Genomic DNA, 130,253 nt, shown 5'->3' with positions numbered 1-130,253 from the left:
TGTTTTCAATGAGGGGAACTACCTGAAAAGTTGTGCAGACACATAAATTATCAGTTTGTGGATGATCACCAAGCTATGCACATCTTTTTTTTTATTTTTTTATTTTTGAGATCCAAATTTGCAAAAAAGAGAAACATTGCAACTTAACATTCATACACCTGCATATTGTATGGATACATTAATAGATCATATTTCATCACAGAAAACATCCCCAAAGCAGCGATAAGGCATCAGACTTCATAATATCAACAATAAACTTAAATAGAGCAATTACCCAGCAACACAACCAACCTCTTTAATCACCTGAGGCTTCTTCCATAAACTTCCCCCAGATTTTATCGAATCGCTTCATTCCTCCCCCCCCTCCCCCCCCCCCCATTGCAGCGCACAAAGCTGCTCCTTGGTTTCTACTTACTTCAATTTTATCACCCATTCCCCTTTGGTGGAGGTTAATTGTGTTTGCCACATTTGAAGTAATAAAGACCGAGCCACTGCCATTGCAACATATGATAATTTTATGAATCTGGGAGCTAATCAAATAGCAGGATCGTATCCCAACACTAGGAGCTACTTGTATCTGCCGGGCCCTCTCAAAGTACTTGAATATTTATTTCCAAAATGTTTGAATAGGGGGACACCAACCTATAACATGTGTCCAGTTTGCGACAACCACTGCATTGCATCAAAAACAGTGCCCAGACATGTTGGGCTAAGAATTGCAGAGTTCTATGAAAAAGCCATTTACTGAAAAATAACATTCTGCACCAATTGGCTCCTTTCAAACATTAAAATTCATCATATTAGTTCTCCCGCTCTCTTATAGTTGGGGGCTTCCACCAGTTCTACTACGACTTTTTGACTATCCCAAACTGGCCACAATCTAGGTTGCTCAATATGTTGACCATTGCTCTAAAGGAGCCAAAGGGCAGAAAATCGCTGTGCACTACTTCACCAATTTCAGACAAATTCTTCCACCTTTTGCTGCACAATTAGTCTGCTACATTCTCACATATTTTCTCACTACAACAGGATCCAGCCTAGTGCCAGAATCCCCAACCAATTCAGACAAAGTAGTAGCAGCATTGATATAAGTAATCGCGTATCTCCTATAGAGATCAGTCCACTTCCCGAAAAAACACCGTAGGCTCTTACAGCAAACTTTGGTGATTTTGTTAATTTTAGCACATCACATATTCCGTACTCCTTAAGAGTCAACTCCATGGAATCATTCTGAAAAGTAATACCAAATCTCAGCTTTGCATTAAATCTTGGCAGTAATAATCTTTGATGTTAGGAAGTGCCAAACCACCCTTTTCTAATTCCTCATATAAAGTGCTTAGTGCTAATCTGTCAGTGTTATTTTGCCAGGTAAATGATATGAACATAGATTCCACTTTAAAAAAAAGGGTGTGTTTAAAACACATGGGATGGCTGAGAACAAAAAAATTATATAATGGCAGAATCAACATTTTGATCATAGCGACCCTCCCTAAAATAGTTAAAGGAAGCGAATTTCTCAGTGCAAACATAGCCTGTACTTTAAAAAGCAAAGGGGCAAAATTAAGATCATATAAATATTCAGGCCCGTATTTATACTTTTTTTGCGCTGAGTTTGCGTCATTTTTTGACGCAAAAGCAGCGCAAACTTGCAAAATTCAATTGTATTTTGTAAGTTTACGCCACTTTTGCGTCAAAAAGCGGCGCAGATTCGGCGCTAAAAAAGTATAAAACAGGCCTCAATCTTTTGGAGAATATCTAATCCCCAGATAACTTTTTGTTTGAGTGTTTACACAAGACAATAATTCAGGGATTAATCTATCCGAGCTACACCTGCACAAAATAATTATTGTTTTTATAGCCCCCACCTGCTCAAATTGCGAGAAAGTCTCAAAAGCTTTTTCCTGTGAGTTTTTGTTGCTGTCAAAAATCAACAGGATATCATCATTGTATAATTTAATCTTCCCCATCTGCGCAATGGGAGGTCGAATATCAGTATTTTGCCCAATTGCCATCGGCAATGGCTCAATAAAGAAAGCAAACAAAATCGGCGACAGAGGGCAACCTGCTAACCATTTAATAAAGTGCTGCCTAAGTTGTCCATTACCCTAGACCAGGGTTCTGCAAAGTTGGTCCTGGTCCATGCCAGGTTTTTAGCATATCCACATTTAGAAAAATTTACATTTCTGAAACATCTTGTTTCTAAATGTGGATATGCTAAAAATCTTACATGTACCCGGCTCTCCAGGATTGACTTTGCAGAACGCTACTCTAGACCTCCATCTTCCCATACTGCATAAAGTGCATATGTGCTGAATCTGACCCATAGCTAACCAGATGTTAAAGTGCATATAGTTCCTAAAACGAAAACCCATCTTGTAGCCTGTGCCTTCCCTGCCAACTGCTCACCCCACACAAAGTCAACTTGGTATCACACAGCATTGGAGTCTAACCAACATAAATATTCCCCCTTCCCAACCTTCCATACAGGTGTGTGCTACTGCAATCCGTCTTTTTAGATTTAATTTTTTAAAGCATTTCCCCCCCCGACCCCCCCATAACCACCCCTCTCTGTGAACCACCACCCTCCTTACCCCCTTGAGTGTCCTGTAATCAAGCACCCCCCCACTGCTTGGGGAAGCACTCCCCACTCTCAACCCCACCCAAGTGACCCCTCCACCTCCTATTCCCCCCCACTAACCCTACCCCCAAAATCCTTAAAATGGTGCCTTGACATGGCACCATTTGTCACCTACAGCATCCAAAGGAACCTTGTAATCATGTAAACATAAAGCTGTGTATTAAATCGTATATACCTGCAGCTCCCCCCATTCAACCCCAAAACACCCATTCTGTTGACCTCTCCTGCCCCCACTCAAGTGCAGGATTGAATGTAAAAAAAGTTTTGGCTGCTTCAACTGTATGAACAATATTTGACTGCCTCTTAAAAATAACTTTCAGTTTTGATTTCTGCACAAGGCCCGCAGGAGCACCGGCCTTTTGAAAATCAGATAACAGTTCTTTAAATTTGCATCTGCGCCGAGCTGCAAAGGCAGACATGTCCACAACAAATTTGAAAGTGAAATTAAATGACCGGGGACCTGATACAACTTTGATTTAATCGGCAGTGCAAAAATACGTTCCTTAATATGAGAGTCCCAAAAATTCACCATTATCGTCCAGGGGTATTTAACATTGGGGGACTGAAATGACCCGATGGGCCTGCATGATGGTGAGGTCTAGTTTCTGATTTGCCGCTTCCGGGTAGACATGCTGAATTATAAGATCCGTAATGTATTTACTAACAGCTTGCCCATTCTTGCGATCTTCTGGCAGTCCTGTAAACCTTACATTGGAGCAACATGATCAATTTTCAGCATCATTGAAGCTACTGAAGTTTCCAGTTGGGTCCCCCCATCTTCTAGATCCGAAACCTGTTGCTCCACCACAGTGATATGGGTGTTCAGTTGTTGAATATTGGTGCTTCAGTCCTCTGATTTGCCTTCTCTTGGGATATTTCCATTGTTTTGATGACCAATAGTTGATGAAGTAAAGCCTCCGTTGGAGAAGCACACCTTTCATCCCTTTCACTGCCTTCGCTGGTTTGAGTACAAGACTGAAGATGTCCTAATTCCAGGGATGGGGATGCAGCCGCATTGAAAGATTTCTGTTGATCTGCCCCTACCCCAGATGAACCAGAGGGGAGTGCTGTTGGTACGGTGCTGGCCATAGAGTTTGTATAATAGGCACTGAATTACACCTGACCTGCCTGCTCCCTAATGTATTTTCAGCCCTCCCCCTCCCCCCCCAATCTAAAAAGCATATATTTTTTTTTTTTTGTTTCGCCGTACATTGTGGCTGATCAGGGGCTTTTATCAAATGAAACACTGGGGGGCTGCCACTGAAAAAAAACAAAGGTTACAGAGACATTAAAGTTAGGAAATGGAATTTAAAAAACATAGAAATTCAGTTAAATAAACAAAGGTTACAGGGACGTTATAGTTAGGTTCTGAATTTACTCGTATAAAAACACAGAAATTCACCAGTTAGAGTTATTTCAAGTAACTATAACTTGTGCCCTCTCCATGCCCTGCTAATTACCCAACAAACTATGGCACTCCTGACATCTTTGATAACATCATTGATAATATCAATGTAATATTTGCAGTAAAATTTTTGACAAGAAAACTATGCATGGCTGGGGTGCAAGTTATAGTTACCTTAAGACAAGAATTATAGTTACTTGAGATAACTATAACTGGTGAATTTCTATGTTTTTGTGTGTGTATATATATATATATATGTATACATATATTTGTACAACTCATGCTAAATCCAGCCTCCTCCACCTGATGGGCTCGGTGCTGAGTAACGGGTGCAGGATCCTAATTATTACAAAATTTAGCAGGGACGCAAGTTATTGTTAGCTTAACTAACTATATCTGTTGAATTTCTATGGTTTTGTGCGTGTAAAATCTGAATCTAACTAGAACATCCCTGTAACCTTTGCTTTTTCAGTGACTTTCTAAGGTTTTTAAAAAAATTCTATTTATGAACTATAACATCCCTGTAGCCTTGAGAGAGAGAGAGAGAGAGAGAGAGAGAGAGAGAGAGAGAGAGAGAGAGAGAGTGTGTGTGTGTGTGTGTGTGTGTGTGTGTGTGTGTGTGTGTGTGTGTGTGTGTGTGTGTGTGTGTGTGTGTGTGTGTGTGTGTGTGTGTGTGTGTGTGTGTGTGTGTGTGTGTGTGTGTGTGTGTGTGTGTTTTTTTTTTTTTCAGCCATAGCCTTGTTCACGGATGGGGGAGTATTGCATACAACAAAAATAAATACCTAAACATAGAAAAGGGACTCAGTCACATTCAGTACATATATCAGTTTGGAAACGGTGGGCGCCATCGTGTAATGGTTTGTAGAACAATTTGCACTGAAACATCATATTTAACAAACGCATAGTCTTTTTTAGAATATAATCCATTCCAAGTATCCTATATCATACAGGTTTCATATTTAAGGACCCAATTATAATCAAATACTTCCAAATACAATATTTTGTCTTACTGGTAATAATCGAATCCAATTAACTACAAAATCAGTATATCCAACAATCACTGTTATTTTAGTACCCCACCGAATGTATACTTAGAGTCCAACAAACCCCCGACACAAACAATATAAAATCTCTTATATACAACAACATCCCACAGCTCAATTATAATGTCCACTCATGTGATAGGGAGAACTACAAGACTAACTGATTATCTCCCAAGGTGTGTATTCATCTCTTCACTCAAGTTCAAACCATTAGGAGAAAGAGTCATAAAGTTGATTATATATTTGGATTCCAGGATACTTAACATTTTTTGTCTGTCGAGAGTTTAGTTTGATTTGATCACATACCAAATAACTCAATTGTCTTTCATCACCTTCGTGCATCTCATGGAAATGTCGTGCCACAGGGTAACTACGATAAAAATTGCGAATAGCTCTTACATGTTCTAACATTCTCTTTTTCGCCTTATGTATCGTACTACCCACGTAGATTTTATTACATGGGCATCTCAAACAATATACACAAAACTCTGTTTTGCATGTTAAAAATCCCTTGATCTCATAATCTCTTTGTCCATTACCCACTTTTACATTTTTACAATCATTGCTGTATCTGCATGCTTTGCATTGGTGACAACAGTAAAAACCGAAACTATAGATCTTCCACTGTCAGATTTATTACTACTCACCACCATATTCTGGCTTAGATTATCACGTAATGATCTACCCCAGCAGTAAGTTAACGCAGGACTATTGCACACAAATTCCTGTAGATCTGGATCTGTCTGGAGAATATGCCAACTTTTGGTGAGTGCCTTCCTCAAATTATATGTCTGATTAGAGTAGGTCGTAATAAACCTAATCTTCTCATCAGTGGTAGTATGATGTTGTGTTCGATATAATATTTCAGATCTCGAACATCCCTCCACCTTCTTTACAGCCTGCTTGATAATATTGTTGCTGTAACCTCTCTCTTCAAATCTTGAGCACATGACAATACATTCCTGCTGGTATTTCTCATCGGTACTACAGATTCGTCTCGCTCTTAGTCGCTCACCATATGGGATACTTTTAATCAGATTAGTTGGGTGGGCACTCCTGGCATTCAACAAGCTATTACCTGCTGTTACCTTCCTATATAGCCTAGTGTGCACCAAGCCGTTCTCTACATTAACTTCAACGTCTAAAAACTGGATAGACGTTTTGCTATGCTGCTCACTTAGCTTCAGATTGTATTCATTATCATTCAAGGCTGCCACGAAATTCAATGCCGATTCTACATCACCTTTCCAGAGGATGAAAATATCATCTATATACCGGCACCACAGCATAACTTTGTCCTCCTAATCTGCTATATTGGATGACACTTGTTCCTCCCACCAACCCATAAAAAGGTTCGCATAACTAGGAGCAAAACATGTACCAATAGCAGTCCCTTGAACTTGCTTGTATATTTGGTCATCAAACAGAAAGAAGTTATTTGTAAGGCAATACCAAATCATGTCACAGATCATTTCAGTGTGCATTAGATGTGATATAGATCATACTCTTAGGTAATGTCTGACTGCTGTAAGGCCTAATTCATGTTGGAGGCATGTGTACAAACTAGTGACATCCAGTGTCAAAAGAAAAAAATCCTCCTCCCATCCCAGGCCATCCATCATCCTCAAAAATTGTGTAGTATCCTTCACATAGGAAGGTAAACTTTCCACAAAAGGCCTGAGGAACAAATCTGTGTATCTTGAGGTATTCTCAAGTAATGATCCCATTGCTGACACAATCGGTCTGCCAGGAGGATTTTGTTTGTTTTTATGCAGCTTTGGCAAAAGGTATAACACCGGGATTATAGGATGGTCACATTTGAGAAACTGGTATTCCTTCCATTTCAATAAACCTCTATCTCTCCAATCAGCCAGTAGCCCATAATACTGTATATTAGACATTTTCAATTCCAAATGATTGGCATGAGTATAACAATTAGAATCACTTAACTGTCGTTCTCCTTTACATAGATAATGACTCTTGTTCAGGACAACTACATTGTCCCCTTGTCAGATTCACGAATAACAATACTAGAGTCATTTTTTAAGCTATCCAGAGCCAATTTCTGTTTTGTGGTGCGATTATCATACTTCACACTTTTAGAGCCATATCTCATTTTCTTAAGTTGGTTGATCATATTGTTTTCAAATACTTGAATAGCCTCACCCTGAACAGCTGGCAAAAAGATAGATTTAGGCTTAAATGGACTGGGACATGATATATCTGTCTCAATATCCAGATTTTCTAAATTCACAAATGGATCATCATGCGCATTGGTGTCAGAATCCAACACTGATAGTGTATGTAATAGGTCTATATCTGAAATACATAATTTACTGATATTGTTTGTTTTTTCCAAAGCAGTTTCTCGCGCCACTCTATTTTTATACCATTTTTTCATTTTTAGTTTTCTTACAAAGTAAAAGAGATCTATACGAGTCTGAACATACTCAAAATTGTTGGAAGGGCAGAAAGATAATCCTAGGGCTAGGAGACTTTCCTCCTCCTGAGTCAAAACTCTATTTGACAAATTCACCACTGTCATTACGGAGCTTTGCGTGCTCTTGTGGTCATCCTTGTTGTTGGAGGTCGTTTTCTTTCTTCGTACCTTCGCTGCACGATTCCTCTTCCTCTGCATCTCTGTCCTCTGCCCCTGGGTTGAAAATCTTTCCTTTGTTCTGTCCTTCCTTGATTTAAGAGGCAGAATTGTTTCAAAAAATTAGATCTACTAACACTTGTATCCACATCCATATTCTTGCCTAAAGGGTTATCCAATGTATTTCAGATATAGACCTATTACATACACTATCAGTGTTGGATTCTGACACCAATGCGCATGATGATCCATTTGTGAATTTAGAAAATCTGGATATTGAGACAGATATATCATGTCCCAGTCCATATAAGCCTAAATCTATCTTTTTGCCAGCTGCTCAGGGTGAGGCTATTCAAGTATTTGAAAAAGATATGATCAACCAACTTAAGAAAATTAGATATGGCTCTAAAAATGTGAAGTATGATAATCTCACCACAAAACAGAAATTGGCTCTGGATAGCTTAAAAAATGACTCTAGTATAGTTACTCGTGAATCTGACAAGGGGGGCAATGTAGTTGTCCTGAACAAGAGTCATTATCTATGTGAAGGAGACCGACAGTTAAGTGATTCTAATTGTTATACTCATGCCAATCATTTGGAATTGAAAATGTTTAATATCCAGTATTATGGGCTACTGGCTGATTGGAGAGATAGAGGTTTATTGCAATGGTAGGAATACCAGTTTCTCAAATGTGACCATCCTATAATCCCGGTGTTGTACCTTTTGCCAAAGCTGCATAAAGACAAACAAAATCCCCCTGGCAGACCGATTGTGTCAGCAATGGGATCATTACTTGAGAATACCTCAAGATATATAGATTTTTTTTCTCAGGCCTTTTGTGGAATGTTTACCTTCCTATGTGAAGGATACTACACAATTTTTGAGGATGATGGATGGCCTGGGATGGGAGGAGGATTTTTTGCTTTTGACACTGGATGTCACTAGTTTGTACACATGCATCCAACATGAATTAGGCCTTACAGCAGTCAGACATTACCTAAGATCTATATTACATCTAATGCACACTGAAATGATCTGTGCCATGATTTGGTATTGCCTTACAAATAACTTCTTTCTGTTTGATGACCAAATATACAAGCAAGTTCAAGGGACTGCCATGGGTACATGTTTTGCTCCTAGATATGCAAACCTTTTTATGGGTTGGTGGGAGGAACAAGTGTCATCCAATATAGCAGATTATGAGGACAAAGTTATGCTGTGGTGCTGGTATATAGATTATACTTTAATCATCTGGAAAGGTGATGTAGAATAGGCATTGAATTTCGTGGCAGCCTTGAATGACAATGAATACAATCTGAAGCTAAGTGAGCAGCATAGCAATACGTCTATCCAGTTTTTAGACGTTGAAGTTAATGTAGAGAACAGCTTGGTGCACACTAGGCTATATAGGAAGGTAACAGCAGGTAATAGCTTGTTGAATGCCAGGAGTGCCCACCCACCTAATCTGATTAAAAGTATCCCATATGGTGAGCTACTAAGAGCGAGACGAATCTGTAGTACCAATGAGAAATACCAGCAGGAATGTATGGTCATGTGCTCAGGATTTGAAGAGAGAGTTTACAGCAACAATATTATGAAGCAGGCTGTAAAGAAGGTGGAGGGATGTTCGAGATCTGAAATATTATATTGAACACAACATCATACTACCACTGATGAGAAGATTAGGTTTATTATGACCTACTCTAATCAGAAATATAATTTGAGGAAGGCACTCACCAAAAGTTGGCATATTCTTTAGACAGATCCAGATCTACAGGCATTTGTGTGCAATAGTCCTGCGTTACCTTACTGCAGGGGTAGATCAATACGTGATAATCTAAGCCAGAATATGGTGGTGAGTAGTAATAAATCTGACAGTGGAAGATCTATAGTTTCGGGTTTTTACTGTTGTCACCAATGCAAAGCATGCAGATACAGCAATGCTTGTAAAAATGTAAAAGTGGGTAATGGACAAAGAGATTATGAGATCAAGAGATTTTTTTACATGCAATACAGAGTTTTGTGTATATTGTTTGAGATGCCCATGTAATAAAATCTACGTGGGTAGTACGATACATAAGGCGAAAAAGAGAATGTTTGAACATGTAAGATCTATTCGCAATTTTGATCGTAGTTACCCTGTGGCACGACATTTCCATGAGATGCACCAAGGTGATGAAAGACAATTGAGTTATTTCGTACGTGATGAAATCAAACCAAATTCTCGAGGTGGTGACAGACAAAAAATGTTACGCACCCTGGAATCCAAATATACTATCAACTTTATGACTCTTTCTCCTAATGGTTTGAACTTGAGTGAAGAGATGAATACACACCTTGGGAGATAATCAGTTAGTCTTGTAGTTCTCCCTATCACATGAGTGGACATTATAATTGAGGTGTGGGATGTTGTTGTATATAAGAGATTTTATATTGTTTGTGTCGGGGTTTGTTGGACTCTAAGTATACATTCGGGTGGGGTACTAAAATAACAGTGATTGTTGGATATACTGATTTTGTAGTTATTTGGATTCAATTATTACCATTAAGACAAAATATTGTATTTGGAAGTATTTGATTATAATTGGGTCCTTAAATATGAAACCTATATGATATAGGATACTTGGAATGGATTATATTCTAAAAAAGACTATGCGTTTGTTAAATATGATGTTTCAGTGCAAATTGTTCTACAAACCATTACAAGATGGCACCCACCGTTTCCAAACTGATATATGTACTGAATGTGACTGAGTCCTTTTTCTATGTTTAGGTTTGGGTATTTATTTTTGTTGTATGCAATACTCCTCCATCCGTGAACAAGGCTATGGCTGAAACGCGTTGGGAGGAAGACCGTTTCTGGTTTTGTTAATATATTTTGCAACTGCCCGTTTGTGTCTTGACCTTTTCTTTATATTGGACTAAGAAATATGTGTTGCATGTTAATGGGATTCCCGTTCCTATGTCAAGACCGCCACGTTTGAGCCTTGATATTTCGGGTATTTTTGGTGTGTATATATATATATATATATATATATATATATATATATATATTGCCAAGTACATCTTCATCTCCAGTGGCTGGTGCTCAGAAATATTGCATAAAGGCTTCTCTGCCTCTTTCAACGAGCCAGTCTGTATAATGTTCAGGCTCTCTCATATGCAATGAGCCACATTCACTAACAGTAATATATGTAAAGGGAACAGGCAAGAAATTTTCCTACTGCCCTGTTCTAAAAACTCCTCCTCCTGAGGGGACGGGCAGAGTTAAGGCCAAGATGGGCGCACACGTGAAAGGCTCCTAGTAGCAGTATCATTCTTCTTCTGCCACCGCCGAGAGCTGTTGACACAAGTGGATGATTGCTTTTGAGTGCTGATGAGCACTGTGCCCAGATTCAGACTCAATTACAAGAGAAGTGAACCCCTAGAGGCCACTATCGGAATGGTCTCATCCTCCCCACCTAGCCTATAAGTGAGTCCAGAGCAGAAAGCTGATGACATTCTCCCCCCATGAGTGTGCAGGGTGTCATAACCGGGTGACCCAGCGGCGAGACAGTACAGATAGGATAGACATGAGGGTGAATTTAGGTCTGCAGCACACATTTAGTACCCGGTGGCATAGTGGTAGAGAAATATGCTGTGGCAGAGCACAGAAAGCCATATTGTATTCAGCAACTCTAAACCCAGCTCCCCAAAGGAGCCTTACCCACCGTCATTCCGGTAGCAGCCCATCTTTCAAACTGCCTTGGCATCCTCAGGGTAGAGAAAGCCTGTGAGATTTTCTCCAAACCACTACTGAAGGGCACCTGTTACCCATTATTATTCAGAGGCAGACGACTTGGAGGACCTGATCAGTAGGACTAGTTTGCTTACTAACAAATGTATTATTTTCAATAAAAATAATTGAGCCATAAATTCTCATCCTGTCATTCACAGATGATCCTCAGGACCTTGGTAGATCAGTAGCTGGAGTACCTTGAACTGTCTTTTAATACACAGAGATATTTAATAAGGATAACTAAATAAAGCTGAACATTCTAAGTTGTCTCTGTAGAAAATGTAACTAGGTAGTTCAGTTGGTTAAATGCATAATTTGCTGAGAACTAGGAGCTACTGGCTTGTTCCATTTAGCCTTATATCAGCCCAGGGAGACTGGAGATACACTTTGTAGTGAATAATAATTATCATTTTTGTGGTTTCTGCTCCTACTTAGCCTGGTTGATAAAAAAAAGTGTAATGATACACCCAGTATCCCTGCTTAGACCCCAATTCTGGATCAGGCAGAGCAAATAACAGCATAGAATTTCACTCTACCTGATTTCACACACTCACTTTTAAGGGTGCAGTAGAACAATACCTATTTTTTCCAACCGGTAATTCCATCCTGAAAAAATCACGAGGCTGTTGATGCAGCAGCAGCAGCCAAGCCATACTTTTTTAACAGGGGAAACCTACAATGCTTCTCCTACCAGAAAAAAGCATCTTCCTCTTCCCTCCCCTAATTCCTCTTCTGCCCTCTCCCACACCACGCCCAGCCCACAGGTACCTGCATACATTTACCACATGCTCAGCACTGGTGATAAATATATGGGTTTATAAACACATTGAATTGGGAATTTTGTATGTCTTTATGACCAGTCCCACATGGCAATTCCCCCTTCTATGAAGTATTGCTTGTAATTGCACTGTACTGGTGCGGATTTACTGCAGGGTAATTGTAGAATTGTATGACATTTTACCATTACTCTAGTACCATGCAATTTGTGATCAGGCCCAAGGTGGAATGATGAAACAAAAATTGGATTTACATTTGTTTCAAGAACAATTTGCATGAAAGAACACTGGTCCCATATTGGATAAATTAAATGAACTCACCTCTTTTATCATATATACAGTGGTGTATCCAGTGTGTCGTGGGCCCTAGTGGAAGGAATGAAATGGATCTTGTGGCCACAGTTTGAATTGTGAAATACAGCAATAATCAGGGTTCTGAAGGCCCCTCAGGCTGGTGGGTCCTGGTGTCACTGTACCTGCTGCACCAATATCTACGCCCCTAAATACACAGCATCCTTATTATTGCTCTAACCCATTCCCTATTGTATGTGTGTGTTATATGCACACCGTGTCCATTTAAAGGTGTTCACGTTAAATAACGCTGATGTGACAAACTCTGCTCCTTATGTTTCATTAACATAAATGAAAATCCATCGTTGCATCCACAAAATTACATTTACGCACTAAGATACTCAGTCCATGCTGCATGTACATGCCGGCATGTGTACTCCATTTGAGAATGCTTTCAAGAACATGTATTTGCAGTAGGGGTACAGTATTTCAAAAGTACGTGCACAAAATACATTTAAAGGGGAGGTATTGAAAAACATGATTAAAAAGTATATTTGCAAAGGAATTACACAATCCCATTCTACATGTATGAAAGCCATTTTAGACATTATGCATGAAAATCTCTACTTTACACAAGCTGAAGTAATTAATTTCAGCATGCATGAGTATAGATGGGCCACAAATCTCGATCTCTGAACAGGCTGTCTCCAGACAACACCGCCAGTCATTTTCCCCTGGCCCACATGCCAATGAGATCCCTCGGGTCTGTGAATATTTTTTAAACTCAGAACGACAGCAAGATGTTCTAAACCACAAAGGTTCTCTTTCTCCAGACCTGGGCCTAGTTTTACATGAAATGTGTCATAGAAGGTTACACATTGCTGAAACCATGGTTCTTTCAGTTTCACTTTTTAAGCACTGTAGTTTGAAGAAGACCTGCTGCCTTTACAACTCTACAGCTATTCTCTGATGTCCATCATTTTTATAATTCCTTATGTTTGCCTGGTGTTTATTTGACATTTAGTGAATGTTTTGCAAAGCTTGGAAAAACAAATAGGCAATTATTGACTTGTGTTTCAGAGTTCTGCAAAACATGCACTAACTCAGATATCTCGGCCCAGATTTACGAAGCTTTCATGCAACACAACGCAGCAAGGCAACTTACTGAGTTGACTTAAATGGAGAGTGCAGAAATGTGCCATATATACAAAGATATTGCACACTTCTGCTCTCGCTTGTGGAAGCCTAGCGCCACTATGCAAGAGTGCCTGTGGGCAGAATAGTTGGGTTTTTTCGCTTGCAGGAACGGATACCTTGGTGCACTAAAACTACTGTCAAAGGCGTATTCCTCTTTGTCTCCTGCAGAATGCAACACACAGGCAAATAGGAAGTAACAAACGAAATAAAGATATTTCTTCTTGTTACACCAGCCTTGGGTAAGTGCACCATTTTGGCGCAAACCCTGGTTACAGATGTTAGTAAATCTGAGTTTTTGGCACAGTCCACTGATTGATGCATGGGTCCGCCCATGCTTCACATGTGGAACGCCTCACTGATGCAAGGTTATGCAAAGCAGTGCTGTATTGTTTTATAAGGGGTCAACTGGAAGGGTTGGGCCTCTTTTTTTGTCTGCATTTACTATCCATGCTTTCTGTTGGGACACAGCAGGGAGCAAAGGTAAAAACTGCTCTACCTTATTCTCCACATCTGCACATGGTGGCACTCCCAGGCCCGTTGTGGAGAGCCAGTCAGGGAAATCACACTAGAAGGAGCAGCCAAATGGTACCCTCCTGAACTTCAATATCAACTGTACCCTTGTGAACTATGATACCATCTCTGCCTCCTCAGAAGTGGAGAAAGCCATGCACTGAATAAGACTGGACTCCTGCGATGACCCCTGCCCCCACATCATCTCCTCCAACACTAACCTCTTCAGTGTTTATCTGAACAACCTCTTCAACTTCTCTCTTCACATAAGCGACTGCCAGGAAACATGCCAATGCTCTCATCCTACCTAAAAACCTTCTGACTACTAATTACAATCCCACCTCCCTACTCTCTTTCCCCATCAAAATCCTTGAAAAGCTTATAAATGCTTAGTAACATTTTATTTAGAGCACATCATTCTGGAACCTTCACAGTCAGGTTTTAGGGTCGCTCACAGTACTGATACTGACCTATTGGCAGTCACCAACTATATCAGGCTAAGTTTGTATGAGGACAGACTCTCAGTCCTCAGCCTGCATGACTTCTCTATCGTATATGATATGGTGTCATATGCCATATTAATCAAAAAGATGCACAAGATTGTCATAAATTCTAAAGTCGTTCATTGGTATCAGGCCTTCCCTTCGGGCAGACCCCAACTCATCCAACAAATTGGGGCCTCCTCTTATAATTTGTGCAGTTCCGCAAGGCTCCTCCCTCAGTCTGACATTTTTTAACATTTATATTGCACCCACGCACCAGCAGCCACTGCCAGAGCCTGTGGCTTTGACATTGTATCATGTGCTGATGAGACGCAACTAATTATCTTTATCGCTGACAATGTCAACGCGACCAGAAATAGGTTTTTGGGCTGTGAACAATCAATGCCCAGTTGAATGATGAACCATTTCCTAAGTTAAATGGCGATAGTACGTGGGTCTGTCTAATAAGCAAAACCAGCATCATAAGGTCCATCGACTGGTGGCCTAGTGCAATTGACTGTATTCCCATCCCCTCTAAAGCCGCAAGAGATCTTGACATTATTGTGGACAACACTATCTATAAAGGAGCAGATAACTGCAGGTTTTGGAGCCAAACAAGGGCAAAATCTTCAAATGGCTTCGCAACGTTTCAAAACAGTCACTTAAGCCCTCATAACAAGATACCTGGATTACGGTAATGCTCATTATGTGGGCATGCTGAGTATTCTCTCACACAACTCCAAACCACCCAAAACAGTGCAGCAATTTTCTTCCTGATCCCTGTCTACTCCTATGCAGAGAGCATGTCACTGTCTTCCAATATGCAAATGTGCTATCTTCAAACATCTCTGCCACTCCCACAAAGGTCTTCACTCCACGCTACCTTTGCAGTAGAGTATCCTTTTACAGACCTACTAGAGCTCTCAGATCCTCAACCCTAACCTTGGTAGAGCCCCCTGGAACTCATCTCACTAGAACGGGGGGCCTCTTCCTCTTACTTGGTGGCCCACCACGAGAACACTCTCCCCTTGGTTCTTTGTACGATTGTCCACTTTCACACGTTTCAGAAAATACTCAAATATGACTTTTCTAATCTCCATGCTTTCATATTATGTTAGTAACACAGTCAGATTTGCAATTGCACTGCCATTGCTCCTCCTATGCCAGTATACTCACTTGGGGTGAGTTTGGCATACACTAAATCCCAGTTACATAACACAATACTTAGAAAGGCAAGGTTATGCTAAACAGTAGAGAGACGGGAAGTGTCACTGACAGCTGTAGCAGCATTTCAGTTTCATATGCTTAAAATTTGACTGATACTACCACAAAGGCCCACAAAAATAAAGGGCAAGAATGATCAAGGTGTTGCATCGCCCTTGCAGCACGCAATGCAACACAACTAGAATGAAATTTACGATGCCACGAGAGACACCCTGCGTGGCTTGGTAAATATGGTGTAACACAAGGTAGCACAAATTGGTGGCTTACATTACGCTGAGCAGTGAAGGCATTACATGAGTGGAGTGTCGGTGTACCCACGTGTCCACCAATGCATTATGACGCATCCCCAGATTTACCAGCACTGGTAGACCTGGGATTGTGCCAGAATTCTACGTCTTCCTGATACAGGCGCTACAAAAAGAAATACCTTCATTTCACCTTATTGTTTCCTCTTTCTAAGTGTGCTGCATTCTGCAGCATATTTAGAAAAGGAAATTTCCTCTAAGGTGCTCCTTTCTGCACAAAAACAATCCTGCCTGTATCACAGGCACCCTTGTACCGCAGTGCAAGGGTGCCTGCATTGGGGTCAGGCTGCACTTTGTGCCAGCGCAAGGAGAGGACAGGAATTTGTCATATCTTGGTAAATATCATTCCAGCCTGCTCCCGGTCACGTAATGCAGCACAGTAAGTTACCTTGCTGCGTTGCGTTACATAATGATAAACCTGGGCCAAAGTGCTTTGTATACAAAACTCCAATGCAACAAAAACAATATTATTTATTAGGAAAAAAAGTCCTAAGTATTCTGTAATTCTTTATTTTCGGCTTCAACTAACTAGTGGACACTAGAATGTCCACTATTGAGGTCATACAGCCACTCTTGTTTATAAGTAGATGACGTTTTGCTTTTTATTTCCAGGCCAGAGACTACAATTCCTTAATTATGCAAATAAATTCATAACTAGGCGAACGTTGCTGGATATAGGGCTCTGGAACAGAAATCCAATTTATGTCTGTGGTGATGGTGCACCAGCAGGCACCATTTCTGGACATGCTTGTTGCATTTCACGAACGTTGCATAAAATACTTGCATGCATCAAATTCCAGAAAATAATGCCCAAACTAAGGTTAACGATATACTGGGTTAATAAACCCAAGTTGTTTCCCACATCCAAACTGATCTCACGAGGTGATTCTATCACAGTCATTGCAACAATACTGGCTGTTCACTCTCCGAGACGTGAGGGCATTTAATTCTCACACCTGGTGATGGACCTTAACCCGTTTTATAGAAGTGACTCATGTTCAACTGTCTACTGAGCGAGTTATTTGTGTTGCCCTTCTAGACCCAATGAGTCATCCCTAGAGTTTATTAGTTTCTGTGACTGACAGCAACTTTGATGTACCCAATCTGTGTTGTGCCACTGATGGATCTTGGTATTGTCATTAGGAAAGTTGGATTTGCTGCTGTTCAGAATTCTGCCCCAATGAAGTCCGTTGTCTAGGATGGCACCTGACACAATTACTGCCGATTGATGAGAAGCCTATGTTATTGAAGTCGGCTTACATAACCTCTTAGTATTGTTGGATTACTGATGGATGGGAGCATGGACCAATTGCCAAAGTAGCTTACATCAGGATCCATTTCAATGTAGAAAGCCACTTCCTGGTCCATTGCTGCTAGAAGTTCAGAACAGACTGCTCCTACAAGGTTGGATGAGGTACTCTGGATCACTCCATTCCCTCCTGGTGCTTTCCTGCAGCAACCTATGAAAGAGCAGTGGAGAGGGTGAGGAACAGCTTATGAAACTGTCGGTTTTGAGCTATTTTTCTTTTGTTCAAAGTTCTGACTGTCTCTGACATGTCTTGCATTCTCTCTGAGACACAGCAATCATTGTACACCTTTCCTTGCCTCTTACCACTACTCAGCCAGACACAAATTGAGGGCATGAAGAGCGGCGACTCCTCTGCTATGGTGGCGGAGCGTCACATTCGCTGCAAAACTTTAACATTGTTAAAGGGGCGGGGCCATGGGGGATGATGAGGATGAGGGGGAGTGCACTGTGCACTCCAGTAGGTGCACATGTGTGTTTAGCCAGTCGTCTCGGGCCAGCCAAACACACATGCGCACTCTGCTCTCTCCAGCCCGGCACTGTGTTGCCGGGTTGGAGAGAAAAAGGCACAGGCACCAGTCTACCTGGGAGCGCCCTGGAAGGGCGTTCCAGCCAATCCCAATCCTGCTCTGAGCAGCATCTGGATTGGCCGCAGGGCAGGCTGGGAGCCTGTGCCTGCTGAGGGGACGAGGAGCAACCCAGCAGGTAAGTTTTTAAAACTATTGTTATATTATTAATATTTCTCCCCCCCTGATGTGTGCTTCCCCGCGCCTTTAAACCCCTGTGAGCCATGACAGGGGATGAAACACATTGCCTGCAACACACATTCTTTGTCCCATTTCGCGTGTACCTGTAAATAGACCACACAATCCTGATGTCTGCGCTCTGCACGTTGAAGAACCCAGCATCTAGAATCGCTGTAGAGGAGGTCTTCTCTACTTATAAGACTGCCATTCAGTCAGGGGCATATTGAAGGGGGAAAAATACTATATAGACAATGTATATATATTTTCACTTTGTGGCAAGAATGTGACTGTCTGGTTACCTACTGGTAATGTTTTTGATACGACGAGACAGGAGAATTTCTTATCTTCCAGATGAATTGATGATCTATGGAAATAGGACAGTCACACGGATTAAAAGGAAATACTAGTGGCTGGTCAAATGGATCCCATTTGTCATCAGACAAGACAGAAGTGCTCAATCACTATACACCGCAAAGCATACATTTCTTTGAGGTGACTGCATCCTTCACTCTAGTGAGAGACAGGTAGGTGAGCATGTATATACACACACACAAAAATGCATGTGTGTATTATGACATTCAACAGTGCACAAATTTATGTTGATGATGCATCACGCCTTATACGCTTGCTCCAGCTTGACCAATGTCACCAACATTTCTGAAACATAGTCTGCTTGCTTTGAGTTTTGTTGGCAAGTTTGAAGAACATTGGCTAAAGGATGCCAATAAATATTGGCTAGGAGAGGAGTAGTAGTAGAAATCTGTTTCCCATTCAAACGACCATAAACCCCAAATTTTGCAGAGTAATTTTTCAGATATTCAACACATCACTATTTTATTTTACACATCTTAATCAGCAATAATGTTCTTGGCCTATACTTACCAGTGCTTAATTTGGAAAAAAAGTAGGTACCAGGGCCCCAGGAGGTTACTGCAGCATGCACCACCCATTGCCAGTGCCAAGGACAGTAGCTATGCAACTACTAACCTTCACACTGCTGGAAGCATGACAAGTCACATCATTCCAGGCCCCCAAAGCTATAAGAATGGCTTCGCAACAGATTGTTTTTAATGCATATTGAATGAATAAACAACTGTTGTTCTGTTCATCTCTAAATTACACCACCATCTCTAATAGCACCACCATGTGGCAGCTGACAAATAAGTGCCGGTGCTAGGCACCGAAAACCACCGGCTCAAATTAAGCACTGCTTGTTACCAAGATTGCAGCAGGTGTCTATTTAACACCTTAAATTAATTTATTAACCAACTGAAGCAATGCAACTTACCTGTTGGTTACACCACACCTATCACAGCTCCACAGTTGTGGAGAGGGATTTGGCATTGGTGTGGAGGTATCTCTACAGGTGTACTCCAGGTCTTTTGAGGTTTTGCAATATCATATTTAAAGGTAATGGTAAAGGTTTCTTTAAATCATTGAACTGTACTGATATTTAATTCTAGTAAATATTCCTCTAATTGCACATTGTGGGATTGTCTTTCAGAGTCTCAACATGACCTTGGAAATGACACTCCATATATCTTTCAATTTTAACACAGATTTAAGTAAAAATGTTCAGTATTTTTATTATCAACTATTCTCTTTCTGTTATTTTTTGGCTACAAAATGCGACAGCAAAAATGTCTTGCAAAGACTGTGAGAGATGAGACATCCCAGACTATTGTATAAAATCATCCCACTCCCCATAAAAACTTCCTAGTCCAGAAAATGGAGAAAATGAGCAGAAGAGTCACACTGAGGATCGTTGCCATTACGTATGCAAAAAGGCGAAACTCAGGGTTACGAAAGCAGTTGTGGTCTGAAGACTCGCTGGGGATGCTGGGGATCTGTGACTGCTCCGGGTTGTTAGGTGTCTCTTCCCTGCTTTCTGGTTCCATCCCTAGCGTGAGTGTGTACACTGTGGGTGGGCGTGAATGGAACCGGGATTTGCGCTCATCCTTGAAGCAGAGCTGCCGGCCTTCCAGGATTATCTGGTTTGGCTCGAGTCTTAGAAGGCTGAGGACGGCCTCGTTGTGGGGCAGATCGGTGATGAGCTGGTCCGGCTGGAGCACTGTCTGGTGTCGGCATAGAGGGCACTGCAATCGGTTCCTGAATTGTGATAAAAGGCTTAACCGGGCCAGGCATTCCAAGCAGAAGGAGTGTTGGCAGTCAAGTAGTTTTGGGATTCGAAAAGTGCTGTTGTAAGGGTTCCAGCACACGGGGCAATCTGCTTCCGGCTCCCTCATTGTCACTTCTTCTTCCATTGTGCAAGGATGAGTGTTTACCAGTCCTCAAGTCTGAGAGTCAGGGACTCCGAGGAATAACAGCAACATATTCCAGTGGGTCAATAAACAAATCAGCTCTTGCCATGACGGCCCACATCATTTCCCTGAAAGAACAAAATACAGGAGTTGTTAGGAGATCTTTAAATGTATTTCTGACTGTAACATGTTCTGTATCACTAGTAAATTCTTGACCTTGAAGAATTTTAAGTGTGTAAATCGAACAACTGGCCACATGGTAATCATGTACTATCCAAGTAGTTAGGTTATGAGGACCCTATGGTTAGCTGCAGTTCCCACATTGCACCACTGGAGCATACTTGCTAACACTGGCATAATCACTGGAAATACACCATCACTCCCATCACTTTTGCACCCTCATGGCTATGCTACAGATCGAACCCTCTACGAGTGTGGGACTCACAGCCATTCTAGGCGCGGACAGCCTAGCTGAGGGTCCTGGAACACCAGTGAACAGTAGTCTGGAAGATCTATGGCATGCAAAGGCTTTTTCAGTAAGACAGCTATATTCCATAAATGGACAAGGTCTTAATTTCCTTGTGATCATCAGAGACCACCTCACCTGATGATGCTGCACCTTCAGGCACCCCTTCTTCGGTTGTACTGAGGTAATGGTTTGAGAATGACAGGGGACAAATCTAGGTTCTAAGCTGTACAGATAGATTGTTTTCTTTCCCCAGCCTGCCTGAGACATTTGAGTGACTGGGAGTGGCAACAAATGGATTTGTAGTTCATGATCTGAGCTTTACAAATTTATGGATGTGCTGCTGTTTTGGCCAGTGGAATAATCGAAAATGCACTTTTCTTTGAAAGTTTTCATTGTACAGTGACCATGTGGACTAAAGTAGTATTGGTGCAGTGAAAGTTTGTACTTTAAAGACATTGTTAAAATCAACAGTACACCATCCCTCAAATAGGCTTTCATCTGACATCAGATTTACAGTGTCATAGTGATTTAGAAGTTAATCTGTTAGTGACTGACCATTCTTCCCATTCAAAGCCAACCAGCTTAGCTCTTCTGCAATTATTTGTTGACCTGCCTGGTTAATGATCCAAAAGTAAATATCACTCAACAAGCTCACATTGTTTCGAGTGGACACTGGTTATTTGGGAGCAACTTCACCACCGAGTGGTGTGCTCCAGCTCAGTTATTCCTCAGTTACTTGAATTAAGAAACTATTGTGCCGGGGAATATTAACATGACCGTAGACCTTCTGAGGCAAGACACCTCCTATCACTCATTGCATCAATAGTTCACCTCTTTGTACTCGCACTTCATTCAACAGCACAGGTTCACACGCACATCATATCCACACAGCGCCAACATTTTACCATACAACTGTCATGGTTTACCCCCACAGCTATGTGTTGTGCGCCATACTGAAGTATGGAAAGTATATTTAACCACTTTAGCTGAAAAATGTTTGTCACCTAGAGTCTACCCCTGGATCTATTGATGTGCCTCTTCATTACCTTTAAATGGTGGAGACCTCCTATGTTTTTTCTCATATGCAGCAATGATTCCACAGTATTCTTAAACACGAATACATTTCTTCCATATGTTCGCAGAAAATTTCCTTCGGTATCTAGTCTGACTGGCACCTAACATGCCTTTTAAAGTGGTAACCTATTTTTATTCAACAAGAGTAATTATAAATAGAACACTTCAAAATGTGTTAATTATGTTAATACATAAACAGAAATTATCTTAAACAAATGAATACTTTGGATTGCTATAGATAATTTGGAGAACTAACACTCTGTAGCGAAATTGGACAAATTAGGGCCGTTGATCATCATAACATTACCCTTTGTCATATAGATGATTCCAGCTTTTCCAAGACATTTAACAGCCTCTCAGTTCTACAGGTTTAACAATCAGCCAAAAAAAAGAGCTTTCCAAAGTGACTTCTTGACCCTGGGTCTTGAGGTAACTCAGTCTGCAGTACTTAGTCTAGACATTTTTATAACCAATAATCTTTATTAAATTTAAATATAGAATTCCATTCACAAATAATTTGTTGAGCTTTATTAGCTTAATTGCATTATAGCTTCATATTTTACCATAGCTTGACAGATCACTGAACAAGCAGGAAGCAGGGTATTTACTAATCTCATAACCTGAGGATAAGTGGAATGCTTCAAAACACATTTGCATTTAAACATCGTATTCATGTGGACCCTTTTGGATTTTTACACTTTCAGCATAGTTTAGCTAAAAATATTTTTAAGTGATTTATTTTAACATTTGTTCAGTGTGATACAATATATAGCTATTGTTCTAAAAATACAGAATTTTGCATTTGTGGTGCCAGCCAGAATGTTCTACCAATGGTCCTGCCAATCAGTCAGACATTTCTGGAAAGGAATAATTGACTTTGTACTTTTAAAATTCATATAATTTCCTCTCAGGGTCATATCATTCACATGCAGAATAGATTTGCTGTCTTACTTAAATGATGATGAAATATTGTCCATTGATGACCTAAGCTTTACACGATGAGAGTTGTCAGAGTCCTCAAAGCCATGCTTTTTTTTTTTAGAAACTGAAGAGGTAACTGAAGAGATATTAAGCCTTTGCATCCTACCACCTGACACATATCTAGCCCAACATTTAGATGCACATCTGTCATCTTGTGTAAGCAAAGGATCAGATTGTTAATTTTTCTAGTCAGGATATATTTCCAGAGAAAAGAGACGTCCTGCTGCTGTGCTGCAAAAAAACCCCAAAAAATCTATTGAGTCCCCGTAAAAAGAATAGCACTCAATTTCCATAAAACTAGGAGAGGGGGGCTTCATGATCAGCCTTAAATATAGGTTGACCAAACCCACCTGTTGAGTTTTCAAACTATTAAACCATTATATAGTTTTATTGTCTTCCCACAGAAACACTTTAGATAACATTTCCACACTGCATACATTTAACTTCACCCACAAATCCAATATTGACCTGTTTTATCTGTCAATACCTAAATTACTTATGATCATAGTCTCCTCTTTTGTAAAATAGATCACTATGTAGGTAATGTGTATTTTGTCCCACTCTGGAAGACCACAGATCCTTTTCCGCTTGAAGCGACCATCAAGCTAGTTTGTACCAATTAACTTTATATCCTGACACATATCCTGTTTTCAATAACACAGGTTATCCTGTTTTCAATAACCCACATATTAGGAATCATTTTGCAGGATCTGTAAGAATCATCAGCACATCATTAGCATAAGACTGTATTTTATGGAATGTTATTAATACAGTATACATTACGTTTCTTAAACTCTCTCAGAATTATTGGTTGCAGCTCAATAGATATATAGAAAATTATTGGTGGGTAAGGGCATCCTTGTTTTCCAACTCTCTGGATTTTAACCACATTAACATTGAGCAATTTACCTGAATTTGAGTCTTGCCACCATCAGAGGATCAGCAGCCCAATTATGGCGTTAGACTGAAACCCTATTTTTTTAAATATATTTCCTAAAATGTTGTAATTAACATTAACGCTCACCATCAACGTTAAAAAATATTGCAATTTATTTCTTCCTACCAGCATGTGTGAAAATATTAGCTCTAGTTTTATCATAGTCTAGTCAACCTTTAATAACAAAGACATTTGCTCTCTACCAACAACTGTAGTGTAATGTATTAACCAGATATTTGCAATGTTTTCTTATAAACATTAATGAATTATATAGGCCTATAACTTCCCCATTATAGTGGTCTCAATGTTATGGTTACACAAACGATTCAGAGGTCTTACCGTAATTTTTAGTTGAGGAAAAACAATAAAAGTGCTCAACATGTTCTCTCTCTTTAGTAGAAAATGTCTTCATTTGCAAGACGGCCTTTTTACCCACCTCAAGTATCAGAACTGATGCAGAACAAAGGTCAAGTAGGACAAACAGCTGAGAAAAAATCAAATTTTATAATTTACAGGTGAAGACCCTAAAACATTTTTGTTTAAACCAACATAAGATTTTTTTTAATTTGCGGTGCTGCATTCCAAATGGTTAAAACGTATTCTAGCTGTCCAGTCAATCAGCACGCAGAGGGTCACTGCTCTTACTGCGAGAAGTAAACCTCACTCACCATTGGCAATGAGCAGTATATTACCCCCCCCATGTATAGTATATAACCCGCAGTCATTACCCCCCCACACTCCATGATGCACTGTCACACTGGTCACAGGGCGAGTGAAAGGTAGATCCAGGAAGGATGAGTACTTTACTCACTAGTCCAACATGGTTGTTTGCATCTTTGCTGCCCTGTGGGGATCAACTGAAGGAAAACACCCTTTAAAGCAACGAGCAATCTGCTCGAAGTCAATGATTCTGCTATCCTACCCTTCAAAACAGAGACTGAGAGACCACCCTGACTCCTGTATAGAACACAAAGGAATTGAGGCCTAACTCCTTGTTTAAAACAGAATAAGGTGACTGAATTGCATTCAAAGTATTGACATGGTAATGGGCTTGGAAACTCTGCCACACATACCACATAGGCAGAGATGGTCTTTTCTTGGAATAATTAATAAACACTACACGTTCCAGCCAGTGTTTTCACTCAATTAAATTCCACTATTGCAAGGGTCCTGCTCTGATTGCCAGATTTCACTCGAAATTCAGTGGGTCTCAGCGGTGACTCCATTTCTTTCTCTGGCTGGGTAGAGGGTTTCCGGCACAAGGTTTAAAAGGGAAAAGGAAACTCCACCTAATGGCCCATCTTTCAGTATTTATATAATATAATAGCAAATGACTACTTTACATCCTGTCTCACCCACACATTATTTCCATCAACGCATTCCAGTCCACTATGCTTAAGAATACACATTGGAACTGCAAAGACTTTCTATGATTAGGCGACCTGGAAGTGACCAAGGGAGAACTGAACAAGGTAAGGAAAAATTGAACACTACCAAGGGAGAAAGAAGACAACTACACTGGGGCAGGTAATATACCAACAATAGAAAAGGGAACTCTATAGCAGTGGTTTTCAACCACTGTTCCGCGGCACACTAGTGTGCCGCGAGATGTTGCCTGGTGTGCAGTGTCAAATTTCCGCCCACTAGGGCGGCGGGCGCCGGACTGTAGGGCATTGTGAACGGGGGACCACGTCCATGCCAGCGCCAACCAGCTTCTCGCAGAGAAAGCCCGTTGCGCGTTCCCATGTCTCCATGGGAACGCTCCGGGCGTCGATGACGCGTTTCCCTGTTTCCAGGGAAACGCTTCAGGACTTCCGGGGGAGTGGTGAAAAGGGGCCGGAGCCGAAAGAGAGGGAGAGCGCGACGAGGGCAGGACGAGACGAAGGAGTCTCGTCGAGGAGCGGGACGAGGAGGACGAGAGAGCGGCGGTAACGAGAGACAAGGAGAAGGAGGTCTACCACGGAGAAGGTAAGGTTACTGTGGTCTAGTTCTAAAACATGTGGTCTGAATGCAAAAAGTTAGAGAAAACCATAGCAAGGCTGCCAGGTCTAACAGTATTATTGTTGTAGTTACAGCTAATTTTAGTAAAATTGAGTGCTCAAAGTTGAGGTGAGCTACAGCGAGTTAATAAGAATTAAAGATGTATCATACACCTCTTCCTCTCATACACACCAAAACACAAGTTGTTTCTCAAGCAGAGTACCTAGGATTCAAAACTAGAATGGCACTTACCTCACAGAAGGAGTCAGAGTCACAATTCATTGCGTTTTTCATCTGAGGCATCATGGATTCGTTCACCGGGGGCATCATGGAAGTGTTCATCGGGGGCATCATTGAAGATTTCATTGGGGGCATCGTGGTGGAATTCATGGAGGAATTCATCATGGAGTTATGCATATATGTACTTTTATTCTGGTAACATTGAGCCCCATAGCAATGAAAGTTCCAGCACTTTAACTGTAGAAAGATGACACAAACCACAGGTGTTTCAGGTGATTAGAAAGATAAGTGGTTCAGTGCCCTAGATTAGTCACAGTGTGTTGCTTCCAGGGACCTCGATGCTGCATAAACTTGCTGCAGAGGTGCTGAACCAATTTGATGTCTACGTAACCAGATGCTTCTAAACCAGCGTCTCCGAGGTTTCAGATTGAACTCAGTCTCCAAAACCTGATACTTGACCCTTGAAACTGCGCCGTTAGTGTTAACCTGTGCAAAAAATACACCTGTGCCATGCCTGTACCATCACCTGTGCAATGCCTATTACTATAAAGGGGCTTCCACTCTAATAGGCCCCCGGCACATGCCCGTGAGTCACATGATCCGTTCTGGGAGCAAGATGTAGAAACCACGCATTCATTCATATAATATTGTGAGACAAATTAAGATGAAAAAAAAAAAATCAAAATAGCAATAACCATTGTGATTTTTTCTGACTATTACTATGATTTTTATTATGCAGTAGTTTGGAAAGTTTATTATTCAGTACTTATTATTCATCGAATAAAAGTAAGGGCTCGCCTCTTGCACACGGGCGTTCCGATCAGATCCGCCTGTCAGATCTGATTGGATGCCCTATTCAGCGCTATGGAGCAGCGGATGTCAGCTGCGGAGACGGAGCTGTCATCCGCCGGCTCAGCGGGGATCAGTGGATCGATCCCCGCTGAGCAGAGAACGGTCCGCAACGTTTTTGTTTGCCATTAAAGAAACAAATATTAAACCATGCTTGAATGTCGGAACTGGTTACTAAAATGTTTGAATCCCACCACTGATGTTAAGGACTATAAATAGCTCCGGTGTCACTGTTACACTAACAGGAGGAGGACAGGAGGAGACATCGCAGTAGATCGCCGATGAGCAGAAGAGCGCCAATGGATCTGGATTTGGAGGAAACATGAGCAGAAGAGCAGAAGAGCACTGACTGATGGATCTGGACAGCGGCTATCTGGAGGAGACAAGCGCAGTAAGTACTGAGTGACAGTGAGATACTGCAGTGATGGACATGTTTTTGAAAAGGAAAGAACTGGACTCTAAACAAAGTTTGGAGCCAGATGAGAGCCCAAGTATGAGTGGGGATCAAAAGAAAGCAAAGATGGTTAGCTCAAGCAAATTCTCTGGCACAAGGCAATATAGCGAAAGCTATATTTCATTTGGATTTACTTTCACCGGAGATGCAAACAAACCAACTCCACTGTGCGTGGTGTGTGGTGAAAAGCTAGCTAACAGTGCTATGGTCCCAAGCAAACTTAAACGCCATCTCCAAACGAAACACCCTTCGCTTCAAAACAAGAATGCAGACTATTTTGTTCGCCTGCGTGAAAACACGGAGAAAGAGGCAACTTTCATGAGAAAAACCACAAAGGTAAATGAAAGAGCTCTTAAAGCTAGCTATCAAGTTGCTGAACTTATAGCCAAGTCAAAAAAGTCGCACACTGTGGCAGAGACATTAATACTTCCCGCCTGCAAAGCTATTGTACAGGAGATGCTCGGACCTGAAGCAGCTAAGGAAATAGCCAAAGTCCCTCTCTCAGACAACACAATTTCCAGACGTATTAATGACATGTCTGCAGACATCGAAAGTGTGGTTTTGGAAAAGATCCATATCAGTGAGAAATTTGCATTGCAACTTGACGAGTCTACTGATATCAGTGGACATGCTCAACTCTTGGCCAATGTGCGTTTTGTTGATGGTGATGCAATTAGAGAAAACTTCTTTTTTTGCAAGGCATTGCCAGAAAAAACAACAGGAGAAGAAATTTTTCGGGTCACATCAGAATACCTTGAACAAGGAGGACTTAAGTGGGAAAACTGCACAAGTGTCTGCACCGATGGAGCTGCAGCCATGGTCGGGCGCACCAAAGGCTTTGTAAGCAGAGTGAAGGAAAGAAATCCAGATGTTATTGTTACGCATTGTTTTTTACACCGTGAGGCCCTCGTAGCCAAGACTTTACCAGCAGACCTAGTTCATGTGTTGGATGATGTTGTGCGCATGGTAAACTTTGTAAAGTCACGACCCGTGAAAACTCGCATATTTGCAGCTTTGTGTGAGGAGATGGAAGCGAAGCATAAAACCTTGCTGTTTCATACGGAGGTCCGGTGGTTGTCGCGTGGCAAGGTCTTGGTTCGTGTGTATGAGCTGCGGGAGGAACTTAAAGTGTTTCTGACAAATGAGAGGTCAGATTACGCAAAGCTGCTTGCAAGTGATGAGTGGTGTGCAAGGCTGGCATACCTGGCAGATATATTTCATCATCTGAATGAACTGAACACACGAATGCAAGGCCGAAATGAAAACCTGCTTACAAGTACAGATAAAATAAATGGATTCCGTTCAAAGGTGCAACTCTGGCATCAACACGTGGAAAGTGGCAATCTTGAAATGTTCACACTCACCAAGCAATGGCAAGGTGTTCACACTGCTGCACTGTGTGAGATAATAGTTAAACATTTAAAAACTCTCGAGGAGAAGTTGTCATTTTATTTCTCTTCAGTCTCCACTGAATGCCTTGACTGGGTTAGGGACCCTTATAGCTCAGCATCAGTTGGTGGAAAGGACATGACTTTACAGGAGCAGGAGGAACTAACTGAACTGAGACAAAATCGTGGTTTCAAGCTAAGATTTGCTGATCTACCTTTGGACAGTTTTTGGTTGGATACTGCCAAGGAGTTCCCCCTTCTGGCAAACAAAGCTATTTTGACATTGCTCCCATTTTCCACTACATATCTGTGTGAGATGAGCTTTTCAAGCATGATTGCTATAAAAACTAAATACAGAGAGAGACTGAGAGCTGTTGACGAAGAGCTACGTGTGTGTCTTTCTTCGATTCCAGCCAGAATATCAGCTTTGTGTTCAGCTAAACAGGCCCAGGTTGCGCACTGAATAAAGTATTTTATAATTTTTCATATTTCTGTTTACTTACTATTTCATAATAAAGTAATTATAAAATACTTTCTTTGTGTTTATTTGATTCCTATTCAAGAGAATTACTTTATGTATAGTCAATATAGGCACAGAGTTACATTTTTTAACATTTTCTAATGGTGGTGTGGCTCGTGATTTTTTTCATGAAACAAGTGTGCCTTTGCATAAAAAAGGTTGAAAAACACTGCTCTATAGAACTGGGATAAGAAGACAGTTATGTGGTGATAGCTGAAGCATTAACTAACCGTGAGCAGGAACTCAATGTCAGTGAGGTGTGGACAACATATACACTGGAACAATACTTGCACATCCAATGTGTCAGGGACTCAACTCTCTGGCCTAGATTTAGGATGGCCTTGAGTTGCCACTGTGTCAAGCAAGGCAACGTAAGGGCTTCAGTGAGTGCATGGCATAGTAAATCTAGAGTAACTCAAGGCAGGGGAAGTCATTGCCTTCCATTACTCTGCACTGGGGAGGCATCCCATGGGTGGAGTGTGGGTGTTCCCACGTATCCACCTAAGAATAGCAAATTTGGGATTGTGTCAAAATGGTACCCCATTCCAATAGAGGTGTAACAAGGAGAAATATGTTTAATTCTCCTCCTTTTTTCCTATTTCTACATCTTCTGCATTCTGCAGTACATAGAAAGAGGGTAATGTCTCCCAGGATTGTTTTTGTGCAGGAATGTGGCCCTTCAGGCACAAAAACAATCCTTCCTTTAATGCACATTCCCTTGCACCACTGCGCACTGTGTGTGTCAGCGCATAGAGAGAGCGGACATTCGCCATCTTTGGAGTTATGGTGCCTTCGTGCTCTCTCCCCTTGATGCAGCGCAGTAAGCTGTCATATTGTGTTGCGCTACATCAAATGCTAGTATATTTGGCTCTCTGAGTTAGGTGAAGTGTTGTCTAAATGCACTTATTCTTTTGGAATAGGAGTATTTTAGGGTAATCAGTTCAAAACTGAACATTAGCTTTCTCTCAGCCTTCCCATGTTTACTTCATCTAGGGCCAGATGTAGGTAGCCTTTTGCGCCTCGCAAACGGCGAAAAACGCAGTTTGCGAGGCGCAAAAGGCCTCACGCGATGCAGAAACACATTTTGCGAGTCGGTACCGACTTGCAAAATGTGTTTCCGACTCGCAAATAGGAAGGGGTGTTCCCTTCCTATTTGCGATTCGCACCGCGATATAGAGTTGATTTGTGACCGCGAAAGCGGTCGCAAATCAACTCGCAGTTACCATCCACTTTTTTTTTTTCAAATATATTTTTATTGAACTGTTTGCTGTTTTACATATGTAGGTCATTTTACAGTAACATTTTGTCATTATTATACACTTCAACTTAGTTGTCCTTTGCTTTGTTTGTATTGTGTTCCACAATTACTTGCTCATTTCGGTATTTTTATAATACTTGTATAACATTGCCCACTACGCATAATCAATCCGATTTTATGGAGACAGTATTTTCAGTGCCCCTTGTTACTTTTTATATTGGTGACCTAATAACAGACTTAACTCCGCTACAAACTATATATAAACTTAATGGCTTATGTGGGTGTGCCTGCTGAACTTCAAGGAGTGGGGGGGTCGTCATGGAGTTTCATTCTATGTAGGAGTGGTCTATCTACTGTTCCCCTCCCTCCTCCGTTCTTTTAGTCATTGCGTCCTATCCCCTGTACTCTCTCCCTTTGCGCCCGGGCTGGCGGGGCACCCGACGTTCCTCCCCTCCTGTTTTCTGGAACCTTCCCTTACAAGCGCATCAGGTGACCCTCTCAACTAATTCAGCCCATCCCCTCAGGTGCCATTGGTCCCTTCGTTAGGCCGTCCCAGCTTGTCACTAGGTTTTCCCACTCTGAGGCGATGGGGGTCTGGCGAACCCCCCTGGCCTCCTCGGCCTTAAGGACCCGCAGTTCTGCTCTGGACCATCTTGTGACATTGCTTCTCCATTCTGTCAGTGAGGGGGGTGCGATCGACTTCCAGCCCTTCGTAATCAGCCTTTTGTAGAGGGCTAGGGACAGGTCAAGGAAACGACTCTCTACCCTTCTCCATTTGGCATTAGCTCTGAGGCCCAATAGACATATGTCGGGGGTTGGCCGGATCTCCGTCCCGAACAGCTCTGTGAGATTCGCCATCATCGCCTCCCATCCCCTCTGGAGTATTGTGCATCCCCACATCATATGATCAAAGTCGGGATCACCGTCTCCGCATCTGGGGCAAGTCTTGGGCTCCCCCGTATATGCGGTACAGCCGTTGGGGAGTAAGGTATGTTCTGTGTAGGTAATTGTACTGGATGTATCTCAGTCTAGTGTTGCGTGAGATCACCCTAGGATAAGCAAGTGCTCTGGTCCACTCTGACTCGGTCAGATCCCGCCCAATTGTCTTCACCCATTTTTCTCTTAGGGATCGCAGGGGGTCCACAGCTACCTCTATTTGGGCCCTGTATATTTTGGCTATTAGGTGGGTTTCCTCTCCCTCTGTCAGCAGGAGGTGCAACACCCCGTGGGGAGCGGGTTCTGCGTTGACCGTGGTCCAATACTCCTTCAGGGTGTGCACCAGCCTTCCAAAGAGTAAAAATTGTCCTATTGGGACTCCCCCCCCCTACTACATCAGCAAAGCTCCTCAGCACCCCCTCCCTGAATAGCTCCCCCACTGTCTCTATCCCTGCTCTCGTCCAAGGTCCCAGTCCCAGTCCCCCTGGCCCCTCCGCTCTCGTATCCAGAGCGACGGTCGCCAGCGGCAGAGCGGGAGAATACGGTGGCCCCACTCCGGTCCTCCTCTCACACTGTTTCCAGCATCTCATCGCCACATTGTACATTATGTTGCCTCTAATGGGGGCCATCTTCCTGCCTACCATATTTGCTGTAATCTGAGCTACGTCAATTTCACCATGTGGGGTAGCCAGGTCCAGCCGCCCCCTACCCGCTAGCCAGCCGGCCACCCATTGTAACTGGGACGCCAGGTAATAACCTACGAAATCTGGGGCGCCCAGGCCTCCCAATCGCGTCGGTCTACAGATGGTCGAGAGCGCGGTTCTTCTGCGGCCCTCATCCCATATCAGTTCTCTGAGCAAGGCGTTCAACTCTCGGAACCATGCCGCGGGGATCTGTAGTGGTAAGTTAGCAAAATAGTAGAGGAGGCGTGGAAGCATGACCATTTATGAGAGCGCCACTCTGGCCATGATTGTTAGTTTTAATGATCTCCAGAACCCCACCGAGGAGCGCAATGATCTAAGTGTCCTACCGAGGTTGCCGTCCCTAAGATCATTTATTTCGTGAAATATTTGTATGCCTAGGTATTTAAATGTCCGCGGAGCCCAATTTACATCAGCTGGGCACGCATCCGGGCGTGCACTATCTGACATCACAGGGAATACATATGTTTTCCTCCGGTTAAGTCGGAGTCCCGATATGCCCCCGAAGTCTTCTAATATCCCCAATGCCCACGTGAGTCCTCTTGTCACGTCCCTCATGTAAATAAGTATATCATCTGCATACAGAGAAACTATAAGTTCAGACGGACCCCAAATAATTCCCCTGCCCACGCCTTCACTCCGCAGTTGCGATGCCAGGGGCTCGATTGCCAGGGCAAACAGTAGTGGGGACAAAGGACAGCCCTGCCTAGTTCCCCTGTATACTGGGTATGCACTGGAGATCATCCTTCCGGTTTTAACTCTCGCTAACGGGGATGAGTACAGCAAGTCCACCCATTTCACCCACTTCTCCCCCAGCCCCATTTTAAGCATCACAGTCCTTAAATAGTCCCACCTGATGGAGTCGAAGGCCTTCTCGAAATCCACCGCGAGTAAGGCCCCCTCTAGCGGCCTCCGGTCCCTGGGCATGTGCAAGATCGTAAACACCCGTCTCAGGTTCAGGGAGGTACTACGGCCGGGGACAAAACTGTTCTGGTCAGCGTGCACTAACTTGGTCATAAGAGGGAGCAACCGAGCAGCCATTATCTTACTTAGTATTTTGAAGTCGCTGTTTAACATTGATAAGGGCCTGAAGTCCGTCACCGGAGCTTCCCTGTCTTTTGTCTTGGGGAGCGGTACCACTAAAGCCTCCCGCATTGTGTGCGGTAGTTCTCCATATTGCAGCGCCTCCGCGTACATCCCTGTCAATTGGGGGGCCAGCAGCGATTTGTACTTTTTATAAAAATCCATGGGGAGACCGTCTGTCCCTGGGGTCTTTCCGGGTGCTAACTGTTCTATCGCTACATTTACTTCCTCCATCGTTACTGGTCCCCCCAGGCTGTCTCTCTCCTCTGCACTCAGTGTTGGTAGTGGAGTTTGCTGTAAGTATCTATCGAGAGATTCCATCTGCAGTTCGTCGGGTTTCCCGTACAACTGCGAGTAATACTCCCTGAATGCGTCGTTTATGTGGCCCGGCCTGAGTCTGCGAGACCCCTCCCCGTCTATTACACATGTGATGGGCTCACCCTGCCCTCCCGGGCGGACCAGCCACGCCAACAGTCTCCCCGATCTACCCTCTTCCGCATGTAGGGATGCTAAATATTTTTGCCTATCGTGGCACCGGAGTTGCTCTTCAATGCGGGAGTGTTCCCTACAAGCTCGGTTATATTCTTCATTCTCCTGCGCTGTCTTCCCTTGTCCCAGCTCCCTCTCGTGCATATCCTTCTCCAGGGCATTCAGTTCTTTTTCAAGTGTGCGCCTCACCCCTACCGACTGCCCCAGGCAGAAGCCCCTTGTCACCACCTTGAGCGCCTCCCATTCCAAGGCCCTAGAGGGAGTAGACCCCTTATTTGTCTCAATATATTCTGCCAAGTGACCGCGTAGGGCCTCTCTGTACGCCTGGTCCTCCAGAGCCGAAGGAGACAGCCTCCATGATGGTATGGGGGGTCTATCCTCTGACACCCTCATCGTTATTAACAAGGGATTATGGTCAGACAAAGTGCGGGCTAAGTATTCCGAGCGTGTCATATTACTTATCAGGCCTGCTGTGAAGACTACTCTATCAATTCTTGTGTGCACTCGGTGGAGACCCGAGTAATATGAGTATTCTCTAGCCGTTGGGTGATGCATTTGCCAGACATCTGACAACCCCCACGTGTCCAGCCACTCACTCAGCCTTTTGGCTGTTTTGATTGTCGCTGCCCCTTGTAGAGGCGGGGTGGACCTGTCCATGTTTGTGTCTAGCACTGCGTTAAAGTCCCCCCCTACTAGTAGCTCTCCAGCGCTTTGGCGTGTGAGGTGTCTCGATAGGCTCGTCATAAAGGGGACCTGGTCTTGATTGGGGGCATATATGCAGCTCAAGACTATCGGGATACCTTGTAGCCTCCCTTCTAATATCACAAATCTTCCCTCCCGGTCTATATTGGAAGAGGTCATTGTGAAGGGGACCCCCGCTCTGATCCATACTAACGCGCCTCTTGCATAGGCTGAGTATTCCGATGCAAACACCTGCCCCCTCCACCTGCGCCTTAGCTTCTCTCCCTCTCCAGACGCCAAGTGTGTTTCCTGTAGTAATGCCACCTGTACCCCCCTTCTCTTTAAATAAGAGAGTATTTTGTGCCTTTTAGCTGGTGTGCCCATCCCCCTAACGTTCCAGGTCAATAAATTATAGTCCGCCATTTCATGATTTCAATCTGGTGACAATGCCCCCGCTTCTCTCCGGTCGCGAAGTTATTTTCCCGCATCATCATGACTTTGCCGCAATCAAATTCTGCCACCCACATTGCCATATTAACTTGTAACTGTGTATCCCAACTCCCAATCCCCAGGGCACCTCCTAACCTGTAGGATGCCCAGTAAACTATGCAACCGTGCAACTTGTTCAATCTTTGATCAGCTGTACTCGCCATTCTGAATAGGCGAGGTTCTGTTCCGGGGGGTGGCCAAGTCCGGAGGGGCCGCTATTTCACTTGACATGCCCAGTCCCCGGCACCTTCCGCAGGCTCAGGCTAGCCAAGTTCGTCAGCCGTTTGTGGGGTCACCTTCGGGGCTTGGGTCGAATGCTCCAGGTCTCCCGCAGAGGACACCAGCGTGTCGTCCGTTTCATTCCCAGAGCCCTCCTGGGGGGATGCCTCACCACCCATGCGTGCCGCCGCTTCCAGTGCTTCCTTCCTGCCTTTCTCTTTCTGTGTTTGTGTAGGCGCCAGTCGTCTGCGGTCTTTGGCCTTCCTTCCCTTCAGGGCCCGGCGAGCACTGCCCCCGGTCGGGCCCTCTCCTGTGGAACCTCCCGCCCGGGGGCCATGTGACTCAAGCCATTCCCATGCCTCCTCAGGGGATTGGAGGAACGTTGTCTTCCCTTCCAGTATCACTCTTAGTCTGGCTGGGTAGAGTAGCGAGTACTGAATTCCCTCCTCCCTTAGGGCTCTCTTAACTGCCAGAAACGAAGATCGCTTGTTTTGCACCTCCAGGGTAAAGTCCCTGAACAGTGTCACCTCCCCATTTGCGACTTTAAATGGGCCCGACTCCCTGGCCCTCTGCAGGAGGGAGTCCCTGTCTCTATAGTGTAAGAGTTTAGCTATCACGGCCCGGGGGGGTCTCCCCGGAGCAAGGGGTCTCGCCGGCACCCGATGTGCCCGCTCCAGTTACCATCCACTTGAAGTGGATGGTAACTCATTCGCAAACGGGAAGGGGTCCCCATGGGACCCCTTCCCCTTTGTGAATGCTCACAAAATTATTTTTTCAGAGCAGGCAGTGGTGCTACTCTGAAAAAAACCGAAACAAAAAGGTTTCGGTATTTTTTCTATTTGCAGCTCGTTTTCCTTTAAGGAAAACGGGCTGCAAAGAGAAAAAAAAAACTGCTTTATTTAACAGCAGTCACGGACATGGTGGTCTGCTGTCTCCAGCAGGCCACCATCCCCGTGAGTGCTTAGACTCGCTATGGGGTCGCAAACTGCAACCCATCTCATAAATATTTATGAGGTGGGTCTTTGCGACCCCATAGCGAGTCGCAGAAGGTGTCTGAGACACCTTTCTGCATCGTGAATTGAGAGTTGCAATTTGCGAGTCGCTATGACTCGCAAATTGCAAGTCGCAATTTGTGACTTACCTACATCTGGCCCCTAAATCCCAATTCTGAGCGCTGTCATCACCTGGGCTAAGACTTTCTCTCATTTAATGTATGTGTTCTACAGCAGCGGTTCCTAATAGTTTGACTTCTACGCACTGCCCTAAATCTTTACTGGAAGCGGGGGGACCGCATCATGAGCTTCTTACACAATCTGAATCTCAAAACTACACAGAAAAATACAGAAACCAAGAAATATACAAAAATCGTAATGTACATTTTAACAGGAAAATTCAAGCCATTTAAAATATGTTTTTATTTCTAAAAGAAGCAATGTTCTAGACTCTAGCATATCACTTTGTTTTTTTAGTTTTTTTAGTTTTTTTGTTCCTAATGCATGCCCTTTTTGTCAGCATATACAGTGCTTCAGTGAGTCTCCTACACGTACATACTATATTATATTTGCTGTACCTACACCGCTCCCAAGAACCAAGAGGATACCAACTTACGGGGACATATTTACTAAAAGTTCAGGCAACGCAGGCCGGCAAACACAGTTGCTAAGCTGTGTTGCATGAGTAGGAGAGAGCAAAGATACGGCGCTCTTAAGCACTTTACTTACACTTTTGAGGCTGTCTAGCACCAACGCATGCTGCACAGGTGTAACAAAGGTCCCCGTAGGCCCCCACGATATGGACCCCCCCCCCCTACCAAGCTCCAGGAGACCTCCTGGGCACCAGGACTTAGTGCGTCCGGATGGGGCCCCTCTCAATGTTCTTTGCAGTAGAACCCCCTCCGGTTTTTTTACGCCACTGGCAAGCCCCCTTGCCATGCTGTATGGGTGCCAGCGCGAGCCTCTGTGTTGCATTTCTTTACAAGATCACGCAAGGCAGTACAAACAGCCTCTCGAGTGGCTCTGTACATCCCATTGAAGGACTTGAGTTGTACCACGCAAATCGTCAATCAATCTGGGCCTTAATTTTAGCCACCCACTTCAGATTTTCACATTTACAAAGCAGTTTAACATTTTAATTTTTTTATGTATATATACTTTGTTGAGTTCTTTATTTTTCTTCTATCTTTTTCATTTTCTAAACAGGCATGTTATGACCACTTACCGTGACTTTAAACCTCCTGCAAGAGAGATGATGTAGTCCACTGACACAGTGTTAGCTCCCAAGAATAGAGACTTTCCTTGTGGAGGCATAGCTTAAAAGATCAAGCTTCGAGGCAAGCACATTTGACTTCTGTTTTTCTGTTATTTGCATTTATATTTAGAAAAAACATCTGGAACATGGTAGCCATTAAAAAAATAAAATAATATGCTACTTTATTTTGACAATTAGAAAAGTTAAGCAGAATGCATAGGTCAACCTCTAAGTTATATATGTACATTCCCTTTCAATAGCAGATTAGTCACTGTGCCTGTTATGGTGTTAATAAATCCATGTTAATAACTACCACATCAATCTATAGGCATAAAGTTATTATGGTCACTGTTTTTATAAATTCAGATTATCCTGTGTGGGACACGTTTATATTACAAAAACATTTTAGGAATAGGAATCCCTCTAGGACATAGTTGTATTTGTTCAATTAACTCAAAATAGGTTTGAGGTTTCTTGTTGCCAAGTGTTTACTTTGCAGCTGCCAAGACTGTTAAAGAGAAGGTAAATGAGGGTGTGGCCACGAAGCACAGGGGAGACTACATGCTCTCCCAGGACCTCCAAGTGCAAGCAATGTTAGGAAGGCGAACGGCGTGTAGCCTGTGCAGAGCGTTTGCACGGGCAAAATGGGGTTTATAACAGCCTTAGCTGTCATTAAAGTGCCAAACAGTATAGGATTTAGGATTGGTTGTGTGGCAGGTCCGCTACCGGTACATACTTGCCAACTTTTTGTAACGAAAAAGTGGTAGTTATTTTAGGTTTCAAAATGACTAATTACATCATCAGAAATGATATCATATTACATAACCTCTCCCTCGTGCTGACATCACACGAAATTACATCACGTACCTGGAGGGGAGGGGTGGGGAGACAGAGCCTTTTTCTGCACCGTCTCCCCACCCTCCCCCCCTGCCAGGCTGCGACAGGGTGTTCAGTGTCTACTGCGACCACGATCTTGTGCATTGCTGGGGCTTGAATCCATACTGAATTTAGCCTCTGACGTAAGAGCACTCTATGTATAATTAAGAGAAAATAACTTCCCAGTCATGGCAGCAGATCTGTAGCTTGGACATCCAAAGAATATGTCTGCCATATGTAGACTCCAGAAACCACTGAACATTATCCACGCTCCAGACGAGTTTGCATCTCTACCTTCTATATATCCGATAAGTGTGGAGGCCCCCCAGTATTATTATCTGTTAGACTTTTCAACCTTGGCGTGATCTCCCTTAACTTTTTGCCTCTGTTCCCCAGGTTGTTGATGTGTGCTGGACTCTGATTTTACTGTTTTTGTTACTCTGGGCACTTTACCACTGCTAACCAGTGCTAAAGTGCAAGTGCTCCTTCACAAAATGTGTATGTGATTGGTTTATCCATGATTGGCATATTTGATTTATTAGTAAATTCCTAGTACAGTGCACTAGTGGTGCCCAGGGCCTGTAAATCAAATGCTACTAGTGGGCCTGCAGCACTAGTTGTGCCACCCACATAAGTAGCTCTGTAATCATGTTTCAGACCTGACACTGCAGTGTCTGTGTGTGCAGTTTTAACTGTAAGTTCGACTTGGCAAGTGTACCCACTTGCCAGGCGTAAACCTTCCCTTTTCTTACATGTAAGACACCCCTAAGGTAGGTCCTAGGTAGCCCCAAGGGCAGGGTGCAGTGTATGGTTAAGGTAGGACATATAGGGGGTCATTACAACCTCGGCGGTCTTTTTTGAAGACCGCTGAGGGACCGCCGTGCGGAAGACCGCCAGTGGTGGTGGTTTTCCGCTCGGCCTATTATGACCTTTGGCAGCACTCCGTCCTTTTACCGACGGAGAGCCGCCAACAGCCATACTGGCGGGAGGCGGGGAAGTGGAGGTTGCTCCACCTCCACCGCCACGCCAACAGAACACCGCCCAGCGAATCACGTCCTGTGATTCGCCGTGGCGGTGTTCTGTTGGCGGTGTGGTGTCGGCGGAGCTGCCCCCATGGCTCCCGTCCCCTCCCGGAGGATCGTCGGACCAGGTAAGTCGATCGTCCGTGAGGGGAGGGGGGTGGGGGGATGTTGTGTGTTGTGTGGGTGCATGGGGGTGTGCGTGTGTGTATGTAGAGGGGGTGTGTGAGTGCGTGTATGCTTGCGGGGACGTTGTGTGTATGGGAATGAGTGCGTGTATGTCTGTGGGTATGTCTGTATGGATGTGTGCGTGTATGTTTGAATGTGGGTGTGCGTGTCTGACTGTGTGTGTGGATGTAGGCATGTATGTCGGCGTGTGTGCGTGTAAGTGTGTAGGTGGTGCCTGCGTGCGTGTCGTGTGGCTATGGGTGATGTGATGTTGGGGGTCGGGGTGGGGAGGGGGGCCCTGCCACCTTTGGGGGGTGGCAGGGGTGGTGGGGGGTGTATGGGAGGGAGTCGGGGTGGGGGAGACCTCCTATCAGTGCCAGGGAAGGAATTCCCTGGCACTGATAGTGCTTACCGCCATGGATGTCATGGCGGTTCAAACCGCTGGAAATCCACGGCGGTAAGCCGGGTCCAAATACCGCCGGCGGTCTAGTGACGGCCACCAGGCTGGAGACCCAGGTCTCCAGGCCAGCGGTCGTCTCCGCCCTGGCGGGCGGAACGGAGAACCGGCGGATGACTATGGCGGTAACCGCCATGGTCATAATTCCCCACAGTGAGACCGCCAGCCTGTTGGCGGTCTTACCGCTGGTTTAACAACGACCGCCAGGGTTGTAATGACCCCCATAGTAATGTGTTTTATATGTCCTGACAGTGAAATATTGCTAAATTCGTTTTTCACTGTTGCAAGGCCTGTCCCTCTCATAGGTTAACATGGGGGATAATTTTAAATCTGATTCAAGTGTAGATTCCCTTTGGGAGCGGATGGACATGAGGATTTTGGGGTCTCTGAGCTCACAATTTAAAAATACATATTTTAGTAAAGTTGATTTTAAGATTCTGTGTTTGAAAATGCCACTTTTAGAAAGTGAGCATTTTCTTGCTTATACCATTTCTGTGACTCTGCCTGTTTGTGGATTCCCTGTCTGGGTCAGTTTGAAAGTTGGGCTGGTTGCACCTCACACTAGACCGTGACACAAAGGGAGCTGGGGTGTAGCCTGCATATCCTGATGAGCCATCTGTGCTAGGAGGGAGGGAAGGAGTGGTCATTCACACCTGAAAGGGCTGTGCCTGCCCTCACACAATGCAGTCTCCAACCCCCTGGTGAGTGTCTGGGGCCTGGCCTGGGCAAGGCAGGATTTCACATTCCAAAGAGACTTTACTTTGAAGCAGGGCTACTTCAAAGGAGAAATTGGGTATAAGAAGGGCACCCAAAACACTTCTGGAACCAAGAGGAACCTCTTCCTAGAGAAGAGCTGAATAGCTGAGGAAGAAGAGCTGCCCTGCCTGTGACTGTGCTTTGTGGAGCTATCCTGCAATTGCTGCTTCTGTCAGAGTAAGAGGGCAAAGACTGGACTTTGTGTGCCTTCCATCTGGAGAAGAAATCTCCAAGGGCTTGATCTAGAGCTTGCCTCCTGTTGTTTGAAGTCTCAGGGACAGCAAAGACTTGTCTCTGCCAGCCCCTGGAGTCTCTGGAGAGAATCCTACTCTGCCCTGTGGTGCCCATCCAGTTCCTGGGACCCTGAAAGGAGAAGCTGGCAGCCTAAAGGCAAGAAAATCCACGCACAGAGCGCCGTGCGGGGAAAAGATTGACGCGAATCCGATCTGCGGCTGAAAAAACAACACGCACGGAGCAGGAGAAACGACGGGCAGCATCGCTGACGGAGGCTGGGAGATCACAACCTGCGCTGCGGGATTTTCGGATCATTGTGCGGCTGGATTTTTGACTCAAGTACCGCCGTGCGGAGTTATTTGTGACGCACACCAGGTACATTTTCACTCTAGCAGTGCTAGTGTGTGTTTAAAACTACTTAAAGACTCTTTTTGCATTTTTATTGATAACTTGACTTGTGTATGGTGGATTTTTGTCGTTTTGGTCTTGTTTTGTTTAGATAAATATTTCCTATTTTTCCAAACCTGTGTTGTGTCATTTTGTAGTGTTTTCATTAAGTTACTGTGTGTGTTGGTACAAATACTTTACACCTAGCACTCTGAAGTTAAGCCTACTGCTCTGCCAAGCTACCAAGGGGGTAAGCAGGGGTTAGCTGAGGGTGATTCTCTTTTACCCTGACTAGAGTGAGGGTCCTTGCTTGATCAGGGGGTAACCTGACTGTCAACCAAAGACCCCATTTCTAACATTATCTATTATTAATATGTATAGTTATGCTAGTTACATAGCTTAATGCGCATTCCTAATGTGGATACATTACTGCATACGTTCACCTCCTAGACAGCTTCTTTCCTGCTTTATGTGTGGCCCAAAGGTGTCTGTGGCATATGAAGCCATCACACGAAGGACCAACCGATTCTTTAGCTGATTTTTACATAATTATAGTCTAGGAGTTCAGAAAAACAATCAATTGCAGAGCAGTGTTCAGCGTCCGGGTACCCAAGTTTGAATGGGCAGTGACTGCAGGGTACAACAGGCTGCAGTTTACATACGCGATCGGAGGCTTCTATCGCTTGTGTTTACATGGCTGAAAAGAACAAGTCACAGGGCGCATATTCGCTGGCTCTCTGCAGAAAATGATCAGTCACTAGGCACATATTCACTGTCTCTGCAGAAAATGATCAGAGTCACAGGGTGCATATTCACTGTCTCTCTGCAGAAAAGAATCAGTCAAATGGCGCATATTCATTGGCTCTGTGCAGAAAATGACCAGAGTCACTGGGCGCATATTCACTGGCTCTCGGCAGAAAATGATCAGTCACAGGGTGCATATTCACTGTCTCTCTGCAGAAAATGATCAGAGTCACTGGGCACATATTCACTGGCTCTCTGAAGAAAATGATCAGAGTCACTGGGCGCATATTCACTGGATCTCTGCAGAAAATGACCAGAGTCACTGGGCGCATATTCACTGTCTCTCTGCAGGAAATGAGAGTCACAGGGCGCATATTCACTGGCTCTCTGCAGAAAATGATCAGTCACAGGGCTCATATTCACTGTCTCTCTGCAGAAAATGATCAGAGTCACTGGATGCATATTCACTGTCGCTCTGCAGAAAATGACCAGAGTCACTGGGCGCATATTCACTAGCTCTCTGCAGAAATGACCAGAGTCACTGGACGCATATTCACTGGCTCTCTGAAGAAAATGATCAGTCACAGGGTCCATATTCACTGGCTCTCTGCACAAAATGATCGGTCACAGGGCGCATATTCACTGTCTCTCTGCAGAAAATGATCAGTCACAGGGCGCATATTCACCGGCTCTCTACAGAAAATGATCAGAGTCACAGGGAGCATATTCACTCGCTCTCTACAGAAAATGGTCAGATTCACAGGGCGCATATTCACTCGCTCTCTGCAGAAAATTATCAATCACAGGGCGCATACTCACTGGCTCTCTGCAGAAAATGACCAGAGTCACTGGATGTATATTCACTGGCTCTCTGCAGAAAATGATCAGTCACAGGGCGCATATTCACTACTCTCTGCACAAAAGGGCACATATTCACTGTCTTTCTGCAGAAAATGAGAGTCACAGGGCGCATATTCACTGGCTCTCTGCAAAAAATTAGAGTCACAGGGCACATCATATTCACTGTCTCTCTGCAGAAAATGATCAGTCACAGGGCGCATATTCACTAGCTCTCTGCAGAAAATGAGAGTCACAGGGCGCATATTCACTAGCTCTCTGCAGAAAATGAGAGTCATAGGGCGCATATTCACTGGCTCTCTGCAGAAAATGATCAGAGTCACAGGGCGCATATTCACTGGCTCTCTGCAGAAAATGATCAGTCACAGGGCACATATTCACTAGCTCTCTGCAGAAAATGATCAGGTACAGGGCACATATTCACTGTTTCTCTGCAGAAAATGATCGGTCACGGGGCGTATATTCACTGTCTCTCTTCAGAAAATGATCAGAGTCACAAGGCGCATATTCACTGGCTCTCTGCAGAAAATGAGAGTCACAGGGCGCATATTCACTGTCTCTCTGCAGAAAATGATCAGTCACAGGGCGCATATTCACTGTCTCTGTGCACAAAATGATCAGAGTCACAGGGCGCATATTCACTGTCTCTCTGCACAAAATGATCAGAGTCACTGGGCACATATTCAATGTCTCTCTGCAGAAAATGATCAGAGTCACAGGGCGCATAGTCACTGGCTCTCTGCAGAAAATGATCAGAGTCACAGGGCGCATAGTCACTGGCTCTCTGCAGAAAATGATCAGAGTCACAGGGTGCATATTCACTGTCTCTCTGCAGAAAATGATCGGTCACGGGGCGTATATTCACTGTCTCTCTTCAGAAAATGATCAGAGTCACAGGGCGCATATTCACTAGCTCTCTGCAGAAAATGAGTCATAGGGCGCATATTCACTGGCTCTCTGCAGAAAATGATCAGAGTCACAGGCCGCATATTCACTGGCTCTCTGCAGAAAATGATCAGTCACAGGGCACATATTCACTAGCTCTCTGCAGAAAATGATCAGGTACAGGGCACATATTCACTGTTTCTCTGCAGAAAATGATCTGTCACGGGCGTATATTCACTGTCTCTCTTCAGAAAATGATCAGAGTCACAAGGCGCATATTCACTGGCTCTCTGCAGAAAATGAGAGTCACAGGGCGCATATTCACTGGCTCTCTGCAGAAAATGATCAGTCACAGGGCGCATATTCACTGTCTCTGTGCAAAAAATGATCAGAGTCACTGGGCGCATATTCAATGTCTCTCTGCAGAAAATGATCAGAGTCACAGGGCGCATAGTCACTGGCTCTCTGCAGAAAATGATCAGAGTCACAGGGCGCATAGTCACTGGCTCTCTGCAGAAAATGATCAGAGTCACAGGGCGCATATTCACTGACTCTCTACAGAAAATGAGAGTGACAGGGCGCATATTCACTGTCTCTCTGCAGAAAATGATCGGTCACGGGGCGTATATTCACTGTCTCTCTTCAGAAAATGATCAGAGTCACAAGGCGCATATTCACTGGCTCTCTGCAGAAAATTAGAGTCACAGGGCGCATATTTACTGTCTCTCTGCAGAAAATGATCAATCACAGGGTGCATATTCACTGGCTCTCTGCAGAAAATGAGAGTCACAGGGTGCATATTTACTGTCTCTCTGCAGAAAATGATCAGTCACAGGGCGCATATTCACTGGCTCTCTGCAGAAAATGAGAGTCACAGGGCGCATATTCACTGTCTCTCTGCAGAAAATGATCAGTCACAGGGCGCATATTCACTGTCTCTGTGCACAAAATGATCAGAGTCACAGGGCGCATATTCACTGTCTCTCTGCACAAAATGATCAGAGTCACTGGGCACATATTCAATGTCTCTCTGCAGAAAATGATCAGAGTCACAGGGCGCATAGTCACTGGCTCTCAGCAGAAAATGATCAGAGTCACAGGGCGCATAGTCACTGGCTCTCTGCAGAAAATGATCAGAGTCACAGGGCGCATATTCACTGACTCTCTGCAGAAAATGAGAGTGACAGGGCACATATTCACTGTGTCTCTGCAGAAATTGAGAGTCACAGGGCGCAAATTCACTAGCTCTCTGCAGAAAATGATCGGTCACAGGGCGCATATTCACTAGCTCTCTGCAGAAAATGATCAGAGTCACAGGGCGCATATTCACTGGCTCTCTGCAGAAAATGATCAGTCACAGGGCACATATTCACTAGCTCTCTGCAGAAAATGATCAGTCACAGGGCACAAATTCACTAGCTCTCTGCAGAAAATGATCAGTCACAGGGCACATATTCACTGGCTCTCTGCAGAAAATGATCAGTCACAGGGCGCATATTCACTGGCTCTCTGCAGAAAATGAGAGTCAGGGCGCATATTCACTGGCTCTCTGCAGAAAATGATCAGGCACATATTCACAGGCTCTCTGCAGAAAATGAGAGTCGCAGGATGCATATTCACTGTCTCTCTGCAGAAAATGATCAGTCACAGGGCGCATATTCACTGTCTCTCTGCAGAAAATGATCAGAGTCACAGGGTGCATATTCACTGGCACTCTGCAGAAAATGAGAGTCACAGGGCGAATATTCACTGTCTCTCTGCAGAAAATGATCAGTCACAGGGTGCATATTCACTGACTCTCTGCAGAAAATGAGTCTCACAGGGCGCATATTCACTGTCTCTGCAGAAAATGATCAGTCACAGGATGCATATTCACTGGCTTTCTGCAGAAAATGATCAATCACAGGGCGCATATCCACTGGCTCTCTGAAGAAAATGATCAGTCATAGGGCACATATTCACTGGCTCTGTGCAGAAAATGATCAGAGTCACAGGGCGCATATTCACCGGCTCTCTGCAGAAAATGATCAGTCACAGGGCGGATATTCACTGTCTCTCTGCAGAAATTGATCAGAGTCACAGGGTGCCTATTCACTGTGTCTCTGCAGAAATTGAGAGTCACAGGGCGCAAATTCACTAGCTCCCTGCAGAAAATAACCAGTCGCTGGGCGCATATTCACTGTCTCTGAAGAAAATGATCAGAGTTACTCGGCACATATTCAGTGGATCTCTGCAGAAAATGATCAGAGTCACAGGGCGCATATTAACTGTCTCTCTGCAGAAAATGATCAGTCACAGGGCACATATTCACCGGCTCTCTGCGGAGAATGATCAGAGTCACAGGGTGCATATTCACTGGCTCTCTGCAGAAAATGATCAATCATAGGGCGCATATTCACTGGCTCTCTGCAGAAAATGAGACTCACAGGGCGAATATTCACTGTCTCTCTGCAGAAAATGATCAATCATAGGGCGCATATTCACTGGCTCTCTGCAGAAACTGAGCAGTCACAGTGCGAATATTCACTGGCTCTCTGCACAAAAGGGCACATATTCACTGTCTCTCTGCAGAAAATGAGAGTCACAGGGCGCATATTCACTGGCTCTCTGCAGAAAATGAGAGTCACAGGGCGAATCATATTCACTGTCTTTGCAGAAAGTGATCAGTCACAGGGCGCATATTCACTAGCTCTCTGCAGAAAATGAGTCTCAAAGGGCGCATATTCACTGGCTCTCTGCAGAAAATGATCAGAGTCACAGGGCGCATATTCACTGGCTCTCTGCAGAAAATGAGAGTCACAGGGCGCATATTCACTGGCTCTCTGCAGAAAATGAGAGTCACAGGGCGAATCATATTCACTGTCTTTGCAGAAAGTGATCAGTCACAGGGCGCATATTCACTAGCTCTCTGCAGAAAATGAGTCTCAAAGGGCGCATATTCACTGGCTCTCTGCAGAAAATGATCAGAGTCACAGGGCGCATATTCACTGGCTCTCTGCAGAAAATGAGAGTCACAGGGGGCGCATATTCACTGGCTCTCTGCAGAAAATGATCAGTCACAGGGCACATATTCACCGTCTCTGCAGAAAATGATCAGAGTCACTGGGCGCATATTCACTGGTTCTCTGCAGAAAATGAGTCACAGGGCACATATTCACAGTCTCTCTGCAGAAAATTATCAGAGTCACAGGGCGAATATTCACTGTCTCTCTGCAGAAAATGACCAGAGTCACTGGACGCATATTCACTGGCTCTCTGCAGAACATGAGAGTCACAGGGCGAATATTCACTGGCTCTCTGCACAAAATGATCAGTCACAGGGTGCATATTCACTAGCTCTCTGCAGAAAATGAGAGTCACAGTGCGCATATTCACTGGCTCTCTGTAGAAAATGATTAGAGTCACAGGGCGCATATTCAGTTGCTCTCTGCAGAAAATGAGAGTCACAGGGCACATAGTCACTGGCTCTCTGCAGAAAACGACGAGAGTCACTGGACGCATATTCACTGGCTCTCTGCAGAAAATGATCAATCATAGGGCGCATATTCACTGGCTCTCTGCAGAAACTGAGCAGTCACAGTGCGCATATTCACTGGCTCTCTGCACAAAAGGGCACATATTCACTGTCTCTCTGCAGAAAATTAGAGTCACAGGGCGCATATTCACTGGCTCTCTGCAGAAAATGAGAGTCACAGGGCGAATCATATTCACTGTCTTTGCAGAAAGTGATCAGTCACAGGGCGCATATTCACTAGCTCTCTGCAGAAAATGAGTCTCAAAGGGCGCATATTCACTGGCTCTCTGCAGAAAATGATCAGAGTCACAGGGCGCATATTCACTGGCTCTCTGCAGAAAATGAGAGTCACAGGGCGCATATTCACTGGCTCTCTGCAGAAAATGAGAGTCACAGGGCGAATCATATTCACTGTCTTTGCAGAAAGTGATCAGTCACAGGGCGCATATTCACTAGCTCTCTGCAGAAAATGAGTCTCAAAGGGCGCATATTCACTGGCTCTCTGCAGAAAATGATCAGAGTCACAGGGCGCATATTCACTGGCTCTCTGCAGAAAATGAGAGTCACAGGGCGCATATTCACTGGCTCTCTGCAGAAAATGATCAGTCACAGGGCACATATTCACCGTCTCTGCAGAAAATGATCAGAGTCACTGGGCGCATATTCACTGGTTCTCTGCAGAAAATGAGTCACAGGGCACATATTCACAGTCTCTCTGCAGAAAATTATCAGAGTCACAGGGCGAATATTCACTGTCTCTCTGCAGAAAATGACCAGAGTCACTGGACGCATATTCACTGGCTCTCTGCAGAACATGAGAGTCACAGGGCGAATATTCACTGGCTCTCTGCACAAAATGATCAGTCACAGGGTGCATATTCACTAGCTCTCTGCAGAAAATGAGAGTCACAGTGCGCATATTCACTGGCTCTCTGTAGAAAATGATTAGAGTCACAGGGCGCATATTCAGTTGCTCTCTGCATAAAATGAGAGTCACAGGGCACATAGTCACTGGCTCTCTGCAGAAAATGACGAGAGTCACTGGACGCATATTCACTGGCTCTCTGCAGAAAATGAGAGTCACAGGGCGCATATTCACTGGCTCTCTGCACAAAATGATCAGTCACAGGGTGCATATTCACCGGCTCTCTGCAGAAAATGATCAGTCACAGGGCGCATATTCACCGGCTCTCTGCAGAAAATGATCAGTCACCGGGCGCCTATTCACTGTCTCTGCACAAAATGATCAGAGTCACAGGGCGCATATTCACTGTGTCTCTGTAGAAAATGATCAGAGTCACAGGGCGCATATTCACTGTCTCTCTGCAGAAAATGATCAGTCTCAGGGCGCATATTCACTGTCTCTGCACAAAATGATCAGTCACAGGGCGCATATTCACTGTCTCTGCACAAAATGATCAGAGTCACTGGGCGCATAGTCACTGTCTCTGCACAAAATGATCAGAGTCACTGGGAGCAAATTCACTGTCTCTGCACAAAATGATCTGTCACAGGGCGCATATTCACTGTCTCTGCACAAAATGATCAGAGTCACTGGGCGCATATTCACTGTCTCTCTGTAGAAAATGATCTGAGTCACACGGGCGCGTATTCACTGGCTCTCTGCAGAAAATGAGAGTGACAGGGCGCATATTCACTGTCTCTCTGCAGAAAATGATCAGTCTCAGGGCGCATATTCACTGTCTCTCTGCAGAAATTGAGAGTCACAGGGCGCATATTCACTGTGTCTCTGCAGAAAATGAGAGTGACAGGGCGCATATTCACTGTCTCTCTGCAGAAAATGATCAGTCACAGGGCGCATATTCACTGTGTCTCTGCAGAAATTGAGAGTCACAGGGCGCATATTCACTGTGTCTCTGCAGAAAATGATCAGTCACAGGGCACATATTCACTGGCTCTCTGCAGAAAATGATCAGTCTCAGGGTGCATATTCACTGTCTCTCTGCAGAAATTGATCAGTCACAGGGCACATATTCACTGGCTCTCTGCAGTAAATGATCAGTCACAGGGCACATATTCACTGGCTCTCTGCAGAAAATGATCAGCGTCACAGGGCGCATATTCACAGGCTCTCTGCAGAAAATGAGAGTCGCGGGATGCATATTCACTGTCTCTCTGCAGAAAATGATCAGTCACAGGGCGCATATTCACTGTCTCTCTGCAGAAAATGATCAGAGTCACAGGGTGCATATTCACTGGCACTCTGCAGAAAATGAGAGTCACAGGGCGAATATTCACTGTCTCTCTGCAGAAAATGATCAGTCACAGGGTGCATATTCACTGACTCTCTGCAGAAAATGAGAGTCACAGGGCGCATATTCACTGTCTCTGGAGAAAATGATCAGTCACAGGTTGCATATTCACTGGCTTTCTGCAGAAAATGATCAGTCACAGGGCGAATATCCACTGGCTCTCTGAAGAAAATGGTCAGTCATAGGGCACATATTCACTGGCTTTGTGCAGAAAATGATCAGAGTCACAGGGCGCATATTCACCGGCTCTCTGGATAAAACGATCAGTCACAGGGCGGATATTCACTGTCTCTCTGCAGAAAATGATCAGAGTCACAGGGTGCCTATTCACTGTGTCTCTGCAGAAATTGAGAGTCACAGGGCGCAAATTCACTAGCTCTCTGCAGAAAATAACCAGTCGCTGGGCGCATATTCACTGTCTCTGCAGAAAATGATCAGAGTTACTGGGCACATATTCAGTGGATCTCTGCAGAAAATGATCAGAGTCACAGGGCGTATATTAACTGTCTTTCTGCAGAAAATGATCAGTCACAGGGCACATATTCACCGGCTCTCTGCGGAAAATGATCAGAGTCACAGGGTGCTTATTCACTGGCTCTCTGCAGAAAATGATCAATCATAGGGCGCATATTCACTGGCTCTCTGCAGAAAATGAGAGTCACAGGGCGAATATTCAGTGTCTCTCTGCAGAAAATGATCAGTCACAGGGTGCATATTCACTGGCACTCTGCAGAAAATGAGAGTCACAGGGCGAATATTCACTGTCTCTCTGCAGAAAATGATCAGTCACAGGGTGCATATTCACTGACTCTCTGCAGAAAATGAGTCTCACAGGGCGCATATTCACTGTCTCTGCAGAAAATGATCAGTCACAGGATGCATATTCACTGGCTTTCTGCAGAAAATGATCAGTCACAGGGCGCATATCCACTGGCTCTCTGAAGAAAATGATCAGTCATAGGGCACATATTCACTGGCTCTGTGCAGAAAATGATCAGAGTCACAGGGTGCCTATTCACTGTGTCTCTACAGAAATTGAGAGTCACAGGGCGCAAATTCACTAGCTCCCTGCAGAAAATAACCAGTCGCTGGGCGCATATTCACTGCCTCTGAAGAAAATGAGAGTCACAGGGCGCATATTCACTGGCTCTCTGCAGAAAATGAGAGTCACAGGGCGAATCATATTCACTGTCTTTGCAGAAAGTGATCAGTCACAGGGCGCATATTCACTAGCTCTCTGCAGAAAATGAGTCTCAAAGGGCGCATATTCACTGGCTCTCTGCAGAAAATGATCAGAGTCACAGGGCGCATATTCACTGGCTCTCTGCAGAAAATGAGAGTCACAGGGCGCATATTCACTGGCTCTCTGCAGAAAATGATCAGTCACAGGGCACATATTCATCGTCTCTGCAGAAAATGATCAGAGTCACTGGGCGCATATTCACTGGTTCTCTGCAGAAAATGAGAGTCACAGGGCACATATTCACAGTCTCTCTGCAGAAAATTATCAGAGTCACAGGGCGAATATTCACTGTCTCTCTGCAGAAAATGACCAGAGTCACTGGACGCATATTCACTGGCTCTCTGCAGAACATGAGAGTCACAGGGCGAATATTCACTGGCTCTCTGCACAAAATGATCAGTCACAGGGCGCATATTCACTAGCTCTCTGCAGAAAATGAGAGTCACAGTGCGCATATTCACTGGCTCTCTGTAGAAAATGATTAGAGTCACAGGGCGCATATTCAGTTGCTCTCTGCAGAAAATGAGAGTCACAGGGCACATAGTCACTGGCTCTCTGCAGAAAATGACGAGAGTCACTGGACGCATATTCACTGGCTCTCTGCAGAAAATGAGAGTCACAGGGCACATATTCACTGGCTCTCTGCACAAAATGATCAGTCACAGGGTGCATATTCACCGGCTCTCTGCAGAAAATGATCAGTCACAGGGTGCATATTCACCGGCTCTCTGCAGAAAATGATCAGTCACCGGGCGCCTATTCACTGTCTCTGCACAAAATGATCAGTCACAGGGCGCATATTCACTGTGTCTCTGTAGAAAATGATCAGAGTCACAGGGCGCATATTCACTGTCTCTCTGCAGAAAATGATCAGTCTCAGGGCGCATATTCACTGTCTCTGCACAAAATGATCAGTCACAGGGCGCATATTCACTGTCTCTGCACAAAATGATCAGAGTCACTGGGCGCATAGTCACTGTCTCTGCACAAAATGATCAGAGTCACTGGGAGCAAATTCACTGTCTCTGCACAAAATGATCAGTCACAGGGCGCATATTCACTGTCTCTGCACAAAATGATCAGAGTCACTGGGCGCATATTCACTGTCTCTCTGTAGAAAATGATCTGAGTCACACGGGCGCGTATTCACTGGCTCTCTGCAGAAAATGAGAGTGACAGGGCGCATATTCACTGTCTCTCTGCAGAAAATGATCAGTCTCAGGGCGCATATTCACTGTCTCTCTGCAGAAATTGAGAGTCACAGGGCGCATATTCACTGTGTCTCTGCAGAAAATGAGAGTGACAGGGCGCATATTCACTGTCTCTCTGCAGAAAATGATCAGTCACAGGGCGCATATTCACTGTGTCTCTGCAGAAATTGAGAGTCACAGGGCGCATATTCACTGTGTCTCTGCAGAAAATGATCAGTCACAGGGCACATATTCATTGGCTCTCTGCAGAAAATGATCAGTCTCAGGGTGCATATTCACTGTCTCTCTGCAGAAATTGATCAGTCACAGGGCACATATTCACTGGCTCTCTGCAGAAAATGATCAGTCACAGGGCACATATTCACTGGCTCTCTGCAGAAAATGATCAGTCACAGGGCGCATATTCACAGGCTCTCTGCAGAAAATGAGAGTCGCGGGATGCATATTCACTGTCTCTCTGCAGAAAATGATCAGTCACAGGGCGCATATTCACTGTCTCTCTGCAGAAAATGATCAGAGTCACAGGGTGCATATTCACTGGCAATCTGCAGAAAATGAGAGTCACAGGGCGAATATTCACTGTCTCTCTGCAGAAAATGATCAGTCACAGGGTGCATATTCACTGACTCTCTGCAGAAAATGAGTCTCACAGGGCGCATATTCACTGTCTCTGCAGAAAATGATCAGTCACAGGATGCATATTCACTGGCTTTCTGCAGAAAATGATCAGTCACAGGGCGCATATCCACTGGCTCTCTGAAGAAAATGATCAGTCATAGGGCACATATTCACTGGCTCTGTGCAGAAAATGATCAGAGTCACAGGGTGCCTATTCACTGTGTCTCTACAGAAATTGAGAGTCACAGGGCGCAAATTCACTAGCTCCCTGCAGAAAATAACCAGTCGCTGGGCGCATATTCACTGCCTCTGAAGAAAATGAGAGTCACAGGGCGCATATTCACTGGCTCTCTGCAGAAAATGAGAGTCACAGGGCGAATCATATTCACTGTCTTTGCAGAAAGTGATCAGTCACAGGGCGCATATTCACTAGCTCTCTGCAGAAAATGAGTCTCAAAGGGCGCATATTCACTGGCTCTCTGCAGAAAATGAGAGTCACAGGGCGCATATTCACTGGCTCTCTGCAGAAAATGATCAGTCACAGGGCACATATTCATCGTCTCTGCAGAAAGTGATCAGAGTCACTGGGCGCATATTCACTGGTTCTCTGCAGAAAATGAGAGTCACAGGGCACATATTCACAGTCTCTCTGCAGAAAATTATCAGAGTCACAGGGCGAATATTCACTGTCTCTCTGCAGAAAATGACCAGAGTCACTGGACGCATATTCACTGGCTCTCTGCAGAACATGAGAGTCACAGGGCGAATATTCACTGGCTCTCTGCACAAAATGATCAGTCACAGGGCGCATATTCACTAGCTCTCTGCAGAAAATGAGAGTCACAGTGCGCATATTCACTGGCTCTCTGTAGAAAATGATTAGAGTCACAGGGCGCATATTCAGTTGCTCTCTGCAGAAAATGAGAGTCACAGGGCACATAGTCACTGGCTCTCTGCAGAAAATGACGAGAGTCACTGGACGCATATTCACTGGCTCTCTGCAGAAAATGAGAGTCACAGGGCACATATTCACTGGCTCTCTGCACAAAATGATCAGTCACAGGGTGCATATTCACCGGCTCTCTGCAGAAAATGATCAGTCACAGGGCGCATATTCACCGGCTCTCTGCAGAAAATGATCAGTCACCGGGCGCCTATTCACTGTCTCTGCACAAAATTATCAGTCACAGGGCGCATATTCACTGTGTCTCTGTAGAAAATGATCAGAGTCACAGGGCGCATATTCACTGTCTCTCTGCAGAAAATGATCAGTCTCAGGGCGCATATTCACTGTCTCTGCACAAAATGATCAGTCACAGGGCGCATATTCACTGTCTCTGCACAAAATGATCAGAGTCACTGGGCGCATAGTCACTGTCTCTGCACAAAATGATCAGAGTCACTGGGAGCAAATTCACTGTCTCTGCACAAAATGATCAGTCACAGGGCGCATATTCACTGTCTCTGCACAAAATGATCAGAGTCACTGGGCGCATATTCACTGTCTCTCTGTAGAAAATGATCTGAGTCACACGGGCGCGTATTCACTGGCTCTCTGCAGAAAATGAGAGTGACAGGGCGCATATTCACTGTCTCTCTGCAGAAAATGATCAGTCTCAGGGCGCATATTCACTGTCTCTCTGCAGAAATTGAGAGTCACAGGGCGCATATTCACTGTGTCTCTGCAGAAAATGAGAGTGACAGGGCGCATATTCACTGTCTCTCTGCAGAAAATGATCAGTCACAGGGCGCATATTCACTGTGTCTCTGCAGAAATTGAGAGTCACAGGGCGCATATTCACTGTGTCTCTGCAGAAAATGATCAGTCACAGGGCACATATTCATTGGCTCTCTGCAGAAAATGATCAGTCTCAGGGTGCATATTCACTGTCTCTCTGCAGAAATTGATCAGTCACAGGGCACATATTCACTGGCTCTCTGCAGAAAATGATCAGTCACAGGGCACATATTCACTGGCTCTCTGCAGAAAATGATCAGTCACAGGGCGCATATTCACAGGCTCTCTGCAGAAAATGAGAGTCGCGGGATGCATATTCACTGTCTCTCTGCAGAAAATGATCAGTCACAGGGCGCATATTCACTGTCTCTCTGCAGAAAATGATCAGAGTCACAGGGTGCATATTCACTGGCAATCTGCAGAAAATGAGAGTCACAGGGCGAATATTCACTGTCTCTCTGCAGAAAATGATCAGTCACAGGGTGCATATTCACTGACTCTCTGCAGAAAATGAGTCTCACAGGGCGCATATTCACTGTCTCTGCAGAAAATGATCAGTCACAGGATGCATATTCACTGGCTTTCTGCAGAAAATGATCAGTCACAGGGCGCATATCCACTGGCTCTCTGAAGAAAATGATCAGTCATAGGGCACATATTCACTGGCTCTGTGCAGAAAATGATCAGAGTCACAGGGTGCCTATTCACTGTGTCTCTACAGAAATTGAGAGTCACAGGGCGCAAATTCACTAGCTCCCTGCAGAAAATAACCAGTCGCTGGGCGCATATTCACTGCCTCTGAAGAAAATGAGAGTCACAGGGCGCATATTCACTGGCTCTCTGCAGAAAATGAGAGTCACAGGGCGAATCATATTCACTGTCTTTGCAGAAAGTGATCAGTCACAGGGCGCATATTCACTAGCTCTCTGCAGAAAATGAGTCTCAAAGGGCGCATATTCACTGGCTCTCTGCAGAAAATGATCAGAGTCACAGGGCGCATATTCACTGGCTCTCTGCAGAAAATGAGAGTCACAGGGCGCATATTCACTGGCTCTCTGCAGAAAATGATCAGTCACAGGGCACATATTCATCGTCTCTGCAGAAAATGATCAGAGTCACTGGGTGCATATTCACTGGTTCTCTGCAGAAAATGAGAGTCACAGGGCACATATTCACAGTCTCTCTGCAGAAAATTATCAGAGTCACAGGGCGAATATTCACTGTCTCTCTGCAGAAAATGACCAGAGTCACTGGACGCATATTCACTGGCTCTCTGCAGAACATGAGAGTCACAGGGCGAATATTCACTGGCTCTCTGCACAAAATGATCAGTCACAGGGCGCATATTCACTAGCTCTCTGCAGAAAATGAGAGTCACAGTGCGCATATTCACTGGCTCTCTGTAGAAAATGATTAGAGTCACAGGGCGCATATTCAGTTGCTCTCTGCAGAAAATGAGAGTCACAGGGCACATAGTCACTGGCTCTCTGCAGAAAATGACGAGAGTCACTGGACGCATATTCACTGGCTCTCTGCAGAAAATGAGAGTCACAGGGCACATATTCACTGGCTCTCTGCACAAAATGATCAGTCACAGGGTGCATATTCACCGGCTCTCTGCAGAAAATGATCAGTCACAGGGCGCATATTCACCGGCTCTCTGCAGAAAATGATCAGTCACCGGGCGCCTATTCACTGTCTCTGCACAAAATTATCAGTCACAGGGCGCATATTCACTGTGTCTCTGTAGAAAATGATCAGAGTCACAGGGCGCATATTCACTGTCTCTCTGCAGAAAATGATCAGTCTCAGGGCGCATATTCACTGTCTCTGCACAAAATGATCAGTCACAGGGCGCATATTCACTGTCTCTGCACAAAATGATCAGAGTCACTGGGCGCATAGTCACTGTCTCTGCACAAAATGATCAGAGTCACTGGGAGCAAATTCACTGTCTCTGCACAAAATGATCAGTCACAGGGCGCATATTCACTGTCTCTGCACAAAATGATCAGAGTCACTGGGCGCATATTCACTGTCTCTCTGTAGAAAATGATCTGAGTCACACGGGCGCGTATTCACTGGCTCTCTGCAGAAAATGAGAGTGACAGGGCGCATATTCACTGTCTCTGTGCAGAAAATGATCAGTCTCAGGGCGCATATTCACTGTCTCTCTGCAGAAATTGAGAGTCACAGGGCGCATATTCACTGTGTCTCTGCAGAAAATGAGAGTGACAGGGCGCATATTCACTGTCTCTCTGCAGAAAATGATCAGTCACAGGGCGCATATTCACTGTGTCTCTGCAGAAATTGAGAGTCACAGGGCGCATATTCACTGTGTCTCTGCTGAAAATGATCAGTCACAGGGCACATATTCATTGGCTCTCTGCAGAAAATGATCAGTCTCAGGGTGCATATTCACTGTCTCTCTGCAGAAATTGATCAGTCACAGGGCACATATTCACTGGCTCTCTGCAGAAAATGATCAGTCACAGGGCGCATATTCACAGGCTCTCTGCAGAAAATGAGAGTCGCGGGATGCATATTCACTGTCTCTCTGCAGAAAATGATCAGTCAAAGGGCGCATATTCACTGTCTCTCTGCAGAAAATGATCAGAGTCACAGGGTGCATATTCACTGGCAATCTGCAGAAAATGAGAGTCACAGGGCGAATATTCACTGTCTCTCTGCAGAAAATGATCAGTCACAGGGTGCATATTCACTGACTCTCTGCAGAAAATGAGAGTCACAGGGCGCATATTCACTGTCTCTGCAGAAAATGATCAGTCACAGGTTACATATGCACTGGCTTTCTGCAGAAAATGATCAGTCACAGGGCGCATATCCACTGGCTCTCTGAAGAAAATGATCAGTCATAGGGCACATATTCACTGGCTCTGTGCAGAAAATGATCAGAGTCACAGGGCGCATATTCACCGGCTCTCTGGATAAAATGATCAGTCACAGAGCGGATATTCACTGTCTCTCTGCAGAAAATGATCAGAGTCACAGGGTGCCTATTCACTGTGTCTCTGCAGAAATTGAGAGTCACAGGGCGCAAATTCACTAGCTCTCTGCAGAAAATAACCAGTCGCTGGGCGCATATTCACTGTCTCTGCAGAAAATGATCAGAGTCACTGGGCACATATTCAGTGGATCTCTGCAGAAAATGATCAGAGTCACAGGGCGCATATTAACTTTCTTTCTGCAGAAAATGATCAGTCACAGGGCACATATTCACCGGCTCTCTGCGGAAAATGATCAGAGTCACAGGGTGCATATTCACTGGCTCTCTGCAGAAAATGATCAATCATAGGGCGCATATTCATTGGCTCTCTGCAGAAACTGAGCAGTCACAGTGCGCATATTCACTGGCTCTCTGCACAAAAGGGCACATATTCACTGTCTCTCTGCAGAAAATGAGAGTCACAGGGCGCATATTCACTGGCTCTCTGCAGAAAATGAGAGTCACAGGGCGAATCATATTCACTGTCTCTGCAGAAAGTGATCAGTCACAGGGCGCATATTCACTAGCTCTCTGCAGAAAATGAGAGTCAAAGGGCGCATATTCACTGGCTCTCTGCAGAAAATGATCAGAGTCACAGGGTGCATATTCACTGGCTCTCTGCAGAAAATGAGAGTCACAAGGCGCATATTCACTGGCTCTCTGCAGAAACTGATCAGTCACAGGGCACATATTCACTGTCTCTGCAGAAAATTATCAGAGTCACTGGGCGCATATTCACTGGTTCTCTGCAGAAAATGAGAGTCACTGGGCACATATTCAATGTCTCTCTGCAGAAAATGAGAGTCACAGGGCACATATTCACAGTCTCTCTGCAGAAAATTATCAGAGTCACAGGGCGAATATTCACTGTCTCTCTGCAGAAAATGACCAGAGTCACTGGACGCATATTCACTGGCTCTCTGCAGAACATGAGAGTCACAGGGCGCATATTCACTGGCTCTCTGCACAAAATGATCAGTCACAGGGCGCATATTCACTAGCTCTCTGCAGAAAATGAGAGTCACAGTGCGCATATTCACTGGCTCTCTGTAGAAAATGATCAGAGTCACAGGGCGCATATTCAGTTGCTCTCTGCAGAAAATGAGAGTCACAGGGCACATAGTCTCTGGCTCTCTGCAGAAAATGACCAGAGTCACTGGACGCATATTCACTGGCTCTCTGCAGAAAATGAGAGTCACAGGGCGCATATTCACTGGCTCTCTGCACAAAATGATCAGTCACAGGGCGCATATTCACCGGCTCTCTGCAGAAAATGATCAGTCACAGGGCGCATATTCACTGGCTCTCTGCAGAAAATGATCAGTCACCGGGCGCCTATTCACTGTCTCTGCACAAAATGATCAGAGTCACAGGGCGCACATTCACTGTGTCTCTATAGAAAATGATCAGTCACAGGGCGCATATTCACTGTCTCTCTGCAGAAAATGATCAGTCTCAGGGCGCATATTCACTGTCTCTGCACAAAATGATCAGTCACAGGGCGCATATTCACTGTCTCTGCACAAAATGATCAGAGTCACTGGGCGCATAGTCACTGTCTCTGCACAAAATGATCAGAGTCACTGGGAGCATATTCACTGTCTCTGTACAAAATGATCAGTCACAGGGCGCATATTCACTGTCTGCACAAAATGATCAGAGTCACTGGGCGCATATTCACTGTCTCTCTTTAGAAAATGATCGGAGTCACAGGGCGCGTATTCACTGGCTCTCTGCAGAAAATGAGAGTGACAGGGCGCATATTCACTGTCTCTCTGCAGAAAATGATCAGTCTCAGGGCGCATAGTCACTGTCTCTCTGCAGAAATTGAGAGTCACAGGGCGCATATTCACTGTGTCTCTGCAGAAAATGAGAGTGACAGGGCGCATATTCACTGTCTCTCTGCAGAAAATGATCAGTCTCAGGGCGCATATTCACTGTGTCTCTGCAGAAATTGATCAGTCACAGGGCACATATTCACTGGCTCTCTGCAGAAAATGACCAGATTGCACTCCTTGAACATCTTGAGTGCGATTCAAACTCAGTAGGATCTTCCTCATATAAAGTCCACTAAAAATGGAGCACGCGCTCAAGATGAAGGCTGCAGCGCTTTTGCCCCGTCATACACTAATGCTCCCTGCTGCCACATGCACAGCAGTGCAGGCTCGTGTAGGAGCTACTAAATAAGTGCTCTAAGTAGTTAACAATTCAGGCAGAAGGGTGTTGGTTTGCCCAGAAGGCTGCAAGATTTGAGCAGTGCGGTAATGGCAGACACTGGCTGGGACTGCACGAGCATCCAAGTGGCTTATGCTGCATAGGCTGAGGAAAAGGAGGCGAGTGGTGACCCTGCACCTCTCTTGGAAGAAGCTGATGAAAGGATTGTCAAACAGGGCGCTGAAGAAAGCTCTCTGACAAGACGCAAGGCCAGGAGCCCTGCTTGATAACAGAGTGGTGGTGCTGCCAGGGCCGGCTTTTGCGCGGAGAGAGCCCTGGGTGAAATCAAATATAATGCTCCCTCACCCCTCCCCCCCACACACACACACATTTTTCGTGGAAAATACTCCACCTACCTGCACAAATGTGTGTACAATTCTTAATTACAATATGGCAAATGCCGACTGAGTTTTCCTGTTTATAATGCAAGACCAGATAAACACCATAAATAAAATAATATACTTTACAAAAAGGGTATATCGATCTTTCTGTTCGTTTACGGAGGATGATCATTTTGTACAGCCATTTTTCTGAAATGCACATGTATCACTGACATTTTATTTTTCGGGACTTGTGTTAGCGTCAGGAAAAGTCTATATCTTAAGGGATGTCATTTTCAATGGCGAGTGTTGCCAATGACACCAAACCTGCACAGGTTTGAGCACAAAATAGACTAAACGACTGCGTTGTTACCACGAGTGCCCAGTGCTTAATTTGTAAATAAAAACGTGCTGGTGCTCAAAGCCCTATTCTTAAACACGAGGCTGCTGCAATTAAATGTGCGATCACGGAATACTAGAGCAGCGCAATACTGAAGCCATCTCGGGCCTCTACAAAACATTTAAAGCCACTCCCTCCCCCCTTCAGCTCACTCTAGCAGCTTACTACTTTCTCCCTTTGTGACGCTTTTTCGTTCTTTACTTCCTCCGTCTTTTCCTTATGTGTCTTTTGCTCGCAGCAAATACCCGAGGGAGAAGAATAAGCCCCGGCCCTCAAAAATAAGTGCCGGTGCTCCGCACCGGCAGCAACAATCACAAATTAAGCACTGCGAGTGCGTTTACCAAGCATGCCTTTACAACAATTTTCCGTTGTAAAGGCACGCCTAGTAAAGGCATCTGTGGAACGGCATGCGTGGTTGTAGCATGCCACCCCCACCCTAAAAACACAACCACCCGACCCCCCACCCCCTAAAAACACTACCCAACCCCCACCCCTAAAAACAAAAGTACCCCAACACCCCCCACCCACCCTGAGCCCTAAAACCTTTCCCGACCCCCCACCCAACCTAAAAACAACTGCCCCACCTGCCCTACGATCAAAACTACTCAGACCCACCCAAAAAAACTAACCCCCCAGAAACAAAACTACCCAAACCCCCACCCTTGTAAACAAAATCTACCCCAACCCTGCCCATAAAAAGAAAACTACCCCAATACCCCCACCCACCCTGAGCCCTAAAACCTTCCTGACCCCCCACCCGCCCTAAAAACAACAGACCCTCACCCCCAAAAATAAAACTACCCCCACCCTGCCCCTAACTGCCACGCCCCCCAACCATGCCACCAAAAAGAAAATTACCCCAAACCCCACCCCTAAAAACAAAACTGCCCAGCCCCACCACCACTGCCCTAAAAACCAAACGACCTGGACCCCCTCACCTCTGCCCTAAAAAATCAAACTACCCCGACCTCCCACCCCTAAAAACACCAATACCAATTAACCCAATACCCCACCCACCCTGAGCCCTAAAACCTACCCCATACCCACCCCCAAAAATAAAACTACCCCACCTGCCCCTAAAAACAAAATTACCCCAACGGCCCACCCCTGCCCTAAAAAACAATCTACACTGCCCCCGCCCCTAAAAACATTGCATTTCTGTTGCAGGCTATTTCATATATGACACAAAATGAGTAGAATTCTAATTTTGAGAGAGAGTCAATCGTTATTTGACAATATTCATGAGTTGCTCCTTACAGGACCTGTGCAAAAGGTTACTAAAATGCTTAACATTGATTCACCATCTTTTAACTTCTTCTCAGTTTATGGTTATCAGTAGGGCATAGATAAAACATACATAAATCATGTATAAGGGAATACATAAAGTGCTGGACGATAGGGGGAAAAAATTCTTCCCACCTCGGTCAAGAATATAACAAACCGTCAAATAAGGTGAACTGACTAGCTGGATAAGCGTGACATAAGTGCTTGCTGACGTGTTGTTACTCTTGCCATTAAAAATAGATGTTTTAAAAGAATGTGAGGGGCATGTAACAGGATTGACCAGACCCAAACTAAACGCAGTCAGCAGCTAATAGCTGGCCGTTCATGGAGCCATTTTGAAATGACGCCCTTATTTGGGCATCTGCCAAATCTGAGCTTCGGAGATACACCCCACGTGTGTGATTGGAAGGAGAGGGCCATATAACGCTCTATACTCAGTTTCTCATAGGAGTTTATGACTGTCCAAGCTTGCTTTTTGGCTAATAGTGCACCTTTATCAACATTAAACGAAAGTTGTTGGGTTGCTTGAGTCAAAATACGTTTAAAGCAAAATCTATTCATTTATAGAGGCCTAGATGCCTGTAGGTCAAATGTTTGGACCTCCATTATAGGAGGAATTGTTGATTTCCTGCCAGCAAAGTTTGAGGAACGCTGTCAAATGCTGCTTTTAACTCAACAAAGCAAATACACAGATTTTGCCTTCTAGAAATTGCACTTTCGGCCATCGCCGTCAGGGCAGCCAAATTAGTAATTGTTGACTGGCCTTTACGAAATCCAGATTGATTCATTTAGTTTTATTGCTATGTAACTGACCATTCTTACAGGTCCTCTAAGCTACGGGAGATGAGAGTAGTAGTATATGATCACCACACGAATTCATACACTACCTAGTCTGTTCTGCTACTGCAAACTGAGGCATTATAACAGTGCCTAATTTGTAAATAAAAACATGCTGGTGCCCAAATCCCTCCTCTGAAATACAAGCGGCTGCTGCAATTAAATGTGTGAACAGGGAATACTGAGGCCATCTCGCGCCCCTTTAATCCATTTACAGCCCCTCACTGCCCCTCCAGCTCACTCTTGCAGCTTTCTGGTTTCACCCATTGTGACGGTTTTCCCTTTTTCTCTTCCTCCGTCTTTCCCATATGTGTCTTTTGCTCGCAGTAAATGCTTGAGGCAGAAAAATAAGTGCCGGTGCCCAGCACCGGAAACAACTAGCACAAATTAACCACTGCATTATGACTCAACAAACACAATGTTAAAATTGATGGGGACTGTTTTGTTTCACCAGCTTTTGGACTTCATTTTCTCCTTCAGTCAATGTCATGAAAGCTAACAGAGTGTCCATTGCAATTGCCAGTTGCTTTTATTTCAACTCAGAAGAACCAAGCCCACCCTGCTCCTCAGGCAGTTTCAATGCAGCCAATGCCATTCTGCTTCTCCATGCCTTCCAGACCAACTCACTCAGCAATATGTTCGGTCCCATGTTTTTGTTTAGAAGCTATAATATTGTATTTTATTTAAATGCACTACAAGCAGTGGAATGTAAAGTACGAGCTAGGACGTAGTGTGCTTTTCACATAAGACAGAATATACTATAGAGAGGAACAACCACCCTTGGCCACAGTACACCACAAATGTCACGCGGACTGTGCGTTGTCAAATAACTCTGTACACGTTCATCCTTAAAAAGGCAAAGCTCTCATGTTCTGTATGTCCATGTTTGAATTATTAATCCAATTCAAGAATCTAATAGTAGTTCACCTGTTTATGGCATTATCATTTCAGGCCTATATGTACCAGAATGCAAATAAAAAACTTTTCTAGGCAGCTACTCATACATGCATCCGGGATACATGATGGCTCCAACACTGTCCTGTGTCAACAGTAAGGCTCACTTGTTACACATCCACTGCCGACATCTGTTATGGACACAAGTCCAGTCCTGTCTTCCAAGGCTGACAAAATAACTACTATTAAATGGAGTAATAGTAACGCCTGTTACTTGCAGTGCTTAAGACACTGCAAAAATGGTGGCAGTACGCCCCATGTGAAGGACATTATCAATATATTATCCTCATTATCAGGCAGTCAAGGTGTATCAAATTAGTTTTCGACTACAAACTGTCCCCATGACTGCTGCTTTACACCAGGCTATGTTTCTAAAAGTCATTTGTGGTAAGGCTACCGACGACTCAATCGAGCCCCCACCTCTACAGTGCCAAGCTTTATTTACCATAAAGTGCTTTCTGGGAGTTGTAGATTTTTCAACTAATTAAATTGTACTATGGCACCTAATAACAATGAAACGTAGCCACGCAAAATGCATTTGCTAGATTGTCAAAAAACAACATGTGAGAAACATCGCTAACACGACGGTCGGTAGCTTCTGTGGACTTACCGGTGCTACTGAGGGGAGGCCGGGTACCGCTTGGCACTAGCAGGACTGGCGGGGGTTCAGGCTGCATGGAAAACACAACCGATCCACTTGTCCTCTTCTGAGGGGAGAAAGGCACATCTCTAAGTGTTTTCACTAGTAGGTGATTGCTCCTATGTTTGCCTTTTTAGGTGATGTTAACAAATAATAAATAATATAAACCCCACACTGGTTTTGAGAAGAGCAGCTACAAAGTATGAATTCTTGGACGAAATATCTTCAGGTGTATATATATTTTAAAAAAAAGTGGATCCGGGTTTACAATTTAACCAGATATAAATAGCATTCATATTACCTAGAAAGAAAAGTAACCAACTAAGCAGTTTTGACTGGATGAAATCCCGCCTTTCAAAATAACTGGCTCTGGAGGGACAGCGAACATAAAATGATACTGAACATTATTTTGGAGAATAAGAGTAGTGTATTAACAACTTCCAAATGATAAACAAAGTCCTACAGATTTGTGCCAATGGATGAGTTCTTGGAATAAAGCTCTATAGGCGCAAACAAAACTGACTCTGTGCTCATAAATTCACCAGCAAAAAGTAACTTGTTTTTTAGAAAGAATATACATCTAGTCTCAAGAGAAGGGATAGTGGTTTTCACAGTGTCTACATAGGTTCTGCTCCACTTCTCCTTACAACCTCTCACTCTGTTAGCCATGTATGTCTCTTTCAGTTGCACATCTCGTGTCATCTCCTTCTCTTCTTGTCTTCTAACTGTCCTCTTCTCTCCTTCATCACTCCCTCTCTCTCACATCGCAACAACCCATCTCTCCACCTGTAAACATGCCATTCTCGTTTCCCCTGGCCCTGTCTGTATTTTAACACGGTCGGTTTCTCCTTCACATACTTCAACGTAAATGGTAGTTGTTTAGTATGAATAACCTCATCACATACTGATAGGCCCTGAAAGAAACTCAGACCCTTCAGCCCATACTCAAAGGCTACCACTTTTACTCAAACACCCACGCAGAAGTCACCTAGACATCTAGAGGTGACTTAGGTCACACTACATGCTACACAAGACTCAGATGTTGCATAAAAAACAAAATTACAGAAATATAACATCAAGAAAAAGCAAATACATTGCATCATAGGCCTAGATTATCTAAATGTGTTTTACAGTCATTGCTAAGAAATCGAACAGTGTTTTGTCTAAAAAGAGAATGACATAAATACCAGGGCTGGTATGGACCTGTTTGAAAGGAAATCTCTATATACTGCTGGGTCTGAGCAATATACAAGTGGAATCTTGTGCAAACTGTCACTGGAATGAAGCTATACCTGGCTGATGATCCTTAACTGGCGAAACCAGTCTCTGGTAACTTGTGCTCTGGTTCAGTGAAGGCCTGGCCTGGCAGTTTGGGCTAGGGTGTTCCAATTGGATCAGGGTCAAGGCTGATTTACGTATGGTTGGATCCAAACTGAGGTGCATGGTGTGCACAAGAACAATGGACTGGAAGGCAGCCCTGAGTTATTAGCAATGGCTGAGATGAATTCAAGCATTCCATTCATCACTTCTTTGTATACTTTTGCATCTGACTAATTGCAGGGCCCACCCTCTTAAGTCCTGCCACTTACAATAGTCCTGAAGAGTTGCTAGATCCTGGATTCTGGCTGCAGCTGGCCTTCAGCATCAGTGAGAAGGGCCCAGACCGCTGACATACAGAGGGGCGCATGCAGCTGTTTGTATACAGGTCATTCATCAGTCTTTCTACCACCTAGCTGCACATCAAATTCTGTTTAAATACTGTTTCTTTAGGTAGACTGTCAGCAAGAGTTCATCCTGCAGCTCTGCGCTCAAGATTCGAGGAGCAAGAAAGTTGTATGACAGTCCTACCTTCAAACTAAGGATTGGGTGTGAGGAATATTTTTTTTCAGTGAAGTATGGGGGCAACCAAGGGTGCAAAATTGGGTTTCAATTAGGGCACTGTCTGCACAAAAGCCATCCCTGCTTTTGATGTTGGAAGGTTTGAGAAGGGTCACAATCGCTGGTGCAGGATGATGGATAACCAAGTGTCTCTCCACTGAAGATGGTAGGCCCCACTGGTTGAATGCAGAATGGTTCTGGGAGGGCTCAAGGGCTGGAGTAGAGTCACCCCTGGAAAGAATGGCTGGATAGCTGCTACGTCCAGACCAGTCCAGTCCTATATTTCTGCCTGGTTCCTGCAAAGGTTGGGGGTGGAACAGGTTTGCACTGCAGCGGGTTGGCACTGATAGTGAAACTGTTGTTCCCCTAGCTGGATGACTCCTCTGGCCGCTCATGACTGGTATGGCTCCTGCAATATTGTAGGCTCAGTCTGGGGAAGCAATTCCATTGCTGCTGTGGTGGTAAAAGAAGGGAACTCACAGGTAAACTAAAGTTTATAGAGGGGTTTTCCTCTGCCTCATTCCATTCTTTAATTGGTGCATGGTAATGGGAGTGACCATTGAAAGGAAATCTCTATATACTGCTGGGTCTGAGCAATATACAAGTGGGATCTTGTATATGCCTGAGTGCCCAACTATACTGATGTCTGCATCCCTAAAGCTGATTTTTGTTGTCATAGGCAAACATAGATCATTTGTGTGCACCATGACATAGGCCTGTCTCACGTATTGCAGCCTTGTTGGACAGGGAGGGGCACCCAAAGTGCTACCTTAATAGTGGTGGAAAGCTATTGCCTTCACCAGGAGTTAAGCAGCACGAGCGAGGTGGTAAGAGCATACTGTGTAGTCATCAGTAAGAGTGAACAGGTACCTTTATAACCTCTCACTGGACTACAGGTTCACTCATTTTTTTAAAGTTCCGTATATATTCTGTGTATTTGTGTCTGTGGATGGTACAATACATGAAGGGCCCTGGGGTCCATTTTGGGAAACCCAGGTATGCAGAGTGAAACATGGAGTGGTGTTTGAAAGATCCCCCCAGACAGATTTGTGGATTGCTGCATTTATGTCAAAGCTGATGGGTCACACATTGGGGAGGGGGAGGACCCGGCCTCCTACATAAACTTCAAAGGGTGCTCTTTGATCCAGTGAGAGGTCACAAAGAAGGGGTCTTAGCACATTTCAGAAAGGAGATAGAGCTGATAAGAGAATCCTAAAGGACATGGCTGAGAGCCCTGAGCTATCCTTTTGATGCACATATCACTGGGGTTGACATCCAGGTGTGAACTCTAGTCACTCCTATAGCTTGTGTTGTGGGCCTATCAGCTTCAGAGGTATTCCTACATTGCCAGACTACTTTTCAAGAGGAAGGGGAGAAGAGGAGCATACATCAAAAGAAGCAGACTCCCAAAATAAAACTTCAAAGTCTCAGACCCTAAATCACTTTTAGTACCTGGAAATGGACTATAAGAAGGAGAGACTGAGACCCCCAAAAATTGTAATCTGCCAAGCAGCCAGATGAGTTGGGAGGGGAAGCTCTGCAAGGCTTTGCCTGTCACCAGAACTGGGGACCAAGGCCTGCTAATCTTGCTGCTGGGTGAAGGGACATCTCCCAGGGAATCCAAAACCACCTGCTGTGGAACCTGCATCATCAGCACCTGCCTATTTGCCAAGATCTTGTCCCCTGTGAGGAAGAGGAGAACATTGGAGGGAGCAAGGTCCAGTTGAGAGCTCTGTGAGGAAATGGCTGCTGCGGCAATCAGGTTGCTGCCCATGTCCAGGACTGAGTCGGTGACCCCTGTAAATCAGGAGAGGGCCTCCGTGAAGATAGCCATGGTAAAGACTGGGGTACGGTAAGGGTCGAAGCCTTGTGCTGTAATGGTGTGGCATCCTCGTAATGGTGTGGCATCCCTGTATGCTGTGGTAATGATTGATGTGCAGGAAGGGCTGAAGCCTTGTGCGGTAGCCCCATATGCCAAGAGGTGCCTTGGAGGAAAGACTGCTGGTGGTAAAGGCAGAAGCATTGTGTGGCAACCCCATATACCAGGAGGGGCTGCCATGGATACCTTTGTCCTGTTAACCATACTGGAGCCCATGGGTGGTGAGCTATGGCGACCAGTAGGTCACCGGAAGCAACAAGGACTGCGACTGGTTCGACCGAGTTAGATGAGTGAGGACACCGTGGGAATCAACCCAGTGGGACCAAGACTAGATTGGGGTAGCTCCTCCCGGGACCCACTAACCCCCAACAAGCCATCAGAAGTGTGTGAACATTTACACCAGAGGAAACCTCCAATCACGGCAGGAGCGTGACCACAAGGGGGAAAGCCTCCGCCCATCAAGCCCAGCCCCTGAATCCGCATGTGGCCGACTACCTGACTTTGAAGGGAGCTGCTGTGAGTGCCCATCGACGGGGTGCACTCCAGGACTCAGAACACTTCACTACTGCCGGAGCGGGTGAGACTTGATTCAGCCCCAACAGCCGTGGGGAAACTTGGTGTTAGGTCAAGTGAATATGCGCTCATACACTACTGACCTTAAATATCAGAGTCGTAATGGACTCTTGAGACTCGGACTACTAGTGGGGCATACCCTGGATGTTAGCAGTAGTGAATGGGAAATAACGACAATCTCTAACTCAAGATGGGAGTGCAACAAGAAATCCCAGTATAATTGTTCATTAAAGTTGTATTCTTCCTTTGTGCGGTTAGCAGTAGAAATAAAATATTTGGGTGGACAAGGATTTATTGCTTCTACTATGCACATTTTCAGCTGTGAGCCCATGTTCACTAATCTGTATCTACACTTCTCCCTCCAGGGACCCTTGGAGTGCTCGACCCAGTCAACCACGAGAGTCAAGTGCAGAAGGGGTACTTGGTCCAGTTGCTCAGAATCTATAGTAGGCCGTGGCCCAGGACATCAGGATTAATAAGCCTCAATTCCCTCGTTTGTACCCAGTAGCCCGTGTGACACTCCGAAAAACCTGCTGACAAACGCTCTACAGATAGAGTGTTGTTATTTTAGTTTTTTAAACAGCCGTATTGTATGTGGTTTCTTTTAGTGATAACAAGAACATTAGGTAAAGTGATATTCTTTACTTTGGTGTTAGTGCTCCATTTCCTAATCTTAAAAGTGGCAACAATAGATGTTAAATGTGTGTATGTGATCTACACCTATGCTAGTTTGTTACCTCAAGTAAGGATAAAACCAGTGATAATTCTTTGGCCGTAGGCACACCTGTGCTAATGTATTTATTACACTGCCAAACAACAGATTTTCCAATTACTATAAATTTGATGACTGTTGAGCTTTATTTTAACTAAGTTATCTTGCACCTGTGTTTATCATCAATTAAATGTTATTAGGTTTTTCAATTGCGCAATTCACTTACATATAAGACAGTTGTAATATTTGACTAATTTGTTGTTTAGGTTATAGAATTTTGAAATTTGATCTGTAGAGTACTACATAATTGAGGAAAGCTGAGTTTTCTTATTCTCAGTTTTACATTTCAGTCAAGCCATTTTAGTTTTACATTATATCAAGCAGAATCCCACCAATCATATCTTTGCAAACTACAGGCAAGACACATATAGATGGGGATACTGGGCTAAATGCATTTTTTGCTTATGTAGAGGTACTTGAGGGCAAGGAATGTACTACTATACATTAGTTGTCTCTTCTTAAACATTGTTAGGTGGTCAGGGTCTTAAAGATTTCAAAAAGTTACCTCCGTTACAGGAGCCAGGTAATTTGGATGTTTTTGTATATGCTGTCAAGCAACTCAGCATTACATAAGGGAAAAGTAAACACTTATAGAAAGATTTAAATTTTATTCTAGAAAGAAACAGGAGTGGCAAAGCCTTGAAGATTATATTGCAGTGTTATGTAACCTAGCAGTTGCTTGTGATTTTGAGCATATAACCTGCGATCAGGTACTGTGTGATTAAATATTTATGTGCACCAATTCCAAGAGGGCTTCGGAAAGATTTGGGTGGATGAGAATTTGACTTTAAATGCCACTATTGAGACTTACAAAGGCATTGAATAATCAAACAAAAAAAGTAAAAGTAAACACAAAATAATCCAATTCATTTTAAGTTGGGTAGCTTTGTTGAGCAAATTTTAGATGATAACGGAAATTCTGATAAAAGTTTGAATGGGAATTTTGTAAGATAATAAAAAATGAATATGAATTGCCACCGTTGTGGTAGACCTGTAGGAAATTTTGAAAGGTGTCCGGCTATTGGTAAAATATGTTTGAAATGTTAGAAAAAAAGGCACTTTGGCAATACATTGCTAACAGTACAAACACTGTGTTAACCTTGTCTGAGGAAAGAAGTTTGAAGAAGAATTTTCCTAAAAGAGACATCAATGTGGATGGTCAAGAGGTAACTATATTTGACTCTTGTGATGGTATACCATTGTGGGAAAAGCACTTTTTGATCAAGTATGGAGAGATTATGTCTTACACATTCCTGATGTGGCACCTAGTGGATATACAGGACATAGGATTAATCTTTTGGGGCTTTTCTGGGGGATCGTTGGAATTCCAAAGGAGACCTGCTAAGGAAAAGGTTAATGTAGCTGATGTAGACATAGCCGTTTTGAGTTAGCCACATAAGCATGAGTTATAAATATAACTTGATGGTAGTACTAATGCATCTGTGTATACAGTGAATGATTCTGCCAATATATGTCCTGAACAATACATTGAATGTATGAGAAGAACGTTTCCAAATGTTTTTTTCAAAAAATTTGGGGGAAATACAAGGGGTTTAAGCACTTTCATTTTAAAACAGAATGTGCCTCCCGTGAAGAATAACCTTAGGAATTTTCTTGTAAATGATCAAGTTAAACAAAAAGACACTCAAAGATTTGTGTCAAAGACTGATTATCGCGCCAATAGTCACCAGAATGGGTCTCGTGTTTCTCTGAAGGGTTTGCATTCATTTGAGAAGTCTTAAGGATTCTATTTTGGTTGATTCCCACCACTCCCTAATTCATGAGATGGTTTCAACTCCACCTGGTGCTCAAGTTTATTTAAACTTTGGATTTGGCTAATGGATATTATCAGGTAGAACTAGGTGATGAATCTAAGTGCATGGCAGCCTTCATAACACCTGAAGATATGTTTGAATTTTTTAGAGTTCCATTTGGATTGGCTAGCACTGATCAGTTTTCCGATGGCTGACGAAGGAGACTCTGGGGGGTTAACTAGAGTGGTTGCATTCTAAGACAATATTTTAGTGTTTGGGTCTAACCAGGAGGAACACTATTATCTTAAGAGAGTTCTGCAAGAACTATATGGTTGTGGGTTGATGCTGAGACTCTTAAGTGCAAGTTCAGTAGACAGGATTGGACTATTTAGGTCACAGCTTTGGAAACATTTGTATTAAACACAAAGAAAACGTGTTTATGTGTATAGTAGAAGACCCTGTACCAAAGGGCCAATTGCTTTCATTTCTAGGTCTCAGTTTTATTCAAAATTTGTTGACAACTACGCAACTTTTAAAAAAAATGCTATACTGGAATGGTGGAAACAACAGTGAGAGTCCCTAATATTTAAAAAAGAAATTGTACATGCTCCTTGTTTACAATAGAAAACACTATGTGATTAATGTGGATGCTAGCAATTGTGGCTTCTGTAACTTAGGAGCAGTGTTGATCCAGTGTGAGTAAAGAAAGGGTGACTGCATGTGCATTAATAACTTTGAGAGATTCAGAATGGAATTATTCTGTTCTAGAGAGAGAAATGTTGGCATGTACTAAGGCAGCCGAGCATTTCAGGATGTTCTTTTGGAGGACAAACTTTATTTTGAGTACCAACCACAAACTGTTAGTAAATATAATATCTCCAGGTAGTGGATGTATGTTGACAGCCAGACTGGCTTCAAACATACAAGCTTCCTACTAGAAGATGGAGTATGCACCTGCAGAGAGAACGCTCATGAAAATTGTATCTTTATATTGCCTGTAAGCAGTGAGGAAGGATTGCAAGTTTAAGAGGTGGCTTATGGGTGATATGGTTAGAGGGAGTGACACAGAAATGGCTGGACTGTAAGTGAGTTGTCTTCTTTTTGGAAAGTGCAGGATGAGTTGTTGTTTGACAGTAGAGTATTAGTAAGATTTAATAAAACTGTACCGCCAGCAGGAGTACGAAAGAAACTGTTCAATTTGGTCCACTTAGGTCATCCTAGGATGTCAGTTATGAAATGTAAAACACAAGATTACTATTGGTGGCCTGTGATTAAATCTGTGATAGATGATTGGGTACTGTGTGTCCTGCATGTTCATGCAGCAACAAATCTGTGAAAAAATGTAGTAGTTGAACTGCATCCACTCAAGTTACCCAGTGATCTTTGGAAGATACTAGGGATTAATATCATCAGTCCTTTTGCAGGTTTACCAAGGCAAAAGATATTTGGTATTGTACTTGTTGATTACTTCTCTAAGTGTCCTGATGTCAGAATGGTGAGCAAGAAGATAACTGAGGCTACTTTTGAGTTCTTTGACTTTGTTTTTGCAGAGGGGGTATCCCAGAGGAATTAGTGTTCACCTCACCATGACATTTCAGTCTTTTTGATGGCCTCAGCATTGTCAAGTTGTGTTTGAAGAAATTAAATCTTGCATCACACAGGCAAAAAAAACTAGGCTATTGTGATCTAGATCTGCATACCAAAAGAGATAACTGTGTTACACCAGGCCCTACATTGACTCAAGAAGACAATGAGGCGTCCACACATACCAACCCGTGCCAATAGAAGCTTGACAAACCTTGAAAGGCATATTCTCAACTGAGAAGGGTGTGTGACACAAATATCAAATCAAAAAAAGTGAGCGGGATTCACAAAGGTAAACTACACTTTTTAGTATGTTACACTTTGTAGACAGTTTACTAGTTTTGGCATTCACAAACTCTGAGTGTAAACTTACTACAAAAATGTAAGTTACATGTCTACACTCCCAGAGTAATGAAACTGGCTTACTCCTGTGGGTGGGTGATGTCCCTTCCTATGCCTCTCCCAGACGATCCCTAAACCCCTCTTAATCTTCTCTAATCCCAGACTTTTTAGTAATAAGTCTGCCTTTTTCTCACCCACGCCCCTGTGTCTCTCCTACATTTACTACTAAGTTTGTTCTTACACGTGCAGAGACTCCACATTCGGGGCTGAGAATTCCACACATAAAAGTATAGGCAAAATGCATGTTTTGCCCTACGTGTTGTAGTACACCACCACCACAAAATATACTACAAAATGCAGTTTGTTAAAGAGGCCTATAGTGTTACATAAATGTTGTGTCAAAAATATTGTCTTTACAAAAATATTGCAGACCAAACTATAGATGGTAAGAATATTTTTTGTATTTAATGTTTTTAAAAATGTTGCTTTACAGAATATCGTTTTCTTTTGTATAGTTGTAAAAATATTGTTTTTCAATATATTTTATATACATTACTTTTAGGGCTTAGTATTATTAACTGTATTGTTTTACGTTTTTCATAGTATAGGTTGTAATTTTTAATGTGTAATTGACACTTGTTACTCTGTGATTCCTCTGCAAAGTGCCATTGAAAGTGCGAGGGAGTTGCCATGGCAAAAGAGTAGCTACAAAACGGAAGAGATGTTGTTCCTGATGCTCTGTCAACAGCTCTCCTCAGACTCTTGTAAATATTTAATAAAGGCGTTAACCTGGATTCCTAGATTTAATGTGTAAGGGCAAGCAGGAAATACACGTCCATGCTTTTGTGTCTTGGCAATGGAGAGCACATGGAAGACAGGGAGTCTGTAAGGTAAAACAGTGTCTGACTCCCACAATAGGCAAACCAAGAGGTAAACCATAGTAGGACGTAAGTACCAGGTTATTAGTAAGTGAAAGTCAGTAACCAAAAGGAATATGGAGCTGATGAATGGCTCTGCCTTAGAGGCTGATTGTGAGTTCAGGAAATGGTTGGTGGCAGCTACTGACCTCCACCATCTATACACCGGCACTGAACATCTGTTTGGACCAAACTGGACCCCTGGTTCACGAAAGGGCTTAAGGAGGCTGTACTCAAACTAAGACAGAACGCCAGTGTTGTAGAAAGTAGGGGGGATAATTTAAGGTAATATATACAGAGGGGTTAGCAAAAATAAAACATTAGTTACTTAGTAAATCAAAGTACTACACCAATAGGATTATGGAAGCCCCAATAAACTAGGAGAAACCTTTAAAATACTCAAGGAATTTATCTCCCATGAAACACCAAGGGCTAAAGCGACCATCTCTCAGGAATTCTGTGATGAACTTAATAACTATTTCATTACCGAACTTCAGAACATCAAAGCGAGCATTCCCAGGTGCTCCTTAATATCAGGAGCTAAACGGAAAGGAATAAGGACACATATAAACTTCCCTGAAATGAATGAGGACAGATTAGGTCTCCTATCTGCAAAAGTAAAAAACGGGCTCCTTTAGGGACTCTTGTTCTCTGGGCGAGTTAAATAATTTCAAACTCATAGTTTATCCGCCTTTGTTACTCTCCTAGTTCATCACTTGCACCAGAATGGTTTCATGCACTTTTAAATATGCAGGGATTGGACCTGAAGGATATGAAAAACGACAGCCCTATATCTCTGCTGCCCTTGCAGCTGACCTGCTAGAGGCTAATGTTGTTTCCAAACTGTGTAAAGATGTACAAGATACATCATTTCTGAATGCTGTTCAAGCTGACGGAGCTAGTATGGTTAACAAAATAAGATCTGTGCTTGAAATCCACACTTCTGGCCTAATGAACGCGGTCATTATCACCTCCTGGAGCCTGCGGGTCATGGATGATGGTAATCTGTCAGGGCAGACACAAGTGAGCTCCCTGGTGTCCAAATGCACATTCTGGCTAAAAAATGATTAGGAAAATAGCCCCTTCAGAGACATCTGAAGCAAGCGATAGAAACATACTATCCAGGTTGGATTATGCTAATACTATTTATGGTGACCTGACTAATGGTGTCCTGCACAAACTCCAAGTGACAGAGAATGAGGGGCTCGTCGGGGCATTCGGTGTCACAAGATGAACACGTTAAAACTCCGCTAAAGAAGTTGCTGTGTGGGTTTTAAGGGAGTAAACAAAGTAGCGCTGAATTTTTTAATAGACAAAATAAAAAAGTGTGTTCCTCTACGAAATTTAAGATCTGCACCACAAAAATGTACTAACTGTTCCCAAATATTGGAAGAGCAGGTCGGTAGGCAGCGGTTTTTCGATGAGCAGACTATAACATAACATCTAGTAACACACAACACAACCGTACAAACTTGGGTTCACCTGTGACTCTTGCTGAAAGAACATGGAGGAGTTATGTGCGGCAGTGTCGCCAAATATACAACTCCTAGGAAGGGGATCATGTAGGGATACTTCATTTAGTTAGTGCAAATAAGGGAAATTTATGAGAAACAGGAATTATTGTTTTCTGTTCACAAGAGAGTAGAAACTTTTCTGAAAACTGCACCAGGGCCGCAACTCACATGAGGAAGGAGCAAAGGCTGAATGTGCAGGATGTAGGCCTTGTGCGGCTAAAACGTGCAACAGAGCTGTAGGAGCACTCAGCGAGTGCATTTCCTGCACTCATGTTGGGCTGCATCATGTTTATGTCTGGCTACGGCAGACTGCCTACATATTTCCGAACAGTCATGATGGAAGTCAGTTCAATCCCGTGGAGGGAGTATCAGGAGCAAAGTGCTGTCGTGATTTGTGAACAAGCATTTGTGAGCAAGGTGACGGTGCCTTGTTGTGCAGCCACCCAGGTTTCTTTCCTTTGTTAGTCTATTTACAAACAATTTTGTGATATTGTAAGAGAGAAGATGCATGGATGTCCTGCCCCTTTTGTTTTGGGTGTTAGGGCGGTCTCTCAAGCATACTCACTGTGCTCTAAATGTCTGTTCTAAGGTGTTGACTGTGCTCTAGATGTCTGCTCCAAGGTGTCTTCCATCTGGGTTCAAGTACCACCCATTTTTATAGGAAAAGAACACCAGACAGTGTCGCGCTACCACGACCTGGCATGATGGCTCTCTCGCGAGGAATGCATTGTGGTTAAGGAGGTCTGATGTGGAACAATCTTTCACAATTTTCCACTTAACATGTAGTTTGGAAACAGCTGAACAAGGGTTCAAGCATCCTAATCCACAGAGGAGAGTCACAGCCTAATCAGCCAGGACAGTGTGTGAGGGTGACCAACTTCCTTAGGGGGAGATGTTATTGTCAGTCAGACATTGGCTCGGGCAGGTCTCCCCCACCAGGTTTTTAGGAGTGCAGTATTTCCTACAAAAATATAGGCAGAGAAGCTGTGCTAGAGGTACTGTGTTGTCTATGGCACGCATTCCTATATCCTTTAAGCCTTTTCACTCTAATATGAGTCCTGTGGCCAATGAGATTTCAGACTGCAGCATTCGAAGGCTTAGGCCTAACAGGAGTATGTGTCAATCAAACTCCAGAGTTTCCATAAATGCTCCAAGGCTTGCCTGCCGCAGTTGCACACAAAGCACCAAATTTATGAAGGTCTTCCCCGAACCCTTCTAACGGCACTGCTAGATTTGTTAGACGTTTCACAACATAACATACGAGCTAAATTCTATCAAAACATCAGTATCTCCACCCATAAATAATCTGTCCCAACACTGAACCAACACTACACAGTCCAGAAAATAACGTCATTATGTACCTGTCAATACATTTCAATAATCATCCTACAGAAAAAGTAGAAAACCATGTGAACTTCACTTTGTAATAGATTATAAACTGACTCCGTCTTTCTTTTGGGGACAGAAAAGCATTTTACCGTCTTGTCTTTTTAGCAAGTCCAAGGACCTGCAAGATGGCACATAAATCAGCTGCAAAACAGCAGCTCCTAAGGCCATGATACCAGAGGAGTTGGGGTGGACCTCAGGAGACAACCGCTGCCAAATAATACATAAATTGAGTAACATCCACTGGGTTGAGACATGAGGTGTTTCTGCAAAGAAGCCTTTTTGTAGGGGCGGCTCCTGTCAGGGAAAAGCGGCGGGGCACACAAAGCAAAGACAACAAAATTTGAAATAAAAAAAAAAAACACAACAACATTACCTGACCTGCTGCATTGCCGCACCGCTCCTCTGGCTCCACTTACTAAAGGCACAGGCTTCCAGCCCACCCTGCGGCCAGTCCCAACATTGCTCTCATGCTGCTGGGATCGGCCTGAGCGCCCTCGCTCTGCATTCCCAGGCAGACTGGGAGTATGTGCCAGCTGTCTCCAACCTAACAGGCTCGGGTTGGAGAGAGCTCAGTGCGCATGTGTGTTTCGCCGGCCAAACACACATGCGCACTAAGGGGAATGCGCACCACTCCCCCTCCCCACCTGTTATTCCCCCATGACACCGCCCCTTGAAAAATAAAACAATAATAAACATTGTTCATTATTGTTTTATTTTTCAAAGGGCATATTCTGCTGCTGGTGAGGGGGCGACACTCCTCCGTCATAGCAGAGGAGCGTCACTGGCTTTTTATCTTTCCAAAACACAGGGCTGAGGGCAGGAATAAGTAATATATAGACATTATCAAGCATCCCAGAAATTCCAACTATAATCCAATTTGTAGTGGTCTGATTCAACAAATGCACAGGCTGCATAACAACACCTCAACTCTTATTCTTAATGGTAAATGGTCAGAGTTGGCAGTCATCACCTTCAGCAAGCATGGAGCTAGAGTTCCATAGTCCACAGTGTCCTATACTTCCATCATCCATCTACACAGGAAGTGACATCACTGGATTTCCCGTATATTTTCCCATATCTATCTGCACAGGAAGTGACATTATTTGGATTTCCCATAATTCATCTGCACATGAATTGACATCACTTCTCCCCATATCAGGATTTACTTAATGGTGGCAGCAGCAGGTGTGCCGTTGGCGTGCCAAATGAAAGCCTGTCTGTGCCGGCCACACCCAGTGCCAGGAACCCTGGTTCTCCCCCATCATGCTGCCATCCCATTGCAACCCTCCACACCCTCAACCTTGGACGCCCTATGCCATTGCCTCGCCGCACCACACAACATCATGGGAGCGTTCTACACTTCCTGCAAGTTTTCATGCACTTACACACTCCCAACACTCACCGCAGCTGCACCGGCAGCACCCAAAACCCCACTCTCACAAAGTCCTGCAATCACTCACACAACACTCCACCCTCATACACATGCTCCTTAGAACCATCTCACTCGCCAAACATGCCACAGAGATCTGGGATCTGCTTTTCCTCATGGAATCCTGGCTCAACCCCACATCGGCACCCAACATTGCCAAAGTCAAAGAACCCAAGCAAGTTAGTGAACAGAGGAACTCATACTGATAAAACGCTGCTGCAAGCCACTGAAGCACAAATGGAGAATAAGCTAGGACAATGCAGATAGGAGCACTTTCATATCCACCTTGAGACGCTACAACCAAATGAATTGGATCACAAAAACACACAGCTCTGGCAGACCACATCGATGCCAGCATCGACATAAGCCAAGAAACCTTTGCCATTGTCAAGGATTTCACCTCATCAGTGCATCCTCCCACTCAGTCACCCTCTTGCAGGACCTCTGCAACAATCTCAATTCTTCAGCAACAAAATTACCACCACTTACACTAACTTCAACCCGCAACCAGACCCAACAGACCTTGCCAAACGCCTTCCTATCTGAAAAAAATAAAAATAAAAAAATAAACAAACAAACAAAAAAATCTATGCTAACCAAATGGCCTGTCATCACCCCAGAAGAAACCACAAGCACTTTGAAGTCCATTCACTCAGAGGCCCATTGGATCCCTGCCCTACCAAGCCTACTCAAGAGGACTGCAATCTGTCAGTGCCATGCTCACACCTTTTCTGAATGCCTCCACCGCTTCTGCGATCTTCCCAGATGCTTGGAATCACACAACTGTTCTTTCATTGCTGAAGAAATCCTCTGCGGAGCCTTAAACACTTGCCAACTACAGACCGATCTCCCTGCTACCATTCCCGTCTAAGGTCTTAGAGAAAATCATCAACAGATGCCACACCAAATATCTCAATGACCACCAACTCCTCGACACCACTCAGTCTGGTATCAGACCTACCACAGCATAGGAACTGCCCTCATCGCTGCCACAAATGATATTGGCATGACTCTGGAAGGAGGAGGCACAGCGGCCTTCATCCTCCTGGATATCGCTGCAGTGTTTGACACTGTCTCCCATCCATTCTCGCCAAGTGCCTACACCACATTGGAATCCAAGAACAAACACTCAAATGGACCTCGGACACTCGAACCTCATCTGCAGAGTTCCACAAGGATCTCCATGAGCTCGACTCTCTTTAACGCATACATGATCCCGACAACAGACTGCTCATTCTCTCCTTCACAGCTAAGATACCCAGTATCTCTATCAAGTTCAATGCCTGCATAACTGAAACTGCCTACTAGATGAAGACCAACTGTATGGAGCTGAAGAATGTAGAGACATAAATTGTAATCTTTGGTGATAGTATTTCACTGTGGGAATCGACCTGTGGCCAACAGTGCTAGAACCGACCCCCATTCCTACCACCCACGCCAGGAACCTCAGGATTGAGATCAACAGCAAACCTGACATGACCACCTAAGACAACACTGTCACAGCTTCATGCTTCCTTATTCTGATGATGCTGGGTAAGATTTTCGAATAGCTCCCAATCAGCACCCGGAAAACCATCACGCATGCCATTGTCAAGCAAACCGGACTATGGGAACATCCCTTAGTGGGGGTATTAACAAAAAAACCACTGAAGGCTGCAGACCATTCAGAACTTGGTGGCCAGGCCACACGACACCCCCCAAGCTGCATTCACATCACACCACACCAGAAGGAGCTTCACTGGCCCCCTATACACAAATGAGCACAATTCAAACTCCTCACCCACAGATTCAAGGAACTACGTAACACACCCAACATACCTCAAGAATCGCATCTGCTTTCACAGACCTTCCAGACACCTCTGCTCATCCAGATTCCTACTTGCACACATCCCACACATACCGAAAACCAGATCCAGTGGTCAAGCCTTCTCCTACGTTGCCACTAAAGTGTGTCACAACCTGCTGCTACACATAAGAGCCTCCTCCACACTTCCTGAATTCCGCTTTGTGAGTAATCCCACTAGGCCATAGGGTTGGCTAGATTCACACTTGCTCAGCATCAGGATACTCTCCCGGGTGATAGTGCACTCTACAAATCTGCATAACCTAACCTTCAAGGTGCACTGTTGATTGCAAAGGTTATTAACACCCATTACTCACAGATCAATGGTAAGTTAGTTTGAATCCTGGATCCGAACACCATTAATCCAGACAGCTAATAAATCTTACATGAAGGAAAGTTTTAAAGCACTATTTGGAGGGGTGGTGGGGCGATGCTGGATTAAGGCCTTAAGCCGCCCAGGAAACCAGTTTTTGTGGTAAATTACAAAGAAAAGTGCATGCTCATAACCTTATTACCAAATTCCAGTCAGTGATGATGCTTGGAACCTTTCACTGCTAACCTGTAACTCACGTAAAATGTTTTGCTGTCATTTCTTTAAACACAATATGTAGGAGGCTGGACTGGCTTGTAGTGAGTACCAAGGGGTACTTGCACCTTGCACCAGGCCCAGTTATCCCTTATTAGTGTATAGGGTGTCTAGCAGCATAGGCTGATAGATAATGGTAGCTTAGCAGAGCAGCTTAGGCTGAACTAGGAGACGAGTGAAGCTCCTACAGTACCACTTAGTGTCATATGCACAATATCATAAGAAAACACAATACACAGTTATACTAAAAATAAAGGTACTTTATTTTTATGACAATATGCCAAAGTATCTAAGAGTGTACCCTCAGTATGAGGATAGCAAATATACACAAGATATATATACACAATACCAAAATATGCAGTAATAGTCTTAGAAAACAGTGCCAACAATGTATAGTTACAATAGGATGCAATGGGGACACATAGGGATAGGGGCAACACAAACCATATACTCCAAAAGTGGAATGCGAACCACGCATGGACCCCAAACCTATGTGACCTTGTAGAGGGTCGCTGGGACTATTAGAAAATAGTGAGGGTTAGAAAAATAGCCCACCCCAAGGCCCTGAAAAGTGAGTGCAAAGTGCACTAAAGTTCCCCAAAGGACATAGAAGTCGTGATAGGGGAATTCTGCAGGAAAGACACAAACCAGCAATGCAACAACCATGGATTTCCAGTCGAGGGTACCTGTGGAACAAGGGGACCAAGTCCAAAAGTCACAAGCAAGTCGGAGATGGGCAGATGCCCAGGAAATGCCAGCTGCGGGTGCAAAGAAGCTTCTACTGGACAAAAGAAGCTTAGGTTTCTGCAGGAACGACAAGGGCTAGAGACTTCCCCTTTGGAGGACGGATCCCTCACGCAGTGGAGAGTCGTGCAGAAGTGTTTTCCCGCCGAAAGACCACCAACAAACAAGCCTTGCTAGCTGCAAATCGTGCGGTAAGGGTTTTTGGACGCTGCTGTGGCCCAGGAGGGACCAGGATGTCGCAAATTGTGTCAGGAGACAGAGGGGACGTCGAGCAAGACAAGGAGCCCTCTCAGCAGCAGGTAGCACCCGGAGAAGTGCCAGAAACAGGCACTACGAGGATGCGTGAAACGGGGCTCACCTGAAGTCGCACAAAGGAGTCCCACGTCGCCGGAGAACAACTTAGGAGGTCGTGCAATGCAGGTTAGAGTGCCGTGGACCCAGGCTGGACTGTGCACAAAGGATTTCCGCCGGAAGTGCACGGAGGCCGGAGTAGCTGCAAAAGTCGCGGTTCCCAGCAATGCAGTCTGGCGTGGGGAGGCAAGGACTTACCTCCACCAAACTTGGACTGAAGAGTCACTGGACTGTGAGAGTCACTTGGACAGAGTTGCTGGATTCAAGGGACCTCGCTCGTCGTGCTGAGAGGAGACCCAAGGTACCGGTGATGCAGTTCTTTGGTGCCTGCGGTTGCAGGGGGACGATTCCGTCGACCCACAGGAGATTTCTTCGGAGCTTCTAGTGCAGAGAGGAGGCAGACTACCCCCACAGCATGCACCACCAGGAAAACAGTCGAGAAGGCGGCAGGATCAGCGTTACAGAGTTGCAGTAGTCGTCTTTGCTACTATGTTGCAGTTTTGCAGGCTTCCAGCGCGGTCAGCAGTCGATTCCTTGGCAGAAGGTGAAGAGAGAGATGCAGAGGAACTCGGATGAGCTCTTGCATTCGTTATCTAAAGTTTCCCCAGAGACAGAGACCCTAAATAGCCAGAAAAGAGGGTTTGGCTACCTAGGAGAGAGGATAGGCTAGCAACACCTGAAGGAGCCTATCAGAAGGAGTCTCTGACGTCACCTGGTGGCACTGGCCACTCAGAGCAGTCCAGTGTGCCAGCAGCACCTCTGTTTCCAAGATGGCAGAGGTCTGGAGCACACTGGAGGAGCTCTGGACACCTCCCAGGGGAGGTGCAGGTCAGGGGAGTGGTCACTCCCCTTTCCTTTGTCCAGTTTCGCGCCAGAGCAGGGCTAAGGGGTCCCTGAACCGGTGTAGACTGGCTTATGCAGAAATGGGCACCAAATGTGCCCATGAAAGCATTTCCAGAGGCTGGGGGAGGCTACTCCTCCCCTGCCTTCACACCATTTTCCAAAGGGAGAGTGTGTAACACCCTCTCTCAGAGGAAGTCCTTTGTTCTGCCATCCTGGGCCAGGCCTGGCTGGACCCCAGGAGGGCAGAAGCCTGTCTGAGGTGTTGGCAGCAGCAGCAGCTGCAGTGAAACCCCAGGAAAGGCAGTTTGGCAGTACCAGGGTCTGTGCTACAGACCACTGGGATCATGGGATTGTGCCAACTATGCCAGGATGGTATAGAGGGGGCAATTCCATGATCATAGACATGTTACATGGCCATATTCGGAGTTACCATTGTGAAGCTACATATAGGTAGTAACCTATATGTAGTGCACACGTGTAATGGTGTCCCTGCACTCACAAAGTCCGGGGAATTGGCCCTGAACAATGTGGGGGCACCTTGGCTAGTGCCAGGGTGCCCTCACTCTAAGTAACTTTGCACCTAACCTTTACCAGGTAAAGGTTAGACATATAGGTGACTTATAAGTTACTTAAGTGCAGTGTAAAATGGCTGTGAAATAACGTGGACGTTATTTCACTCAGGCTGCAGTGGCAGGCCTGTGTAAGAATTGTCAGAGCTCCCTATGGGTGGCAAAAGAAATGCTGCAGCCCATAGGGATCTCCTGGAACCCCAATACCCTGGGTACCTCAGTACCATATACTAGGGAATTATAAGGGTGTTCCAGTAAGCCAATGTAAATTGGTAAAATTGGTCACTAGCCTGTTAGTGACAATTTGAAAGAAATGAGAGAGCATAACCACTGAGGTTCTGATTAGCAGAGCCTCAGTGAGAGAGTTAGTCACTACACAGGTAACACATTCAGGCACACTTATGAGCACTGGGTCCCTGGATGACGGGGTCCCAGGGACACATACAACTAAAACAACATATATACAGTGAAAAATGGGGGTAACATGCCAGGCAAGATGGTACTTTCCTACACAATACTAACCACGTCTGGGGGTTACAGTTATTCAATGTTGGCGGCCACTTGACAAAGAGGGGAGTGGGAGTGGGGCTGCAGCTGGTCTGTGGCTCCTTTTGGCTTTAGCCCGGGTATGTATTTTAGAGTGAATGCCCGACGAGTATGTACTACTCTCTTTACATCTGGAGGGGGTCCCTACTATGTGCTATATATGCTTTCACTCGGCGGGCCTTCTAGCAGCCGCAAGGAAAGATTGTAACTCTAGATGCTCACAGACAAGGCTATCAAGTGCGAGTCAGAAATATAACTGAGGCAAGGCTAGTTTCTTTCACGGAGTCACTTTTAGGTTTGTTCGTACATTGGAAAAGGGAACGTTTATGACTCAATGGTATGCACGGCCATTCAGTAAACAGTTTACGTATCAGAAATAACATACTTCAATTTGGATTTAAGGGGTAATTTTCAGATTGGCAGCTGGGCCGCCTAACTACCCGCAGTTCAAGTAGAGAGGGGCATTGCCACTCACCTGGCTGTGGACTGTCAGAATTCCCACAGGCCAGACTGGGATGTCTACCCTTCGTTCATGAATGTACAGCCTTTTTCTCTTGATCCTAAGGATTATTTTGGTCTCACCGTCTTTTACCTGGAAGAGTTGTATTGATTCACTGCTGAGCTCAGAAAACCAATGCTTAATTTGAGCCGGTGGTTTCCGGTGCGGGGCACCGGCACTTATTTGTGAGGTACCGCACTAATTTTTATGACTCAAGCATTTACTGCGAGCAAAAGACACGTATGGATAAAACGGAGGAAGAGAAAAACGAGAAAGCGTCACAACGAGAGGAAGCTGCAAGAATGAGCTGCAGGGGCAGAAAGTGGCTGTAACTGCATAAAAGAGGACCGCCATGGCGTCAGGATTAGGCTGTCTCAGTATTCCGCGCTCGCACATTTAACTGCAGCAGCCGCGTGTTTCAAAAGAGAGTTTTGGGCATCGGCACTTTTTTATTTAAAAATTAAGCATTGCCAGTGCTTAATTTGTAAATTAAGTGCCAGGGCCCAAAGGTTTGGTTAGAAGCTCCTTACCAGCACAGCTGAAAATCTGGGTTCTATATACCACTGTTGTGCTGTCCTGCTTTAACCTCAGGCATCCTTAAACGACCACTAGACACGCCCACCCTCTTTAGCTCACTCTTGCAGGTTATTTTTCATCCAATTGTGTCGGTTGAGGAAAATAAGTGCTGGAGTCCAACAATGATTCCCACGTGCCCTAACTGCAACCACCGGCTCCAGTTAACCACTGTTAATGTACATTATAGTTTTCAGTGCACCTTATCCCACCCCATAACGAGCCCATCCCCCGATCTTTGCACATGCTTCTGAGGACATCCCCTTGCCACATATATGGGCTCCTTGTGCTTCGCGCGCCAGTTATTCCAGAACGCGTTCAGGTAAGGAAGGACCTGCAGAGTTCCCCTGCTTAGCAGTGTCTGCTCGCAATCACAGTCCCAATCCCAACCAGAGTGTGAGCTCACAGTCAACCCCCTCCACGCCACAATCTTCAAGGATACCTAAGAGTGCAATTTGCGACAGAGGGTCCATCGCTCTCCCGAGGACCCCCAGACAGAGTGGTGATATTTGCTTCCCATTCGCCGCTTAAAGAGGGCAGCCGCAGACCATACGGGAGAAATGCCCATTATCTTCAAGCAGCAGAGTTTAGGGAGTTTGTGGACCTGCCACAGCCGCCAGGGCTTGAGAAAGGTAAGATGGAGGTATTTGAGGGGAGTAAGTGATAGTCTTGCTGGAGTGCCAAGGATATTCAGGGTCATGCAGGCATCTCTGCAGTCACTACCATCCGGTGGGCCCAGCCACCCCTCCCAGTGTGCCTCGAGGGCCAGCACGAGACAAGGTGAGTTAATAACCAACCATTCGTAAATCCGAGCTATCCCCCTACCCTTCCCTAGAGGACCCATTAACATTTTTGCCTGAAGTGGGCTGTATTCCGGTGTATCGGAGAGAAACTCCTAGTGGTATATGAGAGCATGGCGCAGCTGTAAACAGGATTAAATTGGGATTTGTGTGAATCAAATTCTACTTGGAGCTCTTAGAAGGACTTCATTTGTGCCCCTTCCCAGACATCCCCCAACTTCGATAAGGAAAACTTTTTACTACTCTTAAAGCAAGCTAGACCTATTCTTAAAAGTGTGGAATACATTTCTAATCACATGGCTTATTTGATCATCCTCGTATTTTTTAAACAGTTTTTATAGTTTTTTTTGACGTGCTAGTGCAGGATATCTCCAAAAACATCTGCTCAGTAATAAGTTGAATAGTAGCCATATTCATGCAACTGACATTAATGCTTATTCACTTTTCTTGCATTTACTCAGCATATGTGTCATGTTAGTTTCCATCCAAAACCTCTGTCAGATTAACGTGGGTGGGCATCTAGGGTCGCCTCTACGATGAAGGACCATTGATGCCGACATGAACAGTGTTTACGTCTGAAGACTAAAGAGAGGGTGGGGTGTCAGCGTGATCCCAAGTGTTGTCATGGTGAGGGTACTTGAAAACACCAGAGTGGGGCCCTTGTCCCCTGCACATTCATAACCTCCTGCCTCCCAAAGGCAGGGCTGTGTGTGCTCCAGCTTTCTCCCCGATCTCCAACAAGATGCTCTGCCTTCTGCTTTGTTTTTCTGAAGTACTAAGGCCCATATTTATACTTTTGTTGCAAAAGTGTCGCAAACTTACAAAATACAATAGTATTTTGTAAGTTTGCGCCACTTTTGCGTAAAAAAATGACGCAAATGCGGCGCTAAAAAAGTATAAATATGGGCCTAAGTGAGCTCCTCTTGTGGTCCTCAACTGTAGTTCTCTGACCAATTGACCTCTCCTCTTTCAGCCTAATATAGCGTACATCATACCCATCACCTGTACCATGGCTCTTTAGCAGACTTCCTAGCCTGCGCAGTACATGTTATAGCTAGTTCAAAAACAACAAGTGATGGACGGAATGCTGAACATTGTCAAACATTCACCCCCAGTCACAGATCTGGGTTTAATCCATCGTTTTTTTGCTGCCCATGCCATTCCAGTTTGGACCCAGCCATATGCAAATCAGTCTTGACCCTGTTCCCCATGGGAACAGTCCAGCCCGAACTGCTAGGCAAGGTCTTCCCTGGACTGGAAACAAGCATCCTGGGACCGGTTTCGGGGTTTCACCCCTCATCAGCCAGGCTAGCTTGAATCCAGTGGCATGGGAAGCACGGGACCCGTTATAGCTAGTACCAGCTTTAGATCACAGAATGCGATTCCAGTAGACATATTTCACGTTTTCAAATACACGTCCTATTCAATGCCTCCTCCTCCAGTGAGCCAGCTATTTGTCATTCTCCGTATTTATAAGATGTTCACTTCTTACAGTGTTATGGATGGCATTATATATGGCTGTTTTAATAGCTTAAGTTTTCATTCTTTTGCTTCGTGCTTGTGTTCTTTCGTGTACAACACTCACTTACAATTTTTTTTTTAATATTCTGTATTTTTTGTTTGCTAATCCTTTGCTGATACTCTGATATCTTGATAAAATTGTATTAAACTGTGAAAAAATGGTCCATACAAACTGTACAGCTGTCTCCCGTCAGAGCCATGCCGGGCACGAACCTGCAGGAACTTCTTATTCTACACAGAATCATCCTCAAGGCCTTTCTAATTTCATAGGCCACCTCAGTTGTCAAGAGCTCAAGCATTGTATCACTCAACAATAAGAAGTACTTTACCTATGCAGCAGTCCCACCTGGTTCTCATTAGCTTGACTGAAAGAGCAGCCTCAATCAGATTTCTGACTTCCATTTACTGAAAATTAGAGTCTTTCTTATGGAAAAACTGCCAACCTATACCTATCGGACTCCAGGTGTGCCACAGGGGATTAATAGAGAAGTTAGAAATCTGAGAGTGATCAGGTGGACAACTAGTTATGCACTGATCGTGAACATGGGCCTATCACTCATCGTTCAAGTAAATCTGGTCACAAGAGACACCCATCAGACTTTATGATGCCTCTTTCCACATCTTCGTACCCACAGAAACAGGCTTCCTTTGAATTTGACCTGTCTCATCTAGGTTATGCAAATGGTTCCTACATAAGGACCCTTCTCATCTCACTGCCAAGATTGCAAAGAATCTCAAATGTGGGAGCAAGACCACTCCTACGCCTGTGTTAAAACTTGAAACCACATCTCCATGTGCTTGCGACTGCTCATGGCCACACCCCACTTCTTCAAGGCACTATGACTAACCATCTGACCATGTACGGCATGGGTCTAACCATGAATGAAGTAAGATAATAAAGATCCACACAGAACAGGGTCCTGCTTTCTACTTTGCCATCCCTTCTTAGGTGCAGGTATGCAATGGTTGAACCTCAGTCTCCATACAGGCAGCAAAAATATGTTATTCCTCCCATCGAAGACCAGAAACATTCAAGATTACTTGGAATTCAGTAAGGTGGTAAAGATATGCAACAGATGATGCAGAATCGCACCAGCCAATAGCCTGCAACAATTTTCCATGCAAGGTGGGCTTGGAATTCCACCTCTCAGGACCATAATCGCCAAAGAATTGGATCCAACTCTCACACGAACAGACAATAGAGGTGATCACATGTGCAACTATGCTGCACTCCACTTCCTTCTTCTCAACTTGTAAGTTAAACCATAGGTTCGAAGCAACGTTAAAAGAGCACGCCGCAAAAATGCTCACCACATACTTAACATTCAGGTCCCACACCCTTCGGTCCAGGCACAAGAGTAAGACAGCACATATGCTTTCTATCCGGCACCCATATTTGCTCCACATGCAAGCTCAGCAACATATTAAAAGGAACAGAGCGCTGTGCTAGTCACTATGCATGACACCCACACACTTCCCTCATAGGGCACAATGAGACAGTCTTCCAGCCATGGCCCACCTATGATGTAGCGTGCTACCTGTCTGCCAGTGTAGTTTGGTGCCTTGTCAAGACTATGAAATGAATCTACATGAAGCTACATGAATCCAACCGTCCTATAGTATAATACATACCTATGCCAGAGGTGGTATTTAATGTTTAGTTGCATGTTTTATATATAAAATTTTTTTTTACATCTTGTGTTGGGTATATCATCTCTATAAAGGCAATGTATTGTCATAAAATGCCACAGATTTGTTATCTCAGTCCAAGGAAACATTTTCTTCTTCTGTGCCAGGAATGGCATTGGTACATCAAGGATTGCAAGTAGACACATTGGAGGTTTATAATAATGTTTCATCACATTATGCTCATGCATTGATACATGCAAATTGACATCCATGAACGCACATGAACACACAGAGACATAAAACAGCTGATCTGTGCAACCATCATACACATACTTACATAGGTACACAGATACAATCCCCTCGTCTTCTTCATTTGGTGCCACAGTATTTACACTGAAGAGCTAGCTACTAAAATTACCAGACAGTCGCGTATATGCAAAGTGTTGCTTGCATTTGCCACTGGTATGAAAACAAGCACTGACAAAGTCAATACTTCAGGCTACTAATGGAGGAGTGAACGGGTAGGCTGTGTGGAGGGATGACTAGGAGCGAGCATGGTAGTGATGCCAAAGGAACTTGCAATGAAGAGGGAAAGGTGGAGGGTACGGGCAGCATGGTCAAAGATGCTTGCGATATTGGTGGAGGGACACTAGGCAAATATTATGCCTTCGAATAACAGGGTAGAGCCGGGGGAGTGGATGTATGGGAGGACAAGGAAAACATAAAGCGTTGGAACAGGACCACAAAAAGAGGGACATCAGGGAAATCTACTGTCACTGATTTTTAGAGGTCAAGTGCTGTTGAATAACTAGTTCCCTCAAACAACTCTGCCATGGCCTGTCCCACGCCCAGCTGTGAAAGGTGGAGGGTTATGCTTTGGGCTAGCTACCCCACCATGTTAAAAAACTTCCCATATAGAAATGTCAACCAAAAGACACCCTGGCTTTGGTGATAGAGAAATCTCCTTCATGGAGAGCTATGATGCCTTGTGGTGAAAGCCAGAGGCCTATGGCAGCCACAAAGTCGATCCACCTGCTTTTGGCGAAGACCATCAGTATTGAGATGTGGTATGTGAAGACCACGTACAAGACAGTCAAGACAGCCCAAGTACCAGTAGAGATGAAAAAATACAACCTTACCCTGCTTGACATCAGCAAGACCAGACGGATACAGTCTGGACAGAAAAGACTGGCTCCTGGACGAATGCTGCTGTATTCTGGACACAATGAAGAGAATGTCCCACATATTCAAGGTGTACTACTGATGCGGAGGCCAGCAGCAAACAGAGCTCTAACTGGATGGGAAGCCCACAGTCCCAGAATCATCACAGCGAGCTTTTACACACAGAAAAAGAGGATCAACATGAATGTTATCCAGTGCTATGTTCCTACAAATTACAGCAAAAGAAGAGGAAAAACTGTTTTACAACAGACTCCTGTCCATCCGGGAGAAATGTCTTGAGAGAGAAATCACCATACTGATGTGTGACCTCAATGCCAAGATTGGAAGCAACAACACTGGGTACAAAGAAGTCATTGCAAACCAAGGCCTTGGTGACATGAACAAGAATGGTAAATGGCTTGCACATTTCTGTGCCCTGAACAGTCCGGTGATAGACAGTAGTGTATTTCCACACAAAAGAATACACAAGGCAACGTGGGTGTCACAAGACCATTCAACAGAGAATCAGATCATCCATGTCTGCATTGCCAAGAAGTTCTGGAGGTCCCTGCAGGAGATGAGAGGAGTGGACGTGGTGTCAGATCACCACCTTGTCATGACTAGCCTAAGTTGAAGAAAGTATGGATGGAACAGACAAACCAACACCAGCAATGTAACACTACTCTCCTCAAAGATGCACAGAAACTGAGTGAATACTCTCAATAACAAGTTTCAAGTCCTGCAATAACTAGGGCACAATAGAGACCCAGTAGATGTCAGTGGGAGAAAATCAAAGAACCATTGACATCATCCTGCCATGAAGTACTGGGTCCCAAGAAACATCAACATAAAGGATGGATCTCCACTGAGACACTCCACGAAATCAAAGAGAGAAAGGAAAAGAAAGCTACAGTCAACACCAGCCAAACAAGAGCAGAAAAAGCAAAAACTCAAGGCGAATACATCAAAACCAACAAGGAAGCAAAGAGAAGCTTAAGAGCAGATAAGAGAAGACTCATCAATGGTCCTGTCACAGAGTCGCATGAAGCAGAAAGTCATGGAAACTTGAAAGAACTATACCACATAACAGGGAAAGTCTCTGACAGATACAAGAAGCCAGAAAAACCTGTTAAAAACTAAGCTGGGAAGACAATGTTGGGTAACGAAGGCCAACATCGAAGATGAGTGGAACACTTTGAAGAACTACTGAATCAGCCTATGCCACGGTCTCCACCAGACATACAGCCAGCTGACAAGGACTTGCTAACCTACTGCAGCAGACCAACCAAGGAAGAAATGCGGCAAGCCGTCAAACTTCTCAGAAATGGCAAGGCAGGAGGACCTGACAACATTCCTGCAGAAGCAATGAAGGCAGACATTAAAACATCAGTCGATATGCTCTACCCCATGTTTGGAAGGATATGGGAGGAGGAAAAAGTGCCATCAGACTGGAAGGAGGGATATCTCATCAAGAGCCCCAAGAAAGGTGACCTGAGTAACTGTGCAAACTACAGAGGGTGATCTCTTCTATTAACGCCAGGTAAATTCTTCAGTAGAGTAATCCTGAACAGAATGAAGGAACAAGTTGAAGTTCAGCTGCAAGACCAGCAAGGTGGTTTCCGCAAAGATATATCCTGCACAGACCAGATTACAATGCTGTGCATCAAATGACAAGAGTCAATGGAATGAAACTTCCTGCTCTATGTCAACTTCATCAACCATGAGAAGGCATTCAACAGTGTGGACTTAGAGACCCTTTGGAAACACCTCTGCCACCGTGGTGTGCCATAACTACTTGTAAGAATCATTAGTAACTCTTATGAGGGAATGACCTACAAGATAGTCCATGGAGGACAACTCACAGAAACCTTCCAATGAGGACCGGAGTCCACCAGTATTGTTTGCTCTCGCCTTTCCTCTTCCCGCTGTCCATAGTGTGTGTCAGGAAGACATCCACGGCAAGAAGAAATGGGATTCAGTGGACACCTTGGACACAGCTTGATGACCTAGACTCTGCAGATGACCTGACGCTACTCTCCCATACCCATCTGCAGATGCAAGAGAAGATCAACAATGTGGTAGCCACGTCAGGACAACTTGGCCTCAACATCCACAGGGGAAAAACCAAGATCCTGGAGGCTAACATTGCCAGCACAACTGCAGTCTCTCTGGCAGGTGATGCATTGGAAGAGGTTGAGACCTTCACCTACCTTGGCAGTAACCAAGACAAGCAGGTTAGCAAGGCAAGAATCGGCTTAGCAAGGGCTGTCTTCATTCAGCTAAAGAAGATCTGCAGTTCCAAGGACCTAACGCTGCAAACCAAGATCAGGCTTTTTAATACCAATCTAAAATTATTTCTTCTGTAACAAGGAGAAGCAGTGACCACCAACAACAAAGTCCAGCCCTTCATCAGCACCTGTCTGAGGAAAGTCCTCCACAATTGCTGGCCAAACACCATCAGCACAAACAACAAGGCTGGATGAACAAGGAGGATAAATTAAATCATTCTAAAGCACAATGACACCATTATTTGTCACTGGAAGTAAATTTATTTCCTTTGAAATGATTATATCCATTTTTTCACAAATTCTTTTTTTTTTTTACTGCAACACCGTAATTGAGATTATAACAAATTCAAAACACCATCAGCAACAACGACCTAGGGCAGCAGACTTTCCAACTCCCTGCTGAATAAGAAATCATTAAAAGATGCTGGTGATGGATAGATCGCACCCTCTGCAAGCCTACATCAAACACCACCAAACCCTGACTTGGAACCCTCAAAGGAAATGAAAAAGAGGAAGGCCAAGAAACACCTGGCAATGGGGCCTCCAGACTGACTGCAAGAAGATGGGTTATACCTGGTGTGAGACTGAAAAAAAAGCCCAGGACAAAGATGGCTGGAGAGTCCTGGTTGATGGCCTATACCCCAGGAAGGGTAGTAAGTATAAGTAAGTAAGCAAGCAACTATGTAAACAGGGGATGCTATATTACAATGTCGTTGTGTGTACTGTTTGTTTTTTAAACAATTCAAATTGATATATAAAAGCTTTTTTTCTAGGTGTGTTGCTGATGAAATTTGCAGTGACAAGTCAGGGAGTGGTACAGGGATGAGAGTGGTAAGTGGGCTGGAACAGCTGTGGATCAGCAGTAAGAGGATGGAGGTGGGAAATTTGGGTGTAAGGCTCATCTTCTTGTTCCAAGATATTTAGGGAAGATATGCAAGAGGCATTAGAAGGCATGGAATGAATGTGTTAATGATGAGAAGGTGTGGAAGGAATGTGTTAATGATGAGGTGTGGTGGGAAATTAAGTATAGGGCTGCGAATAGCAGCTTTTTGACTAGGAAAGGGAGAGTGCATATTTAACTTTACTTATATCGCTCACTGTCAAGATAAATTGAAGTTTGCAATGGACTAAATGAGAGATGTGTACCCACTGCTTTGTTGTTCTCTTTATTTTTTTATCTGACCTGTAAACTCTTTTAAAGATAACTGAGACGCTTAACTCTTAAACCAAAACAACCCCCTTCACTATTTTGCTTTATGTACATTATCTTGATTTACGAGCCCAGACTGAAACTGGACTATAGAAGCAGACAGACTGTTTAGCAAAGTTACTGAAAACAAGATTGGGCAGCGCACTTAACAAAAAGACAAACACACAGGCATGTCAAGAGTGTTGTAAGAAACTATGGAACTGTGGATTTGTAGTTAGAGCCAATCCCTCTCATTAACGTCTCACATGTCCTTATATGAAAAATTAAGAAAGTTGTATTGATGTCCTGTTTTAATTAAAAGTGACATTCGACAGATCCCTACTCGTTTTCTATTTTCGTTTTCAATTTTCCCTAGAAAATCCTTCCACACCAAGTAGGACATTTCCGAGTAATGTTATCAATTTTAACAGTAAATCAAAAATGTTAACAGAACGAAATCCATTTGTGAGGAATGCAATGAATTGTTGGTAATTGGGATGATATGTTTCTCCAAAATCTGGGTATAAGGAGAAGGTGGCCCAATAAATAATAAAATAAAGATGTAATAGCAAAGAGGGATGGGGTTTGTGTCTTTTTCAGCCTGGAAATAGGAATATGAAAACAACTATTATTCCATGGTGACTATTCAAATATTGCCTTCAACTGAGCATTTAAATATACTTAGAAAGTTTAATCACTGTTAAGCCATTTCCTAATCCCTCTCTCATGAGTACTTGTCAAATGACCTTAGGACGTTTACCTTCTCTTATTAAGATGACAATGCTTGTTATTCTTTCCCTCAAAATAGAGGGTAAAAGCAGTGTAGAAAGAGGCTTTTTCAAGTTTAAGTTCCTCGGAATGAAACTGATCTTCACAGATTTAACTCTCTCAGTTCAAGCTTCCCTCATCTACAAAAGTCTTTGAACAAAGCTTCCTAAAGAATGTGGCTTTCTCTGAAACACCTCAAGATATTTAATTTTGCCTTTTGCAGAGTTCCGAACAGCTTTGTAGGTGACACTTCAATTCAAGAGTATTCCAACCGTCTGACTTTCCAAGATTCACTTTGAATCCAGTTATATTTTCAAATATGCTACCACCAACTACAATCTGTGGAAATGTAGAGTCTGGACAACTCATGAGATAAAAATTGTCATCTGCATATAATGGCAGTTTCTCTTGTGAACATTGTGACTTAATAGCTGGGTTTGAATTTGGGGGTTCTCATGTAGAGTCCTGGCCAAAACAGTAAAAGACAAAGGAAAATTAAGGATCGGGAAGAGCTCTGACGAGTTTCTCTTGACAGGGGAATCTTGGTTGACACATTTTTGCTAACTCACATAGGAGTTGTAGTTATACACTAGTGTGCAAATGCCTATTAATTGGATTGGGACCCCATGTACATAGCACCAATTGCCATACACTCTTTCTGTATCCAAAGAGAGAAGTGATAGAGCTCTATTGGTGAAGTCACATTCATGGCTCTTCTGATGTTGTCTGAAGATCCTTGGGCCTTGATAAAATTTGTTGGAACTGAATTCATCAGGACGAGAATCTGGCTCTCCATCTGGGGGGCCTGAATTGTCAAACATATTTTAGCATCCAAATTTAGTGAAATGACTGTCTCAGAGTTGCTGCCTAGCAAAGGGTATCTTTCCGGTTTGGTAACAAAGTGAATGAACTCGGACACGTTTTGGGTGACCTTGCCCAGGAGAAGAAAGGAATTACACACAGTGGTTTAACACAAAATGACCCCCAACCCCTGCTGTAGAATGTGATTAGGGCCCCTGAGTCACCCACATCTCACATATAATCACTGGTCTTGGATTCAAAGGGGGCGACCTAAAGAGTTGGGGACCCTAGCACTGCAGATGCCTGATTTACACCCCAGATTATATAGCAAAGCCCGGGGAGGAGCACTAGAGTTCTAATAAAATGAAGTAGAAAACAATCAGGGGACTTCATCAGGCAAGATTGTTTGTATGAATATCTTGGAAGTGTGACCATATTGAGGGAGCTGGCCTAATCCTGCTGCGAAAGTCTCCCTGTGGCAAATATGGGAACTATGGAAGTTTCTGAAAGCAGTCTTCATCCGAATCTCTTAGGTGAACAAATTACCCACAAAGCCTTAGGCCTTCCTGATGTAGTACCTGTAGCCTCTTCACCAGCCTCGGTAACCACCAATAACTATGCCACACACGGAGCTGTGAATCACATCTTTATTCCCCTGTATGTACCTGTGAACCCAAGATTCTAAACCAAGCTTTCATTACATTCTATTCTAGCAATTACATCAGACTGATACAGACTCCGTTTAGAGCCAGAAAGATTCCGTCCTAAAACATGCAAGGCACTACAGTTCCTAGTTTATATTTTACAGTTTTTATAGTCGGTTGGCTTTATTACACAGCAACTTTGAATAGTATAAATGAAACAACATTCTTCATTTTTAGTATCAAGAGCTACTAAATGGCCTGTGACCTGTTGTAGGTGTCTAAGTAAAGGGTTGCATTGGTTCTCTTCTTCCTTACATTCTAGCTATTGGAGGTGTTCCTCCAAGGCCAGACACCTGGAGAAGGTAGGCATCAAAAGGGCTGAGGAAATAAACATGCACTTCCTCCCGAGTAACAGCCTTCAACACTTCCCAAAGAGTGTTCCGTGATGTATCATATGGATCACTGCGCAAAGAGTATTCTTTTGTTTTTTTCTACAAATGTCAAGACTCAAAGTAGAGTCGAAAATGGTGGAAGGTTAGATCACGGAAACGAGTCTAGTTTAGTCTTGAAAATGGCATTAAGACTATAGTTTATTTCAAATTGTTGTTAGGCGGTATGAAATAATCTGGTTAATGAAAAATTGTCCTAGGATAACTCTTGTATACATGAGGATAGAGTGTGTAATTCCTTTCCTTGGAATGATATTATCTACACAGGTCTGTGAGGGCAGCCATTTTGGGGACCGATAACAAACAGTTTTCCACTAAGTATACTTATAATTATGCAATTCCAGGTGTACATATTCTGTGAGTCAGAATGTGAAGTTTAGAATTGCAAATAACTTTTTGAACACCTACATTTAAAGAAGCAGCAAAAACACGTTTGTAAACCGGGCCAATTATTTTTTTAACTTAAAGATTCTTACTGTAAGAACCTCAGTGTTACACAATAAAAAGTTACGATCAGTGAGGAGCAAGAAAAGAAATGGAGACCCTGTATAATGACAACATAGTGGTAACGTGATCAAACCGCTAAAATGAATTGACAAAGTTAAATAGCAGGTGCCATAGAACATAAATGGTGACTTAAGCACTTGCACGTAGAATTGTTAGTTCTGATGACCAGGTCACATGCAACCAATGGACAATAGAATGCACGATATCAGACAAATGGAAAAAGCCATCACAAGAACTGTGATTTGGTTTCTTAAACACATTGCGTGATTGCTTTATTTTTCAAATGCAATACTGACAAGCCAGGCTCCAATGCTCCTATATCTCGGGCGCCAGTCTCTGTTCCTCTGTAGAGCTAATACAAAAGGTCCCAAACAATAGTTACCAATAACTAGGAACAGCAGCAATAATATATTTTCGTGGTAGCTTCAGTCTTCATAGCTCTCTGCAAGTAAACATAACTGCAGCCACCTCCGGGTTTGGGGTATACATGTCGTCAATCAAGTAACAGAAGTCAGTGCATGGAAAGATGGCAGGAAGGATGGGAAAACTTACTGAGGAAAGAAAGAAAGGGATTGAAGGACAAAAGGAGAAAAAGAATCAAAGAACAGATGGTAAAGAAGGAAAATAAGCGGACGGAAGGATATGTGTAAAAGGAGAAAAGAGCATAGAAAATATGAAGGCAAGAAGCAGATAAGAAATGAGGGAAATGGAAAAAAGAAAGAAAACAGAAGCAAAAGGAAAAAAAGACCAGGAGAAAAATTAGAGAAGGTAAAGAGATGAGAAACTAAGGTGAGATGTATGACAGGAGAAGCCGAGTAGAAAAGATGAAAGGGAACAGAAAGAATGGGAATAAAAAGAATGAAAATAAAAAGAAGGGGAGAAAATGAATAAAATAGAGAAGAAAAGAAAAGCACACTAAAATGAGAAATCAGAGAGAAGGAAATGAGATGAATGAGGGAAGGAAATAATAGAAGAAATGGCGAAAACGCAAGAATGAAGATAAAATGAGATAACGAAAGAAGGAGATCAAGAAATGAGAAAATGAATAAAGGGGGAATGATTAAGGAGTAGAGAAGAGGGGAGAAAGAAATGCAACAAAAGGAGGTGAAAAAAGGAGAAAACATGTGAAGGGATGGAGAAACAGAAGGTTTAGGATAAGGAAACGCAGGGAGAAAATGGAAGGTGAAAGTAAGGAGGAAAAGGGAGCGGACAAAAGAAGAGAAAAAAGAAAGAAGAAAAGTAGCAGGAATTAAAAAGGAGAGAAGACAAAGGAGAGACAATTGAGAAAAAAAGGGAAAGAAGAGAAAGATAGGCATAAAATAAAGGAGAGAATAAAAGGAGAAACTGGAAGAAGCACGAGAGAAAAGAGATGAGATGGAAAAGACAAAATGAAGTGTGCTGAGAAAGAGGAGGAAGGAGAAAAGTAGAGGGCTAGCAGGAAAAGGAAGCTAAAAGAAGAGAAAGAAACTCATCCACGGCACTGTGTGCGGGTGCACATGGACGTCATGAACCCCTGAGCATGCCCCTTGCGACCCCTGACACTGCCTTTGCTACCACTGGCGTCAGAGGGGGCAAGGCCAGTGCCAGGAACACAGCTGCAGCTCGTCCGTATAGACATCGGCTGGGGCGCCACTCTACTTGTTTTCTCTCCATACTTGTATTACACTAACAGTGAATTGTATTATATTATTTAGTATAAGTGTAATAAAAAACGGAGAACATTTATATGGGATAAGACCTTCGGCGGCATCTGAGGTAAAAAAACAAAGTTTTAAAATATATGCTGTGTGTTTGCAGGTGAGAGTGTGTTACTGTGTGTCTATGTGTGCCTGTGAGTGAAAGTGAAGGTCAAACTCGTGTAATGTCACTTCCGCCACCCCTGGCATTTTGCTGAACTGACGTCCATGCAGGTGCATAGACAACAATCCATATAAACTGAAAGTATTTCACATGAGGGTTTGCATCCTTAGTGCAGGCGGAGTTCTAGCTGCAGCTATAGATGAAGAAGGGTATGCAGGGTAGTTCTTCACTATAGGCTGTGCTGAACAAGCCTGCACAGTCAGCTTACCCAGCCTCATAGAACCAAAAGCATACGTTTATTTTAAATAGTGTTTTAACAGTAGGGCAAATGCATAACTCAAGTCGACTGAAAGGCAGTTTAGATTCTGCGAGCTACTCAGGGGTAGTCGACGAGCCAGAGGTAGCTCACCATCGACCTGCTGGAGACGCCTGCTGCAAGCATCCTTACAGCACATCTAATCTGAGGAAATGTCCTCTCCATCACCGAGGTAGGTGAGGAAAGATGAAGGCGGTGAGGACAAGGAAGAAGCTCATCAATGGCAATTTGATGGGTGTTTAGACTCCAGGCTGGAGCATGGAGTAAACGGCCATAGGAGGTGTAGTACTCCTGAAGAACCTGTTTACGCACCTTTGCATGCCCTAGTTAGTGCATTGGTCCCAAAACAACTACAAAGTAAATAAAATGGGAATATTCATATGCAATTAGTGCAAATTGAAGGGACTGTGCTCTCTACACTTTTATTAATAGGGAGATGGAAGATTCGGGGCTGATTCAGGATGGCACGCAAGACTACGTAAATGAGTACTCGTGTAGTACTATGTCACATGTTCAAAAATGCTTTTGTGAATCAGTTCCAGTTCATCCAAAGGACAAGAACAGTGTTACTTAGGGCATCTGACATGATCTTTTTTCCAAAATGCGATTGTATTACTTGGAGGAATTATTTGAAAGAGATGTTCTCGGGACCACAAGAAGAATACCATAAACGAACCTCATTATAATCATAGCAAATGGAAGGAAGACATTCCTTTTTTTTTAAACCCCCCCTTTTCAAGGAAGACATTACGTATATAAAAGATAAATTGGTTCAACAAGTTTACAGATTTGTTTAGACATTTTTCAAGAATTGCGGAATGTTTTTAGTATGTGAATGATTGAATATATATATATATAGTAATGTTATTCTTCACTTTAGTTTCCGTGCCTCATGGGAGTTCTTTAGCTTAACCCTCTAATTATATATTAAATTTACAAGTTCCTTTTAGTCTACATAGATCTGGGAAAACTAATACAACCAGAAGAGGGTTAAGCTAAAGAACTCCCATGAGGCACGGAAACTAAAGTGAAGAATGACATTACTTTATTTGTAACGATCAAACTAAGTAGGAAATGACCTGAAACCCTCCTATTTTAAGCACTCACTGGCAGCGTACAGAAGATTCTAAGCCCAGTCGACCCCCATCATCTTTCTCAAAGGGACCAGAATCCTGGTTGCGCTCAAACTCTTCCAACCTTGAACTAAATGGGAGTGCCTCAGACAGACACTTAGTTCTAATTTTTTGGTTTTACAGTGAAAGTTTTCTGTTGAAAGCTAAGAAATAAATCAAGTCAATAAAGTTATGTTAGTAGACTCACTAAACTGATTTAGCGTCTCTCCTGATGTCTTGAAAACACAGGCAGTACTCACCTTCGTCCCATTACTCAAATTCTTTTGATCAGGTCTGTCTCTTCGAGCAGGGTAAACACACTGCCTGTGTCCAGGTGTCCAGAACAGCCCGACAGGGAGCGCAAAATCCACAGATGGGAATGCGAAGGAGAAAATCAGAAGCAGACATATCATTCAGGAAAGAGCAGAGTTACGAAAACTGACCATACGAGGCCACCCATTTCCTAGAAGGTACTGCGCCCGTGACGTCCGTTTTGCACTCATGCACAGTGCAGTCGTGTGTGGCTTTGCCCGAGACGCATCCTTGTTACAGATGTCTGCTGTCACTCGTGCTGCGAACGCGCCATCCGGATGAAATTGGAGCCCCTCCCCTTCCGCCCGCTTTGTACACAGGTGCCTCTGCAGTACTTTGCCCTCCGGGAGACCTGCAGGTGCCGCTGGGTGTATCCATGGTAACAGAAAGGCGGCATCTCCTGCCTGGCTGATCCTGTTGTGTACAGGTAGATGCACCATGCACGCACCTGGCACCTGAGCGTGAGGAGGAAAGTTGGACTTCAGCCAATAGACTGCCGTAACGCTGCAAAAATATGAAAACAAAAGTCCCCGGGCAAGATGAGAAACTGTCTGTGTGAGTGGGAGTAGGGCTCGCCTGTGCCTCGAAGAAAAGCTACTGTATCACGCGTTTTGCTGTCTGTCCTTTCTCTATTTTGTGAGGTTGTTTGATTTTCTTTCTATCTTTACCAGCGGAGGTTAATATTCCAGTTCCCCAGTTAAAAAGGCTTCCAGTTGTCTCGTGATTTCTGTTAACGCATTTTCACCTGCTACAGGGATTTTTCCAGTTGTTGCCTTCTGGTTGTGCCAATTGACTTCAGTTGGCCCAATTAACCAATAAAACTTACCTTTTTACCACATACATGCATAGCTGCCACGTGGTCCCCATAATTTGCCACATCTTTAGCTTATCCTTGCTTTCTTGCCAGCAGACAACAGCACATGGCATTGTGGAATAGAAAAGTATATACCTAGACTGGTAAAAGGAAAACTACAAGTCCCAGAACGCATAGTGCAATTGGCTAAAAAGACAGCATAGCTGAAGGCATCACCATTGGCATTGGGGCACTATATAGTACAAAGTTCCCAAACATCTATGTCTGATTTGGATGAAAGAGAAACCCCATGTAACTGTTGGAGTATCTACCAGCATCTTTTTGTATCTCATACATTAGGTTTGGGCCCTTTCACGCCTGTCAGTGAGACTGAGACCCAAGCACATTGACCGTCCATCTGTCCCGAGGTCCAGAGCATCCCCTTTTAAGAAAAAGGCCCTAGAATACGTTTTGAAAGTCTATCAAGATAAACGTACCTTATTTAAAGACATGGAAATTATACTGTAGCCAGAGGTTTAAGAGACACCAATAGTCTGGCGGAGTGTGTGTGTGAGGGTGGGGGCGATGAGAGGGCAGCCTGGTGACATTGTGCAAAGAAGGCCTTTTGCCTGAAAGTTAGGGGATGCTGCTGTATAACACTGCTCACAGTAACTATTGCACATCAAAATAAACTACTAAAATAATTATGGGTGTAATGTATAAAGTTTTTTAGCATTCACAAAAAATCAGAATCGATAAAGCAAAGGGTTTGCAAATACTTAAACCCTTTTTTCTGCATACTAAACAAATTATGTACATCGGAAAAGTGTTTCTGAGTTGCTAAATGTGTTTAGAAACGGATACTGATGTGGTATTTGGAAGAGGAGTGTTGTAGGTGTCCCTTCCGAATCCGATTGGTATGCTGTGTATCAACGTTTGTGACTGAAATCCAGATGCAAAACAGAAAAGTTGCTGAGTCCTCAAAGAAGGTGGTAACCCATTCCCATGAGGAAAGTGGTCGCCTTAGGACCCATTCTCCTTTGTGACTGTTTAAAAAAGTTTTTGGGGCAGTAGACAGTTGTTCACTGGACCATGGTCAACTCTCAAACAGACAGGAAGAAAGTAAACTTTTCTTTTCAAATGCAGCAATTTACTTTAAAGAAAACGATGATAAATGATTGTGGCCTCACGACTGACCACCTAACCAAACCTTGTATCAATCTCACAGATGCACTTTTGCCAAACAGTGATCTCTTAATTGATGGATTATGTCTTAGAAATGACAAAGGAACACTTCGTGTAGGCTATGTTGTGTCCACCATTTATCCATTATTGAGAGTTGTTCTTTGTTGAATATTCACTCTGCTCAAGTGGCTGAATTATTTGCTCTCACACGTGCGTGCATTTTAGCTACCAGAAATCTATAAAACTATTCGCTGATTCCAAGTATACATCTGGGATCGCTTAAGGCTTTGGGGCTTCTCTTGTTGCAAGAAGGATTCCTTTCGTCTGTTTTAATACTGATGCAAAATTGGTAAAATGAAAAAGGTTTGCCTCAATTAGTTCAGCTGACATCTACAACTGTTATTGGTAAATGCGCTTCTCATCAATCTGCACAAGATGAAGTGTCTAGAGGCAATGCCTTTGATGTTCAAGAGCTGGAAGGACCACTTTGTCCCACAATTCTGAAATCACTATATATCCCAAGATGCAGACTCCCTCATGCCCTCTTTGATGAATAGTGCTCAATCACAATGAGCCTCGATTCTGAAAAAAATGTTTGTTAGAAACAGGACTGTAAAAGAGATCTCAGATGAAGTTCGAAGGGAGAAGAAAGGAAGCTTGTTTGCCCCAAAAGTATTACTCCAGACTCTGGTCTGACTATTTTATGGCGTAACCCACATAAGCAGCAATGGCATGATCTATGCCGCAGACATTCACTTGTTTCCCCTTTCTTTCTATTCCTCCCCAAACAATATTGACACTAGCCAAACACACAACATTGTGAAGGGTGTCAAAACTACCCCCACTCCCTGCCCACCTCTATAGGGCCTCTTCATCCACATTCATATGGACTTTGGCCCATATTTATACTTTTTGACGCTAAACTGCGCTAACGCAGTTTAGCGTCAAAAAGTTTTGCGCCGGCTAACGCCATTCTGAAGCGCCATGCGGGCGCCGTATTTATTGAATGGCGTTAGCCGGCGCAAGCAGACCGGCGCTGCCTGGTGTGCGCGAGAAAAACCACGTACACCAGGCAGCGCCGGCGTAGGGGGAAAATGGCGCATGGGCGTCTTAAAATGGGGCAAGTCAGGTTACGTCGAAAAAATCGTCGTAACCCGACTTGCGCCATTTATTTTCGACGCCCATCCCCCATCAACATGACTCCTATCATTGTAAAGATAGGAGTCATGCCCCCTTGCCCAATGGCCATGCCCAGGGGACTTCTGTCTCCTGGGCATGGTCATTGGGCATAGTGGCATGTAGGGGGGCACAAATCAGGCCCCCCTATGCCAAAAAAAATTATTAAAAAAAAATAAAAAAAAACTTACCTGAATGTCGCTGGGGTGGGTCCCTCCAGCCTTGGGTGTCCTCCTGGGGTGGGCAAGGGTGGCAGGGGGGGTCCCTGGGGGCAGGGGAGGGCACACTGGGCTCATTTTGAGCCCACTTGTCCCTTAACGCCATGCCTGACCCAGGCGTTAAAAAGCGGCGCAAATGCGCCGTTTTTAGCCACGCCCACTCCCGGGCGTCTCTTTTGCCCGGGAGTATAAATACCACGTAAAGGCCTGGGAGTCATTTTTTAGACGGGAACGCCTCCCTTGCATATCATTAACGCAAGGAAGGGGTTCACGCTAAAAAATGACGCACATTCCGGGAACTTTGGCGCTATTCGCCTCTAACGCCATAGTATAAATATGGCGTTAGTTGGCGTTAGTTTAGCGTCGAATTTGCGTCGAAAAAAACGACGCAAATTCGGCGCAAACGGAGTATAAATACGGCCCTTTATTCAAATACCTTCATGAAGTTCATATGTTTACATTTAAGGTATAGCGAAGTAAGTATTCTGGGTGGATTGAAGCCTACCCATGGACTCAAAACTATCTTCATATGTGGAAACAATGCCTAAGCCTGGCTGCCCAGACAGTGGTCTGCATCCTGTTATCATGCAATCTATGCAATGAAACCCCTTCCCTTCCTAAAGAGATAGTCCAGACCAGAAACCTTTCACAAGTTATGGTTGTCATGGTATCCTAAGAATGGAATAGCATTACACCACTGACTTACACCAGGCTTCTAGAATCTTGGAGGAGGTGGCAACCTCAAGTTGCCCTTGCCCTATGCTGAATTTCGAGCCAATTGGAGGCCAACAGGACTGTGATATTAAAGGATAGTTAGTGATTTTGTCTGGACTGCCCAAGGTGAAATTTGTGCAATTATTGGTGCAGGATAAGTCTCTTAAAGCATACAGAAACAGATTGCTCACACACATAAATCAAAAAGGGATTGCATGCTTTTGGTGAAGCAACAGTCTTCGAAAATATTTGGTATTTACGATTCTTGAGTTTGTTTTAATCATTTTTATTACCCTCTCGGCGATTTATATCCTAGTTAAAATTTGTCTTGCATCCATCTCACATTAAGATGCAAGAATACTGCCCCAGTTTAGCCATTGAAAAACACTGTTCAACGATTGAGGGTTGCAAATAAGATTAAGCTGTCCCGAACGTATATGATAATATCATGGATCAGAAATGAATAGATTGATGAACATTGAGATGCCTTACGCTGAATGAATAAAAAGTGCAAGAAGGAGGGGAGGGATGGTGAATGAAATGGATTATGCATATCAGAATTAGTAGAATTGCAACCACTGCAGCTACATTGTCTTATATCTTGCTTTTGCCAACCACGATTAAAGGAAATGCCCATCTATGACGTTTTGAGCCACAATTTCACATTTTGTTCCCGAGACAAGAAAGTGTTTATTTGTTTGGTCTGCTAAAAAAAGTTTACATTTTTGTTACATTTGATAGCAGTCTTATACATTATTCATGATTTTAGAAGGCAGCGCCTCTGTACTGGCTTTGTTTTACAATGTTATCTCACTACCATTAAAGACTGTATAACTGAAATACTATATAATTATGTTTTGATTTGCAAAGGTGGCTCAATTATTTTATGGTTTCTGAGAGACCTTCTGCTTAGCCAAATTTGGAATCCATAAATAATTTATTTTTCTTTTGTTAATAAGCCCTCTCACTCCTTGATTGGCGTGTGTACAGATTTTTTTAAAAATTGCTATCTGCAATACTTCCATACTGCCCCAGATAAAAATATGAAAAACTCGGTGACTTTAGAGGCCATGTGGCTTAATTTCCAAAAACAATCACTAAACCAAGTAACTGTTAAACCCCAGCAACAGAACTGTAACACAGGTTGTAAAAGGTTTTGGGTTGGCTGGAGCATACATGGGATCAAATCCTAAACTGTCTACACAGGTTCATCCAAGATGAACTCGCTAATAGGGGATGATGCTCAAGAGCAAACAACATCACAAAACATCATGGCTGGCTCTTGACACTTAAAAACTATTCAGATGGTCCCGAAAACCAGTGTATGCGGCCATAGTCAATACATCGTAACCCCTAGGCCCCTCTGGGAATGGATATGGGGAGATGTGGGATTCCCTAGTTCCAGGTATGTTAATAGGCGTTTGGAGACAACTCGGGATCCACACTCTTGCAGGCCTGGAATTTGTCTATGCCTTGCCCTCCGTGGGTTCCTGTGTATTATAACTGACTAAGCCAGCCAAGACCCTTTACTGGTTGATGACATCATACAAGCACTGGACATATGACTGAGTGTCATCTACAGTCTGCTGCCTCGTTACAGAAAAATAAAAAGTAAGATCCATTATTACACACAGGGCTACATTCATCAATGTTATTTCATTACGACATTTGTGATTCTGATTCTTGCTTCACAAGTGCAAAACGACTGAATGGAGGTAATGGATTGCTTCATATTTTGTGAGGCAGAGCTACTGGTACTTGGATGTTTAGAGTGTGTCCTAAGCACTAACTTAGAATCCGAGCCACAGAATATGCCACAATATAGAATTACACAAAGTCAGTGCCATGACATTGCTGTATCCCAAGACATTTTATACAGACAGATTTCACAAGACTGGGAAGTATTCTAGTTTGGTTTTAGTAGATTCCCAGTGTCCTACGCCTGCTACTGGCAGTTCTAAACACATGCAAGCAATCCAGTGTCCTCTCAGATTGATAAATCCCGGGTGTAAAATAATAATACATACTCTAGAATGGTATTCCAGTAGAATGCCATTCTACGAAAATGTTGTAGTCAGGTTATGGACTACTGCAATATATTCAACGTACTTATGTATAGATAAGCATAGATTCACTATTCTAAACTCTACACCCACACCTACATACTGTATAGTTGACAATACATATATAGCACCCATGTACGTAGATGATGAGTTAAGAATCTATACAGTGGAGTTAGGAATAGTAAATCTATACTTACCCATATATACTTACCTTCACAATATTGTAGTAGTCAGTATTTTGGCTGCAATATTTTTGCAGGACAATATTTTTGTACTCTATATTTCGACATAAAACCATGTGGGATTGATGAGCTCAACGACTAATGCCTATAACTATATTGGGAAGAAACCACCCCCACTTTTGTAGCATCTCGTAGCCCTACACAATCAGGGACTCTCCTCTTAGAGTTTCAGACCATATGGTGGGTTATAAGTACAAGGACAAAATACAAGGAGAGAACTGGCAAGTTACAAGGCACACAATGGATCTCCATGACGAATATGATTGCTTGTTTTGGCAAAGTTGCACAAGAGGATACACTTCACCAAACAATGGTTCACTATGGCTACATCCTGTCCTACTTGCTAACAGTAGTGAAACAAGGGCGGAACACAACAGATACGGTGATAGAAACTGGTCCAGAGAAAATGGAAGCTTGAGGAGGAAATACGCGAAACACAATAATACATTAATTAATCAATGAATAAACAATATGCTAACCAGTACCAGTTTTAAAAAATCATGCATTAATTTGTAACACTCACGCCTTCTCAGTGGCGAGCAAGCTCCTCCACGCAGTACTAGCCCATACTACACCAACCACTTCTTGAGACTCTTCCTCGGCTTCCTACATCTCCACTAAAGTCAGGCACTGCCTCAGCCTTAAACAGTGGTCTTAGGATAGCGACAGCTTAAACCGCGATTCTGGCCTTAGGCAGCTTGGCCCTCATAATGAGTTATTGGTGAAAAACAATCCATAATATAGCACCTTGAATAACCAATAATGCGTGGTAAGGAAGTTGGCAGTTATTGAATTACCCTCCATTACACGTTTTCACCTAGAGAATAGGTAATAACTGCATGAGTAAGTGTCTGTGCAACAATATCCAGACGGTTTTAGTGAATTCCATAACTTTTCCCCAGATAAATTCTGCCAGGTTTTGACTGCTGAAATATATTCATGGAAAAAAAAATGAAAGTGTGGCTTTTACTGCATAACTCATTGTTCCTGTTTTGGTAAACACATTTCCTTTACACACCCAAATCAGGAGTTTCACCACACTTGTGACAAGAGTCTCGGTTTGCACATTAATCCACTCTTGGGTTGCTACTTTTCCGATCTCGATCTTGACATAGGTGAGCTCCATGAGTCACAACCAATGGCACTGAAACATTGGCATCTGATGTCTCCAACAAGGAGGGTAGTAGTATACTTTCTTTTTACCTTAGATAGTTCTCAAGCGACCAAATAGCCTTTGTTCAAAAGTTGAGCCCTTTATAAATATGTTGAATAAGTCACAGGAATCTGGTACCAGAAAGGTTGATCCTGTCTAAAGAGATCTCTCAGTAATAAAACCCCATAGTTTCAACATTTCCACCTATCGAGCAGAACCCTTTCCAGCCATTGGGAATGCACCCAGACAATTATCTTTATTTAAATTATTTGTATTGATTTTTCAACCACAAAACAAATAAGCACCACACCATGACAAAAACATGATCCACATGGTGCATCAATTGTGATACATCTGAATCATTAATACGTGACAATGTATACAGGTAGGTTATACAGTGATAAAACATTGGTCGGCTAAAACGGCACAATAGTAGGTGTCTAAGCTTGATCAGCCCCATGAGGTTGAAGAGTTAGTGTGTGACAATGTGCTGGGTACATGGGAGGATGGGGCATAAGTCGTGGAATAGCAGTGTCTTTGTGTGTCTGGAGGCTTCGGGTCCTCGAGTGTTAAAGCTAAGCATGGAGTGGCTGCCAGATATCTTTGGGAGATGAAGTAAGTGGTTGTAGATGGGCATAGACCTCAGTAGGTGTGCCACAGAATACAAGACTACGAAGCCATGCCATGTTGTGGAAGGAGTCTTTGAGCCCCAATGTTGGGCTATTTTGTATTTAGCCAGTAGGAGAGCTATGGCTGTATATCGCCATAGAGGTTTAGCAACAGTCTCCACATAACCTAGTAGGGCCATCAAGGATCAGAAATCACGAGACATCCAGCATCGATGAGATGATGACAAATACCTCATTCCAGTACATCGACACCTGATCACATGTCCATGTCATATGCAAAAAGTCAGCATTTTCGGCAGAACATTTCAAACAAGTGGAGGGTTGTGTGGGATCAAATTTGGCCAGGGCACTAGGTATCTAGTAAATTCTATGGTGAAATTTGTAATGAAGAAGCTTGTGCATATGATTAAGAGATACTGTACATGTCTGGGAGTGTCTTGTAGGTTATCATTATCCCAATGAGACTACTGGATTTGGGCGGCAGAATCATCTATACTGCGGGGGTCTGAGTTTGATCCTGCACCATGTGACACCTGTCAGCCTAATCCGGGTTTTGTTCCGCTATCTAGCAGTGCCTCATCTCCACCCAAGTGTTGTATACAAAAGAGGGAAACCCAATAACCCGTACTTGACCTGGGTCCAGTAACATAAACACAAAGAGCAGTGGTCCGTAGGGCGGGATCAATTATTTATACAATAGCAAAGAAACGTGATTAATTCTTTCTTTGTGGTTTAATTCCTTTCCCAATTTTATTTCAAGAAGTATTTTTACAAGGCAGAGAATGGCTCAAAAAGCTTCTGTTGCATGGCATTCGGTATTTAAACACATAACATATATAACATACATATACAAAGTAAACTACACATGGTACAGTCTATTTCCAGGGCAACTATATATGTTGCAACCTCACAGACAAGCAGACTGTCACTAGGGGGTTGTCCCCTAATGTAAAGTTTTTAGAAGACGGTAGTGGTTACATATATTCTTTGTGGTTGTAATCCACTAGGATGCAATGGTAGGGGGTCCGTGTAAGAGCCTCTCTAGAATACGTGTGTATTTTTTAAAAGGTATCTAGCAATATGAAGCACATTTGTTTTAAGGATTGAATACAGCTCAAGACCTCTATCTCACCAGAAAGTGTGTCGACGCGTTTCGGCCTTCAAGTCTGGGCCTCATCAGGACAATCAAGGGACAACTACAAGGATTGGAAAAGAAACATATAAGCTAAAATCCAAGAAATTACTGAGTTTCAAGGGTAAAAACTGTGAATGGAGTGCCCCTTCTGTGGGGTGGTGCCGCTGTAATCTAAAACGGTTAGTGATGAACTGTAACCACGCGTGAAAAGCGTCCACCCAAGGGCAGGGATGATTGGGCAACCGGGCGCATGACATAAATGATTCCTCAGGGAAATCATGGTCACTCAGGTCTCATCCGTTTCTCTCAGTTACATTAGTCTCACGTAAGCAAGGACAATAAGAGGCGGAATATAGTTTAATAAGGTTTTATTGAAGTAACTGCATCTTAGATAATAAGGCATGTATTGCAATAACTAGGACGATGAAGCACAATTAGATTAGGAATGTGACAAGGAGAGTAAAACACAAAAATAACACTTCCATAGTGTCACTAAGATTGTTAAGGATAGTTCCTACCTAGGCTATGTTAGAGCACAGCATGTTAAGCTCTAATTCTGCACTTTAGGTTTCCCCTGGGAAGACATCATCCCTAGAACCTGAACAAGAGGCCTGTAGTCTACATAAGCAGCTGCAGCAAATCACTCACCAATCAGCATACAGTCGTGGTCATCAGGGTGGAATTTCCCTTTAATGTACACAGGCCAAAGTAGTGTTTTTATAATAAAACAGCTGACGTTTCAAGAAAGGATCCCCATGTAAAAGTGTGTATGTTTCTGTGAACATTGGAGACAAAGCGTACCCCTTTTGCCGGCAACCTATCTCACTGCAGCCTTAAGAAAGCACAGAGTGAAAGAAATATCTTGTTTAAGAATGCAGTGCTGACCTAGGCGAAGAACAGCTAGATAGAGAAAATGAAACAAGACCGTAAATGTGGCTACTGTTAAAGTAATATAACAAAGCTAGAATAAAAGATATCTAGGTTAAAGCGCACAGTGGCAGGCCTAGTTTGCTAAAATAACGTGTATAAAACTAGAGCCAAAATGGCTACACAACACCCTCCCCTTGCCGGTTCAAAGCCTAATTATATATAAAAGCCAGTAAAATTCATCCTAAGGCATATATATGGGAATGTCAATAATGACAAGATAAAAGACACTTGAGCATGTATTAAAAGGACAATTTAAAAGGTCAATTGTGGCATCAGGAAATAGCCAAATTTCAAAAGTCAGAGTCATTTTTAAAATCGCCAATTGAATCCGGGATAATTGAAGACAGGAAATCTTCCACTTTGGCGGGTGTAAAGTAGGAAGTTAATCGCCAAGGAAAACCAAGGAGCATTCGTGTTCCAAAGCCTGAGCTCCAGCCGAGGCAGTAGCAATCCGTGGTGTGCCCAACTCTGAGTTTAGAGCTCAATGATCCACAAAGGGCAACTCATAAATAGCTTCCTGCTGCAAACACACCCTCCATGGGCTACACACAATGCAAAACTGGTCTGAATGACAGAGACCAGTCACACTCTAATTGCTCCAGGAGTGGTGCCCCAAAGTACTGCATCATGCGTTCACAACACAGCTGCGCTGTGTGCATAAAAAGTAGCAATAGCAAGATTCCACCTATTATAACCAAAGTTATTGGAAATCCCCCGAAAATACTGGCAAATATTGAGTGGATGGCTGAAGGTATTGAGCCAAATATAGAGGAGAAGGTGTGAACGAAACCAGAACCAACAGCCTTGAAAAACTTTGCGCTTCCAGTAGTACTGGATGCATTAAATATCTGTCCCACAAGCTCACCAAAGTGTCTCGGAAAGTTAGTACTTAAAAGGGACTGTATCTCTGCGGATGACCTTGCAACCTGAATCGCAAAAGTCTCGCGTGCAGATGTAAGCGCCACATGTTTTTAGAACAAGAAAGCCTTGAGTCTGCTCAACTTGTCAAAATTCACATTTGAAGTAGCAATATGGGGCCAAATCTCAACTACTTCCCTCTGTCATGTAGGAGGAAAAAGTACATTCCCGCAGCATGTAACAATTTTGGAGACTGAAATGACATGAACTATTCTGGCTCGCATTCCACAACAGCTCTCACTATTGAGGAGGACACAGCTGCCATTCGAGAGCACCTGGAATGCAGGTCTAATCAAGGGGACTGGGACTCCCTTCAGATAACAATCAAAGTTTGCTGCTGAAGCGCTGCACGCCCTGTGCAAGGACAACTGTTTAGAAACCATTGAATGGCTGACAGAAGTCTTGCATTCACTACCGCTAAGAAAAACCTCTTTCATGCCACTGAGACATTTGTACGAGAAGGGTAGCTGCCACACCTTGTGTATGTAACTATCTCCTAGCCTTTCATATCTGCCCACTGGAATGTGTTTTAAGTAGGATGTGAATTGAAGTGTTGAAATAGGCAGATTGATGACCCCGTGTATTAACCACTCAGCAAATAGCATTTCAGCCACAGTAAAAGGCAACTTTTCTAATTTTTCAATATTTAACATGACATAAGTCTCTTTTGCCATTAGTTGTTGTTGTCGAGTTAAATTAAATGTAGAAAATATGTCCCTTGCACTGATGTATTTGTAGTGTCCAACCTAACTGCATAATGGATCTTAGTTGACTCTGTCCATAGTGTAAAGAGGGCATGTCACTTTGGGCCATATGTACGAAAGCTTTTTCCCGTAGACACTGAATGGGTAAAATCCTTTCGTACATCTGGCCCTTTGTGCTATGTCTATTACAGAAGAAACAATGTTGTTTAAGGTGTATATTCGGTCAGACAGGGTATTAATCCCATTATCTACAACAACTAATGTCTTCTGTTCTGTTTCCTCGTCTGTTTGCCTTAACTGGACAGCAGCTTCTTGTTGAGAAAGCTTCCAAATTTCATTATAGACTGCATATAAGAATTGCTTTTTGAATTGTTTTCTGGGGCCTAACAGGAAATCCCGTAAGTCAGTGTTATTAGACAGGAGACTGATGTGTTCTCTAACAGCATCTAGTGAGGAAATCTTCAACCATTGCTGGTATAGTTTACCCACACTGTATGTTGTTACTATACCTGCGTGTTCAGATGACACATAGCGAGGGCCAGGCCTACTTGTTCTAAAAACCCCTGTGGAGTTTACAAAACGTTTATGACACCCATTGGTATCTATTGGCCACAATAACCACTCACCAGGATGTGAAAGTGAAGCATTAAATGTGACGTTTTGGACCCATTCATCGAGTTGATCTTCAGTTGCAATTATATACTTTTGCCATTTATACAATTTTGGAGGAGTAGGAATACTGGGCACATTCAAATCCTTAATTTTTGCTAAGCCTAAACAACTGTACTGCTGCACAGTTTCATTTAAAAATATAATTTGAAAAAGGTATCAAATAAATAATAAAGCTTCATTTCCCCTTATTTGCCAATGTGTTGTTCCTCACACACTTTTTAAGTCAATCGACTTCAACCAATATTCATAGCCTTCTATAGCCAACCTTGAAACAAAGGAATCTGAATAAATGAATTTGATATTTGTCAAACATATATGCACATTTTTCATAAATGGCAATTTGAAGTAATATGACTCAGCATTTTTAACATTGTGCCCAGAAAAATATGCACATTTTTCAGAATATGTTTTAGAACTCCCCTGTGGTGGAGTTAGACAATGTTCCCATTGTGTGTAATTAAAAATGGTCTTTGGGGTACTTGCTCTGTGGATGAAATGGTGTCTATAATAATTATAGCAAAACATGTCACCATAATTTTCTTTGGATTAATAAACATCCTCGCTTTCAAATACAGTAAAATACTGCAACTCAGTCATCATAGAATCAACTGTTTTCACATCCCAGTCATCAGAAACAGCTCCGGGTATTATTACATCATTCATAGAGAGTTTAAACACATACAGTATTTGAATGACCTCCGTCAGGCCGTATATATATCAAATGTGACTTTATCCCAAACAATCCCATCAGGAACTGGCATAGCGGAAATGTTCACGTAAGACAAGTCTCTGTGGTCTTTGTGAGAAGAAAAATAGGGTTTTAGGACCCCATCCACCAGTTTAATTGATGATCGTTCAAGACGGTAATGACCATGTAGTAATAGAAAGAAAGTAATAACAAAGCCAATCCAAAGGAGGAAAGCTAATATAGTCAAGGAAAGCCACAGATAGTTCCATGGAAAAATAAAGTAATTTGTTTTAAGCCAATTTATCAGCTTATGTGTTTTTGGCAGTTCAGATGCAGAAGAGGCAAATGAGTCTGAAGGTATCAATTATGTCGGCAAAGTATCCAGAAGCAGTTTGTGCAAAAACTGGAGCTGTAGTTGAAGGAGGAGAACTGGTAGGAGTCTCCAGCAGTGGTTCACTGTAAATGAAACCATCCGTTTGTGTAGAGGTCGAATCAAATCGATCAGCAATTTCCGTGTTGCTTGTTGTAATAGATGTTAGGGGAACTAATGCAAGACCATCTTCCACCCTCCACAAGCTCGGAGAAGTGTCAGCGTTGCTGCTCAAAACTTGTAGAGGGACATATTGACCAGTAGTGAGAGGGATTCGGGTACTACTGGTTGTTCCTCTTGGTCTGCTGTGCAGGATCAGCCACATGGTGTAACTTGACATTGTCGATGGAGACAAAGTGGTTTTCTTTAGAGCCAGGCAGTGGTGGTAGTATAACAGTTCTGGCACCGTGTATTCCAAGGACTGGTACCGGTGCACGATAGGAAGGACCAAACTCCTTTTTCACAGCAACGTTTTCACATGCAAGATCCCCAACCTTTGGAATCCAGCAGATAGATGTTATTGGTACATCCTTAATTCCAACGGAGGCAGCACTGGCAGAAGCATTGTCGTCACAAACTGTTGTAATTCCTGCAAGACAGTGACACGTTCATTTATGTCAAAAGGTGTTTCTGCCACCTCCACGCCAGGAACATCAAGATCTGGAACATACATTTGAGTTCCAACCAGGCATTTGTCTGAAGTACAACCCCCCAGAGACCTTGTAGGCAGATTATTAAGTGCTCCCTGGACTCCATACAGGTGATTAAGCCAACTATGACCTGAACCTAATACCCTGGCTGTTAAGGATTGCTTTACATCTCGGTTTTGTCACTCCACAACACTATTTGCCTCAGGATGAAATGGAGATGAGTAATGGAGTTGGACCCCTAACAAAGCAATGGCATCCCTGAATGCCCTTGAGGCAAAAGCAGCGCCCTGGTCCGAGTGGAAAGCCGCAACTGCATATGTGCCGATAAAGACTAGCAAATCTTTAATAAAAGTCCGAGCATCAGCTGAGCATTGTGGCCACACCCATGGAAATCTGGAGCAGGAGTCAACACCGACTAAGATGTTTTTGTATGCACTGTAAGGTGTCAGGGGACCACAATGGTCCAAGTACACACATTATAGTGGTTTGTTTGAAATTAGGAGGGGTGTCTGCGGTAGGCGTTTGATGGTGGACCCTTTAATGTGTTGCCAGATATCACAACAAAGGACATACTGCTTGGTCTGTTTATAGGGACCTGGCCACCAGAAACGAGCCTGCAATAATGATGTTGTAGCTGCCACACCTGCATGGGCAGAAGCAACTCCCTCATGCACTGCTTTGATCAACTCTGGTCCTAGGTCTTTATTGGGAATTACTTCGAACTCCCACCCCTGGTATTTTTACTTCTGCATCTAAGAAGCCTCCCACCCGGTAGGAATATTTAATGGGATATCCTTTAGGTAAAGGTGTGCCGTCAGCCAAGGCTTGCACGGCAGCTCGTCCAGTTTCATTCTAGAATGAGTTACTGCAGCAACAGAAGCCGTAGTTACTGCTGATTTGGCTGCTTCATCAGCCAATGCATTTCCAGCAATGTGTATTCCAATGCGCTGGTATACAAGTGAATGTACAATATGGATATTTGGTAGCGTTTCCTTTAGATCCGCCACTCTCCCCCACAGAAGTCTGTGTTTGATGGTGTTACCTTTGGAATCTCTAAACCCATTCTGGTGCCAACAATGCAGATATTTATTGAAGGACTGGGCTCAATAGTACGAATCACAGACAATCAGTGTTAGCTGTGCAGGATCCGTATGTTCCAGTGCCATCACCAGAACCATTAGCTCTGCCAGTTGTGCAGTGCAATCACCTAGGGTTTGCGTAAAGGTAACCTGTGGATAGAATGTACTACCTTCCATATAGCCACTTACAACTGCACAAACAGCGGAGTATTGATGCCATCGGTGTACATGACTCTTTGATATTGATCAATAGGTAATGTATTTGCCGGAACTGGGTATTCTAGTTCATATTGCAAAAATTCTTGAGGGTCAAAAATATAGTCAACATCAGTGGCTGTCAGAGACGTTGCCCATTGGATCTAACGTGGATGTAATGCTTTAGCATTTGGAATACTAGCTTTGGTAACAGCCTCAAGGGCTGGGATTGGAGATACGACAATAATGTGTTTCCCCTGGGCTAGTGGTCTTTTTTTAATGACGGTCATCTAAACAGCAGTGAGAATTTTCTCAGTGGGAGGAAAACTTTGTTCTGCTGTCGAGTACAAATGTGATTTGTATGCAATCGGGACTGTCTCACCCTCATTGAATGTTACATAGGTGAAACCAATGGCACTAGCAATTACTGTGATGACCAGATGTTTTTTATTGTCCATTGTGTGTAGGTGTTGTGCTGCAAACATGTCTTGTTGCAATGCTTTAAGGATGCATGTGTGTTCGACTGTCCTGAATTTACTGGAAAAGTCAGGACGTATCAAGTCATATAAGGGTATTATGCGTGATGTGTAATCTGGAATGTATGTTCTGCCAAAATTTAGAAAACCCAATAGGGACTGGAGTTTTTTAATGGTATTTGGAGGTTGTAACTGTGCGCAATTTTCTAAGAATTGTGGCGCTAGGCTCTTTCCTTCACTTGATCATTCTTTTTCCAGAAACAAGACACTAAGGAAGGCTATTTTTGTTTTCTTGAAGTTGAATTTATAGCCGAATTCGGCAAATCCCACAACAATGTGGGCTACCCGTCTTAGGTGTTGCAGTAATTCATCGTCTGTGAGGTAGTAATCATCTACATAGGACAATGCTTCAGGGTCAATGTCGTGCAATATTGAAGTTACACTAGCAGCGAACAGACCTGGACTGTTCTTAAATTCCTGTGGTAAACAACAGAATTTTTTCTGGGAGCCTAGTGCACTGAAACTTGTTAGTTCTCTACTCTCAGGTGCTATATTTTGGCAGAAGAAGCCAATGGAAGTATCCAATGTTGTTTTGTATTTTTTGTGCACTATGTTGTTCATAAGTGCTTTTCTATGAGAATTTTGTATGGCATATGTGCGTGTATGACTGTTTAAGTGTCTGTAGTCTAAGACTATTCTGTATGAATGGTCCGGTTTAGTTATAGGGAACAAAGGATTATTCATTGGTGAGACACAGGGTTCGATTACGCCCTGGTACTCTAGTTGTGTGAGGATTTCCCTCACAGGTGCTTTAGCATCATGTTTTATTGGGTATTGTGGTTGAGGGTGGGGTTCATTTTTAATTGGAATTACATGATAGGGGAAATCTTTATCCCACCCTACGTGGTTGCGTCATAGCGCATCTGCCTGCGCCAATGCCCAATCAATGGCGTAGGATTCTGCAAGCTCATCGTGAACAAGAGGCAAGAAAGGTTTGATAACCTCTTCTGCATATGGGCAAGTACGGACAAATTCAGGTGGCCAATCCTTCTCGGCCAATAAAATATCATAAATGTTAACGACGCAGTCCCAAAAGATTGCATCAATTGTGCGTTCATTGTCTCCTTCTAACTGTATTGTTACTTTGTACACCCTGTTAGGCGTGGAGACATGCATGTCTGCAGTTTCAACTTGTAAGAAGTCATCAGTTGCTTTCACCTCCAGATGCTCTTGAAGATTCTGGCGGACTAATGTGACCTCTGCTGCGCTGTCTAGCAGAGCTAGTGCCCACGTCTTGTTCTTCAATAAAGCCCTCTTCCTGAGTGGCATGACAAATCACAACTGCTGCCACTTTTTTCTTTTTAAATTGGGTTTTGTGTTGGGGAAGTTTTGCTTTCTTTTTTAACAGAAACCTCTGTAGAGCGTTATGATTCCTGTCTCGGTTTCACGTACTCAGTTCTTCGCTCTGACCGCCCTCCTCTCTACCTGCGTTTTTCCAGAGAGTCCTGAAAGGAATGAGATTGGTGCTTATCAGTATATTGATATCTGTCAGGTGTTTTTATATTATCTCTGTTTCTGAGATTATATTTATTCTGTGGGGTCTCCGTATGCGGAGATTCTCCCCCTTCTTTTTTAGGTGTTTCTTGTTTCTTATCCCAGCATTTTTTAGAACCCTCAGGAGCTTGCTTGGTATAATCTTTATTAGATTTACCCTGAAACTGTGGTTTTGTGGGCATGGCCCCCAGTCTATCTCGACCAATACTAGAGTAGGTCTCTGCGATAATCTTTGGCAGCTCATTTTCTTGATCCTGTGGAGGAACGTCCCAGAGCCTGTTAGTGCAACTGCATCCCCTTTAAGGTTACTTAATATAATTGAAGATACTGTGGCAAAATTGCCCATAAGTTGCACCCCAAGTCCAGGGCCGGGGCAGCCCCGTATTCATCTTGAATTTGTTTTAACACTTCCGGAAGATTGACAAGCGTTGGTGTACCGTGTGCAGTAGTATACAGAGTGGCAAATACCGTGCCCCAAGTATTGCAGTTATCTACTGTGGGAACCATCCCAGATGACAAGCAAATAGTTAATATTTTATGCTTATCCTGACGTCCCGTATGGGGAAATACTGCTTCCAGTGCATTTATTTTTTGAGCTAACCAAAACGGAATCTCTTCCCGTTTGGCAGATACTTTACCCATGATCGAATGTACAGTCGCAGGATTAATGCCTGGTGTTGCTGCATGTAGTTCCACCAGGCAGCACGTGCTGGCTTTATATTTAATGTCTGCATAACAAACTGTACTAACTGTCTGTATATTTCCGTAAGCTCAGTATATAAGTTACGGACCTCAGCTACTGTCAAGTTTGCTGCATCAGGGTGCAGTGTGTATGTGGCCAATAAAGGCAAGGTAGGACCATCATTACTTAGAGGCCCTAACATCATGTGTAGGATTGTATGTGGTAGGGCACCATCAAGCCAATTATTATGGTCTTGATAAGATGGAGGTATTTCTAAATATGCATAAGCTCTATATTGTGCAGGTATGTTTGCAGGTGTATAGTGATTAAATGTATTTGTGTTCCCATCAGCTGCTGGAAATGTGACCCAAGAATAGAAAGTTTCTGTTCTATAGACTGGATGAGCCTCAACAACAAATGTTACTGGATCCCCCGGGGCCCTTAGGCCATGTCCCAGTAAATGTGCGGTAAGGGGTGGTCGCATATTGACTGCAATTGCTACCCGTTGGGGGTTTGCCATGATGAATGGTAAATTTTGTTCAGAGATAAGCACAGCAAATGGGGATTATCCTTTTAGACTTCAAGATTGAACAACCTAGAGCGTTAGTTAGGTACTCCCTACTTAGCTGAGGAGGAAAATCCTCAATCCCACAGACATCTCGGTAAATAGTACTGAGGTGTCTTTGCATGTAGTGAGACAGAGATACTCAGGAGGACCTGAAAATTTGTGCCTGACCAAACGTTGGTGGCAACATGTCGCGTAGGTTCTCACTATCCTATTGAGACTACTGGATTTGGGCGGCAGAATCACCTGTATTACGGGGAACTAAGTCTGATCCCGCACCATGTGACACCTGTCGATCTAATCCAGGTTTTGCTCCGGCTAACTAGCAGTGCCTCATCTCCACCTAAGAGCATGGAAGATTGGGCAACCGGGCGCATGACATAAATGACTCCTCAGGGAAATTGTGGTCACTCAGATCTCATCCGTTTCTCTCACTTACATTAGTCTCACGTATGCAAGGACAATCAGAGGCAGAATATAGTTCAATAAGGTTTTATTGAAGTAACTGCATCTTAGGTAATAAGGCATGTATTGCAATAACTAGGACGATGAAGCACAATAAGATTAAGATTGTGACAAGGAGAGTAAAACACAAAAATAACGCTACCATAGTGTCACTAAGATTATCAAGGATAGTTCCTACCTAGGCTATAGAGCACAGCATGTTAAGCTCTAATTCTGCCCTTTAGGTTTCCCCCGGGAAGACATCATCTCTCATAACTGAGCAAGAGGGCTGTAGTCTACATAAGCAGCTGCAGCGAAGCACTCAGTAATCAGCATACAGTCGTGGTCATCTGGCTGGAATCTCCCTCTAACATACATGGTTCAAAGTAGTGTTTTTATCATAAAACAGCTGATGTAGCAAGAAAGGTTCCCCACGTAAGAGTGTTTATGTTTCTGTGAACATTGGAGACAACGGGTACCACTTTTGCTGGCAACCTATCTCACTGCAGCCTTGAGAAAGCACAGAGTGAAAGAAATGTCTTGTTTGAGAATACAGTGCTGACCTAAGCGAAGAACAACTAGATAGAGAAAATAAAACAAGACTGCAAATGTGGCTTCTGATAACATAATACAACAAAGCTAGAATAAAAGATTTCTAAGTTAAAGTGCACAGCGGCAGGCCTAGTTTGCTAAAATAATGTGTATAAAACTATAGCTAAAATGGCTACACAACAGGAGCAACATGCATACCACACTTTGTCGGACAACTGATGTCCCGGTTCTGCTTCCCATGCCTCCCGTACCTTACCATTCTGAACTGGAAGGAAAGCGAGGCAGGTGTAATTTAGCTTGGTGATTCAATTGTGGCTGACACTGGCAGCGATGTTCAGAGTAAGGGGTGCAAAGTCTGCTGGCGCGAGTGGGTAAGTGGGGAGTAATGCTCAAAGCGTACTCTGGAGGTGGCTAAGAACAAAAGGATCCATGATGGTTGTGGTCCTGAAGCGGACATCTCCGGTCTGTAAGAATACGAGGCCATCAGGGAAGAGATCGCTCATGGTGATAAGGTTATGGGAGCGGAAGGTGAGCTGCATCAATTTTACTTGTAGAAGTAGAAACCGTGGGTTGTACCTCAGGGGGAGGGCTGATGAGTATAGCAGGGTGCATGCTAGCAGGTGCACAAACCGGCACCATGCCCAGCAAGTTGTGGCCAGGGGTTGAATGTCCCTGGGGTCCAGTAGGACACCAGATGGGAGTAGAGACGGCAAGTGGCTGAGAAACGTTAGATTTTTTTCCGGGATGGTGTATGGCAACCGTGGATCGGGTGGTACCAACAGTATGCATAGTGGCATTCTGCAGTTAAATAGTATCATTGAAAATGAGGAACACCAAAGCCCCTGCGCTCTAATGGAAGGGTCAGTATTTCCCAGGGTATGCGTGGGCGTCTGCCAGCCCAGATCAGTCGTGTCGGGGAGTACCAAAGAGTTGTGAAGAAAGAGTTTGTAAGGGGGATCGTAATGTTGACAAACAGATATAAAAATCGGGGACAGTGGGAGGCAGATCCAGCGGTCTGTCTGAGTGTTTAATTTATCCAATGCGGGACTATAGTTGAGGCAGAATATTTTTTGATGATCTCTGTGTATGTAGATGTCTAAGTATTTAACCTGGTCTTCATACCAGGAGAGTGGGAACTCACAGGTGACGGGAGTGGTTGTTTCTGTAAGAGGGACCAATTCTGATTTGTTCCAGTTTATGCTTAGCCCTGAAAAATTCCCAAATTTGGCTATCTCCCAGAGCTCTAGTTCTAGGTTTGCATTAGGGTGTCAGAGAAACTGGAGGATGTGGTCCGCATAAAGGGAGACCTGCTAAGGACCTGTCTTGAATTGCAGTCCCCTATGTAGATGTCTGTCTTGTAAGTGATGGACATGAGGGTGTATTGCAATTATAAAGAAGAGGGGAGAGAAGGGACAGCCCTGTCTTGTTCCTCTAGTGATGGGGAAGTCTGGTGTCAGTGTACTGTTAACCCAATGCCAGGCAGTCGGGTAGTCATACAGCAACATTATTAAGGAAGTGAAGCCGCGAGCACTCCCAACTTGCAAAGGGTGGCTTCTAAGAAAGGCCATTCCAAAGAGTTAAAGGCCTTCTCTGAGTCCAGTAGGGTGACTGTCGCAAGGGTCTTAGGGGAGAGTCTGTGGGGAGTTGCAACGACCGTGCGTAGGTTGATGGATGTGGATCTGTGGGGCGCAAATCCCAATTTTGCTGGTGAAATAATTGGATCCAGGAACAGAGACAACCAGTTGGCAAGTAGTTTTGCCAGAATTTTATTGTCTAAGTTTAGTAAGGATAGGGGTCTATATGAACCACAAAGTGTGGGATCTTTACATGGTTTTAACAACAGTGAAATAACTGCTTCCTGGAGAGTGGGTAAGAGCAAACCAAGCTCTAAGGCCTCCTGATACATGTTGAGTAGGTAAGGGACCAGGAGGCTTTGGTAGGTTTTGTAAAAAATACTGGTAAATCCGTCTGACTCAGGTGCTCTCGAACTGTCCAAAGCGGAAACACTGAGCAGGACCTCCTCCTCAGTAAAAGGTTCACCCAGGTATTGTTGCTGTGCTGTGCTCAGCCACACCATGGCCATCTCTTCAAGGTATTGCAACAATTAGGGATAGCATAATGGGACCTGAGCACCGTAGAGTGTTCTGTAATATTTAAGGAGATGTGCCTGCACGTCAGGAGCCCTCAAGACAGTGGTGCCATTGGGCAGTCACATTTCTGGAATGTAGGATAGTGATTTGGGGGGGTCATAGGAGGCAAGCGAGCGTGCGGCCTGGCCTATCGCCCTCACTGTAATGACGTGCCCTGGAATGTTTACCCAGAAATTTAGCTTTTCATTCCGCAAGTTCTGGGAATTCGTCCATGAGATGGGACCATGCCCATAAAGATGCCCCTGAACCCACGCGTTATCCCCTGATCCTGTTTGGCCAGTGCTGCCTCCAACCAGCCAATGCCCCCCTGAATGGAGCACAAGACTCCAGAGTGTTTAGATATGATGATCCCTCTCATGTAAGCTCTAACGGCCTCCCAGAGCACCGCTTTGGAGGGTGCTGTGGCCGCGTTGGTAGCAAAGTATTCTGTGATGACCTAACGGAAGTCTGAGTGGAAGGCTTCATCATGTTGAGCCATTGCAGGGAAGCGCCAAAGGCGCTCCATGTAGTCTATGCAGGAGATGTGGAGCTCAATTCGGACAGGGGAATGGTCAGACAGAGTGTGCAGAGGGTGGGTGGTGCAACTGGTCAAGGGCAGTGTTGAGGGTGGCAGAAGCCAAAAATCAATCCATGACCAGGTGTGACGTGGGGCAGTATAAAATGTATATGGTAGTGTTGTGACGGGGGATGGGGCCAGGGATCATGCAGTGAGTGAGTTTCGCAACTATCCCAGAGTATTTGCAGAGATTGCAGCTTGATGGATGGGTGGGCAGATGTGGCATCCAGGTCTGTGTCTTGAAGCAAGTTGAAATCACCTCAGAATATCAAATGGTCAGTGGGATTGGAGTGAGCAAAAGTATTCACGGGCATATATGTTGACTAGCGCAACTTGGCAGCCTTGCAGGATGCCCTCACCAGAAGAAATCTGCCATCTGCATCCACTATAGTGTGATGATGATGGAAGGGCGTGTTTTTATGGATCAGAATGCAAACTCTGTGAGAGTAAGAGCTGTAAATCAAAAAGTAGCGGTGGGATCTCCACTGCATAGCAAATATATAGTTGGAGGTGGGTGGTATGAGGGTCTTTTGTAGGAAGATGATCTGTGCACCATGCCGGTTGAAGCACTGTGAAAGCTGCTTCCCTTTACGCGCATTGTTAAGGCCTCTGATATTCCAGGACAGTAGTGTAACATCCAATGTCGGTTGTGGTGTTTGTCATGTGTCAGTAATCTAGTTGGTGAAAGGTGGTGTGAAGATGTTGTGTGTGTGTGCATGTGAGAACAACAGAGAAATAAACAAACAATGCCAGAACTGTTGGTATGTAAATAGTCCTGTGCCCCCCACCCACACCTGTCAAAAAAAGTGACATGTGACACCCAAAGTAGAACTAAACAAAATAAACCCAATACATCATATATCATGGTGTCAACCATGGGTGACAACACTACTGTGTATGGATCCCGTATTGTAAACATGTGTGCAAATCATGAGTGCAGTTGAGAGCGTCGAATAGGCCAGACACTCTGACTCAGTAAAGCAATTGCCTTGCGGGGAGCGATCAGAAAGTGTGTATCCAGCATCAGCCCCGCCACTGAGGGAGGGGGCACTGGGCGTGTGTGGTCAGCATTCCCAGTCTGAGTTCAAGTCATAGAAAAAAGTTATTGGCTAGAAGCGCCGTGGGCGTGTGTTGGGGAGTGATCTGGCGATGAGTAGTCTGGACGCGGCATGCTCTGGAGTATTTCTTGCAAAAGTCCATCACGTCAGCGGGTTTTTCAAAAAAGCACATTTTGCCATGGACATCAATGCGCAGCCTGGCGGTGTCCAGCTTGCTATAGTGGAGTCCATGTTTCGTGTGAGCAGCTTTAGCATCTTGGAAATTCCGCCTGGCCTTCTGCACGTCACCGTGTTATTGGGGTAAATGGAGATTGTGGTGCCTTGATGTTGCAGAGGGGCCTTTTTGCGAGCCAAGCAGAGCACTGTGTCGTGGTCTCTGAAGTTCAGAAGGCGGGCAACAATTGGATGTGGGGTGACTCCAGGTGCAGGGCGCGCCATGAGTGACCAGTGGGAGTGTTCTACCACAAATGTTGAGGTGAAGTTTGGTCGATCGAGCAGGTCAGTAAGCAGGCGTTTAACAAAAAAGGTCCATGCCCCCAGTGTTCGTTGTTTCCAGCATCCCCAAGTTACGGATGTTGTTGCACCGACTTTGCACTTCGAGGTCTTAATTTTTTATTGTGACTGTGTGCAGATGGGATTCCAAGACCTCCACTCTTCTGGTAATAACGACTGCGGCATCCTCTGTTTTGGATATCCGGTCCTCTGCATGCTCCAACTGCGCATCTTGTTTGTCAAGTTGCTCGCCCATGTGGTCAAGGCGGCCAGCTATAGTATCCTGCGGGGGGACCCAGGTGCAGAGTCCACACCACTGTTAGGGGGTAGGCATGTGCTCCAAAATCCGACCATCCTGCAAAGTTGGGTGGGTGTGTCCCAGATGAGGCAGCCGGCCCAGTTGTAGGCTGCTGTGTCAGCGGGCCCAACGAAGGAGTCGGCAAGGAGAAAGATCAGCTTTTCCCCAGCACTGTTGGCAGGCAAGTTGGAGTGTTGGCTGGTCTGGAGCGCAGGCAGGCGCAAGGGCTGGTGTAAGGGGGTAGACAGGGTCCAGTTGTAAATATGAGCTGCACTGCGCAGCTTCAATGGCCCGTGCCTCAAGCCCACCCGCAGCCCCTTTCACTGCGGGGCTTCTGAGGTGCAGGGCCAGGGTGTAGGCCACAGATCATCCGCGGGGCTCCCAGTTGTCCATGGGCGTTCAGCCTGCACCCCGCTCCCACCAGTTGATTAGGAATCGAGCTGAGTCAGTGGATGGACATTTTTTCAGTCAGGGTTGAGAGGTCCCGCCAAATGTGGGCTCCGATCCGACGAGAGCTCTAATGCTGAGCGGCCATATTGGTCACTGGCGTATCCACACCCCCACGCAGACAATTATCTAACACAATTTAATAGCATCCTAGATCTTCAGTGTCTGATGATAAGTCATGGATGTCTGCCTAAAAGTTATATAGAGCTGCCTGATTCTTATTGATTCACTGACTTGCCAATGAAGGACACATATTACAATCCACATTTACTCTAAGCTTTGCAGTCCCTGAAGACATTTTAGCCTACATACAGGATAACTACATCACATGGAGATGGTAGTTCGGAGAACCCTTCATCAGAGACATATTAAGGGTTCTGGGGGCCCTGGGCCAAACATATTTTGGGGGTCCCCATTTGGACCAGCTTTAAGTGTATGATCTAATTTCAGCTCTTTCATACTACCTTTGGCCAGGTCACTGACAGCGCACAAGCACACTAGCCAAATTCTAAATGTGCTTGCATCTAATATTCAGGGATGTTGACATGTGTTTTCAATATTGTATCACAGCAGCAGCTCATCAATATTACTACAAATAAACTCTGTGACACTCTCCCACTTCTCATATATGCAGTTTTGTTTTTACCTAAAAAACTATTTTTATGAATGCTGCATGAAACATAAACACAACATTTCTCTGATCAATGTCTGTAGTAGACTTTCAGGCTTCATCAACAGTAAAGATCAATGAAAGGAAAACGATATTTAAAACACTCCTTTTAAGAATTATTCAAGGTCACCATAGCCAGTCTCCTTACAGAACAGAGCTGTATCCATCAGGTGGCCCCCTGGAAGGGTATTGCCCTGGGCTACAGCCCACTTTGCCCATGCCTTACAACGTCTCTGCCCTTCATCTCTGTGGTACTAAATGGTTCAGCAATGGCCGTTTGTGAAGACAGACTAGTCGAACAATTAATGTGAGCAGTTGAAGCACAGAGAACCAGATAAGTGCGGGTTTGTTTGATTGACCCATACAACCAATTGCATTTGTCATATTTTAAGATGAAGGGATCCATCATTTTCTGATTGTATTCATTTTAATGAGTTTGTATAGTTGTTTTTTTTCAAACAAATATCACTCCACTATTGAGGTGTCTAGTCTTGGCGCAGTCATCCTATCATTGCCATCAATGACTTTGATTCCAGCCAGCTTTTTCATCCTCCAGACTTCTAGGAGTGACCGCACCGCCCGATAGGTTCTGATAGGCAGCATAGCTGCTCCCCAGGTGTGGGGCCACAAAGAGTAGGATGGAGCTGATGAGGAGGGCAGCGGCGATCACCCCCACCATTGCCAGGATGGTGTAGCAGCACCGCTGGTTCTGAAAGCCCCAGATGCTTGGCAGGTCCTCATACTCGCTGCTCGACGGCGGGTGGCGGACGTCCAAGCTTTGGCTGATGGTCCGGACACAGAGCTGAGGCATGATGGCGTTAGATGTGGATCTGGGTAAATGCTTCACACAGAGTTGACCTTTCCTGCGGCTGAAGCGGATGCTGTACATTCTCCTCATGCTTTCTGGGAAGCAGGAGAGGACACTGGGGTTGTTATCGAGCTTGGTCAGGCCTGCAGCCGGAAGGCTGGTTTTGTTGCGACACATAGGGCACTGGATGGTCTCCGGGAGCGACGACTTGACATTCATGCGGGCAAGGCACTCCAGGCAGAATGTGTGACGGCACTGAAGCATCTTAGGTGCACGGAAGATATTATTGAACTGACTGAAGCAGATGGCACACTCCAGATCGGGGTCCTCGCTTTCCTGGACGTCCATAGTAGGGTCTTCGCTCCACTGGGGGCTGCAGGCCAGCCTTCTAGCATCCAAGTGACTCTACTCCTGCATCCTAGCTGAAACACAGAAACCACAATGAGGTAATGTTTTGTGATTAGATCTGAGCAAAGCTCTTAGTGATAATACGGTAAGGATCACTACAAGTTAATACATGAGAAATACAATTAAAATATTTATTTCAGACACCGGAATTTATATAAATGGGCAATTAGTATTATTCAGCAATCACTGAGAATACAAGGCAGTGGACATTGATGCCACGGGGCATAACCGAGAGCCAAACCCTCATGCTTTCTGCTTCTGTCACCATTACAATTACACAAGCACTGATGGCTTCTCCATGTTGGAAATCCCATACAGAAACCTAATAAGCCCAGCCTCCCCCAGTGGTAATGTTTAGACTTGTACACTTCAGTGATGCCTTTTTTCAGATTTACAAATAATAGCAATAGGTGATGATAAGCATTTCAATGGGAGCGCTAACATTTTCTGCAAATTCCTGGAATACTGCTTCTTATGTTTAGAATATGCCAAAAATGCCGTGTTGGGTTTTCTGTCCGAGAATGCACCAGGCCCCTTTGCAGCATTTATTTCTGCATAGCTTTCAATCTGTCAAAGCTCTAGGGAGGACCCCCTGATATTAAAAATCTGTTGGCAGCCATTGATTGAAATTGCTCGAATTTTTTTGGAAGTTACAGACAGCAGTAAACCGACATTCCCTGACTGGAATAGTAAAATGAAAGTCGGACCCTCAAAATGACGATTACTTTGGGGCAATTATATTTCGACATATGGATCCCTATTTAGATTTCAACTGATTCCTGGGTAAATAATATTTCCGTTGTTCAGCTTAATGTTTGTGAAGTTTCGCCGCTCTTTAGTTTTTGACGTGTGTTGTGCATAGATCTGGAGGTAATTTTATGAGAAAATGTTTTGGCTTTTGCTGGTCCAGTAACTCGGCTCCCATTTACCACCAAAGCAGCACGTGGAGTGGGCGGGGCTGGCTTAGCGAGCTGTTTATCCATTGGCACTTTACTCTTAACTTACAGTCCAATTGCATTTCTAAAAATCATAATTTTCCATTTGCTTAAGCATTTGGGGCCATATGTACGAACACTTTTTCCCATAGACACAGAATGGGTAAAAACCTTTGCTACATCTGGCCCTTGATGAGGAAAAGGCATCGTACTGGCCCATGTCGATGGGAAACGCAGGAGTATTTAACAGGCAAAATAAAAGTTGGCTTTTAAATTGTTCATAAACACTGAATATTAGACATCTGCCTGCCATACATTGAAAGGATACATTTGCATTAAATGGATGGCAGAAGTTAAAATAGGCACTAGGGCCCTCATTACAACATTGGCGGTAAATACTGCTTACCGCCGTGCAGAAGACCACCAACACACCGCTGCAGCCGCGGAAATCCGCTACAGCTATTACGACCCACAGGCCGGAATCCGCCAAAATCTACACACCCACACAAGTCCGCCTCACCAATGGTCAGTGATAAACTGGCGATAACAAAACCTCCACCGTCACGCCAACAGGAATACGCCCACACTATCACGACCCACGAATCCACGCGGCGGTCTTTCAACCGCGGTATTCCATTGGCGGTACACACCGCTGCACTCAAAATACACACACACATTTACAAAACACAACCACATTGGACAAATCGAAATACACACACCTGCTACACATACACACACCACTCCCACACACTCAATACAATATAAACACACACCCACATCAACAAACTAGCATCCCAGGCACACAACGCCATCACTCACACAACATCCACGCACCTCACACAACACACACAAACACAAACACATCCCCTCACACATCACAACACACACCACCTCACACATTACCCACACCACACCATGGCACTGCAAAGACACCCCAGGTTCTCTGAGGAGGAGCTCAGGGTCATGGTGGAGGAAATCGTCTGGGCAGAGCCACAGCTATTCGGATTACAGGTGCAGCACATCTCCATTGCTAGGAAGATGGAGCTATGGCGCAGAATCGTAGACAGGGTCAACGTAGTGGGACAGCATCCAAGAACTAGGGATGACATCAGGAAGAGGTGGAACGACCTATGGGGGAAGGTGCGTTCCGTGGTCTCAAGATACCAGATTGCAGTTCAGAGGACTGGCGGCGGACCCCCACCTCCTCCCCCACAACTAACAACATGGGAGGAGCAGGTCTTGGCTATACTGCATCCTGAGGGCCTCGCAGTAGTAGCAGGAGGAATGGACTCTGGTATGTCAAATCTTGACCATCACATACCCCACCCTCACCCTCACCCCCATCAAACACCTCACAAATGTCCCACTATCACAACCCACCCATCCCAACACCAAGCCCTGCATGCAACAGCATGGACACCCATCACCAAGGCATGTCCACTACAGATACCCACACAGATCCCCAAACCAAATATCACACAAGGTCCTAGACAAGAATGTAAGCACCGGGGTACAGGGTCACCCACCCATTGCCCACGATGGCACACACAGATGCAATAATCATGCCTTTACACCCCTGCAGGACCCCTACCCAAAGTCACCGGACAGGAGGTTCCAGACATGTCCACCCCCCCACAGAAGAGGCCCACAGTGATGACAACAGCTCTGTCCAACTGGATCTAGATGACCAGCCCGGCCCATCTGGGACCTCGGGACAGCCGGTTCCTCACACACTGGCACATGCCACCACAGAGCCTCCCCCCTCAGGAAACACCAGCACAGCACCCACCCAGCGGGCCCATCCCTCTGTCCCAAGGACACGTCAAGCAGCAGTGTGTCTACCACTACAGGGAACCCAGGCAAACCCACAAACCCAAGAACATCAGGGACCTGGGGGCAGTGGCAGTGGGCACACAGTTCAGGGGACAGAGGAACAGGAAAACAGGGGAACTGGGAGGACTGCTGTGCGACAGGAGGAGGACAGGCCCAGGGAACCCACTCTCCACGAGGCCCTCTCCAACATCATGGGAGCGTACCATCATTCCCAGGAGACGATGGCAACAGTACTGGCCAAGTTTCAGGAGACCCAGTGGCTGCAGGAGGAACAGTATTTGGGGATCAGGGAGGAACTCAAGTCTATCAACACCACCCTGGTCACCATTGTAGGGGTGCTGAAGGACCGTGTCAACACCAGGAGGGACAATGTGGCACAACAAGGGGCCCCTGACACTAGCCTCGATGATGAACTGCCCACCACCTCTGCCGGCACCAGTGGACAGGAGACACCGCCACAGGACCACGACACCAGCACCCCACCCCCTGCAGATGGAGAACCACCCCGCAAACGGTCCCTGAGATCCAGGACAAAGACAGAGAACAATGCCAAGACCCCCGCCAAGAAATGAGGCCACCCTGAATGCCATCCTTCTGTCCCACTTCGTCACCCTGTCCATCCTTAAACTTCCTTAGCTCCACTTCCTATGCCCCTTTGGACAATGCACCTGTGAGACAAATAACTGGACTCTGCCATGGACATTCCTCAACCATCACCCCTGACCATTTTCCAACCC

General features: G+C 44.2%; 1 protein-coding gene across 3 annotated transcripts; it reads right to left on the bottom strand.

Annotated features, from left to right (window-relative positions):
* Window positions 1-19,859: 19,859 nt before the first annotated feature.
* Window positions 19,860-100,346, bottom strand: RNF183 (ring finger protein 183). 3 transcript variants are annotated; one of them, XM_069241362.1, is made up of 4 exons: window positions 100,023-100,346; window positions 64,163-64,259; window positions 26,254-26,478; window positions 19,860-20,688 (listed from the first exon to the last, which is right to left on the bottom strand). In XM_069241362.1, the coding sequence occupies exon 4, from the start codon at window positions 20,561-20,563 to the stop codon at window positions 19,991-19,993; it is 573 nt and encodes a 190-aa protein (XP_069097463.1). In that variant the 5' UTR covers window positions 20,564-20,688; window positions 26,254-26,478; window positions 64,163-64,259; window positions 100,023-100,346; the 3' UTR covers window positions 19,860-19,990. The 3 variants fall into 3 exon arrangements, with proteins under 3 accessions (XP_069097463.1, XP_069097461.1, XP_069097464.1); XM_069241360.1 differs by lacking the exon at window positions 26,254-26,478; XM_069241363.1 differs by lacking the exons at window positions 26,254-26,478; window positions 64,163-64,259.
* Window positions 100,347-130,253: the final 29,907 nt, after the last annotated feature.

Source organism: Pleurodeles waltl, chromosome 6 (genome assembly GCF_031143425.1).
Source record: "Pleurodeles waltl isolate 20211129_DDA chromosome 6, aPleWal1.hap1.20221129, whole genome shotgun sequence".
Taxonomy (NCBI): Eukaryota; Metazoa; Chordata; class Amphibia; order Caudata; family Salamandridae; genus Pleurodeles; species Pleurodeles waltl.
The sequence above is the reverse complement of the archived record's forward strand: the minus strand, read 5'-3'. Positions and strand labels throughout refer to the sequence as shown.

Coding starts and splice junctions, on each gene's coding strand:
- RNF183 (XM_069241362.1), bottom strand. CDS start 20,563: ATGGAAGAAGAAGTGACAATGAGGGAGCCGGAAGCAGATTGCCCCGTG.